We start from the raw sequence: 144,179 nt of genomic DNA, 5'->3' as shown, positions 1-144,179 counted from the left end.
CCCCCCTTCAATCTCATTTCATGTCCTCTCATTCTACCGCCTTCCCATCTACGGAAAAGATTCGTTTGCGGATTAATACCTTTCAAATATTTGAACGTCTGTATCATATCACCCCTGTTCCTCCTTTCCTCCAGAGTATACAGTGGTGGAAATAAGTATTTGATCCCTTGCTGATTTTGTAAGTTTGCCCACTGACAAAGACATGAGCAGCCCATAATTGAAGGGTAGGTTATTGGTAACAGTGAGAGATCAATAAGACGCAATTGGCATATTTTAAACAATCTAGATTGCTTCAAGGACAAAAACTTAGTCGTGGCTTATTCAAGAAATAAAAATCTTAAAGAACATCTTATACCATCTCATTTACCAGAAATAAGAGAACCTCTTATCCACCATGGTCACCACCCTTGTGGTAAATGTAGTGTATGCAAACACTCCATGGATACATCTATTTTCTTGCATCCCACAACCCTTCAGACCTTCCATTTACGTCACACCTCAGATTGCAATACTGCATGCGTCATTTATATTATACAATGTCCGTGCCTTAAGTTATACATTGGTAAGACTGTTAGAGCCATAAAAACAAGATTGATAGAACACCGTAGCTGTATCAATAGAAAAATTGAAAGTGCTCCATTGGTCACCCATTGGCTTACTGCCAACCATGATATCTCTGATCTTAAATTCTTGGTTTTTAAAACTTTACAAATTAACAAGAGAGGTGGAAATGTTGATACTCTACTTTTGAGAGAGGAACAAAAATTGATTTTCGAATTCAAAACCCTCGCTCCTGAGGGACTTAATAGTGAATTAGATCTCTCCGTCTATTTATAACAATTACCTAATTTTTTGCAATGTTTTGGTATGATGTCCTTAGAAACATCTCCGTCTACCTATAACAATTACCTAATTTTTATAAAGTTTGGGTATGATGTCCTTAGAAACATCCCACCAATAGAGAGGTTATCTTTTTTTTCCCTCTTTTTTTTCTGTTTTTTCATCCATTTCTCAGATTAAAATATTTTATTAAACATTATATTTAAATATTATATACGGATGCACTGTTTTTATCTCATAGATATATGTGTGCATATATGAGAGCATATATGCACATATATATATATTTCTATTCATTCTGTACTTTTACATTTATATATATTTTGGTGACAAAATTTTCTTGTAAACCCAGTAGGTACAAAATTTTCTTGTAAAACCCATTAAGCACATATATATAGATATATATATATATTTTTTTAGATTATGTTTTTCACTTCACATATACCAGTCTATATCTCATATATGGATATGTGGAGTTAAATAAGTATGTATATGCATCTTAATCAATTTTTTGTCAACCCATTAGGCATATATATGCATGTTTTCTCTTAGTTTTTTCAATTCTATACATACTAATTCAATCTATATCTCATATGTGGAGATAAATGAGTAGGTCTATGCATCTTTACTAATTGACCTTTCAATAACATATCTTCTTTCATCATCTTTTCGAATATCAAGTTTTTTTAATATTAAATTTTTATATAGAGCCCGTATGTACATGTATCTAAATTTATTAACCATTCAATAATATATACCCCCCCTTTTATATCAGGAATTTTATTATTATTATTTTTTTTATAGCATACATTCATGCACATATACATTTGTACTCCAACATTCACATTATCATTCTCTGTCCTCATTGATTTGCATTTTATTTAAGTTTTGTTTGCAATTTTTGTTTTTGTTTTTAGTTTCTTCCATAAGAGACTACCGTCTCCAACCATACTTATCGTTACTTTTATAACAAACCTTTAACAAATTCAAGCTATTTTGTTCCTTCATCCAAACACAGCGTTTCTTTATCTTTTCTTTATTTCGTCACTCATCTTTTTTCACTCATTGTGTCATTAGACATTCATAGCGTTTTTTTTAGACTAGATACATCGCTCGGCAACAATGACATTCTTTGCCTTTATTGGATACGTCATCCTTACGTTTATTTTCAGTTCACTCTCATTCATGCTCATCATTGGTCCACCATTATGTCAATTTTCCTTTTTTTGTTACTCTCATTGGACACACTCCATTACACTAACCATCATATGACTATGCTCCATCCAATCAGCATACTCACGTAATACGTCCTTTTTTCCTTTTTGGCGCCAAACACAGTATTTATAACATACGTTTCTTCTGTCACAGTTATTTCGAGTATAACGAGACGCTTCGCGAACAAGATTCCACAAAGGTCTTTTTCAAGGTAAACACATTCTCTTTCGTTCGTTCATAGAAGATATTCATAGCGACATAATACACCAAAAATCTTTTATTTTATTTTGCTTGCGAGAGACATTTTATAGCGATAGAAGGCAAAATATAATTTGTGGAGACTTTCATTATGCGCACTTAACAGCTCGCAGATGTACATAGTCATTATTTTAGCAGTTTATTGACTGACATTTTTTCTTGCCTGTCATGACATATATTTATAAACGCGGTATGGGAGCACAAATACTGTGTAGTTGCAAATACTATACACACTGCCCCTACGTTTCTCCATTTAATCCATTTGTACCATATTTCCTGCCTTTAAAGGATAATATATATATATATATATTTTTTTTTTTTGGTGTAGTCTTATTTGTATATATATAAAAATTATTCCATAGTTCATTTTCTTATACCCCCTTTTTTTGTGGATACATTACAGTTTGCAGATGTTTATAGGTATTGTTTTTGTGATCTCACTTGATTGCCCCGCAACAACTGCAAACGCTGAGCGACAGTATGATAGTATAAACACCGTGCAGCTGCAGCACAGTATACATCCCGGACTTCACGTTTTCCTATTGAAATTATAAACGCTATGCAAGGGACATTTTCTACAAAAATAATATGTTTCTGGTACATTTTCTATAAAAAAATAATATATTTCTGGTATGGTTTTAACTGTAACAATGACGTTTGTTCATACATATATATATTTTTTATTCATAGACTATCCGACCCCAAGTTTTTTACAAGGATCACTAAGGTCGGTCACTTTGTGTTTCTTCTTTATAGTAACATCTCTATTTCAATTTTCCCACTTCATTTCATATTTTTTGCATTAGTCACTTTACACCCTCTCGGTAAAAGTGCTGTGTGCAAGGCCAAATAATCAATAATATACAACAATATGTAGGTGTATGTTTGTGTGTGTATATGTATATATGTATATAGGCGTATGCACGTATGCGTGTATATATATGTGTATATGTATTTATATATATATATATATCTTCTCTGACCTTTTTTTTGACTTAATTACAGATTACATGCATACATATCAACTAAATTTAAGAATTTGATCTGATTTTATTACCCTACAATATAATATATCAGTATGTTTTACCATACAGAGTCCCCACACATGGACATATAATTATATATGTATATATATGTGCCGTTTATCCCTATTGAGATCATATGAGTTCTTTTTATTATTCTGCATTGTTTATGTATATATATATATAATTTTTTACTTTAGATGCATATTTTCCTATCATTACTTTTCAATTTTGGTCTTCATCCCAAATTCCCTTTTACTACATGTTATTTCTACCAGACCATATAAGTTCATTTGATTATTTCGTATTGTTTATGGATTATTTTACTTTAGACATAGATTTTGATGTATGATTTCCTATTTTTCTCAATTTGCTTATTTTAAATTTTTGTTCATTAAACGTTTATCTCATTATGGTTTAGAATTATACTTTAGATATATATTGTTAAAAAAATTTTTTGATGTATAATCTCTCATTATTATTTTATTATTATTATTTTAATTAATGTGTTTATTTCATTTTATGTTATAATATTTATCTTTGTTTTATTTGAATTGATGTTTTTAAATATTTGTTGTTTTTAGACTCCTGAAGCAGGCCTTCTGGCCGAAACACAGTTTCAGTTGTGTCGAGTCATTGAATAAAGTGGTTCTTTGGTATTTTATTTCCCGTTTCTCTGGAGTCATTGGTCCATTTCCCACTTTTTTGTGCTTTTAACAGTGAGAGATAGCACATCACAAATTAAATCCGGAAAATCACATTGTGGAAAGTATATGAATTTATTTGCATTCTGCAGAGGGAAATAAGTATTTGATCCCCCACCAACCAGTAAGAGATCTGGCCCCTACAGACCAGGTAGATGCTCCAAATCAACTCGTTACCTGCATGACAGACAGCTGTCGGCAATGGTCACCTGTATGAAAGACACCTGTCCACAGACTCAGTGAATCAGTCAGACTCTAACCTCTACAAAATGGCCAAGAGCAAGGAGCTGTCTAAGGATGTCAGGGACAAGATCATACACCTGCACAAGGCTGGAATGGGCTACAAAACCATCAGTAAGACGCTGGGCGAGAAGGAGACAACTGTTGGTGCCATAGTAAGAAAATGGAAGAAGTACAAAATGACTGTCAATCGACAAAGATCTGGGGCTCCACGCAAAATCTCACCTCGTGGGGTATCCTTGATCATGAGGAAGGTTAGAAATCAGCCTACAACTACAAGGGGGGAACTTGTCAATGATCTCAAGGCAGCTGGGACCACTGTCACCACGAAAACCATTGGTAACACATTACGACATAACGGATTGCAATCCTGCAGTGCCCGCAAGGTCCCCCTGCTCCGGAAGGCACATATGACGGCCCGTCTGAAGTTTGCCAGTGAACACCTGGATGATGCCGAGAGTGATTGGGAGAAGGTGCTGTGGTCAGATGAGACAAAAATTGAGCTCTTTGGCATGAACTCAACTCGCCGTGTTTGGAGGAAGAGAAATGCTGCCTATGACCCAAAGAACACCGTCCCCACTGTCAAGCATGGAGGTGGAAATGTTATGTTTTGGGGGTGTTTCTCTGCTAAGGGCACAGGACTACTTCACCGCATCAATGGGAGAATGGATGGGGCCATGTACCGTACAATTCTGAGTGACAACCTCCTTTCCTCCGCCAGGGCCTTAAAAATGGGTCGTGGCTGGGTCTTCCAGCACGACAATGACCCAAAACATACAGCCAAGGCAACAAAGGAGTGGCTCAGGAAGAAGCACATTAGGGTCATGGAGTGGCCTAGCCAGTCACCAGACCTTAATCCCATTGAAAACTTATGGAGGGAGCTGAAGCTGCGAGTTGCCAAGCGACAGCCCAAAACTCTTAATGATTTAGAGATGATCTGCAAAGAGGAGTGGACCAAAATTCCTCCTGACATGTGTGCAAACCTCATCATCAACTACAGAAGACGTCTGACCGCTGTGCTTGCCAACAAGGGTTTTGCCACCAAGTATTAGGTCTTGTTTGCCAGAGGGATTAAATACTTATTTCCCTCTGCAGAATGCAAATAAATTCATATACTTTCCACAATGTGATTTTCCGGATTTAATTTGTGATGTGCTATCTCTCACTGTTACCAATAACCTACCCTTCAATTATGGGCTGCTCATGTCTTTGTCAGTGGGCAAACTTACAAAATCAGCAAGGGATCAAATACTTATTTCCACCACTGTACATGCTCAGGTCAGCAAGTCTCTCTTCATACGTCTTGGAACGCAACTCCCATACCATCCTCGTAGCTTTTCTTTGCACCGCTTCCATTTTTTTAACATCCTTCGCAAGGTACGGCCTCCAAAACTGAACACAATACTCCAGGTGGGGCCTCACCAATGTCTTATACAGGGGCATTAAAACCTCCTTTCTTCTGCTGGTCACACCTCTCTCTATACAGCCTAGCAACCTTCTCGCTACGGCCACCGCCTTGTCGCACTGTTTCATCGCCTTCAGGTCCTCAGATACTATCACCCCAAGATCCCTCTCCCCGTCCATGTCTATCAGGCTCTCCCCACCTAACACATACGCCTCCCTTGGATTTCTACTCCCTAAGTGCATCACTTTGCATTTCTTCGCATTGAATTTTAATTGCCAAATGTTAGACCATTCTTCCAGCTTCTTCAGATCTTTTTTCATGTTTTCCACTCCCTCCGGGGTGTCCACTCTGTTGCAAATCTTGGTGTCATCTGCAAAAAGACAAACTTTACCTTGTAACCCTTCGGCAATGTCACTCACAAATATATTGAACAGAATGGGCCCCAGCACCGATCCCTGAGGCACTCCACTACTCACCTTTCCCTCCTCCGAGCAAACTCCATTTACCATCACCCTCTGGCGTCTGCCCGTCAACCAGTTCCTAATCCAGTTCACCACTTCGGGTCCTATCTTCAGCCCTTCTAGTTTATTCAAGAGCCTCCTGTGGGGAACCGTGTCAAAAGCCTTGCTGAAATCTAAGTAGATGACGTCCATAGCACGTCCTTGATTTAATTCTCCTGTCACCCAGTCAAAGAATTCAATAAAATTCGTTTGGCACGATTTCCCTTTGGTGAAAATATCGGCATCTGACTGGACTCATGTAGGCTGCTGGGGCTTATGCAGGTGCCAGTTAATATTCAGCCAGGACCCACATAAGCTGCTTATGTGGGTTCTGGCTGAATATTGGCTGGGACCTGCATAAGTGGAGTGTGCATGTCTTCCCTCCTCCCACCCTCTGACACAATAACTAATCCTATACAGCTCCAAAATAATCCTCTTCCAATAAATTTACGTCAACCTTTTAATTCAATCAAACTTATCAAGGTTTATCAATTTTTAAATTATTATTAATTTTATTATCAGTTTTACTAAAAATGGTTTTTTTAGCCAATGATGACTGCATGAACTCCCCGAATTGATCGTCTTCAGTAGCCAAGACAGGAGTCAGTTGAGGCTTTTCCTCCCATTTTTAGTAAAACTGATAATAAAATTGATAATAATAAAAAAATCGATAAACCTTGATAAGTTTGATTGAATTAAAAAGTTGAAGTAAATTTATTGGAAGAGGATTATTTTGGAGTTGTATAAGATTTAAATTATCCTCATGTAGTCCCCTATATACATTTTTATAGAGGATTACAATAACTAATCTCCCAGACAAAGACATGTACCTCCCAGCTCCCTCTACCCTAGCACAGTCTCTATACTCTCTTCCTCTGGCACATCTGTGTCGTGAAACCACCTCTTCCCACAGCTTAGAACAACCTCCCCCCCCTCCAGGCCTAATTTAGTCTCTGGTGGTCCAATGGGGTGTTGGGGGCAGCAGGGAACCCCACTTGCTACTGATTCTAGTGGTTCCATTGTAAAAATGGCCATTGTGATCTCTAGGTGCAAGAATGAGTAGGATTTGCATGTCATTGCACACCCTACTAGAGAACTTCCTCACCCAGAAACCCTCAGCCAAGACTCTGATCACTGCAGTCACACAGCAGAATATAGAGAACTCAGTAAAGCCTGTACGCACACTGTTCAAACCCACTACCATCCTCACAGCAAGAACTACCACAAACAAGTCAACTGGCCAGTTCAGAACCAGCACAAGAACAGAAGCAAATGCATTAATTATAGTTCAAAGAAAAAGAGAGAACTTCCAGAATGAATGAAGATCCAAACAGGCACTGCTCAAAGTGATGCTCCATCTAGCCCTGCCTTGAAGTAAATGTGTTCATAGCCTTAATAAACTGGTTCACTTCTTTGGGCACAGCAAAGATTTGTGCCTTGCATCCATGGTCCACCCATAGTCAAGCCAGGTAAAAGAGAGCATATTGAATTCCAAGTCTGTACAGTTCTTGCTTGATGCCATTGAAACTGTGCTGCTTCTTTTGAAGTTCAGCTGAAATGTCTTGAAAACAATCCTCTTGTTCAGACAGGACAGGCAATTGTATAAGGCATACACTAAAAGTTATGCTTCAATGTTGTGAATAATGCATTAGAATAATGACATATACAAGTAAATGTGTACCTTTAGACGTGGTTTATAGAATGTGCCTAGGCGTATTTCTTTCTGTGCTGATTTTTATGGCACCATATATAGAATCTAGTGCTATATGTCTTCAACATCTTCCAAACCTCCCCTCTGTCAATAGTGAGAAAAGCTGTAATATATCTCCTCCCCCATTTTTTGCTCTATATCTACCTCCTCAGCAACAATACCATAACACTCACATTGAATTCAGAACACGTCTACAAAACATTTGTCGAACTGCTCAAGATCAAGTAAAGATGTCATTCCAGTATTAGTTTTGGCCATAGCACATAACTTCCACAGTACATCAAATAGCTGTTGCGTTCTACATGCTACCCTATTTCAGTGATTTGATATAAAATTTTTCTTGTCATTCATTATCTCTTGCCTATATAGCCACATATTTTCCTTATGCTGAGTTGAGATCTTGCTGGATCTTACCTTCTTCCACATTCTCTCCAATTGCCTTCTTGATACTACAATACCAGCAAGTTGGGTGAAACCAGGATGCCTTACACCTCCCTAATCCAACCACATTCTCTCTCACTGAAGCCAGTCTATCTGCAGTTTGTCTAAATGTTTCCTGCCAAACTTCAAGCTGACCTTCCACACTTTTACCCTTAAAATCTTCAGTATCCAATCCCACTGCAATCCTAGAACCTTTTCTTTCTTTTTTAATTAATTACAAAAAAATCTTCTATATACCATTCCTCCTTTCTAAAGTCACCATAATACATCTAGAATATTAAAAATGAGAGGTAAGGATCAATTAAACCCAACCCTGATCACATCATATTCTTTCATGCAAGCTGAACTATTATGAAATGACCAGAATACCTCAACCATCTCCAATTGCCCTTATGGCTACCCCCTCACTAGACTGTTAATCTCTTCTAAAATCCAAGTCGCCCTCATCCCGTAATTCCTCTGTTAACATATTCCACAGAGATGGGGCCATTCCAGATAAAGCTGTCCTTCTCTTTTATGCGTCTTTAACCTGCTTCACAGATGGAATAACCAACGGTTTCTCCTGACTTAAACCTAAAGCTAGGTTGCAATCCTCAAGATACATGGAAACTTATTGTTAGGATCTTAAAATGCACTTGACTCACCACTGTGAGTCAGTGTAGCTCTTGCAACAGTGGAGTCACAGAGCTCCACTTATGAACTCCCAAACCCAACCTTGCAGCTTCATTTTGTACCTTTCCTCTGCAATAAAGGTCACACTCAGTTAATCATGTCAGATGTCCTGTGATTAAACAGTGGTCCATCCATGGTACTGGGGCCCATAGCACTTCCCCAGTCCCTACCCCCATCTGGAAATATTTGAAATATGTGACCATCTCTGGGAAAAGTTGACTAAAGTAGCAGATCCAAAATATTGAGAATGACCAATTTTTCATGTTATGGGTTCATAAGCAGTCTATAAAAGTTACATGTTTGAACTTCTGTAATTTTATTTTCACATAAAAGGATGGGGTTTGGACTGTTGTATCACAAATTGTTTGCTCAAACAGAATTCATTAAAACCTCATTTTTTGTTTCTGGATTCCTTAGTCACCTTTTCCCCAGAGATGGTCACATATCAGATCAATAGTCTGACCATCTTTATGACTTCCTCATCAACTAATTAATATCTTAAAAGATGCTTATAGTCATCGCTTCCTATGGTGTTTTAAGTTAAATCCAATATCCTGCAAGAGTTCAGAAATCCTCTTTGTCCACAGATCTATTTCCCTGAAAAAAAAAATTAAAATTACCCAGCAATATCAACTTCTTGTAGCAAAGCCTACTGTAGCTTTAGCTACAAAATCCCTAAACTAGTGTTTCCTTATGAGGGAGCCAGTCTACATAAACCACAGTCACCCCCAATACATTTGAGGACTGATCCCACAGTCATCTCACAGTCACAGCCATCCACAATTGGAATTCTGTATACTAAGTAAAAATCAATCCCACACCCCCTCCTCACTTTCTCCCTTCCCACTGCCTCAGATGACAACACTGATAGAAATAGTAATCTTGCAGACAACACTGGATAAAGATATTCCATGTGTCCTTAAGTGCTAATCATTGTAGCCTGCCTCTTCAATTAAATCAGTAACTTTACAGTTTTCTTAACAAAAGACTGACCATTATTCCCAAGTTAACCAATTGCAACTCCTTTCTCTTGATGAAATGCCCTGGAGACAATCTAATTTGAAGAGAGTCTTATCCTTCAAGCCTTTCCTCCTCCACCCAAAGAACTGACCAAAAACATTATGGCTCCTCCCTCAACAAACCATAATCACCCTCACTCCTCCCACTGCAAGGGCCCTCACACACATATTAGAAACAATATCAAAAACCCCAATAAAAATTGAAATACAATAAAAATACCCACATCCTAAAATTGGCTGTCCAAAGACGTAGCGGAGAGACTGAATGAATTCTTTGCTTCAGTCTTCACCGAGGAAGATTTGGGTGGGATACCGGTGTCGGAAATTGTATTTCAAGCGGACGAGTCTGAGAAACTTACTGACTTCACGGTAAACCTGGAGGACGTAATGGGGCAGTTCGGCAAACTGAAGAGTAGCAAATCTCCTGGACCGGATGGTATTCATCCTAGAGTACTGATAGAACTGAAAAACGAGCTTGCAGAGCTACTGCTAGTGATATGCAACTTATCCTTAAACTCGAGCGTGGTACCGGAAGATTGGAGGGTGGCCAATGTAACGCCCATTTTTAAAAAAGGCTCCAGGGGAGATCCGGGAAATTATAGACCGGTGAGTCTGACGTCGGTGCCTGGGAAAATGGTAGAGGCTATTATTAAAAACAAAATTACAGAGCACATCCGAGGACATGGATTACTGAGACCAAGTCAGCATGGCTTTTGTGTGGGGAAATCTTGCCTGACCAATTTACTTCAATTCTTTGAAGGAGTGAACAAACATGTGGACAAAGGGGAGTCGGTTGATATTGTGTATCTGGATTTTCAAAAGGCGTTTGACAAGGTACCTCATGAAAGGCTACAGAGGAAATTGGAGGGTCATGGGATAGGAGGAAATGTCCTATTGTGGATTAAAAACTGGTTGAAGGATAGGAAACAGAGAGTGGGGTTAAATGGGCAGTATTCACAATGGAGAAGGGTAGTTAGTGGGGTTCCTCAGGGGTCCGTGCTAGGACCGCTGCTTTTTAATATATTTATAAATGATTTAGAGATGGGAGTAACTAGCGAGGTAATTAAATTTGCTGATGACACAAAGTTATTCAAAGTCGTTAAATCACGACAGTATTGTGAAAAATTACAAGAGGACCTTACGAGACTGGGAGACTGGGCAGCTAAATGGCAGATGATGTTTAATGTGAGCAAGTGCAAGGTGATGCATGTGGGAAAAAAGAACCCGAATTATAGCTACGTCATGCAAGGTTCCACGTTAGGAGTTACGGACCAAGAAAGGGATCTGGGTGTCGTCGTCGATAACACACTGAAACCTTCTGCTCAGTGTGCTGCTGCGGCTAAGAAAGCGAATAGAATGCTGGGTATTATTAGGAAAGGTATGGAAAACAGGTGTGAGGATGTTATAATGCCGTTGTATCGCTCCATGGTGCGACCGCACCTTGAGTATTGTGTTCAATTCTGGTCGCCGCATCTCAAGAAAGATATAGTAGAATTGGAAAAGGTGCAGCGAAGGGCGACTAAAATGATAGCGGGGATGGGACGACTTCCCTATGAAGAAAGACTAAGGAGGCTAGGGCTATACAGCTTGGAGAAGAGACGGCTGAGGGGAGACATGATAGAGGTATATAAAATAATGAGTGGAGTGGAACAAGTGGATGTGAAGCTTCTGTTCACGCTTTCCAAAAATACTAGGACTAGGGGGCATGCGATGAAACTACAGTGTAGTAAATTTAAAACAAATCGGAGAAAATTTTTCTTCACCCAACGTGTAATTAAACTCTGGAATTCGTTGCCGGAGAAAGTGGTGAAGGCGGTTAGCTTAGCAGAGTTTAAAAAGGGGTTGGACGGTTTCCTAAAGGACAAGTCCATAAACCACTACTAAACGGACTTGGAAAAATCCAAAATTCCAGGAATAACATGTATAGAATGTTTGTACGTTTGGGAAGCTTGCCAGGTGCCCTTGGCCTGGATTGGCCGCTGTCGTGGACAGGATGCTGGGCTCGATGGACCCTTGGTCTTTTCCCAGTATGGCATTACTTATGTACTTATGTACTTATTGACAAAGAAAATTAAGTACAAATATTACACAGTCATGTAACACATTCCCCCAGTCACAACAAACCTTTTCCAGAGATGGGAAGGTAGTAGAACTAAAGGACATGAATTGAGGTTGCAGGGGGGGGGGCACTCAGGAATAACGTCAGGAAGTACTTTTTCATAGAGAGGATGGTAGATACCTGGAATGCCCTCCCAAGGGAGGTGATGAAGATGAAAACACTAATGGAATTAAAAAATGTGAGGGATAAACACAAAGGAATCCTGCATGGAAAGAATGGAACCAAACAAACAACAGTGCTTAGATGGCAATTCCAGTAATTGAGAAGCAAAGCCAGTACCAAGCAGACTTCTACAGTCTGTGCCCTGATCGTGGCTGGACAGATTTGGATGGGCGGGAATGAGGCCTTGATGACAGCTTCAGTAGTTGGAGCACAAGGCCAGTGCCAGGCAGACTTCTATGGTCTGTGCCCTGAAAGTGGCAAGGACAAATCAAGATCAAGTATGCATATGTAGTATTGAATCATACCTTATGCTATGAGTTTATCTTATTGGGTAGACTGGATGGACTGTACGGGTTTTTATCTGCCATCATCTAATCAGGCTCATTTTCGAAAGAGGATGCCCATCTTTTGACACAAATCGGAAGATGGGCGTCCTTCTCACAGGGTCATCCAAATCGGTATAATCGAAAGCCGACTTTGGACATCCCCAACTGCTTGCCGTCGCAGGGATGGCCAAAGTTCCTGGGGGGTGTGTTGGAGGTATAGTGAAGGCGGGACTTGGGTGTGTCTAACACTTGGATGTCCTCGACCCATAATGGAAAAAAGAAGGGCATCCCTGATGAGCACTTGGGCTACTTTACCTGGTCCTGTTTTTCTTACGACCAAGCCATAAAAGGTGCACAAACTGACCAGAAGACAACTGGAGGAAATCAGGGATGACCTTCCCTTACTCTCCCAGTGGTCACTAACCCCCTCCCACCCTCAAAAATCATCTTTATAAATATTTTGCGCCAGCCTCAAATGTTATATTCAGGTCCATGACAGCTGTATGCAGGTCCCTGGAGCAGTTTTAGTGGGTGCAGTGCACTTCAGGCAGGCGGACCCAGGCCCATCCCTCCCCCTACCTGTTAAACTTGTGGTGGTAAATGTGAGCCCTCCAAAACCCACCAGAAACCCACTGTACCCACATCTAGGTGCCCTCCTTCACCCATAAGGGCTATGGTAGTGGTGTACAGTTGTGGATAGTGGGTTTTGGGGGGGGGGGTTGGGAGGCTCAGCACACAAGGTAAGGGAGCTATGCTCTTGAGAGCAATTCATGAAGTCCATTGCAGTGTCCCAAGGGTGCCCAGTTGGTGTCCACAAATACTGGCTCCTCCCACAACCAAATGGCTTGCATTTGGTCATTTCTGAGATGGGCGTCCTTGGTTTCCATTATGCTGAAAATCAGAAACAACCAAGTCTAGGGACGACCATCTCTAAGGACGACCTAAATTTCAAGATTTGGCCGTCCCCGACTGTATTATTGAAACGAAAGATGGATGTCCATCTTGATTCGATAATACGGGTTTCCCTGCCCCTCCATCGGGGTGTTTTGTGAGGACATCCTCAACAAAACGTGGGCGTCCCTTTCAATTATGCCCCTCCATGTTACTATATAACTATGTTACAATAATTATAGCAAAATACAATACAAAATACAAGCAGCTGTAACAGTCAGTCAGTAATTTAACCCTGTCTTCAGTCCATACATAGACCACACTAAGTGCCCTGGGGTGTGACTGTTTTCTGGACAGTCCACTAATGAGTGGCTTGTCTATGGACTGGAAACATTGTGTCACCCTTATAAAGGAGTGGGGCTTCCCAGCAAAATCAATGAATAGTACAGGAGGGAGGATTTTGGACTCAGGTAAGTGATGGCACCTCTACCTGTCAGTCAATTTGTCCAGGCAAACATGCAGGGGAGTAATCTACTACTAATAATTAACACTACTAGATGTACACAGTGCTGTACACATTATATGCAGGTACTTTCACTGCCCCTAGAGGGCTCATAATCTAAGTTGATGTACCTGGGGCAATGGGGGATTAAGAGATTTGTCCACGGTCATAAGCAATTGAAGTGGGAATCAAATCCACGTCTCCAGGACAAGCGCCTAAAGCACTAGCCATTAAGCTACTCCTCCACTCTCAGCTTCTCAGCACCACAGCATCTTGCTATCTCATGGGCCAGCCCCTATGCAGGGTAGCATCAGCCTGCAAAGATTACATAGCACTTGTGAAAGTGGCCAATGTTCCCAGCCACAAGAGTCATCAAAATAAAAGAATGGAACTAGAGGGAGGATTTGGGACCCAGGTAAGTGACAGTGCCTTTACCCCAAGCTCTTTATCTCTTATCCACACCCTTGTCACCTCACGTTTAGACTACTGCAATCTGCTTCTTGCTGGCCTCCCACTTAGTCACCTCTCCCCTCTCCAATCGGTTCAAAACTCTGCTGCCCGTCTTGTCTTCCGCCAGGTCGCTTTACTCATACTACCCCTCTCCTCAAGTCGCTTCACTGGCTTCCTATCCGTTTTCGCATCCTGTTCAAACTTCTTCTACTAACCTATAAATGTATTCACTCTGCTGCTCCCCAGTATCTCTCCACACTCGTCCTTCCCTACACCCCTTCCCGTGCACTCCGCTCCACGGATAAATCCTTCTTATCTGTTCCCTTCTCCACTACTGCCTACTCCAGACTTCGAGCCTTCTGTCTCGCTGCACCCTACGCCTGGAACAAACTTCCTGAGCCCCTACGTCTTGCCCCATCCTTGGCCACCTTTAAATCTAGACTGAAAGCCCACCTCTTTAACATTGCTTTCGACTCATAACCACTTGTAACCACTCGCCTCCACCTACCCACATTAATTGATTTGATTTGCTTACTTTATTTTTAATTTTATTGTCTATTAGAGTGTAAGCTCTTTGAGCAGGGACTGTCATTCTTCTATGTTTGTGCAGCGTTGCGTATGCCTTGTAGCGCAATAGAAAAGCTAAATAGTAGTAGTAGTATCAGTGGAACAAAACCCCCTCTGCCTCTGCAGCCCTACAAGGAATATTAATCGGAGATAGTGGAAAACCTTTTTGGTTGAGAGGGTAAACAAAACAACCTGTACTACTCCCTTTAAGCTCCCTAGTTGCTGATGTCATGAGGGGCAAATATTTAGCAAGGCATGATGCCAGTGGACCACCCCATTCCTCTGCCTACAGAATAAAATAATTGAAATGTAGTAAGAAAGAATACAGAGTTCATTAATGCCTCATGCAAATGTCTTTAACATTCAGATACAGAATACTGCACCATAGCCTGAGCATAGACTGTAAGGAATTATTTCCTTTTTTTGGACTACAAAGTACTTAAATAATATTTATTGAGTTTTGAAGCATTAGTTTCAAAATCACCTTAGTCCTTGGAAGAGAAATGTAAATGGTGTAAGTTAATTAAGGAAAAAGTAATCAGCGCAGAGGAAATCTTTCACTTATATAGGTTACATTAATTGAATGAAGATGTCACTTTTATAGCTCTTACGAACCATTCTATACATGGTATCTTTAATATCTTTAATAAAATGGCCTACAAACATGAAAGAATGTGTTAATATTAATTAAAAGGGAACATAGTATCTAATATTACAATACTCTAACAAAATATGTTTTTTTTTCCATTTTTTTCCTTGTACAAAAATAATGGTCTATTATTATATTGCAAGATAGAGGAAGCATATTTTTTTTCCAAAGGTTTATTTCATTAATAGCCAATGTGATATCACATTTAGTTGCATTTTTAAAAAATCCTAAATCTCCATTTCTTTATATTAGCTTATACTGAGAAAGCTTTGAGATATTAAAACAAAATATTTGGCTTGAGCAGCAAGAAAAACACCTGTGGTTATCATGTTTATATGTTAACGATCACTTAAGTGACGAACAACATTTTTTCTGTGATATTAATTCAGTTCAGTTTAGTTTATTTATATTCTGCCTAACTACATAGGCGGATACCAAAAAAAAACCCATACATAATTGCTGTCACATTAAATAACACTAAAAATATAAACAATAAAAACAAAATGATAAACAATAAAAAACAACCATGGTTTTATGCCCTCAAGAACTGCTGAGTCTCCTCATAAACTCGTCAGATTACTAAACATATAGGGGGAGATCCTATATATGGTGCCTAAACAATCAGGGGCCCTTTTACTAAGCCACATAGGTGCCTGCATATGCCCAATGCATGCCAATGTGGAACTACTGCCCAGCTAATGTGTAGCCATGACAGTATTTCATTTTGTATGCGCGTCCAGTAGGTGTGCCAGAAATTTTCCAGTGTGCAGCACTAACCGGGTAGTAATCAGCATTGTACACGCGCTGAAGATTACCACTCGGTTAACGTGTGAGACCTTACCGCTAAGTCAATGGGTGGCGGTAAGGTTTCAGGTCCAAAATGGATGTGCAACAATTTTCATTTTACCGCACGTCCATTTTCGGCCCCCAAAAACGGCCTTTTTTGCAAGTGCGCTGAAAAATGGACCTGCACACGCCCAGTACACGTGTTTACACCAGGACAGGCCACGTTTTGGTGCACCTTAGTAAAAGGACCCCCTAAGTGTATTCTATAATAGGCACCTAATATAGAATATGCTTAGTTGATATCTCAGCACCTAAAAGTATGCACATCCATTTAAACCAATGAAAATGTGGCATATATCCTCACACTTAGATTTTGGAGCAGAAGGCCATATTCTATAACTACACACGTAAATTTTAGAATGCCCATGAAATGCCCACTTCCTTGTCCATAACCATGCCCCTTTTTGCCTGCACGCATTAAAAGTGTGGCACACTTTGTTACAGATTACGCTTAGTGAGTTCTGCATGTAAATTCTAATTAGTGCTCAATAGTGCTCATTATTGCTGGTTAAGTGCTGTTATCAGCACTCATTAGTTTTAAGCTTGTTAAGTTACACACATTCTTACAGAATCCGCTTGGATTTTGGCACAGAACTCTAGCATGCTATATAGAATCTGGGGGATAGGTCCAAATTCTATAAACAGCACCTTAAAAATTGTTGCAGAAAAACCACGTGCATAGCACAATTCTATAAACTATGCCTAAAGTTGGGCGTAGTTTATATAATACGCTCACATACTGGTCTTGCGACTAAAATTTAGGCGCACCCATTTAGGTCACCTAAAACCAGGCCTAAATACCTGCGCCTAACTTAGACTCATATTGGGTGTATTCCATAATAGTGCACATAGTTTTTTGAAATGCCCACAACCCGTTCATTCACGCCCATGGCCCCACTCCCTTTTTGACTGTGTGCATTAGAATTTATCTGCACCATGTTAAAGAATATGCCTAGAAAGCTGTCTGCTTAAATTCTAATTAAAGCCAATTAGTGCTGCTAATTGGTTAAGAACCAATTATTGGATTTGAATGGCTTGCTAATCTGTATGCCTTGTAGTGCTATAGAAATGATAAGTAGTAGTAGTATTAAGGGGGTCCTTTACTAAAGATTAGCTCACATTATCTGCAGCAGGGCCCATGGGAATAAAATGGGACCTGCTGCAGATAACTTGAGCTAACCTTTAGTAAAAGACCCCCTAAGATGTGTACGCAATTTGGTCGTGCGTCCAAATTAGCGCATACAACTTAAGGCACCATTTACAGAATTTGGAGAATAGTGACTGATTACGCACTCATTTGTTCTGATGTATCACTAAAAACACAGGGCCCATTTTTGAATATCCAGGAATAACTCCATCAGCAATGAGCAAAACGTTCACCGTTGCCGGCTGAATATCAAGCCCACAATTTCTTTGCTTTGCACCTGCATTTTTTGACTTATTCTGAAACTTCGGACCCAATGAAGTTATCTCTCTCCAAAAAGTGCTAGAATTATTAGATGGCTTGCCCAAGATTAAGAAAAGGAGGAGATGATGATTCACAGTAACTGGAGAAATGTGGCTGGAGCAAACAGAAAGGAGGAAGAGACAATGGTTGGAGCATGACTCACAGAGTTTCTGTAGAGACCCAAGGAATGAAGCTGGCCATAGCACAAAGAACAAACAGGACCCCATTTTCCAAGCCTGTGTGGTTTTTAAGATCTTTGATGGCTCATCTCCTGATTATATACTCAATTTGGTTACATTTCCATCTTTTCATGGAGTGTCAAGAATTAGAGATCCTTTTCGCTTGCTAATGCCTTCCTATTCTGGCATTAGATACAAACAAATCCTAGAGAAGCCTTTTTGCTATGAAGCCCCTCTATTCTGGCTTTCACTTCCTATTGCTCTAACCTGTGACAATGCCCGATTACCACCAGGTTATCGCCATGCAAGCCATTTCTGGGGGTTCTCTTCCCCTCCCCCCCCCCCCCCCCCCGGAAATGGTGCACACTCTGGGTTGGACTACCACCGGCAACTGCGTTGGGTTGGCAATAGTCCTGGAAGAACGAGCAGTATGCCCGTGTTGGGCTTACCGCTGTTCTGTAAAGGGGCCACTTATTGGTTATAGGAAGAAAGTAAGCAACTACAGTAACTAATTGCTAGTAACTCAATATTGCACAAAACTGAATATCACACTTAACAAGCTATGCGTTAGCTGGCTCTGCAAACCTGGAAATACTGGTCCTCAGACATGGTCTGGCATTAAATATCAGGATTTAATGCAGGTGGCGGTCAACAAAATGCTGATTGCCGCCAAATGACTATTGAGCTCTCTGTTTATATTCTTAAAAGGATACTGTATTTTTTTCTTTTTTTGATGCAAATTTACAAATTAATTTAGGAGCCATTTTACTAAGCTGCGTAAGCGTCTGTGAGTGCTCAACAGACACCAAAATGGAGTTACCGCACGGCTACCACATGGCTCTTGTGGTAATTTCATTTTTGGCGCATGTCCGATATGCGCCACTGAAAATCCATTTTATTTTCTGCCACGTGTATTGAATGCACGGCAGGTGGCATTTGGTGTGTGTAGGTCATTACCGCCCAGTTACCACATGAGACTTTACCACTAGGTCAATGGCTGGCGATAAGGTCTCAGACCGAAAATGGATGTGCGGCAATTTTTATTTTGCCACACATCCAATTTCAGCAAAAATTTTAAAAAGGCCTTTTTTACAGGTGCACTGAAAAATGATTCAGCGTGTGCCCAAAACCTGCGCCTATACTATTGCGGGCCATTTTTCAGTGCACCTTAGTAAAAAGACCCCTTAGTAACCAAACTTGTACAGAAAAGGACTAACTACAAAATTACAAAGAAAACAACTTCACATCTAGAAAAAAAAAGAAAAGAAAATAAAAATTCACTACTCAAGTCCAATAATTAGAGGGAGCATTAAATATTATAAAGGAGAAATTAGAGATGCTAATCTAAATAAAGAAAAAGGGGTTCCTACAGAGGACACAGAAACTAATATTTTAGAGATTTTGTTGGGAACTATTTGGGGCACTAAGAAAAGGATCTGCAGAAATTCTTCTAACACTCAAAAAAGTAGATAACTGTGATGGTATTAAAAAAACATACTTTTCAAATTGATATTTGACTACTCCAGGGGCGTATCTGCGTGGGGCCACAGGGGCCTGGGCCCCCGCAGATTTCGCCCTGGACCCCCCTACCGCCGTTAACCCTCTCCCGCCTACCGCCAACCCTTTCCCCGCCTACCGCCGTCACCTACTCCCGAGGTCCGCTCCTGCCGTTTTTTTTAAATATTACTTCAGCTGGCGGGGGACCCCAACCCCTGCCAGCCCAGCCCAGGTCTTCTTTAACTTCTTCATCCTCGTGCTGTTAAAACTGCATGATGCATCCTTCCAGTTGGACGGAGTTTGACGTCGCAGCACATTGTACGTGCAGGACGTCAACGTGCTGCGACGTCAAACTCCGTCCAACTGGAAGGATGCATTATGCAGCTTTAACAGCATGAGGATGAAGAAGTTAAAGAAGACCTGGGCTGGGCTGGCAGGGGTTGGGGTCCCCCGCCAGCTGAAGTAATATTTTAAAAAAACGGCAGGAACGGACCTCGGGAGTAGGTGACGGCGGTAGGCGGGGAAAGGGTTGGCGGTAGGCGGGGGAGGGTTGACGGCGGTGGGGGAGGGGACGGCGGTAGGGGGGCGGTGGGGGGCGGTGGGGGGCGGGGGGTTATAATGTGCCCCCTCACTCTAGCCCCTGCCCCCCCTACCGCTGAACCTCAGATATGCTCCTGGACTACTCACATACAAGGATATTTTAGAAAAAAATATAGTTCCTATCTGTAATACACTTGCATGTATTAATAAGACTTCCTTCTGTCTTTTCTGTGTTTCTTTAGAAACATTTGGAAATATAAGGGCCCTTTTATAAGAAGTCCTTTTACCAAGCTATACTATGGCTCCCTATCCATTTCCGCATTCAGTTCAAACTTCTCTTATTGACCTATAAGTGCATTCACTCTGCCACTCCCCAGTACCTCTCCACTCTCATCTCTCCCTACGACCCCCCCTTGGGTACTCCGTTCTGTTGATAAATCTCTCTTATCTGTCCCCTTCTCCTCTACTGCAAATTCCAGACTCCGTTCCTTTTATCTTGCCGCACCTCACGCCTGCAATAAACTTCCCGAGCCTGTACATCTAGCCCCCTCTTTGGCCGTTTTCAAGTCCAAACTTAAAGCCCACCTCTTTACCACTGCTTTTGACTCCTAACCACTGCTCACTTGCCCTGTCCTTTTATCCTCACCTCTTTATTCCCTTACCCTTAATTGTTCTGTCTGTCTGCCTGTCTTATCTAGATTGTAAGCTCTTTGAGCAGGGACTGTCTTTTTTGTGTATGGTGTACAGCGCTGCGTATGCCTTGTAGCGCTATAGAAATGATAAGTAGTAGTAGTAGTACTAGAAAGCAGCCAGTGCTGCGATTAGTGTGTGGGTTTGCCGTGCACTCCAGCCACTTTCTAACATGGTGGGAAAATGCTGGAATTGTAATTTGTGTTAGTAATGGCCGTGCACTAATTTCACAATTGGCCTGTGGCCATTCCTACCTGATCCCTTACTGCCACCTATTTAATTGGCAGTGAGGGCTGATGCACTAATCCTACAGTAATCAGGCAGCATGCAGCAATGGCCACGCACTGCCCGATTACCGAAGGACATGCCTACTCATACAAATATGTTAAGAAACGCCCAGTACACATCTCTGGGGCACTCCACTATTTACTGTTCTCCATTGAGAAAACGGATCATTTAGTCCTGCTACTCTCTGTTCCCTATCTTTTAGTTTAATTTAGTTCACTTTAAACATTGCCTTCCAAAACAAACATCAAAGTGATCTACATTCAGAGTACATTATAAAGGAAACATAAAAACAATCCATAATACTTTTCATCAGAAGCCTCTCATGGGGGAATTTATCAGATGGCTTCTGAAAATCCAGACAGACAATATCAACTGGCTCACCATTATCCACATATTTATTAATACCTTCAAAATGATCCATGTTGGCTTTGCTCCATTAAGCTATGTCTATCCATATGGACTGTAATATTGTTTTTCAAAATAGCTTCTACCATTTTATCCAGCTGCAATGTCAAATCACTCTGGAACCCTTTTTCAAGACTGCCATTACATTGTCTACCCTCTAAATTACAGCGCTGCGTAACCCTAGTAGCGCTCTAGAAATGTTAAGTAGTAGTAGTAGATGCTTTTAAGTGTAGATTATACTGCAGAAATGCAGTCTCATTTCTGAGTTCTTTCAGAACCTCTGGGGTGTATACCATCCAGTCACAGTGATTTGTTACTCTTTAGTTTGTCAATTTGCTCCATAAATGTGCTGCAGTTCCTCTGAGTCATCACCATCAAAGAGTGTTTCTGGGTATCTCCACAGCATTCTCTTTATTAAAGACTGAAGCAAAGAATTCATGTTGTTTTTCTGCTATGACCTTGCACTTCCTAAATGGTTCTTTTTACCTCCTCCCCCCCCCCACCCCCATTTATCTAATGGTACAACCAGACCCCTGGTGGGATTATGCTTCAAATGTATTTGAAAAAAAATTATTATATTAGCCTTTACCTCCTGTGGTGAGCTTCTTTTCAGTTTCTCTTTTGGCCTGTCTTATTAAACCTTTATGCCTGATTTGACAACTATTTATGCTACTTTCTCCCTTTGGATCTACTTTACATATTTGAAAGATGTGTTTTTGGCTCTAAAAGCCTCTTCTAGCTTACCATTTAACCATACTGGCAATGCTTTGGTCTTTTGCCAGCTTTATCTAATACATGAAATACATTATGTATTCTGGGTTTCTTAAGATGGTATTTTTAAACAGTGTCCACACTTTCTGCAAACTTTTAACCTTTTCATCTCCTCCTATCCACACTAAGAGCATCTACAGGGATAGATTTGGGGATGACACAGAGACAGTTGAGCCAAAAATATTTTCTCGGCCTTGTTTAAAGAAGATAAAAATACTCTTAGGGAGATTTAGAGCTATAGAGATGGCACTCTCATGCCCCCACTCTTTCACAGCCACCACTGCCACAGCCTGGTAGACTGAAAAACTGTTCTTTGAAATACTCAGTTTTTAGAAATAAATAATTCACAATCTTCCGTCTAGTTTTTCTTGAAGCAATAATAAAAAGTGAAATTCTCTGCATTTAATCAAAACATTTTCAAGTAAAGAAAAGTTACATTTTTATGACCTGAAGTAGTTAAGCACACATGATTGATTGAACAGGGAAGTACAGTAAGATAATTAGAAACAGGCAATTGGTTATGTAGATGCAGACAAGAAATCTATACAACCTAAGTGGAGATAAAAATACACAGTACATACAGGCAACTCAAAAGACACAAATGTGCAAACAGACATAAGCATACATCACACAAAATATGATTGTACTTAACAGCACAGGCATAGACATATGCCAGATACATAGATACAAACTAAACCAAATCGTACATGCATATGAAAACCCTCATGAAAAGATGGAGAGATGCGTGTGTCACAGCAATAGTGCTCAATATGCCAGTGCTTCAGATGTGAGCGAGATGGTGGTGGTGGTGGTGGGGGGGGGGGGGGTCTGGGAGTGTTTCCAGCAGTTAGAAGTGTCTGATTGAAGCAGGAGGCGCCAGTAGCTCCCCAGGGAGTTGCAAGTCAAGGACTGGAGTACCAAATGCAGCCTAATGTAATCCAATCTGGGAAGAATTCAATCTAATTACCCCAGAATTAACCCAGAGAGAGAAATGGACAGAAACCTGTCACTGCCTCTCTGTAGTCACTGTATGAATGATTGGAGTTGGTAAGAGAGAAGCAGAGACAAAGGCAGAAGTCACAGCAAACAGTTAAACCTAACATCAAAGCCCGACTAGATTTCCATTTTTGTAATGTAATATTTTTGCACAAGCTCTAGGGAAGGCAGGTTGTCAAACATGGTAAGAGGGTGGTTATTCCTAAATACTGTAATGGTGTTTGTTTCCTGTCAACTTCAATCCCATTATCCTGAACAGAGGTGTCTGACATCAGCCTATTCATTCTAGTGAAAAGAGGAAAAGATAGTGCTTGACTTGGTGGACAAACCTTTTAGGTGTGCAATGGAACAGAAAATACAGCAAAAAGGAAACATTTAGTTTTTTTTTTTTCTATTTGTGGGTAACACAAAAACACTCATGCTCCATTCAGGGTAAATGCTTTATGGTGTCTGCAGTAGGAAAGCCTCACAACCTATTTCTGTGGCCTGAACCACAGGCAAGTTTCCAGAATGGAGATATAACACTGTTATGAATATTTGATAGTATCCATAGCACATAATTAGCTACACTGATAGTCAGATGTTCCGGGCTGAAAAGAAGATCTCATCTTCAAGACACTAGCATCTTTGAAAATGTTGCTTAGCTTTAGGGTTCACTGCCACTATCACAGAAGGTGGAGCTGCTGATGGAGCCCCACATTTCCCTTGTACCCCTGTTCAAGTCAGCTTAGCTGGCTCCATAGGCTGAAATTGTAATGTACAGATCCATTGACAGCATTCTGGAGTGCAATCAAGTGACTTCACAAAAGCCACTACACTACACAGCTCAGCCAGGTTTAGTTACACTACAGATAACTTGGGTCCTTATGTACTTAACTTGGCTTGCAACATCCCAGCTTATATTGAATATTATGTGCAGTGGTTCCTTATCTAAAATAGAATTTTTTTTTTTTTTAAATTTTAAGAAGTCTTTATTAACAGGTAATACAAAACATCTGAAACATAATGCACTATGCAAATCAAGTTACATGTCACTTATGTAAGCCAACAATCTCTTAGGATATCAGGAATATAACAGTTCTTACAGTATTGAAATGTCAAATAAAGTATTCAGATTTACAATACCAAAACTTCACTTTTTCAGAGTTTTTATATGTATTTACTGGTCCCCGCTGCATATTCTCTCTGGTCACATATATCCCCATCCCATCCTCCCTCCCCCTCCCACCCACCCTTCCGGCACCACCTTAACAGAAAACTTTAATCGATTTATACATGAAGGAGAAAAGAATCCCAGATCTGATGCCATCTACATATTTGATTACGCCTTTCCGCTAGAAGTTTTTCCATCTCACAGACCTGCCTCAGTCTTTGGACCCATCTGGTAATGGGCGGAGTCATGGGCTGTTTCCAATGGGCAGCAATTATAACTCTTGCAGCGGTTATAGCCTGTCCCACAAATATGTGCTGAGTTCTAGAAAGACCTGCAACTCCCCCAAAGAATAAGAAGAAGGTTGGGCTCCATGGTAATGGACTTCCCGTCCACCTCTGTAGTCTGCTGTGGATTGATCTCCAATAAGCCCTGACCCTCTTACAAGTCCACCATATGTGTCCAGCTGTGCCCCGCACCCCACAACCCCTCCAGCACAGACCCGTCAGTGTAGGGTATATGCGCTGGAGACGCTCAGGTGTCAAGTACCAACGATACAGCACCTTCACCGCATTTTCCTTGAAGGGCACATGAGACGACACTCTCACCACAGCCCGCTCCATCCTGTCCCATATTACCTCCTCCAAGTCTATGCCCAGCTCCCTCTGCCAACTCTTCCTATGAAGTGTATAATTCGGGGATTGCCTGTTAATAATGTGATAAAGGCGAGAGACCAGCCCAGTAGTCTTAGGTGGACCCTCACAGATAGTCTCTAGTGCTGTTTGCTCCCTGGCCATAACCTCCCGAACCGCCCGTGTCTTAAGAAAGGAAGCCAATTGGAGATAGGCATACCGGTCAGACCCCACTATCGGGAACTTCTCAAGGGCTGCAGGATAAGACAACAAATTCTTACCCTCAAATAGTTGACCCCACATTCGTAAACCCCCAGTGTACCATCTTGTGAATACTCCTTTTGTTGTTCCGGGGTAAAACAATGGGTTATAGGCTATGGGGGACAGACGAGACAATGTTGTACGTCGGTGTAAGGACATGCTATCCCAGTTTGAAAGGGTGACATATACTGAAGGACAGAGTCCTGCCTCCAGGGATCTAAAAGAGCCCGGGATCCACATGAGAGCCCCTAATGACCTTTCACCCAAAGTGTATTGTTCAAGCTGCACCCACTGCCTATCCGGATAGTCCTGAAACCATTCCACTGCTGCGCGTGCCTGAACTGCTCTATAATACCAAGCCAAGTTAGGTACTCCCAGCCCTCCTCTCGCCCTATCCTGATACAGGACCGTGCGTGCCAAGCGCGGACGCTTTCCTGCCCAGATAAAGCGCATGATACGGTCCTGTAGCATTGATAAAAATTTACGTGGCATTCTGATTGGGAGAGCCTGAAATAGATAAAGCAGGCGCGGCAGGACATTCATCTTTACTGCTGCTATTCGGCCAAACCATGAGAGAGCAATATCCCCCCATTTACCCAAGTCCTCAATAAGTGCCTCTGCCAACCCTTTATAATTAACCGAAAAAAGATCCGAGAGATCTGCTGTCAGATTAACCCCCAGATAGCGAATGCTCTTGTCCGCCCATCTGAAGGCATAGGAAGTCCGCAATGACTCCTTGAGCTCCATCGGAAGGGTTACGTTCAAAACTTCAGATTTGGACATATTAACTTTAAATCCCGACACAGTCGAGTATTCCTCTATCTCCCGCAGAAGCCCAGGGAAAGTGGTCAGGGGGTGAGTGACAAATAACAAGACATCGTCTGCGAAGAGGGCTAGTTTATGTGTTCTCCCACCCATGGAGAGTCCTGATATATTTGGATTAGCTCTAAGCCTGGTTGCAAATGGCTCCATTACCATCGCAAATAATAGAGGGGACAAAGGGCAGCCCTGTCTAGTGCCTCTATGTAAAGGTATCATCCCTGAGTTACCCCCGTTTACACGAATACAGGCTTTAGGGGAGCTGTAGAATGCTTGGATCCATCCACGGAACTGCGGTCCTATCCCAAAGGTCTCCATCACCTTGTACATGAATGGCCAATGCACTCGATCGAAGGCCTTTTCAGCGTCCAAGCTAAGAAGGCAAAGAGGCCTCCTCATTCTCCTAGCCAGGTACATTAAATCGACCACTCGCCTAGTATTATCAGTAGCTTTTCTATAGGGGACAAATCCCACCTGATCAGGGTGGATAATACCTGGGAGCAAGGGTGCCAATCGATTAGCCAGGACTTTAGCTAGAATTTTGACATCGGCGTTTAAGACGGATATAGGGCGAAAGGACCCGCATTCCTTGTGATCTTTATTTGGCTTGGGCAGTACTGCAATCCACGCTTCCAACATGGAGGTGGGCAAAGACTCCCCTTTCCCAATTAGGTTAAATAAGTCGGCTAAGAGTGGGGCTAATTCGGTGATATATTTCTTATAGAATTCGTTAGGGAAACCGTCTAACCCTGGTGATTTACATGAGGGTAGGTGTTGGATGGCTTTTTGTACCTCAACCGGAGTGACCGGCGCATCTAGGGCTGCCCTTTGCTGACTGGTTATGGAGGCCAATTCACTCTCCGCCAGGTAATCCAAGATTGTTTCTTCAGGTGGGTTCGACTCCTGCTCGTATAGTTCCTGATAGAATTCGCTAAAGCGCCTCCGTATGGCCTCAGATGTATTCAGCAAGTCACCTTTCGAGTCCCTAATGTGGGTGACCGTTTGGTCCACTCTTTGCCTGCACAGCTTTATAGCCAGGAGGCGGCCTGCCTTGTTAGTAAACTCGTATGATCGAACTTTATTTCTGGATTGTAGCCAACTTAGCTGTTCGGAGTAGATAGAGTCCAGCTGGAGCCTCTGTCCACGCAGCTCCTCCAAAACAGCAGGGGAGCCATTTAGTTTGTGCTGTGCCTCCAGGATCCTGATCCTTTCCAGGCACTGCGCCAGCTGGGCCCTACGAACCCTCGCTCGCCTACTAGCTAGCTGTATAAAGTAGCCTCTTGAGACTGCCTTCATAGCATCCCACACCACACTGAGGGGAGGACCCGATTCCATGTTTAGCTCCAGGTACTCTTTCAGGACCTTCCTACAACCCTCCACCACCTCCCCCTCCAGTAATAGGTCTGTGTTAAGTGTCCATCTTTGGTCTTTGACCTCTGCTCTGATGGTCGGCAGGGTTACCCAAACTGGGGCATGGCCTGAGATTGTTATACTGCCAATTTCTGCTTTCGGGCCCCTCTCTGCTAATGTGACGTCAAGGAAGAGGTAATCGATCCGGGAGTATGACTTATGTACAGGAGAGAAAAAAGTGTAGTCCCTAGTTGTCATATGACTTAGTCTCCAAACATCCAGGGTCCCCAATGAGTGAACCATAGAGCTCAGCGCCAATGAGTCCCTAGATATCGGGTGCTGAGGTCTCCCGGATCTGTCCAACACAGAATCCATAACTTCGTTAAAGTCACCCCCCCATAATCAAAGAGCCCCGGGTGAATGTAGCTAGTATGTTTTTCACTTTAGTGTAGAAGGTCCCCTGATGCTCATTTGGGGCGTATATCGATGCTAGCGTGAGGTCTACCTGATCCAGAACAATTTGCAAGAGCAAAAAACGACCTCCCGGGTCTCGCCTAATTCTCATTATTTGGGCCGATATTGATTTATGGAACAAAACTGCCACCCCACGTTTTCTAGAGTCGTCGGCAGAGGAAGCGAAGAAGGCGCTTGGGTATTCTGGGTGGGTTAACAGTCGCTCATGTGCCCTGCGGAAATGAGTCTCCTGCAATAATACAATGTGCGGCTTCAGCAGCTGCAGCTCTTTGAAAAATTTCTGCCTTTTCTGAGGCATGTTCAGCCCCTTAACGTTATATGATAAAATTTTTAAGTCTGTACTCATTCCTGGGATGTTACATCAGCTGTGTTTCCCACTAGGTGGGATCCAACCACTTCATGTCTTTGTGCTATCCAGTGCCAGTTGTGCCCCCAACCCTCCCCAAACCTCCCTCCCCCCTGCAGTAACCCCCCCCCCCCTTCCCTTACCCACCTCATCCCCCCCTGTCTGACACCAACTAGAGGGCTCAAGTCCCAATAGTGGGAGATGAGGAAGTGACACACCAGCATCCAGGTGACCCAGCCCCCCCCCCCCCCCCCCCCCCCCGAAGTTCCCTATGTCATCACCAGGGTCAAGAACCCAGATTGGGCAACCATAGCCACCCATCCACATGCTTGGTCCCTGCCCGCCATCCATCACCTTAAACTTTCCCTCTTCTCAATCTCTTATAGCTATATAGCATCATGCACAGAGTGTCCCACAGCCTTAATTGCCATTTCATCTATTAATTAAAGAATTAAAGTTCACTAATGCAAGAGATGGCAATAATTGTTGGAATGTAATTGTATTTTTACATGCATTGCCTGTCACCTATTATTTCTCTGTGATTACTCTGTGACCTCTGATGTGAATTACTTAGAGAGGTCACACAGCTATGCAACTTCCTGTGGGGGTTAGATGCAGCAGACACAGCACATGGAGCACATGGAGCTCATGATCTCTCCTAACCTGAGAGGATCTATGGTGGTGTGAGCATCCATTACCATCTAAGCACATGGAAGGAGCTGATAATACAAATGTATAGTAATATGTATATATAAGCCTGTCTGATTATAATCTAACTACAAACTGTGAGTAAACAGATGTTTTGTTACTTCAACTTTAAAGTGACTCAGCAGTGAATTATTCAGGGGTGAATGAGAGAGAGATGAAGAAAGAAATTAACATTTCTAAAGCTGAAGCTGTGTGTACTAAAATCTGCTAATTATTTACAACAAATAATCCAACAAAAGGGTTATGGGCCCAGGGCCAGGAATTGAAAAAGAAGAGAAATATTACCAGGCAGAAAAAAAGGCCACATTTTTCTCTTAAGTTTTAAAGGAAAGATTCAGTCTGTCTCTCTCTCCCCCCACACAGCAGACAGAAGGCTAAGAAAATGGCTGAGGGAAGAAATTCACCATTGTTCTATTCTCTCAAGGTGCCTAAATTAACTGAGTTTAATTATCAGCAGTGGGAACTAAGATTCATATGTCTCCTTCGAGCAAAAAGATTAAATATATGCTTAGACCAAGACAGAACAGCTGAAAATATGGCTGAATGGGACAATGCAAACTATTATGTGAAGTGCATGCTTTTGGAAGCTCTCTCAGAGAAACAAGCCATATTAGTGGAGGGAAAAGATACACCAAAGGACATTTTATATAAACTGAGAACTATGTATGCAACTACATATGCAAAGCAGCAACCAATTTGGTTGGCAGAGTTGAATGAAACCAAATTAAGGGATAAAAGTAAATGTAATGATCACATTATGCATCTTATGTCTTCATTTCAAAAGTTAGAACTTTCTGGAATTCCCATGTGTGATGCATTGAAAAGAGCATTTCTTTTTACCTCACTATCAAAGAAGTTTGATGTTTTTAGGTCTGTAAATGAGGCCATTGAAGGGCAATCTTTTGAACAGACAACATCAAAACTAAGGCAGGAATGCATAATAAATGATTCTGAGGAGATGTGTTCTCAAAGCAAGTCAGAGAGAAATGAAACAAATTTCTTGGCAAAGAACAGAGGAAGGCGGAGCTATGGGAAAACTCCACCCAAGGGCAAGCTGATTTGCTACTCATGTGGAAAGGAGGGACATGTATCTAAATGGTGTAAGGAAACACAAAACACTCCCTCTAGCTCACCTAAGCCAATGGAACTAAAGAATTTTCAAACCAGGAAATGTATGAAGGACAAAGATAAACACAAGGGCTTTCTAATGGCAGAAAAATCTTTGACTATGGTAAATAATAATTCAAATGAAAGTACTTGGATTTTGGATTCGGGGAGCACATGCCATTTAACCAATTGTAAGGATTTCTTTCAGGAAATGTGTCCAGAGGAAGGTATTCTTAAAACTGCAAACGCAGGGACTGCTAAGATCCAAGCAAAAGGTATTGGATTCTTAAAATGCAAAGTGTCTAATGAAGTTAAAGAAATTCCTGTAAGTGATGTCTTGTATATTCCCCAAGCAGTTTGCAATATGCTTAGTGTATCTACATTAGATAAGAAGGGATTTGTGATTCATTTTGAAAACAGTAAGTGCACAATCTCTAAAAATGATGAAGTGTATGCTGAAGCTTTTATGCATAATGATGTTTATAAACTGAGCATTTCAGGTGAAGCCTCACATATGGCGCAAGTAAGGAAGAATGATGGTAAATGTAGTCTGGAAATCTGGCACCGCCGCCTGGGACATCGTGATTCTAAGGTGATCCAGGATCTTTACAGTAAGCAACTGGCCACTGGCATTCAGATAAGTGCAGATGCTGGTAAAATGGAGAAATGCATAGACTGTGTTACTCAAAAAGGTGTGAGACCCTCATTTCCTGCATACACAGGAAATAGGAGTAATAAAGTGCTGGACTTAATACACAGTGACTTATGTGGACCGTTTAATATCCCATCATTGGGAAATAACAGATTTGTGCTAATATTCTTGGATGATTTCTCTAGATATTGTGTGGCCTATTTGCTGAAAGAAAAAAGTCAAGTCACAGACATGCTGAAGAAATACGTAGCCATGGTGAGCAATAAATTTGAAAGAAAACCAAAGGTTCTTCAGACCGACAATGGTGGTGAGTTCACTTCACAAAGCATGTGCACATTTCTAGAACAAGAAGGCATTCAACATATCACAACAGTAGCTTATACACCAGAGCAAAATTCTGTTGCAGAGAGAAAATTTAGGTCACTTGTGGAAATGACCAGATGTATGCTGTCAGATAGCAATCTCCCTAAAAGACTATGGGGGGAAGCCATTCTCACAGCAGTGTACCTACAAAACAGAATGCCAACTAAAGGCGCTGAGCGCACACCACATGAGACATGGCATGGTAGGAAGCCAAACCTGTCACACATAAGAACATTTGGAAGTACAGCATATGCTCATGAACCAAAGCAAAGAAGGCATAAGCTGGATTCCACAACAGAAAGGGGCATTTTAGTTGGCTATGCTCCAGGACACAAAGGATATAGAATTTTGAATCTGAAAACTGGCATTGTTGGCATAAGACATGTTACATATTTTGATGAAAACAAGAGGGTTGATAAAGGCTGGATTATCCCAGATGAGCCTTATCATCCAGAATATGAAACTAGAACCATAATAGACATGCCAGTGTATATAAATGCCATACCAAGGCAGATGTCTGAAAGCAACTCATCTGTATCTAACGAGGAACAGGCAGAGGAAACAGACACAGAAAGGATCATTGAAGAAGACAGTACAGTTGGAGAAGGGGAATCAATTGGAGAAGAACTCTCAGATTTAGAGGATGCGGAAAGGTCAGACCAACCTGTTGTCAGACGCTCATCCAGGGAAAACAAAGGTGTTCCACCCCCAAGACTGTCTTACCTAACAAAGTCAGCAGAAGCTCAAGAGCCCTTAACATGGGATGAGATTGAGAAAATGCCAGCAGAAGAAGCTGCTGAATGGCATAAAGCTGCACAAGAAGAAATTGATGCATTGGATAAAAATAATACTTGGATTCTTACAAAATTACCTCCTGGCAAGAAAGCTATAGGATGCAAATGGGTATTCAAGTTAAAAAGGAATGCACAAGGAAAAGTGGAAAGGTATAAAGCCAGATTAGTGGCAAAGGGATATCTTCAAAAATATGGAGAAGATTTTGATGAAGTGTTTGCACCTGTAGTGAAACACACGACAATTAGAACACTTCTGAGCATTGCAGTCTCAAAAGGCATGCAAGTCAACCACATTGATGTGAAAACAGCATTTCTTCACGGAGATATAACTGAAGACTTGTACATGGAACAGCCAACAGGTTTCATAAATACAAAACAAAGACAGCTAGTGTGTAAATTAAACAAAGGTCTTTATGGATTAAAGCAAAGTTCAGAATGTTGGAATGAAAAATTGCATGAAATATTGACAAATTTAGGATTTAAGCAAGGTGAAGCAGATAAATGCTTGTACACTAGGTGCACAAATGGACAATATGCATACATTTTAGCTTTTGTTGATGATCTGCTCATTGCAAGCAAAAGTGAGCAAGAGTACAAGGACATTGTAAAGTGTTTAAACCTCAATGTTGAGATAAAAGAACTTGGTAATGTGTCATACTATCTTGGTATAGAAATTGAGAAACAAAATGATGGTTCTTATCTTCTAAGCCAGAAGCAGAAAATAAATGAGCTTATTGAAAGTTTAGGTATGCAAGATGCCCAAGTTGTAAGCACTCCCATGATCACTGATTTTCTGAAGGATGAAACAGTAAGAGAACCTTTACCAGATAACATCCAATATAGATCAGCCATAGGTAAGCTTTTATATCTAGCTACCACATACAGGGCTGATATAGCAAATGCAGTAGGAATTTTGAGCAGAAGGGTCAGCTCACCTACCAAATCAGATTGGACTGCAGTTAAAAGGATGGTAAGGTATTTAAAGGGTACCATTGATTGTAAATTAAAGATTTCAGCCAATAGTAATCCAAAACTAATATGTTACTGTGATTCAGATTGGGCAGGGGATCATTCTGATTATAAATCCACAAGTGGATATGTGTTTATGTATGGAAATGTACAAATTTCATGGGCCAGTCATAAACAAAGTATTGTAAGTTTGTCTTCTACAGAAGCTGAATACGTGGCCGTATCGGAAGCGTGCAGAGAACTGATGTGGATTGAAAAACTTATGCTGGATTTTGGAATAGCTGAAAAGAGACCAATCCAGATAATGGAAGATAATCAGAGCTGCATCCGACTGTCACAGAATGACAAGGTTCAGTCACGCACCAAGCACATCGCAACGAAATACCACAACGTGCGAGAGTTGGCGAAAGAAGGGGTCATCAGTCTACACTATTGTCACACCAGTGAGATGACAGCTGACATCATGACCAAACCGTTACCCAGAGAACATTTTGTGAATCTGCGTATAAAGCTTGGACTTTGTATGAATAAATAATTGCATGACAGTTATGCATGAGAAGGGGTTTGTTGGAATGTAATTGTATTTTTACATGCATTGCCTGTCACCTATTATTTCTCTGTGATTACTCTGTGACCTCTGATGTGAATTACTTAGAGAGGTCACACAGCTATGCAACTTCCTGTGGGGGTTAGATGCAGCAGACACAGCACATGGAGCACATGGAGCTCATGATCTCTCCTAACCTGAGAGGATCTATGGTGGTGTGAGCATCCATTACCATCTAAGCACATGGAAGGAGCTGATAATACAAATGTATAGTAATATGTATATATAAGCCTGTCTGATTATAATCTAACTACAAACTGTGAGTAAACAGATGTTTTGTTACTTCAACTTTAAAGTGACTCAGCAGTGAATTATTCAGGGGTGAATGAGAGAGAGATGAAGAAAGAAATTAACATTTCTAAAGCTGAAGCTGTGTGTACTAAAATCTGCTAATTATTTACAACAAATAATCCAACAATAATAAGCAAAGAACAAAACATTATCAAACTTGAGACAGAGAGTGACGTTAGTCACTCTCTACATCATTACCAACCAGGAGATCAGTATCAGCCAGTGTTCCTCTGGCCAATTTTTGGCTAAGTCCTTTGATAGAGTGATTCCACCAGGTTACCGCTTCAGTTCAGATATCTTCCACAGCCACTTTTCTTTTTGGAATATTCCTTTTAGGTGTGGCAGGAATCCTTTGCCACTTTTGGAGCTTAGTTTTCGTGGCTGGCGCTAGGGCGCCTGGTGGTTTGTTCGTCTGCACCAGGCCTGCCCCATGCAGTGATTTCCAAGCTTCTGTCATCGATGTAACTCTCAATTTGACACCCTGTAGCGTGTAAATCAGGGAGAAAGGAAAGCCCCATCTGTATGTTATCTGCTCTTTGGCTAGAATGTCCAGAACTGGTTTCATAAGACGTCTTTGTTGCAGGGTGAACTGTGATAAGTCTTGATACACAGATATTTTAGACCCACCATATTCCAGGTTGGGCATTTTCCTGGCACAGTTGAGCAGTTGTTCCTTTATTTCATACCGGTGGAACCGTGTGATAATATCCCGTGCTCTGTTTTCCTGCCGCTGACCCAAGGATCTATGTGCTCTATCGATCTCAATCTTGACCCCTGCAGCCTCGGCCCCCAGCAAGCTGGCGCACATTGTCTGTACAATCTGTATAACGTCCTCTGTCTCTCCGCCCTCAGGAACTCCGCGGAATCTGAGGTTGTTTCTCCTTCCCCTGTTTTCAAGATCATCGAGCTTATAGGTTAGATCTATGTGCTTTTGATCTAAGGCTTGGAGATGGGCCTCGTGTGAATGTATGGACTCAGAATGCTCTTCCAGCTTAGTCTCTACCTCCTCAACTCTGTTCCCCAGCTCGCGGAGATCAGAGCTCAGCGTCTCCATTCTATCCAGAATCTCATCCCTCGACTTGTTAATATCTGCTTGTATACCAGACAGTATCTGGCGAAGTTCGCCTGAGATTCCTTTTTTAGTATGCGGTTTCCGCGATTCCGCTAACGACAGCGCTGAGTCAGAGTCAGAGGGAGAGACCGGCGCCATTACCTCGTGGCGCTTCGCGGTTTTAGACGATCCGCCGCCTGCTGACTTCTCCTGCTCTTTAGCTCGCGCCGAAGACGCTTTACTCATCCTGCTTTCAATGGGGAGCAACTAGGAACACTGCAGGCAGTACCAAAAAGGTTGGTGATAGCTTTTTATAGCTTTTGTAGTTATCGAGGAACGGGAGCTAGAACGCTAGGCAGCCATCAGCATCGGTGACGTCACTTCCTCCATCTAAAATAGAATTTAAAAAAATCTTTTTATTGAAAAAAAAGTTTTTCTTAAAAGTTTATAACATGCAATTTAACCATATAACAGAACAAAAAGAAAAAGCATCCATTATAGCTGGTGTGAAAATACACTTACTTCTCATTTAAAGTCCAGAAGATCTAGAAGATAATAATAAAGGTATCAGTAAAATTAATCATTGCAGTTAAGTTATAGTAGCCTGAGTCCAGGTGCTGATATTAGCACAACATGAGTCTAATGGTGTCCGAGTTTTTAATGAAGTTTGAAACGTATGTTGCTTGAGAGCTAGAGCAACTTCACATTTTCTTATTACACACAGGTGGCTCCACCATTCCATAAAGTTTAGTTGCGAGTTGTCCTTCCAGTTGCACGTGATATGATGGAGAGCAACTGCTATCATAGTGTTGAACAGTTTTTGTTGATCATCTGGTATTATAATGTCTGGGTTGGAGGCACGTAAAATGATGATTTTGTAAGAAATATCCAGATCTCTGGGCAGATCAAATATTACAACCATTCTGTTCCATATATAATTCCAATATCTAAAATAGATCTAGCAGAATTAGAAAAGGTTAAAAGAAGGGTGACCAATACGATTATAGGCATGGAACTCCTCTCATATGAGGAAAGGCTTAAGAGGTTAGGGCTCTTCAACTTGGAAAAGAGAGGGCTGAGAGGGGATATGATAGAGGTCTATAAAGTCTAAGGGACCCTCCATAAAGTTACATGGTAATATTTTATAAACAGAAAAAAGCATTTTTCACTCAACAAATAGTTAAAGCTCTGGAACTCGTTACTGGAGGGTGTAGTAACAGCAGTTATTGTATTTGGATTAAAAAAAATTTGGATAAGTTCCTGGAGGAAAAGTCCATAATCTGCTATTAAGGTAGACATAGGGAAAACCACTACTTATCTCTGGGATCAGTAGGGATTCTGCCAGGTAGTTATGCCCTATACCCCAATTTGTACACTTCGATCCCTTGATTCCAGTCAATTAGTACTCCCCCACCCCCCAAGCAAGCCTACCATGAAGCAACCCGTAATTCTGCCTTCTTTATCTAATCTCCCAGATTATAGAATGACCTTCCCCCTGCTATCAGGCCTGAGTGTTCCCTTATTTATTTATTTATTTATTTATTTATTTATTTATTTATTATATTTGTAACTCGCACTTTCCCACTAAAGCAGGCTCAATGTGGCTTACTCATTACTTCCAACTTGCATTTAACATTACTTGAATTTGAGAACATATGTTTGGTCTAGGTAGAGAGAGAATCCACGTACGTGGAGAACTCAGTAGATCCCACGGGGCGTAAAATGAAAATAAAAAAAGGTGGGAGTGTGAGCCTGGCTATACAAAGACTGAAACCAAGGTAAAATTAAAATATATGACGTTTAATAGTTTTGAAACAATTAATAATAAAACAATTATACATAGAAAATGACTCATAGTCATTTTCTATGTATAATTGTTTTATTATTAATTGTTTCAAAACTATTAAATGTCATATGGTCTAGGTAGAGAGCCTGCACCCTCTCACATATACGTATTTTAATACACTTTCATTTACTTTATATTTTTCAGTTTATCTTGTGCTATTTTTTTTGCGAATGTTTGAATTATGTATCTTTCCAATCTAGTGACTGGCATTCTTTTCTTTCTTTCTTTCTTTCTTAGGATTTATTTACCGCCTTTTTGAAAGAATTCACTCAAGGCAGTGTACAGTAAGAATAAATCAAATATAAGCAATAGACAATTACAGCAGTAAAAACAGTCAAATAACAATACAAAGTATGGCGTAATAGTATACTACTTACAATGTCAGCACAATACGTAATAGAACATTGTAATAGACAGCGTAGGGTATAAGCAAAGATGGAACATACAATATAGATAGGTAAGAGAGTAAGAGGAGTTAGAAAAAAAGGTAACTAATTTAAAGAAAGTTGCACATGAAGTCAGAGAAATGGTTAAATGTTATCTCAGCTAGAGTAGGAGTGGATAAACATGTCCTGCTGTAGTATGTGCAGTCTGAGTCACTCCTTGCGTGAGTGAGACTAAGAAGTTAGTTACTTCTTCCATTAAAGGCCTGGTTGAAGAGCCAAGTTTTTGCCTGCTTCCTGAAGTAGAGATAGTCTTGTGTTATGCAGAGCCTTTCAGGCAGTGCATTCCAGAGTGTGGGGGCTACTCCAGAGAAGGCTTGCTTGCAGGTATCACTCTGTGTGTATTTTTTGTAAATCACCCTGCTCTCCATTGAGCTAAAGTGGTATATCAATCTCTAAATAAACATCATAAACATAAACTAGATGTACCATCAATCTGACTCACTATGGCTATTCTTATGTTCTTATGGGAGGAGTGATAAAGGCAAGGCAATATTGAGCACTGATAACTTTAGGCTTAAGGAATTGCCCAGATGATAAAAAGCCCCGCACGTTTCTAAACAGCACTCTAAAAATAGTGCTGGAACAGCATGGGTCTTTATCATCCCTATGATCAGAGATAATAGCATGCAAATTTATGTGCGCTATTATCTCTGATCATAGGGTAAAGTGTGGGAGGATTGTGCCTGAGCATGCACTCATGCACAATCCTCCCACACTTGTTTGACAGGTCTGGGCTGTCAAAAGCCCAGACTTGTCAAACATAGGAGCTGGAGGTACATGGGAACACCAGACCCCAAACAGTATGGCCCTGGTGACCTAGTGCCCCCACCAAACCCCCACCCTGAGCCAGCGACACAAGGGTTGGAGGTCTGGCAGACCGCCAGTCCCCCTGAACCCCCCGCCCCGACACAAGTTCACAAAAGTGTGAAACCCCACCCAGCGTATCCCAGGGTCCACTGGCAGGGCTGGGTGTCGCCTTTTTTGAGTTGGCACTGCTGGAAGAGGAGGGAGTCTACCTCCCTCCTCCAACAAAAGTATGGGGGGGTGGGGAGGGGGGCAGCTAGACCACCAGGTCGGGGGTCTGATTCATGGCCTACTGGGCCACCAGGGCTTTTCTTGGGGGGATGCTGGGGGGTGGGGGGGTAGAGAGCTGGACACCCACTGGATCTCCAGCTCCCTGAACTTGTGTTTGGTGCGCTGCTCGCTGATCATTGGGGAGGAATATGTTTAGCATGCATTTGCATGCTACTTATGCTAAGAGCCCTGTTTTGCATGCATTTGCATGCTAATTGCATTCAGAGCCTGCGAGCGCATTGTTTCATGCACTCAGGGGCTCTGATCATGGGGCGATAGCAAATGCAGGTGCTACTATGGCACTAATAGCCTCTAGCACCTGTGTTTGCTTCTGATTATCGGCTCATCAGTGACCTAATGCCAGCACATGTTTAAGGGAAATGGGACTTGATATACCGCCTTTCTGAGGTTTTTGCAACTACATTCAAAGCGGTTTACATATATTCAGGTACTTATTTTGTACCAGGGGCAATGGAGGGTTAAGTGACTTGACCAGAGTCACAAGGAGCTGCAGTGGGAATCAAACTCAGTTCCCCAGGATCAAAGTCCACTGCACTAACCACTAGGCTACTCTTTAAGGTTATGTTAAGCTTCCTTGCATAGGAATATTGTTCCCATGCTGCACATCACTATTCAGCATCAAAAACAAAAAAGGGGGCAGACCAATGTTGTTCCCAAGCAAGTGGTTTTATTGAAGGATGGCAACTAAAATGACTCAGACTCAGCGCAGTTCTGCATTTCGGTGCCACTTGCACCTGCTTCAGGAATCAAACAATTTGTTCAGCCACAGATGTCAAATTCCAAACGTAAGGCCAAAAACATCCAATAATTCAGCATGCAAAGAACTGATAGGCAAAATGACAAGTCAGAAAAAGAAAGGTGGTGCTGAAACGTAGAATTTCATCGAGTCTGAGTCATTTTAGTTGCCATCCTTCAATAAAACCACTTGCTTGGGAACAACACTGGTCTGCTCCCTTGTTTTTGTTTCTGGGTTTTGGACGGTCACTAGGTGGACACCTGCTTTTTTTTGTTCTGTATATGAATATTTAGCAGAAGAAGAGCAAATAATCACAGCATACACACATCTGCATCAGGAGAAGTAGAAATATTACACAGATGCAGGCAATTTGCCGAAACGAGGGCCGTGTCAGGTCCCCTGTTAAAGACGCTAACCCAATTCTGAAGGCCCTTTGGGTTTTTTTTCTTTTGCTGGCATACTTAGAAGTAAAAATGTGATCTGTGAGTGTTTCCAATGGATGGCGATCAGCACAGCAGCACCGCTGATTCATAGGGGGTAATTTTATAAACTTTTTTTTACCCACAGAAAAGGGCTATTATAAAATTATCCCAGTGGTTTGGTACATATAAAGTAGGTGTGGAGAATGTTCATGCCTGCTTTTACATGACCTGCATGTAGGCATGTTGCGAGAAGGAATTGGGCATGGCCTGGGCAGAGTCACAAAGTATGTGTGTATTTGATAAAATATCCATGTACTTCACATCTACTCCCGAGCAGGCATAACTCTATGTGGCTGTGTTTTTGTTCCATTGTTGCAGGCTTTTGAGGCTATTTTATAAAGATACATACGGTAAGGGCTAGATTCAATAACTGATGCCCAAAGTTAGGTACCGGCATGATTCGCGCTAAGCTAGTATTCTATAAAGGGCTCTCTGCACCAGGGGCGTAGCCAGACCTTACAGTGAGAGGGGGCCAGAGCCTGAGGTTGGGGGCACATTTTGAGTGCTGCCCCGTTGCCACCCCCCCCCCCCCCACTGCCATGCCTTGCTTCGCCTCACCTCACCCCCGCCACCAACTTGATCCTTCTAGCACCCCCTCTCCTCTTTGCACCTCCCCTCACAAATATCTTTGCTGGTAGGGGTCCCCAACCCCACCAGCCGAAGCCTTCTTCAGCACTGTCTCTGGCGCAGCCGCGTTCCTGCCCTGCTCTTCTTGCTACTCCTGTCCTGTGCATGCTGATGCTCCTTCTCAGTTTCATGTAAAGGAGCGTCAGTGTGCACAGGACAGGAGGAGCAAGAAGAGCAGGGCAGGAACGCAGCTGCGCCGGAGATGGAGCTGAACAAGGCTTTGACCCCCGCCAGCCAAACCAGGGGCCTGGACATAATTTGCAGGGGTCCAGGCCCCCATGGCCTCCCGTAGCTACGCCCATGCTCTGCACCGTGTCCTTTATAGAATACTAGCTTAGCGCACATTTCAGACTAGATTCTATATATCACGCCTAAGAAATTGGCACTGAAACGAAATATGCCTAGGCGTATTCTATAAAGTACACCTAAAGTAAGGCGTACTTTATAGAATAAACCTAAATTTTCAGGCAGTTTGTAGAATACGCCCATCTGCGCGACTAAGTTTATTTGGTGTAAATGCCGATGCTTAAATTACACGCAGACTGGGTTGTATTCTATAACAATGTGCATAGATTTTAGAAAAGCCCATGACCTTAACTTTAGGTGCAGTTTATAGAATACACCTAGGTGTATTTTTTTCAGCACCAATTTTATGGCGCCATGTATAGAATTTAGTTGCTGTTGCCGTGCTCAGATCCTCTGGACTCACCCAGCTCCTCCTGCAACGTCTTCATCTGTTCATTGTTCCAGTCTTCAGTCTGCCTAGTGTTCCACCCTTCAGTGTGCCCTGTGCTCCAGTCTCCAGTCCTGCTCAGAGTTTCAGACTCCAGTCCTGTGCAGCACTCCTATTGCTCGCCCAGCTCCAGACATTGACTCTTGTCCAGTGTTTCCAGTGATTTGTGCTAAGCTAAGAGTGACTTGTCTGCTGTCATTGCAGTCCTCCTGATCTCCAGCTGGAGGAGGCTCAGCGGCGGTTCAAGGGCTTACTCATCAAGACTTGTGACAGATTGCAAAAGCCATGAGCTCAACCAAGTTACCGGCTTTGGACTTTCTTCAGCAGCTGGATCTTCAACTCCAATAGCTCTCTGGTGTGGTCCAGGACTTGACCCTGCATATGGACCACCTCCAGAATAATGTGACACCTCAAGCTACAGTGTCTCCAGTCCTGGTCCTGTAGTTACTGCAGTGGCCTCTGGGATTTGACTAGCATCTCCACCCGGTACAACAGGAAACCATGAACCATTAGGGGGTTTCTCAACCAATGTCAGATAATCTTTGAACTTCAGGCATGGGATTTTGCCTCTGATAGACCTGTGTGGCATATATCATCTTGCTTCTCTCAGGCCTGGCCCTTGCTTGGGCATCTCCTCTATGGGAATGGAATGACCTGGTACTGAATAATCTAAATGAGTTCCTGGAGCAGTTCCGTAGGATCTTCGAGGAACCAGGGAAGAGCTCCTCTGCAGCCTCCAAGCTCCTTAAATTGTGACAAGAATCACAAACCTTTGGCAACTATGCCATACAGTTCCGGACTCTGGCCTCACAGCTAGAGTGGAATAATGAAAGCCTGGTTGCTGTGTTTTGGCAGGGGTTGGCACCCAGATTAAACATGAGTTGACTGGACAAGACCTTCCGACTACGATGACTTTATCCACTTGTGTTCTTAGGTTGACATCTGGTTCAGAGAATGGGTGCAGGAACAGCAATCTTCCTAAAAAATGGTCCGTCTGGCTTCTAGTTTCCAGCATGCTCTCCACATGACTACAAAGACATCTTCTTCAACCAACACAGGAGAGTCCATGCAAGTGGATCGATTTTCTCTTTCTGACCAGAAGAAACAGTGATGTCAAATTCAGAATTTGTGCCTATATTGTGGGGAGAAAGGCCACTATGCTCTCAGATGCCTCAAGAAACCAGGAAACACTTAGGCCTAGCATTGGTCTTTCCTGTGCAGCTATGTCTTGGCTCAACAAAAGAATTGATCTTGGTTGCTGCCTTGGGTAGAATTTTGTTATAACAATCAAGTGAGCAAGTCTGCAGGGGCCTCACCATTCAAGATAGTCTTTGGGCAACATCCGAGAATACTGCTACTTGTACCCTTGTCTCTCTCTATGCCGGCAGCTGAGGCCACCATAGAATCTCTCCCTTACTTCTGGAAGACCACGCGGGAACTCCTAGTTCAGGCTACTCAGAGGTATAAGAAGCAGGCGGATAAAAGGAGACACCCAGTTCCCAAGAAATCTAGTCTGGCGGTCCACCCATAATCTGCACCTCAAGACTCTCTCTACCACATTTGCACCCCGGTTTATTCGACAGGTGGGATCAGTGACATACCAACTGAGGTTACCTGCAACTCTGCGAATCCATAACATTTTTCATGTGTCCTTCTTGAAACCCCTTGTATTAAGAGGAAGAAGGTTCCCTCCAGCACTTGCTTCTATTGAAGTTGACCCCAACACAGAATTTGAAGTCCAAAATATCCTTGATTCCCAGAGACTATAAAGGAAGTTACACTATCTCATTGCCTGGAAAGGTTATGGCCCTGAGGAGAACTATTGGGAGCCTGCAAACCATGTCCATGCCCAGGCTCTTCTACGAAGATTTCATTGACTGTTTCCTCATAAACCTAAACCAGGACCTGGGAGAAGGGAGTCTTTGGGGAAGGGGTATTCTCATGGCCATGCTTGGATTCTACCAACTCACCTAGCTCCTCCTCTGATGTCTTTGGGGCCCACAGCATCTGCCCCCTTTGCCCCAAGGGCATAAACGCCAGACTAAAATGTAAATTACAGCCACTTAGCTTCTCATCAGATCCAGCTGCTACACTCCCGGTCCCATTATTCCCGACGAGGACCCGTTTTGCCTCCGGCTTTCTCGAGGCATTCTAAAAATAAACAAACTCAATTCTATCTGGCCAGGAACAGATCATTGGAGACTTTAGCAATGTGCACTTTAATCAAACAATGAACTAGCAATCAATTATCAGTTCTAATTGGCAGCAATTAGCATTTGCGTGAGCATCTTTATAGTCAGTATTCTATAAAGATGCACGTAAAACTTTTTACATGCATATCTTAAAAGGAAGTGTGGCCATGGGAGGGGCATGGATGGGTTAAGGACATTCCTAGAATTTGCACGCAGTGTTATAGAATATGGTAGATCCATGTCTAATTTAGGTGTGAGAATTTACACCAGGTTCAGCATCCAAAATTGGTTGTGGATCCCAGATCTAAATGTTAGTTTAACAATGGCACCCAACTCGGAATGCCATTTATAGAATAGCGCAGAGATTTTCAACCTTTTTCATCTCCCGGCACACTTACATGGTGCTAAAATTGTCAAGGCACACCTCCACAAGTGGTCCAGCATTTTACCTTCTGGGAAAGTCTTGGGCAAGACTATGAGAAGACTACAAGTTCGAGTGAACGAGTATAAATCATGTCTGTCCAGGAGCAGGGTGGGAGCACCATTGCTTTCACATCGTAAGTTGTTCAACCTCTTGTTTGAAGATTTGTAGTGTTTTGTAATGCAACAAGTTCCTGCACTGAAGCGTGGTGGCGATCATGATCATCGGTTGCTCAGACAATGTGAACAACGATGGATTCATTGACTTCATTCTCTAGAACTGAAGGACTTAAATACAGCAATTGAGTAGGCAGCACTTTTATAATATTTTGAGAAGCTTTTTGGCTCCAATGTACTTTCTGTAGTTTTAGCCTAAGTGAGCTGATTGGTGGAAGGTTTAAGAGCGTCTTATTTAAATAGAGGCACCATCTTTGTAACAGTCTCGATCTATCTGCTGCTTTTGACACTGTTGATCACAGCCTACTCCTTGATACACTGTCCTCACTTGTTCTTTCCTGGTTTTCTTCTTATCTCTCCCAGCGTACCTTTAGTGTATACTCTAGTGGATCCTCCTCTACTTCTATCCCACTGTCATGTCAGTTGGTGTACCTCAGGGATCTGTCCTGGGACCTCTTCTTTTCTCCATCTTTATTTCTTTCCTTGGTACTCTGATCTCATCCCATGGTTTTCAGTATCATCTTTACACTGATGACTACCAGATCTACCTCTCCACACCAGAAATCTCAGCTGAAACCCAGGCCAAAGTATCAGGCTGCCTGTCTGACATTGCTGTCTGGATGTCTCAGTGCCATCTGAAACTAAACATGACCAAGACTGAGCTTCTTATCTTTCTCCCTAAACCAATCTCTCCTCCGCCCCCATTCTCTATTTCTGTGGATAACACTCTCATCCTTCCTGTCTCATCAGCTCCTAACCTTGGGGTCATCTTCGACTCCTCCCTCTCCTTCTCTGTACATATTCAGCAGACTGCTAAAACCTGTCGTTTCTTTCTCTATAATATCACCAAAATTCGCCCTTTCCTTTCTGAGCACACTACCAGAACCCTCATCCTCACTCTTATCACCTCTCACTTAGACTATTGCAACTTGCTTCTCACAGGTCTCCCACTTAGCCATCTCTCTCCTCTTCAATCTGTTCAAAATTCTGCTGCATGACTAATATTCCACCGGTGTCGTTATGCTTATATTAGCCCTCTCCTCAAGTCACTTCACTGGCTTCCTATCCATTTCCGCATACAGTTCAAACTCCTCTTATTGGCTTATAAGTGCATTCACTCTGCAGCTCCTCAGTACCTCTCCACTCTCATCTCTCCCTACATTCCTCCCCGGGAACTCCGTTCACTGGGTAAATCTCTCTTATCTGCACCCTTCTCCTCCACTGCTAACTCCAGACTCCGTTCCTTTTATCTTGCTGCACCATATGCCTGGAATAGACTTCCTGAGCTGGTACGTCAAGCTCCATCTCTGGCCGTCTTCAAATCTACGCTAAAAGCCCACATTTTTGATGCTGCTTTTAATTCCTAACCCTTATTCACTTGTTCAGAACCCTTATTTTATCATCTTTACTTTAATATTCCCTTATCTCTTGTTTGTCCTGTTTGTCTGTTCTAATTAGATTGTAAGCTCTGTCGATCAGGGACTGTCTCTTCATGTTCAAGTGTACAGCGCTGTGTTCATCTAGTATTACTATAGAAATGATAAGTAGTAGTAGTGGTGTGGGCAGCAACCAGAAAGAGTGAGAGAGGGTGGGGGAGGGGAGAGAGAAGTTGAACCAATGCTTGTCTTGATGCAGTTTTATTGGTCCATTCAACTGTAATCAGGGCCTGCTAAGATTTGATTTGCGGGGCAGGTCAAGTGATCCAGGAGTGGGTGGGGTGAGAGGTCAGAGTATTTAAAGCACCCACCTCCATGGTGCAGACAGGGCTTTCCTGCTCCTTGGAGGCCAATTTTGGCTGTAGAGACGTTTCCGGTCCCTGAGGCGGCGAGTGAAGATATGCTGTGTGAGGAGGTTTCCATATGGACAAGGGATTCCTTCAATGAGGAGCAAAGCCCGGAACAAGTTGGTGCCAAGCCTCCACCCTCTGTGCATTCCCTGTCATTGCCTGTGCACAGATCCAAAGAAAATGTTGTTTTGGTACTAGTGATTGAGGCAGCCTCAGCAGGTTTGAGAAAGCGCAGAAAGAAGGGCATCTCAGTCGGGGGTGGAAAGGTAAAATGGGTCGCAGCTTGGCTGGCGGTTTCCAGTGGAGGTCAGGGGGCAGAAGAAGCAGTTGATCAACTAGACTGCATGGCAGTTTCCATAGGCCTGCAGGCCCGGGCCATGCCTGAAATTGCGAGTCCCCCGGGTGGGGGCAGTGGTAGTAGGTCAGAGTCAACCGCACAGGCAGCTAATGCTGCTGGTCTTTTTACTGGGGGTGGGCATCTCATGGGGAGCTCCCATTCAGACAGAAGGCTTCTGTTAGTTCAGCACATACAGGGTACAGGAGCAAGGGAGAATTTTTCTGGAGAAGCGATTTCCCCATCTGTGTGGGAGTGGCCTTAGGCAGTTCCTTGGGGGTGGCAGCCTCAGCGTAACCCTGGTTGGGGGTGGGGATGTGGAGGAGGGAGAGGGTTCAGACCTAAGGTTGAGTGGGTTTGAGCTCTGAGTGTTAGTATCAAGCCCAAGAGCTGGTCTCAAAAGAGACCTTAACAGAAGGCTGAAGGCTGGGCCCACTCACTCGGGGCCTGATGTTAGGTGTCTGAAATTCGGGAAGTTAGGGTGTGGACAGCAAGAGTGGTAGGGACTATTTCTTGACTATTTCATGACAACTAATATTGGTGTCTCCAAATGCCAACCCACTTGCTCAGTGTGATTCCTGACACTCATGCTGAAGCATAATCTGAAGAAGGTCCACTCTACCACCTGATCGTAGTATTCAATGATTTCTGTTTCCTTATGCCGGACAGCACTGTCTTTATCCTGCTCCATAGGCCCCTGCTGTGCAGGGCGGGGCTAAGGAAGATCATGATGTCTGTCAAGAATTCTGCCGCTCTGCTGACAAGGTCAATGGTGGTGTGAGGAGCAAAAGATTATTTTTTTTATTAAGAGGTTTTGTATATAGTTCGGGTTAAGTAAGTTACGTTACGTTATAGGACACTTGTACCCCACACATGCCTCATGAGTTCAGTGTGGCTTACATAGGGAAGAGACTGGGCATTCCCAGGAAAATTACATTACAAAAACCATCTCATCAAGACACATAGTTAAAAAAAGTTACCAGCCGGTGTAAATGTACCAGCAGTGGGGTGACCCTCTCAAACTTTGGTAACTTGTAAATCAGAGGAGCTGTTGTGTTCAACAAACTTTGAATTTCCTTAATTAGCTTATCTCTGCAGCCCATGTAGACCACATTACAACAGTCAATCTGGGAGAGTACCAAGGTCTGGGCTATCAGTCTAAACATTTCTGTAGAAAAATTAGATTTTATTTGTCTCATCTTCCAGAGTACCATAAAGACTCTACTCATTTTCTCTTGAGCCTGATGTTCAAATGTAAGTAGACTCCAGGGGGAATATTATACCATCAACATTTAAAACTTCCTCATTAATAGGATTAAAAGGAGAACTAAGCACCAGAAACTTATTTCTCTTTATTCAGCTTTAAAATGTACTGCCCAATCTTCTAATATTTCTAGACCTTCCTAAATACCAGAGGCTACACCCAAAAGATCTTCCTCAAAAGGAATAAACATTGTGATATCACCTACATACATTAACAATCAAAGAGTGACCTAGCAAAGCCATCATCAGGTTGAACAGAATTGGTGATATAGGGGACCCTTGAGGGACTCCACAACTTGGGAGCCATTTATCAGCTGATGCTCCTTTCATCTTCACCCTATAACTCCTACACATCAAGAACCCCCATAAGCAACTCCAAAACTGAGACACCTATTCCAGAATGGGTGTCATGGTCTACCAGATCAAAAGCACTAGACATACTGAATTGTCATAAATTATTTTAATAAACGAAGCTGCGACCTTTTGTTACTCCAAGCTGGTGTTGTGTCAGGTTTTATTCAAAAGAGGAGGAAAAAGGGGTGGGGTTCGGACCTAAGGTTGAGCGGCTTCCAGCTGAGTGTTAATTTATACACCAAAAAAGTAACTGTACTTATGTTTAAAACAAAACGCAAGGAAAATCCTCTCTGTGTGGAGGGGGCGGGGCGGTGGTAGAATAGTAATTAAAACTATAAATGAAACTCTCAGCATCCCTGCGCCCCACCCCTTATTTTTCCCCAGTGGAAAGAGTCACAATCCAGCAGGTAGAACAAGGACAGATATCCCATTTGCTAGCTGGGTCTTGATTAGCCTCTCTCACCATGCCCTGAAGCCATCCATCCATCACTACATGGGTCTGAGCCAGGATTTGCAGCCTTCCACCAGCAGCAGCAGCAGACACAGAGCCCCAGGCTACCCCGCAAACACCCGGCATCTTATTAACAACTTGTTGGACATTCAAATAGGCAGAGGGAGGAGTGCAAGATGCTGTTAGCTGCAGGAGCCCGGACTCTGCATCTATACATCAAACTCATTTACAAGTGGAAAGACAAAAGGTTATGAAAAATAATGCTATTTGCCCTAGACAAGAGACGCCAAGTGTAATAATTAGCAGCGCCTGGATTCTGCCGTCATGGATAATTATGTTAGGGACACAGCAGATCTTTTTCCAATTCTGCTACCACATGATACCAATAAACTAGAAAACAAAATCAAAACAGGCCAATAATAACATTTGAGTTGCTCGAAACATCAATATTATTAAATGTATGCTGGGGGAGAGAGGAAAGGTTAATTGCCATAGCCAGGTAGATGGAAGATGCTGACAATTCTTGACGTAAGTTAATTAAATAATTCTGTTGTAAAATACATGTAAGGAGAGCAGATGAATTTCCAAGTCAGAGTTAGGACTACATCAGAATAGATTCATCTTCAAAAAAAAGTTTTTGCTATGATAACGATTATTCCTTGGTTCTAATGAGTATTTTATTATTCCCACTAACATAGGGATATTATTGTACTGGGCATATCTGTTTTGCTGGTTCCTGTTATTTTGTCACTAAATTTGCATTACCTGGTTCTCCCCTTTATGACTTCTCTATTAACATTAAGAGCGCAGACGGCATTTTTGTATAATGCTAGTAAAATAGCTTTTACTATTTTATCATTCTTTTGCTTTATGTATGTATGTATATACCGGTATATATTTTTGTATTTTTATTTTTTCAGTAACAAGCACACAATTTTCGGCAACACAGAGGATGACCTGAAGTCTCACCAGTGCAAGCGACACAGTGCAAGGAATTAAGGTCTGAAAATGGCAGAAAGGGATAATTCAGCCGGGCCAGGATGCGTTCGTCTTTAATAAATGTTTGCTGGCGAGGAATCTGGCTTTAGCACAGAGGTCCCGAGCCTGTAATGCCCTCAGGCTGTAACAGCAGAAGGGTTGGCCTCTAACGAGGCTGAAGGACTAGTGATACCTTCTCTGCTCTTCACTGCAATTGCACGGTGAAATGGAACTGCTATTTTTGTGCAGATGCGTCCGATTAATAATAATAATAATAATAAAGATTGATAAACCAATGAATACGTCCAATTATATTACACACGAAGTTCCCGTCTTTTATTTGGAAAATACTAATTTATTTCGAAATATATGCTTATAATTTTAGCTTTCTTTATGTTTTCACAAAAAAGAAAACGCGTATTCTTGGTTTTCTGTTTTGATTCTGACTATAACATTGAATTCGATCAAATGACGATCATTTCTCGTTAAATAAGTTATGGAAATGCGAAATGAATACAACTTGAGTTCAGCCCTTTTTGTGATTTTTTTCCAGTTTGCACCAGTAAGGTCTAGCATCTACTGATTTATAAGCATTTCCATATGTTTCAAGCCTATGCGAAGGATTCGACTTAGATCGTTCTTCTGCAGGCAAATTTGAGGACTGCCTTCAGCTGGCAAGGTTTCATAAAATAAAAAATAATTCCGAACAACAACGAATTACAGTTCTGTTCTATTACCTCTTGCAGTAGTTGTGAATTTTTCGATTTATAAACTTAATAATATAATGCCATTTTTTTGCGATGCAAATATATTGGGAAAAAATCTGTCAAGTCATCAAGAAAACATTGCTGATATTCGCTAATAATAATAAAAATATTGGTAGCAACGATAATATTCTGTTTCAATAACATCTGGAACACCTTCTGCGAAATAATTCATTCTGTGTATGTGACACCATAGGGAAAATCAAGTTTATATGTTCTTTGAACGTAGGGAGTGAATGTATCTCCAGGAAACCCTTTTGGCGATTGAAATTAAAAGCACAAACTCACTTTCATTTTTATTTCGTTTCTGTAATCTACTTTTTCTATATCACACGATTTTCCCTAAAATAAAAGGTGTCGGTTTTTCAGGAATTTCTACTACTCCCCTCCCCGCCAAAAAAAAAAAAAAAAAGGAAAGAAAGAAAAAGAAAACGAACACGAAATTGGAAGTGGCAACAAGATTCTAGGTGCTGCACAATCAGTTAGCAAATCTATTAATATCCAAAAGGCAGGCTGAGCTATTCCCCATCCCTTCGGTGATCCAGGAGTGGTAATTTCGGAGCAGAAAAAAAACGTCTCCCGTGTCAGCCGCAGTCTATTCAATTTGAGGCGTCTGCATTCACGTGCAAATGATCACTTATTAAACTCCAGTTTGTCTGCAGCGGTTTTCATTAACAGTTTACAGCTGTGTCAATTGAATTTAGTGCAATGCAAGGAGCCGTAAATACTTTCCATGCAGAATGTAATAAGCACGGGAGAGCAGAGTGTGAGCATTAATCAGGGAGGAAAGGCACCTGTCTTACCAAGAAAGGGAGTTTTCAAAATGCGACTCTACGGGCAAATAGATCCTGGGATATCCACTCTGCAAGTTTAAAATAAAAAAAGGCATAATTAACCATTGGACGTATGGTTAATTTTAGAATATCCTTTAACAGATGTATGCACATTAATTTACTCCTTCCTTTTCTTTCTGTGTGTTTGCCACACACAGAGACTATATAATATATTTCAAATAATATATAAAGATATCTTCAATACATACCATTACTATTATAAAATAATAATCTAGTTTCTGAAGACCACTATAAAAATGCCTTTGGAATATTTCTCATCAAAGAGTCTATTAAATATTTTGTAGGTCTTGTTCTTCTTTTCGGATCCGTCTTGTGGCCCATAAGTACGAGTCCGGAGACAGGTTATCCCTTCCTTGATGCAAGACTTGTTTGAACACCTGAAAAGAAGAGAAAACGTCACCTGTCGTAACACAGTAGTTTAGCCAACACAAATGCATGATTAGTGCCTGAGATTCTGGGGAGCAAAAATAATAAAGCCCGTAACATCCCCAGCCATCTCGAGCAATCTTCTTGGCCTAATAGAGGTACACTTTTTAAAATTCAATCAGAAAAAGGAGAACAGGGAGCCTCTCCATAAAGAAAACGCCTTAGCTCACGATACATAAAATCGAAAGATTTAGACTCACCGTTTGAGATACAGTATGAGGGTTCTGCATTTTATACAAGTCAATGAGAACGTATGAGCTCACACACAAATATATCTATATCTCTATCTGTATGTTTTACAGGTCATATCCATATTTGGGACTAGGCAGAGAAGCAAAATTAACTTTTTTTTTCCCCCTAGAGCCCCCGTTTACAAAGTATTAAAATCGAGTATAGCAGATAGGCTTTTTCAGGCAACCTTTTTTCTTACCTCTAAATTATTCTGAAAATTATCTCCACTATTTATAGCTTTCAATGCAACATCAGTCTCCTTTGAGCCTTTACTTACTTTCCGGCTGTTCTTTTATATCTTTGGAAGGAGATAAGAGGTTGCAATATAGATTCAGCAATCTTTAAGCCGCTTCCCAATCGCCTTTGTTATAGATTTGTGAAATGAGATCCCAAATCCTTTTTCATTTAGATTGATTTCTCTGACCTCCTCCTTTCTGCAGGCAGAAATACGTTGTTGTTGTTGTTGTTTTTTTTTTAAACGATTAGAAGTCATGGGCAGCCATTCCGAAATATTACTAAATCTACCGGGGTACAAAAGGAGGAACGAAAAGAAACAGAAACTACTGATATTCCTCTAGTAACGGAGTACACATGCTATTCCAGCCAAACTGATTGCTGAAGTTGGTATCAAACGGAGATATTAACTCCGGACCCCAAGACGATAGCGTCAGGTAAACGACAAATCCATTTTTCAAGGTCGTTTTGAGAGAAAATTCATCTTATTCAGGGAACGTAATATGAAAGTAGATCGGACACTTCTGCGCCATAAAAGCAAACAAATAAAAAATAACAAAGAAGCGTGTGAGCACCGAAATGCAACGGGAGCTAGAAAATAACAATAGCATAATACAATGCAGATAGAATCTTTAAAAACAATTTAGTGCAATATACAGTAATTCATTCGGTCTTTTTACAACCTAAGGACAGAGAATCTTTCTTACTACTACTACTACTACTTAACATTTCTAGAGCGCTATTCTTACATCACTGGGTAGCAACGTGCTTTACTTCTGCATTTTAAATAAGCAACCACTGAAATACGTGAAATCAAAATTTCGTTGCATAATGAATAATAAGTCATTTTTACCATATAAAATATTTCCCTGGCAACTTCCGATCTCCAGGTTGCTTGTTCGTTTGTGTGTGTAATACAATTATGACACGGATCGGAAGTTGTGAAGTATCTATTTATCTATTACAGCATTGTTTATGCTTCGAAATTACATTTGCAACAATATGTGCGTGTGTATCAAATTTTGATCTAATTTATGTAAATGCTGGCAATGATTTGATGTTAGTTTCCACGGGGTAAAATAGAATTCCAAGTTAGTTGCATTATGTATAGATTTTTTTCTTTATTTTTAAACGTCATAAAAATCTGATTTTTTTAAAATTAACTTACTGCTCTTGAATTAATAAGAGGCGCAAAGCGAGGGCTTCAAATCTCGCTGCTTGCTCCCGCGGTGATATTTTTAATAGCAACCTTGTAGTTTTGATGTTACATACTTCCATGAAAAACTCAGATTTAAAATAATACTGTATGAAGGAAAGCAACTGCAGCGTGGGGCTTGTTCTTCAAGATCCAAGAGCACCCGTTCTACTATCCATAGGATAAGATGCTTAAGGAGTGTGTCACAACTTACATAGCCGAAAGTGTTTGACAATTAAAAAAAAAAGCACCTAGTCGATTCTGCTTCTCCAACCTTTACAAAACAGAGTAGTTGGTCTTTAAATTCCTTCTTCACGCCCATTTGGAGTGAGCTCAAGTCAATCACTGCCACCAGGGAGCCAATGGGAAAGCAGATCTCTGAATTTTTTTCTCCTCCTGTAAAGCACAATCCTGGCTAAACAATACCACTTCGTTCAGCTGGAAAAAAATAAAAAAAAGCCTAAAGGAGTCCCTGCTGGCTTTGGAATATTTACACCGTTCAACTACACCAGAGGAAACAGGGCAAAACTTGCACTTTTCAAGAAGGATCCGAAATACTTTTTATTTTATTTTTTTAAGGATAAAGGGTATAGAAAGTGGAACTCCAGAAGAGCACAAGCACCTGTAAGCTATTTCTTTACCGCATTGCTTCCACCAAGCTTCTGAATATTGCGAAGTTCGAACAAGAGAAATACATCTGGGTGGATGCGGGTTTATGGATGTAGATGGTTCTCGCACATTTGGCTTTTTCAGTTTCACACAGGCCTGCAGCAATGGCAATAGAAATGCCGGTGAGAGGATCTGGTCGGCAAAAACCTCAGGTTCACGTGCCCAGGTTTCGTGTGACCAGGGCGGTGGTGTGGCTCACACTTTGAAACTAAGACAAGTAAAACCAGCAGGGACGGCAAAATAGACAAAACTTGAACACTTCCTCACTGAAGAGACTTAAGAACTGGGCTGACCTTTCTAGAATTTTTTTCCCCCCATCAAATTCAAGAATCCATGATCAGATGCGTTGAGCTTGTTCCATAGACCAAGTAATCCTGGAAAAACTTTATTTATTTATTTGTATTTTTATTACTTTGAGTGGCATCGTTTCACTGGAGGTCTATTTTCCATGTTGGATCTATATAAAGATTGCAAAAACCAACGGATTTACAGGTGGGCCCATATCATTCCGTATGTCTTTCCATCACCATTCTAGCCCATAATACTAAATGGATCACCGGGGACTGGAGCAGGACCCTCAGCCCCACACCCACCATGAGCCCATAAGCTTCGGAATCGATCAGATCTTGAACAGTTCAGATCAGCAGAACAGCTGCATGGTGCCCAACAGGGCTGGGGAGTCAGACTACCATGTGGCCACCAATGTCTATGCCGGTGGCTACAACAATGTGTACAACCCTGCCTGCTCCATGGCTGGGTTACCCGGTTCCTACAACGTGAACATGAGCATGAATGTGAGCATGAACGTTAATGTAAACCCCGGGGGTCCTGGAGGGGTCATAAGGGTGCCGGCGCACAGGCCCATGCCCCCTCCTCCCTCCTCTCACCCGCAGGGCATCTCTGCTGGGGTGCCCAGCATGGGAAGCATGCCCAGTCTCACCTTCCCTTGGATGGAGAGCAGCAGGAGGTTTGCTAAAGACAGACTCACAGGTGAGAGACTCTTCCTTTCCGTCTGTAACCTTTTTTTGGAAAATAATATTGAGCAAGTATTTTAGCAAGCGAGATCTGAATGCATGTCAAAGTTCAGCAAACAGTAGGACACAAACAACTTAAAAACTGTGCTCTTTAGAATGAGTGAAGAATCCTCATTTCAAAAGAGTTTGAAATCCATTAACTTCAAATATGATTTTCCTATCTCCCATATGAGACCTTAGTTTTAATGGACAGGCTTGTGAGAAAAGGAATTTATTTTAGAGACAACATTCGTTATAAATTCATAGTGAATTCAGATGAGTTTAAAATAAATACTACTGTATTCTGGTCTCACTCTCGCCTGCTGCTAGTTCCCTTCCCACATGTATCCTCTGATCCCCGGCTACTAGCTATAATATTCTATTTTCGACGGATCCGCAACGACCAGCCTTGCGCTTATTGAGAAACGAACATTAGGACAACCTTTAGCTGCAATTTTTATCATTAAAATAAATTAATTAAGGAAATCACAGCTGCAAACAATGCAAGGTCAGAAGTGGTCAAAGAGTAGGGTTAGATTGATCCTAAACGCATGCAATGAAAAATTGATTCGTTTTGCTCTTCGTTACCATTTCCAATGTTTTCAATTCTTTTGAAGATCGGCTTTGCACCTAAACCGTAAACAATCGAAAGACTTCATTTAAACATACGGCTGAAAGAAAACATGAATGCATGGATATGAATGGGCTTGAAATATCCTTGCTTTCTTAAATGTATTTAAATCAGATTTGGAAATAGGGGTATGATGCATATTCACTTGTGATACTTGCCTGTTCAAATCTCTTCTTGCACAAGTCACTTTACCTCTCCGTGTCCAAATGTACTTAGCTGTAAATAGATAATAATATAAGTCACTGCTTCCTCCCAGTCCCCTTTGTTGCTCTCCTCCCTCCTTCCCTCCTATCCACTGTCCGAACTCCAGCATTGCAGGGATGGTTGGCTGCGGTCTTCTAAGCTCTTAAATCATAACGTCGGGTAAGATGCTGTAGGGTTGAAAGCCTTATTAGGGTTGTTTTTCAAACTCTTATTAACAGTAATTAATTCCGCTATTACAGCAAGACAATGAACTAGAGCGTATCAAATAAGAAAAAGGTCATTTCTGAAAATACAACATTCATTTGTGTCTGTTGTGAAAAAATAAAAATATATATTCAATGCTTAAAAAAAATATGGTTCGGGAATTGGAAATAATGGGATCATTCCTGGATATGGTGCGTTTCCAAAGTATGCCATAAATATGTATTTCAAATGAAAGTCTTGTCATAAAGACCACAGAACTAGAAGAGGGACCGACCCGAAAGTTGCCATTTTTAGTTCGGCGCAAACACGCGAGTGCCGCCTCTGATTATACCGGGAAACGCAAATTCACGAATGGAAACTCTGAATCTGTTTTTCCTCGCTTCCTTTCTGGTCCTGCTAGGCTTGTTTTCATTGTGCTAACAGTATGAGGGGAAAAACCAAATATATTTATGGCGACCAGATATTTACTTTTATTTTTTTAATGAATTCTGTTCTGGGTAGGAATTGTTTCCAGTCTTTTCAGATATTACAATAATGCTATATCATGAATTCTATATATTTTAAGTGATTTTTGTTGCATACTTTAATAGCTTTCTTTCTATTATATTCCTGTACCGTTTAAAACTTTCTGCATTATCATTCTAGAGATGAATGACTTGATCCTATAGGTCTTTATCTGAAAACATCTTTATTCCGAAAACAAAAGAGTTTTTAGGCATTGCAAGCAATAATTTGCAATAAATTGCAGAATATTTCTCCCTGTCTTTAAATAAATCTGACATCTATTGTTTGATGTAATACGTGCAGGGACATATTACAGAAGCTTCACAACAACATCTGTCTTATTTATTTACCCGAAAAGAAAAATATATAGAGAAAAAATACACTGCAGTCAGAGACACAAGGGAGGGAAGAAAAAGTGTTTATTATAAACAGTTATCATTATTTCTTTCAAAATAAAAATGCTGCATATTTCGCAATAGATGGAATTATTTCTGGAAGACGTCCAGATAATTCGTCATAGTTGAACATGCAAGCTCATGCAGGGATAGTTGTATCATTATTTTCTCCCATTAAAAAAAAACCCCAAAATAAAACAAAATTTAAATCATTGTTCATGCTTTGCTATTGCCAGTCACTTTTAATACTTTAAAGGGCGCACGTGTTCTTTAACGACCGGGACTGGCTCTCCAAATCCAAATCACATAAAGTGAAACTGCTTTCAAATCTACAATCAGGCACATGTTTGGAGAAGAAAAAGAAAAGAACGGAAAACAGAAGATCATTACTAAGTTCTACTATAAAAGAAGAAAAGTGCTTTTCAGCATTTTTGTCCAACCTAACATAGGCAGGCTGCACACCCTCTGGCAGGTCATTTATTTCTCTATATTGCACAAATTCAGCAAATGAACACACAAGACTCAGATATGTGGAGACTTACAGACCACAGCTTTATTAGTAACCATCAATACTTAAGTCCAAATTCAGGAAGCACCGGAGCCACATCCAACTTATGCTTTCATATATTCTACCCTCCACTCCTTTCCTGCTGGGTGGCTTTGCCTTCTGAAGATGTGCATTGACTATCATTGTTATCCAGCTAGGCCATGTGGCAAGTTAGCTTCAAAGTGCAGGACAGTTCCAATCCATGCCCACTTTGTCCTCCAGCTGTGCATTTCTGTAGGACAGCTTAAGTCCATGCTACACGCCAACTGAATTTTGTTTTCGATTATGGCACCTAAACTGTCCCACAATCCCTTTTCAGCTTGGTTTCAGTTTCGGCCAAAAGGTTACTTTAATTTTCAACCATGTTTTGGTTTCGGCAGAAAATGACTATCAGGCTTAGTTTCGAAGGAGAAGGACGCCCATCTTTCGATACAAATCACAAGATGGGCATCCTTCTCACAGGGTCACCCAAATCAGCATACTCGAAAGCCGATTCTGAGCATCCTGAACCGCTTTCCGTCATGGGGATGACGAAAGTTCACGGGGGCGTGTCGAAGGTGTAGTGAAGGCGGGACTGGGGCATGCCTAACACATGGGCGTCCTCGACCGATAATGGAAAAAAGAAGGGCGTCCCTGACAAACACTTGGATGACTTTACCAGTCCTTTTTTTCTTATGACCAAGCTTCAAAAATGTGCCCTAAATGACCAGATGACCACTGGAGGGAATCGGGGATGACCTCCCCTTATTCCCCAGTGGTCACTAACCCCCTCCCACCCTCAAAAAACATGTTTAAAAATATTTGTTGCCAACCTCTATGCCAGCCTCAAATATCATACCCAGCTCCATGACAGCAATATGCAGGTCCCTGGAGCAGTTTTAGTGGGTGCAGTGCACTTCAGGCAGGCGGACCCATGCCCATCCCCCCCTACCGGTTACACGTGGTGGTAAATGGGAGCCCTTCAAAACCCACCAGAAACCCACTGTACCCACATCTAGGTGCCCCTTCACCCCTTAGGGCTATGGTAGTGGTGTACAGTTGTGGGGAGTTGGTTTTGGGGGGGGGGTTGGGGGGCTCAGCACAGAAGGTAAGGGAGCTATGCACCTGGGAGCAATTTATGAAGTCCACTGCAGTGCCCTCTAGGGTGCCCAGTTGGCATGTCAGGGGGACCAGTGCACTACGACTGCTGGCTCCTCCCACGACCAAATGTCTTGCATTTGGTTGTTTCTGAGATGGGTGTCCTCGGTTTCCATTATGGCCGAAAATTGGGGACGACCATCTCTAAGGTCGACCTAAATTTTGCGATTTGGGCATCCCCGACCATATTATCAAAACAAAAGATGGACGCCCATCTTGTTTCGATAATACGGGTTTCCCTGCCCCTTCGCTGGGACATCCTGCAAGGACATCCTCAGGAAAACTTGGGCACCCTTTTCAATTATGCCCCTCCATGTGTTTTTGTGGAAGCCAAAAATTTGTGTGTTGTCCTGTTTCTCTGTCTCCCTCCCTTCTCCTATTCTCAAATAGGAGTTGCCCCTCCTCCCAGACCCCTTTTGAGTGCCTCCCCCAACTGATGCCCTCCCCCCCCCCCCAGGATTATCTTACAATCTCTGGTGGTCTAGAAGTGTAATTGGGGCAGAAACGATCCCCAGTTACTCCTGCCCATTCTGATTCTGCTCTTAAAAGGTCTGCCATGACTGGAGCATCGCTCCTGCCCTAAGTACACCACCAGATCAGCAGGGAATATAAAGTAGTCCTGGAGGAGGGGTGGGGCCAGGGGGCTACTCTTTGCATTCTTTTCTTGTTTGTACTGCGATTGCAAGTAATGCAGTTATGATTTTGCACTATAGCTTATATGGTAAATAGAGTGTTCCAAATAAATGCAATTGATACACAATTTTAGCAGGAATTTAAATCTTTAAACTTGGGATGATAAGCGCCTTAGGAATTAGCCTGTCTCTGGAGTTATGGCATCAGCTGTCACTCCAAGTGTGGCACAAAGTCAGCCACTGTAAAAGTCCTATGGTGTTTGGTTTCAGTTTTTATTAGCTGCAGTCCACGTGTGAGGACGTTGGTTTTCTTAGCGGTAAAATACAGTCTTTCATTATTAAAATTATTATATTCTGACTTGGATACTGTGGGTTTCAATTTTGGCCGAAAGCTTTCAGACAGTATCGGTTTCAGTCGGTCTCTAGTCGATACCCACTTTGCCCTCCAGCTAAGCAATTCCGCACCATCAAGGCACCTGTTCTTTGCCCAAAATCCTTGAGTCAAATTCAATGCAAAGCTGCCTTTTGTACAAATTGTTCCGAGGATACTTCTTTGTCTCAGATGCTCCCTGCAGTTATGACAGTAAGGAAGACACAGTAACATCCATGCAATAAAGTAATCGAAATAACAAGCATTTACTGTTTGTCTAACAGATACAATAAGAAAGATATAGCAATATACATGCAATAAGATACCTTTACGTACCTTTATCTTTCAAATTCTAAATGGCACAGCTCCAGACTTTATGGTACCATTAATAAACTTACCTCAAAGAAACGCTGAATATGAGGCAAGAAACTATCTCAGACTACACCTCCCAAATTGCAAAAAAAGTGATCTACAAAACTGTCCACTTTGCTTACCTAGGAACCAAATGGTGGAACTCCTTACCATCCTCCACATATACCCAGAATTGTCTTTACTATTTGCTTATTATATTAATATCATGCTTTTCACTTTCATGTTACCCAAGAGCCTTCTGTAATACTAACCTGCTTATAATCGAACGAGAAAAACGCCCAAGTTCCGACCTAAATCGGGAGATGGACGTTTATCTCACAAAAACGAATAAAGCGGTATAATCGAAAGCCGATTTTTGGACGTTTTCAACTGCACTCCGTCGCGGATGCGGACAAAGTTGATGGGGGCGTGTCAGAGGTGTGGCGAAGGCGGAACTGGGGCGTGGTTATCTGCCGAACAAAGATGGGCGCATTTCACCGATAATGGGAAAAAAGTATGCGTTTTTAGCTAGAATTTAGGACACTTTTCCTGGACCCTGTTTTTTCACGAATAAGGCCCCAAAAAGTGCCCTAAATGACCAGATGACCACTGGAGGGAATCGGGGATGACCTCCCCTGACTCCCCCAGTGGTCACTAACCCCCTCCCACCACAAAAAAATGATGTTTCACAACTTTTTATTTTCACCCTCAAATGTCATACCCAGCTCCCTGGCAGCAGTATGCAGGTCACTGGAGGAGTTGTTAGGGGGTGCAGTGGACTTCAGGCAGGTGGACCCAGGCCCATCCCCCCTACCTGTTACAATTGTGCTGCTTAATGCTTATTAGTCGTCCAACCCCCCCCAAACCCACTGTACCCACATGTAGTTGCCCCCCTTCACCCCTTAGGGCTATAGTAATGGTGTAGACTTGTGGGCAGTGGGTTTTGAGGGGGATTTGGGGGGCTCAACACACAAGGGAAGGGTGCTATGCACCTGGGAGCTCTTTTACCTGTTTTTTTGGTTTTGTAAAAGTGCCCCCTAGGGTGCCCGGTTGATGTCCTGGCATGTGAGGGGGACCAGTGCACTACGAATCCTGGCCCCTCCCACGAATAAATGTCTTGGATTTATTCGTTTTTGAGCTGGGCGCTTTCATTTTCCATTATCGCTGAAAAACAAAAACGCCCAGCTCACACATTGTTGAATAAAACATGGACGTCTATTTTTTCCCAAAATACGGTTCGGTCCACCCCTTCACGGACCCGTTCTCGGAGATAAACGCCCATGGAGATAGGCGTTTTCATTCAATTATGCCCCTCCACATGTTCAATTCTCATGTATCTCTACTATTCATGATGTATTGTAAGCCACATTGAGCCTGCAAAGAGGTGGGAAAATGTGGGATACAAATGCAACAAACAAATAAATAAATAAATGAAATAAGAAATATACAGGAATACACTAGATTCCGAAAAATCCTCAAATTGTTCCTATTCAAACAAACCCTCACAAAGAACAACCATATGTCAAACAATTAATTATTACCTGAAATGGTTATTATTCTATTTACCATTAACTTTCTTTTTGCTTCATGTACAAGTTCTCATTCATAATAGATGTTCTAAATATTAAACATCCATAGCTATTCCAGTACGTTTATGATACTGTATTGTAAAATTGGATTCTTACAACAAATTACTTTCTTATGCATTATTCTTTGTTATGTATTCTATACTGTTTATTGTAAGCCACATTGCACTCAAACTTATTTGGGATAAAGTGGGATATAAATGTCACAAATAAATAAATAAATAAATACATAAAAATTAACACGCATATAGGGCTCGATTTAGCACATGGCACTGAAAAATTGGTGCTGAAAAAAATCAGCGCTAAGAGTTATTCTACAAAGGGCACTGCAAGAAGAGCGTGCTTTACAGAATGGCGCTCAAAGCTGATTCCTGCGCCTTAAGTTGAGCACCAGCATTTACGCTGGTTGAAACCTGGTCGCAGCATTTCAGTGCATAAATGGTGCTATTCTGTAAAACCATGCAGAACGTTTTGGAACATTCATACCCCTTTCCTGGCTACGCCTCCTTTTCAGTTACGTGATAGAGGATTTAGGCATGGGGCTGTAGAATAACACGTAGGCAGATGCATGCATAAATCCAAATTAGTACCAATTAAGTGCAATTATTGATTGTTAAGGCCTATTAATTTATTGTTGATAGCTCATTAACTAATTTAGATATACACACATCTTGGATCTGTGCCTAAATTAGGTGCCAATATTTCAGCGCCATATATGGAATCCAAGGGATAATGTGTATTTAACAGATATAAACAACTGCTGTCAGAACAAAGAGTAAAGCAACTATGGGAGGGAAGGTGGGAGAGCAATCAGTTACTGCGTGCTTAACGCTGCTCTTTTATTTGAGCTTTCGTGGGCAACTAAGCTCCTCCCCTAATGTTGGTCCAACTGCCAATCAGGGGAGTAAAACATCAGTGACATGATTGGAAATGGGCTCCTCCCCCACACTAGATGCCAGCAACTAGCCCAGGTGGGGAGGGGGGGGGGGGCGTGCCTGTGCTTCCATAAGTGGCCGCTATCATGTTACTTCTGGCCATAAGCCATGCGGCCCACAGCCTTCTATATCTGTGCATATTAGCAGAGCTAAACAGTAATCATGAAGGGCAGGGAGATGCTTTCCATTTCTGTGTTTTGTAGACTGCTGTTTAGCAGGAATTAGAGCACAGAGCTGCTCACTTAGAGACCCTGGTATGTATTCTCACTCCTTCACCTATTAGATGACTTCGAGGAAACCATATAATCTCCCTTGCACAATTTAAAGGCTTTTCAGGGGGGGGGGGGGAGACAGCACACACACTGTTGTATAACAGTGTTTTCCAAGCTGGTGTGACAGCTCTATCCCCATTCCTGTACTCTTTTTGGCTGCACAGCTGATTTGTATGGGGTTCGGAAGAAGTTCTGTCAGAGTTAGATTTCAGAATAAAACAGAATAAGCAAATGCAGAGGGGTAGTCATCCACATGGGGGCAACTGCCCCACTATCTATGTCCACTGTGTCGCTGGAAGTGGTGATCTTGCAAGGCTCCTTTCTTATTTTAGGCTGACTATCTAAACAACATTGAGGGAGAACTCGCTGGGTCCACCACTATTCGTGATTTTGAAGTGACACCCTCCCTACCAGCTGGAGGAGATCAGCCAATTGTCCCAGTGCCTAGGAGCATTGGAGGGTTAAATCCATCACTGGAACTGCCCGCCTCACCCGCCTCACTACTCTTTTTTTGGACTTACAGCTCAGGAAGCTTAAGTCACATGGTATTCACTTTCTCCCATTGGTCTCCTGGTGACTCAGAAGTGCAGGAATATAGGGAGTACCCTCCCTCATTTTGACCCAGATTACAGCAGGAGGGGGTCGTGAACCTTTAAGTGCTGGAGAGACAGTGAGAAACTGTGATGTGGGGTCGTTGTGCAAGAGTATGTATGAGCAATGGGGGCTGGGCAGTGGTAGTTTTCGACCAGGTCAAGCTAGGTTACTAATGAGGATGTTTTTGACTCATGGCAAATTTGAAGACATAGTGAGAAATCGTACAACACACATACCTGTGCTTCCTAGTTTTAGATTTTGTAGATGGTGCAGAGAAGGAGCAGTTGGTGTTGGTGAAGCTCATCTTGCTATCTGCTGAAAGGCACAATCCCATGGCATGACAGAGGCCTCATCCTACCAAATGAGGCCTACACTGTTTGGGAAGGTAGATGGGGATGGTTAAAGAGGAGGAGACACAAAGTTGGCTAGGATGGGGGGGGGGGGGGGGGGGGTTGAGGGAGGACAGGGAAATAAAGTTCTGAGACCAACCTCCCCCATCCTTCTCTAGTACACCTTCCCCCTTATCTCTTGAAACAATACCTATTTCTTTTGAAAATCATCTCTGAGGCTATGGAAGGTTAAGAATTTTAGCAGTGGGCGGCAGGAGTGAGACATTGAGTAATATAGGCTGGGGTTGGTGAGACAGCACACAAGAGAGAAGGGGAAAGTGACAAAGCATCTGATATATGCAAATTATTTCATTTTCTGAACTAGCATGAAAGGAAGTCAGGAATGGGCAGTTCCAGCTGCTAAATTAAACAATAGTGACACAACCTGGTCTTTTTCAGTTGTTTGTTCTTATTTAAGATGTATTTAAATCGATTTACCAGCAACATTATTGTCTACTTTTACTTACAGTGTTCCCTTAATGAAGTGGTTAAATTTAGGAATTATGGCCTTTCATCTTTATTGCAAGTGAACATGCTACAGAAGATATTATCTGGGCCATGTAGTTGGACAACAAGAATTACTGATGCACACTAAGGGCCCAGTTTACTCAACCATGCTCTAGGGGCACTAGCATTTTCAGCACACGCTAAAACCCATAGAAAATGACCACCATAAAGAATATTCCACATGTTGTTATGCATATCTGTTGGATGGCTTCATTTGACATAATTAGAAAAAAGTGAAAATTAGCATGTAGATAATTTGTGAAACTGAAATATTTTCCAGTTCAAACCGATTTCCTCAAGGCAGGGCTCGTACAAGGGTATTAAATGCCCCCTAGGCAAACCTGCAGTTTTGCACCCCTCCTTCTGCTTGTCAAGTCCCTAGTCTCTTTCCCTTCAGATGTCGCTAATTAAACTCAAAAATCATGATTACCCCAACATCACCCTTCCCAGAATAATCCTGTGCAAAACGGACACCATACCTTGTTTTCTATATATTTCAATAACGAGGACAATTTCTAAAACCCATTTATTCAGGTAAGTGGCAATTTGAAAATTGCCCACTCCCACTGTGAGTAAAAGTGTGCACTGATAGTTCATTGCATTTGTGTGGCTGTCAGGACCTATTGATGTGTGTGTTGAATGCAACTGCACTTTGCTGCATCCCATAAATTGTTGCCACAGGTAAATGCTTAGTTTGCCTGATGGTTACGTCAGCCCTGCTTTAGGGCCTACCTGCTGCAGCAATGGAGCCTGGAAGTCAACTTCAGCAAACTGAGCAAAAAGTATTGGTGTGTCTTGAGACCAATTAGAGTGGGTGGAGCATGGAAAGGGCATGATGTGCAGCCCTGCTTTGTCCTTGATCCTGCCACTGTGTCCCATGGTTTAGAAAAAAGCTACACATAGCTTTCATGCATGCACAATAAGCCCATGTATGAAAGCCATGTGTAACAGTTCAAGGCATGCACATAGCAGCCATGCTTACTGATCGACTGCTATGCGCATGCCCTGGCACGAGCTGCATAGTAAAAGTCTGTGCAGTTCATTTGTATGCGATTTGTTTGAGCATCGCTTGCTATTTCCACCTCAATAATTTTTACCATGGTGAAATAGTGAGTGCAGGGATTTTTTTTTCATCGGCCCCTTGATCTGGGAGCATCCGGTCTCCTCTCTTACCAAATAAACATGCTGTACTCTGGTAGTTTTGATCAAAACCAACACCTACTTTGCTGGAACTCCTGTAACCAGCAGTCAGTACTCCAACTCTTTACACGCACAGTTTTATTCAAGATCAGTTGTGACAATCTTGACCTCTCTTCCTCCCTTTCAAGTTAATTCATAGCTGTATATATTTACATCCCTCCTGTCCTTTACCGTCCTTTCGTGACAGGAATAAGTCTAAGGCTGTTTCCAGTGCTCCTGATTTCCACTCCAATTCATTTCAGACACAGACTCTTTAGGCTGTCCTTCTTCCAGCAGTGCACCTCTCAGGGCAATGCTCCGACCTTGGGCAGGCTGCTTAACTTCCTTCTCCATTGCCACTTATTGGGGGCAGTAATGACTCTTATATCCAGCCTGTATTTATTTCTTGCACTTCAGGATCTCCCAATACTCCCAAGGGTCCTGGCAGGGGTACAGGCAACCAAAGACCTTGTGTACTTCCTTACAACTCCTTTTATTAAACTCCAAACTCCACCCCTACTGTCACTATCCACAGGGACACTCTTTCTCTCTGCAACTTATTTCAACACCATTTCCTTGGGCTGGGCTTCCTCCCACCCAGGGACATCCCAACTCTCCAGTCCACTGGCAGGGACCTCCCTCCCCCAGGGCCTCAAAAAACTGTAACACAGTAAGCTCTAGTTATATCCATATCATGGGTTATTACATTTGTGCTGTTTTTAGAGGCACAGGAGCTCTGCCTTTTCTGCATAGCTATGGAATTTAGCTATGATGGGCCAAGGGTGCACGTTGCCTTCATGACAATTACCCCACACGTTCCAAGTGGTATGGCCACGCACCTTGTGGAGCAGGAAACTGAGTCACCACCCATTCTTCCAGTGTGGTCAGCAAGCAACTCTCCAGCAGAGACTCAGGAAAGCCAAAGTAGCAGAGGTTAACCCACTGTGAGTGGTCAAGATCATCCAACTTAGCCACTTTTAGCCTAGTGGTTAGTGCAGTAGACTTTGATCCTGGGGAACTGAGTTTGATTCCCACTACAGCTCCTTGTGACTCTGGGCAAGTCACTTAACCCTCCATTGCCCCTGGTACAAAATAAGTACCTGAATATATGTAAACCACTTTGAATGTAGTTGCAAAAATCTCAGAAAGCTGGTATATTAAGTCCCATTTCCCTTTCCCTCCTTCACCTGAAGTGTAAATGCTGTGAGGTCATGCTGGTACATTTGTGCTTCATCTTCCAAATCAGAAACACACACCTCAAATTCCCCTGTGAGTTTAGAAATCTCTGATAATAAATGCAGCACCAAAGTGAGCTGTTACGATAGAAATACCAGCCAGGGATCTAGCGCATGGAAAAGTGCAGCAGTAATGTTATCCTTTAAGGCTACGGGGGTCTGCTGGCTGTAGAGAGTTTCTCTTCAGAGGATGTTGATGCTTCCGGCCTGAGGGGTTCCCAGAATTCCTGCATGAGTCATAAGTGGACCCGATCTTTCACCCTACCCCATTTCCCAGCCCCGCGCACAAAGCTCTCACAGCCGACAGCTCCAGGGACACTTTAGAGAACCATTACCGACAACTTCTGACCTCCTTTTAAAATTCCCTTGGACAAGGTAGGCATTCCTTTCTCTGCATTGGTCGGAAATGACTGTGCATTGCTTGGAATGCACATTTGAATTGTAATCATTTGCATTGTAATCAGCTCAATATCATAGTAGTAAGCATAGTAGGCAAGCGCTCCACCATCTTACCATCTTGGCCCACTCCTTTTCATGCTTTTACCCTTTATTCGACATTGGCTCAACCGCCTTCACTACAAACTTGTCTATACAGCACTCTGACACTCAGGGCAGCATTCACAACGTGCGACAAGATGCAAAAACACAGATTAAGGTGGATTCAAGGGGTGCCCCAGAGCATCTTCAGACACACACTTCTGTCCCCGTCACAGCATCACGTGATCTCCACAGAAAGTGTTTTAAAGAAAGGATTCACTTAGTGTGTATCTGTTCCTTTAGAAAATTTTGATAATGTGGAGTGCAACTTATGGCAAACAGAGGACAGTCAATGATCAAGTCTGGCAGGCCTGTATTTGAAAGATGACAGCAGAAAGAGAAACTGAGGATTAAAAACATTAAAACATGTCTTACCATAAAAGCAAAATGTATGTATAATATGGCAAGTCCACACATGGGCTAATATCATAATAACAACCTATAAAACCATATGAATTGTAAATATGATGATCACAGTAATGATTAAGGCAAAGATAAAAATGGAAGTCCCTGCAGTTGATATTGCATGCCCACACCTGGGCTATTAACCTTATCAATCGTGAGTATGGTGATAACATTGATAATGAAAGCTAAAGACAGAAATAGAAGTCCCTGCATTCAGTATTTAAACAGTGAGAAATAATACATTATAAAGTGCCACCTATGAAATAAAAAGGGGGGGGGGGAGTGCCTTTTCAATGTCAAAATCTTAAAAGTAACTGTAAATATTATTATATCATTTGAGTGGTTTGTGCTTTGACCCTCTCTGAACAGCTGTGCTGAACACTTATGAGGGATGACCTTCAAAAAAATGGGACAATGTTTTAAGTTACCCAGAAGACCGATTACATCCTTCAGAAAATGGAAGAAGGAACCAACTGAAAATAATAAGAAATGGCATAAGGAATGTCAAGTCAAATGCAAAGCGCTGATAAGGAAAGCTAAGAGGGACTTCGAAAAAAAGATTGCGTTGGAGGCAAAAACATATAGTAAAAAGTTTTTTAGGTATATTAAAAGCAGGAAGCTGGCAAAAGAATTGGTTGGACGGCTATATGACCGAGGAGTAAAAGGGGCGATCAGGGAAGACAAAGCCGTAGCGGAGAGATTAAATGAATTCTTTGCTTCGGTCTTCACCGAGGAAGATTTGGGTGGGATACTGGTGCCGGAAATGGTATTCGAAGCTGACGAGTCAGAGAAGCGTAATGAATTCTCTGTAAACCTGGTGGATGTAATGGGGCAATTCTACAAACTGAAGAGTAGCAAATCTCCTGAACCAGATGGTATTTATACCAGAGTACTGATAGAACTGAAAAATGAGCTTGTGGAGCTATTAGAAATATGTAATTTATCCTTAAAATCGAGCGTGGTACTGGAAGATTGGAGGGTGGCCAATGTAACGCCGATTTTTAAAAAAGGTTCCAGAGGAGATCCGGGAAATTATAGACCGGTGAGTCTGACGTTGGTGCCGGGCAAAATGGTAGAGACTATTATTAAGAACAAAATTACAGAGCATATTCAAAAGCATGGATTAATGAGACAAAGTCAACATGGATTTAGTGAAGGGAAATCTTGCCTCACCAATCTACTACATTTCTTTGAAGGGGTGAACAAACATGTGGATAAAGGGGGGCCGGTTGATATTGTGTATCTGGATTTTCAGAAGGCGTTTGACAAAGTACCTCATGAAAGACTCCAGAGGAAATTGGAGAGTCATGGGATAGGAGGTAGTGTTCTATTGTGGATTAAAAATTGGTTAAAAGATAGAAAACAGAGAGTAGGGTTAAATGGTCAGTATTCTCAATGGAGAAGGCTAGTTAGTGGGGTTCCCCAGGGCTCTGTGTTGGGACCGCTGATTTTTAACAAATTTATAAATGACCTAGAGATGGGAGTAACTAGTGAGGTAATTAAATTTGCTGATGACACAAAGTTATTCAAAGTCGTTAAATCGCGGGAGGATTGTGAAAAATTGCAAGAGGACTTTATGAGACTGGGAGACTGGGCGTCTAAATGGCTGATGATGTTTAATGTGAGCAAGTGCAAAGTGATGCATGTGGGAAAGAAGAACCCGAATTATAGCTACGTCATGCAAGGTTCCACGTTAGGAGTCACGGACCAAGAAAGGGATCTAGATGTTGTCGTTGATGATACGTTGAAACCTTCTGCTCAGTGTGCTGCTGTGGCTAAGAAAGCAAATAGAATGTTAGGTATTATTAGAAAAGGAATGGAAAACAAAAATGAGGATGTTATAATGCCTTTGTATCGCTCCATGGTGCGACCGCACCTCGAATATTGTGTTCAATTCTGGTCGCCGCATCTCAAAAAAGAATTAGAAAAGATGCAGAGAAGGGCGCCAAAAATGATAAAGGAAAGGCTCAAGTGGCTAGGGCTCTTCAGCTTGGAGAAAAGGTGGCTGAGGGGAGATATGATAGAGGTCTATAAAATAATGAGTGGAGTTGATTATTTACTCTTTCAAAAGTACAAAAACTAGGGGCACTCATTGAAGTTACATGGAAATACTTATAAAACAAATAGAAGGAAATATTTTTTCCTTCCATGAATAGTTAAGCTCTAGACCTTGTTGCCAGAGGATGTGGTAACAGCGGTTGGCATATCTGGGTTTTAAAAATGTTTGGACAAGTTCCTGAAGGAAAAGTCCATAGTCTGCTATTGAGATGGTCATGGGGGAAGCCACTGCTTTACCCTTGGATTGGTAGCATAGAATGTTGATACTATTAAGGTTTCTGTCAGGTACTTGTGACTTGGATTGGCAACTATTGGAAACAGGATACTGGGCTAGATGGACCATTGGTCTGACTCACTGTGGCTATGTTCTTAAATTCAAGCTGGAATTACTTTTGCTCCAGTTTGACAAACTCTTTGGGCTTAAAGGGGTACACCATGCACCCTTGCATAGATCTGTAGAAGTGACATTTCTTCATCCTATTGTACTTTGAGTACTCCAATATTCCCATGTTGGGAAAATCTTACAAGCTGCCAAGCTCAGAGCCCCTTTGGATGTGTAAGGGCAGTGGATCTTAAAATTCTCTGACCCTGATCTCAATAAGGGGAATGTGGAGTGTCGCAAAAAAAGTTTTGGCACTGCATGGTGCTTCGAAGAAAGTGAACACACATTTTGGTTAGTTCAACCCAGATCGAATGAGAATGACTCTGAATAATGTCACATGCAAATTGAGGATTCAAGCACTCTCAGAGATTTTATTATGGACATGGCAAACAATGGAATGGATAGCTCGAGTACTGGGTTCTAGTTGCTGGATGCTGTGAAAGTTCTTCATGCTTACTTTAGTTATGAGCTTTCAGGGTGCTATAATGATAGTAATGTTTTGCATTATTAGGACAGTTTGTTATGCTTATATGTGAGCTGATCATTTAGGATGATACAATGCGTACCTTGCTACAAAGAAGGGCGAAAAAAAATGATTAAGGGGATGTGAGGAAAGGCTAAAGATGTTATGGCTGTTCAGCTTGGTGAAGAGATAGCTGAAGGGGGAAATGATAGAGGTCTATAAATTCCTGAGTGGAGTGGAATGGGTATGTAATAGCCATGAAGTTATACAGTAATTCTTTTAAAACATATGGGAGAAAATAATTTTTCACTCAATGTATAGTTAAGCTCTGGAACTTGTTGCAGAGGATGTGGTAAAAGCAATTAATGTATGATCTCACTTAAAGAAAAACCTTAAACTTCACAGGGACAAAGGTGACATCAATCTGCTAGATTTCAGACAGTTCCACTCAGCTTTTAGACTTTGTACAAAAAGTTACAAGAATTTCCTAACAAATGTTCATCTCTCTTGGAATCGTGGGAGAACGAGCTGGGTTTTTATTCATCTGAATTCGACTGGTCAACCTTCTGGTCTAAAACTCTTAGACCCACAAAATCTGCAGTGATTACCCAATCACTGCATTTTGAAAAAAACGTTTCATAAAGCTTATTGGACCCCATCCTGAATAGCTAAAACTAGAAAAGTGTTTAACATAGACTTTTGCTGGTCTTGTTCAACTGAATCTGGCTGTTTATCCCATATAATTTATTATTGCAAAAAGGATAAGGTATTATTTGGAGTAGAATAGTTTTAATATTTGACCTACCCAGAGACTTGGAGATTTCCTACAAAACCATAATTTTATATTCCTCTAATCTGGTTATTATAATAGCGGATGATCATCAGAAACTATTTAATATTATGCTTGCAATTGCTCTGCACCTCATCATGTGCTACTGGAAAGTCAATTTTAAGTTGAACTTCATAGAATGGTGGAGCCAGTTTTGTGTAATCAGAAACTATGAAGCTGCTCTGGTTCTCAAGCAACACACTCTTCAGTCCTCATTAAAGACTTGAGCACCATTGGATTCCTATTGTTCTACTAACAGTAGCATGGTGTAGGTTACTTCAACTTTATCAATATTTTCTTGCTTTTAGGAAAGCAGCTTATTAGATATTGCATTTAAGCACTGGATGATCTCCTGTTCCGTTATGTTGTTAATCTGTCTGTTGTGAATATTGGTAAAAAATGTTTCAATTAAAATTAAAAAAAAAAAGCAGTTAGTGTAGCTGGGTTTAAAAAAAGGTTTGGACAAATTCCTGGAGGAAATGTCCACACATGATTATCATGTAAACCTGAGGAAAGTTACTGATTATCCCTGGGGATAAGTAGCATGGAATTTTGCCACTGTTTGGGAATCTGCCATGTACTTGTGACCTAGGTTGGCCACAGAAGCAGGATACTGGGCTAGATGGACCTTTAGTCTGACTCAATATGGCAATTATTATGGTCTTAGTGGGACATTCAACAAAGTTCCCAGTAACACCCACTTGCTATTTCCACCTCAGATGGAATGCTCAAAACAAATCACATGCAAATGAGCTGCATGGACTTTTACAATGCAGCTCAAGCCAGCACATGTGCAGGGCAACCAATTGCTAAGCATGGCTACCCTGCACATGCCCAGAACAGCCCTCCATAGTGTTTCCACAGTTTTCATATACTCATACATGCTGCATGTATGAAAGCCATATGTATTTTTTTTTCAAAACTTCTGCTCTGTTGTATATGTAGCTATTTTTTTCTTTTGATCGCTGCTACAGCTCTCTTCATCCCCGATCTCTCCCTGGTACACTTGAAAAGCTGCCCCCCCAGCTCGGAATGCACATTGGAATTCTTAATACCTCATTTAAATAGATTAGCATAGGATTCCCATTCTCTACTGCCCCACATGGTAAAATGCCCGCAGAGCCCCTTTGTGCATCTCCCACTGAATAACATGCTCGCTAAACTGGCTGGAATTGGTCTAGAAAGCACATTACTGGCTCGGTAAGTTAGGTGCATCTCCCCCTTATACCTTTGTTGATATCCACTGTTTTGGATCCACTACTATCAGTTTGCGAGCTGCATGTAAGTTTCTTTTGTTCTTTCTCTTGGTTGTATATGTGTACTAGCAAGCTGGATAGCAGGGATTCCTTTGTTTGACTAATTTATTGCCCATCAGGCTGTGAATGCTTTTGGGTGCCAGTAGTAAGGCTCACTTGCACTTGTCAACTATTAATTATCTTTAACCGATTTTGGCAGATGGCCATGCCCATTTCTGGTCATGTCAGCCAGTCAGAATCAAGCATCCACCCAGGCAGGGTTGCCAGGTAGAAATTTTTTTTCCAGCCCAATCCGGGCCAGAAACCAGCCCAAAACCCGCCCAAACACAAACCCCGCCCCTGACACCCCCACCCCCGCGTCACCGGCCCCGCCCCCGCCGTCACCGGCCCCGCCTCCCACATCATCGGGCCCGCCTCCCTGTCATCAGCCCCGCCTCCCATGTCATCGGGCCCGCCTCCCTGTCATCAGCCCCGCCTCCCCGTCATCGGCTCCGCCTCCCACGTCATCGGCCCCGCCCAAAACGTCACTAACCCCGCCCAAAAACGTCACTAACCCCGCCCCCCGCGGCCGAAAAAAATCAAAAAGCCGCCCAAAAAGCCGCCCGGAAGCCTAAAAAACCGCCCCAAAAAACCGCAACCCGCCGCGGGCAAAAATTTCCCGCGGCGGGGCGCGGAAAACCGCCCAATTGGGCGGTAAAACCGCCCACCTGGCAACACTGCACCCAGGACATGTTCGCTTTCTGTCCATGCACCAGCCACTCCCCATCCTACCCCACCCTCTTTGATGATGTCACTGGATATGATGTCACAGCACCGCCTACTAGCCCCACCTTATTTGCATAGTCTTGCCCCCAAACCCCACCTTTTTTGCATAACCCCACCCTGAACCCCACCCCTTTTGGTGATATCACAGGAAGTAACATCATAACTCTGCCCTTTTTCAAAGATGGCAGCAACTACTGGACACATCACTTCACTTTCTGTTTCACACTACTCGCCACCATCTTGGAAGGGGTCATGTGATAGGAAGTGACATCAAAAGCACCTGCACCACCCTCTACAGTTAGGAGGACCGTGCACAGCTTCAACCTCTTTCTCTCTCTGTCAGGAAAGAAAATACACATTTTTTTAAAGCCTTCACAGTACTTTTAACCCCTTTTTCTCACTAGTGCAGCAAAACAAAATAGGCATTTTTTTTTAGCCTTTCAGACTACTTTAAACTCCTTTTTCTGAACAGTGCTGCAAAAAGATGTGACCCAAACCTCCCTTCTCCTCCTCCTTCCGAGCCCCTGTGTCAGACAGATGTTTTTTTTTCTCTCAGAAAGGAAAAAGCAAGGCATTTTTAACTGTAGCAGGAAAAAACAAATTACATTTTAGGCTTTAAAGGGCATGTAGGCAAAAGAACTAGTGTGAATGGTTAGTGTTGAATTTTAAAACAAACCTAATCATTTTGTTATCACTCCCCTCTGTGGCTATGTTCCACTAATAAGTTGGCTGGAGTAACTTTGTTAGTCTAAATGCTTTGAAAACACAGCTTACTGTTGTCCCTCAAGATTTTAACTTTTCTTGGGTATCTAGATAATTTATTTGTGGGTTTTATTTTGGGGTAGAAAGTGATCTTGTATTTTACTCCCTACAGTAGATAATCCCTTTTTATTGTTATTTTTCCCGTGCTGTATTGCTTACAGTGAATGTAATTTCTCAGTATTTCCTTTTCTAATTTTAGTCCTTTATTCTGTAATTGGTGAGGATTGGTCTGTGTTCTGTGAGTGACCAAGGTGAGAGATTCTGCTGGCATGTAATTTGTGTGTGGACCCATAGGAATTTGATTTGTCTGGCTTCTCCAATAGGAAGTATATTGCAGTTCTGTATATTCATTGCTGCCTTTTTAAAGGTACAGTTACTGATATTTGTGTGTTCAGAACTGGTGCGTGAAGCTTGCTGCATAGGCTCTGAGAAGCTTCTTTGCAGGATTTAGTGCTACTTCACAGTGGCGTACCAAGGGGGGGGGGGCGTTGGGGGGAGGTGCCGCGCGCTGGTCAGCTTCGTTCGTTTCCATGCTCCCTCTGCCCCGGAACAGTAAGTAACCTGAAACGAACGAAGCTGACCAGTGTGCGGCACCCCCCACCGGCATGTACCCGGGGGAGGGGGTTCTTTCGCCAGGGTGGGGGGTGTCCTTTCGCCGGGGGGGGGGGGGGCGCTGCACCCGGGGGTGGGGCGCATCGGCGATCCGCCCCAGGTGTCAGCCCCCCTAGGAACGCCACTGCTACTTCACAAAGTAATTTGGTGGACAATTCTTTATTTGTCTGCTCCTTCGTAAGGAGAAGGGGGTGGAAGGAACACTGTTAGGAACTCCAGGGACTTGAACTGGTTCATGTCAGCTTCAGAAAGGAGAGAAAGCAGTAGAACCAGAGGAAGGGACAAGAAGATTTATTTTATTAATACAGCTTAATAAGGTATTTTATATTTCTTATAAAGTAAAGTTGAGGGATTTGTGCCACTGCAAAAATTTTTTGCAGGATACTGTGATGTGTGTTGAGAAGTTGACCAGACTCAAGTCTACTATAATGGTAAAGTTTAAGTTATGGGATAATGCAACTTCATTAAAAAATGTCAGTGCTTCCATAAGTGTGCATGTTGTTTATCTTGTTGCAGGAAAGATTTTTTACTTAGAAATCCATTATCAAGTGCACACTAAGGCATTATTTAGGAGTGTATCAAGCACTACTCATGCTTATATGCCTAATACCCCCCCCCCCCCATGTTAATTCTGGGCCCCCAAAAAATATCAGGTCTGGCTATGCCCCTGGTTCTTGGGCCAGATCTTTTGAACATTAAGTGATAATGCTGAATGGTTGTCTAGTAAGGTTTGCCTCTTTGCGGATGATACCAAAATTGGCAATAGTGTAGACACACCTAATGATTTGGATAACATGAGTATGGACTTCGCGAAGCTAGAGGAATGGTCTGGAATTTGGCAGCTTAGATTTAATGCTAAAAAATGCAGGATTATGCATTTGGGCTGCAAAAACTTGAGGGAACGGTAGAGCTTAGGGGGTGAATAACTTTTTGCACAAAAGAGCAGGACTTGGGTGTGATCATATGTGATGATCTTAAGGTGGCCAAATGGGTAGAAAAGGCAATGGTGAAAGCTAGAAGGATGCTTGGGTGCATAGGGAGAGGAATGGCCAGCAGGAAAAAGGAAGTGATGATTCCCCTCTATAAGATTCTGGTGAGACCTCATTTAAAATATTCTGTACAATTCTGGTGGCCACTAAAATGGTCAGAGGTCTTTGTCATAAAGCATATGGGGACAGACTTAAAGATCTCAATATGTATTCTTTGGAAGAAAAGAGGGAGAGGAGAGATATGATAGATACATTTAAATACCTATGCAGGATAAATGCACAGAAGGCAAGTCTCTTTCAATTAAAAAGGAAGCTCTGGAACAAGGGGGCAAAGTATGAAGGTGAAAGGGTGTAAACTCAGAAGTAACTTGAGGAAATACTTCTTCACAAATAGGGTGGTGAATTCGTGGAATGGCCTCCCGGTGGAAGTGATAGAGATGAGAAGTATCTGAATTCAAGAAAGCTTGGGACAAGTACATAGGATTTCTAAGGGGATGAAAGGGAGAGTAGATGGCATGGATGGACAGACTGGATAGGCCATATGGGAGCCTGATATTCAGCGCTATTTAACTGGCCAGGATCGGCTCCTGGTCGGTTCAATAACGCTTAGTGGCTAACTGCTAATATTTACTGCGAGATAGCCGGTTATCTTTGCTGAATACTTTAGTGGCTAGCCACTAACTGGCCATCAGGTTCATTTTTGAAAGAGAAGGACATCCATCTTTTGACATAAATCGGAAGATGGACGTCCCTCTCACAGAGACGTCCAAATTGGTATAATCGAAACCCGATTTTGGATGTGTCCAACTGCAGTCCGTCGCAAGGATGTCCAAATTTGAAGGGGGTGTGTTGGAGGCATAGCGAAGGTGGGACTTGGGCGTGCCTAACACTAGGATGTCTTTGACCCATAATTGAAAAAAGCAAGGACGTTCCTGACGAACACTTGGACATTTTCACCTGGACGTGGTTTTTTAATGAATAAGGCAGAAAAAGGTGCCTGAAGTGATCAGATGACCACCGGACGGAATCGGAGGTGACCTCCCGTTACTCCCCCAGTGGTCACTAACCCCCTTCCACCCTCAAAAACATCTTTAAAAATATTTTGTGCCAGCCTCTATGCCAGCCTCAGATATCATACTCAGGTCCATGACAGCGCATTAAGGTCCCAGGAGCAGTTTAAGTGGGTACTGCAGTGCACTTCAGATAGGCGGACCCAGGCCCATACCCCCCTACCTGTTACATTTGTGGAGGAAACAGCGAGCCCTCCAAAACCCACCACAAACCCGCTGTACCCACATATAGGTGCCCCCTTCACCCGTAAGGGCTATGGTAGTGGTGTACAGTTGTGGGTAGTGGGTTTTGGGGGGGGGGGGTTGGGGGGCTCAGCACGCAAGGTGCCCGATTGGTGTCCTGGCGTCTAGGGACGTCCAAATCTAGGGACATTGAAATTTAAGGATGTCCTTGGATTTGGACGTCTCTGACGGTATTTTCGAAACAAAAGATGGATGTCCATCTTGTTTCAAAAATTTGGTTTTCCCCGCCCCCAGATTTCAACGTTTTGCAGACGTTTCGAAAATGCCCCTCTATGTCATGTGACTTAGCCAGTTAAGCATGAATATTCAAGCGCTAACCAGGCAAGTTTACTGGTTAAGATAGGCCTGTTATTTATGCTGCCTATCTTTAACAGCTAAGCACTTAACCGGTTAGTGCTGAATATTGGCTTAACTGGTTAAACTGTCACAGAAAAAAACGAAAATGGATAATCAATGCTGGTCGCTGGATATGGCCCAGCATTAGATATCTGGGGTCAGTGCCACCACCGGCAGCTAACCAACACTGCCTGTTGCTGGCTGAATATCAGGGGGATGGTCTTTATGTGCCTACATTTTTCTCTGTTTCTATATCCCAAAGCAGTCTGAGGGCAGTTCTATAGAGAGTTGCCTATCTGGAGCCTTTTCTATGAAGGAAAGTAGGTGCCTATTTCCTGTATAAAATACTAGTTTAACTGTTAAAATACATGCCTATAATTTAGGTGTGATCACTTACAGCTGGTGTAAATTTTGTACCTAGATTGTTACAAAGAAACATGCTTAAATTTTAGTATATATTTTTTTTATTTAGATTTTGCTCATACCTTTTTCAGTAGTAGCTCAAGGTGAGTTACATTCAGGTACTCTGGATAGTTCTCTGTCCCAGGAGGGTCTAAGTTTGTACCCGAGGCACTGGAGGGTTAAGTGATTTGCCCAAGATCACAAGGAGTAGCTGTGGGATTTGAACTAGCCACCTTTGGATTGCAAGACTGGTGTTCTAACCACCAGGCCTCTCCTCCATGTGTGTAACTGTGTGCCCCCTTCCCACCCTCTGCCCATGCTCCACCCATGCACAGATCCACCTTCATGCTACATGCTATTTCATTTAGGCCCCAGTTTATAGAATATTGTCGTATATACATATGTGCACACACCCGCATGTACATGCCTGTATTCAGGTCATTTACACACGTTCTTGGTGCCTATATGTTGACACTTTCTTTGTGCAACAGTGGCTAAAAAAGCAAATAGAATGTTAGGAATTATTAGGAAAGGAATGGAAAACAAAAATGAGAATGTTATAATGCCTTTGTATCACTCCATGTTGCAACTGCACCTTGAATACTGTGTGCAGTTCTGGTCACCGCATGTCAAAAAAGATATAGCGGAATTAGAAAAGGTATAGAGAAGGGTGATGAAAATGATAAAGGGGATGGGATGATTCCTCTATGAGGAGAGGCTAAAGCAAGCAGGGCTCTTCAGCTAGGAGAAGAGATGGCTGAGGGGAGTTATGATAGAGGTCTATAAAATGAGTGGAGTGAAATGGTTAGACGTGAATCGCTTGTTTACTCTTTCCAAAAATTCTAGACTAGGGGGCACACAATGAAGCTACTAAGCAGTAAATTTAAAATAAACCAGAGAAAATATTTCGTCACTCAATTTGTAATTAAACTCTGGAATTTGTTGCCAGAGAATGTGGTAAAAGCAGTTAGCTTAGTAGGGTTTAAAAAAGGTTAGGATAATTTCTTAAAAGAAAAGCCCATAAGCCATTATTAAGATGGACTTGGGAAAATCCACTGGTATTTCTAGGATAAGCAGCATAAAATGTATTGTACTGTTTTGGGATCTTGCCAGGTCCTTGTGACCTGGATTGCCCACTATTGAAAACAGGATACTGGGCTTGATGGACCTTTGGTCTGGCCCAGTATGGCAACACTTATGTACCTCTTTTGTGTTAACCTGTCATGAAGGGCTTGGAATGAACACATGGGTGTGCTACTGTCTGAGTTGATAAGCAACCTTCAGCCTTTACTGGAGAGGCTTCTCTGTGTCAAGCTTTCTGGAGAACAAAAACTACATTTTATAATGTGGGAGGTGGGGGGGGGGGGGGGGGGGGGGGGGAGAAGAAATGATGTACCTGATCGTCTAATAAATAGAACTGCTTGTAGCTGATATTGTTTTAATACTCCCTTTTGAATCCTTGACAGTTAAATTTATTAAATTCCCGAGGAAAGTAATATACACCAAGGGGAATGGCTGTCAGTTCAAAAAAGTGATTAAAACAATGAGAGATTTTCCATCTGCGGTGCTCTCCCTGGTGGCAGTGATTAGAAAAAAAACCCAACGCAGTGGCAGAAGTCTTACATGCTGAGCTTGCTTTGGAAATGTCAGATAGAGCCAAATTGTTATTAAATAAGCTACTAAAATTTTTATTAGCTGTAGTTGTATTTTTACAACACACTGTTTCTTGCAAGAAGATAGCATTATGCTTTACAATAACAACACCCTGAATGCGTTTCTTCTGGCAGTCAGACTGGATTTTAACATCTGTAGGGAGGTGGAACTATTACTGCTGCTAGGGTCTAACCAGATTTGAGCATGCTGTGGCAAGGAAGAGCACAGTGACTTGCAGAGTCAACAAGAGCCTTTGTTAGAGAGGATTTGAATTAATATAGCAATTTTTCTGATATGCGAATGCGACTCGTTACTTCTCCAGCCACTACAGCATTGCTTTTCAATATCTGGTCCTTGTCTTCATCAGGGGATCTTTCCAGGTCAGCTTGCTCCCAGCAGACCGTAGAAAAGGTCCAATTGAAATTCCATACCTCACGGGTTGCAGATTCTACTGCTTGTTGAAGGCTGTCATTGTGTCCTTAAATCATTCATCTTCATACCCCTCAGTTCTGGTGTATACAGTGATCCTTGCACAACCACTAAATTTCACATATATTTGCAGGAGGAAAACACTAATTAAAATGACTCAATGGTAGTGATGGTCAGAATCTCCTTCTAGAGATTTCGCTAACATAAGCTTCAGGAAGTTTAGTGGCACATCTCATCCTACAAGCACTGTAATGCTCAATAGCCCATCCCATTACCACTAGAGAAACTCAGGATATTTCACTTGTGATATAAATACACATGTGCTACATTTATTAAATATGGTGACCTGGTCATTTCTCATTTCTAAAGTGGTCTTCAATATTATTCTTGGAAGTGATGCTCTACTTATGATGAAACTGGCAATAAATGGGGAAAACAGTAGTGTCTGAGGAGGAGGAGAAAGACAAGACTGACAGATTAGCATTTTAAATTATTTTGCCTACTTCCTTGACCCATTACCTACAAACAGGCATACTGAAGGGGCATTTGTGATAGGATGGTCTAAGTCGGACTTTGGACGTTTTGCACTAAACGTCCAAAATCCGAATAGGAAACATGGCCATTTTCAAAACTGCAAAACATCTATCTTTTTTTTTAAAAATACCATTTGTAACAAAGTAGTTTTGTGCTCTGTGCATTTATTTTTTCAAGCCATTTTCAAAAATAAAAATGTGCAAGTGAAAAACTTAGACAATCGAGCCATTGGGATGTAGGAAGGGCCAGCATTTTTAGCTGACTGGTCCCCTAGACATCCCAGGAGAGCAATGGGGCACCCTAGGGGACACTGCTGTGGACTTCATATAAATGCTGCCATATACACATCTCCAACTGCACATCACTACAATAGTCCTTTTGGGTGAAGAGGGTATCTATATGTGGGTAAAGTGGGTTTCTGGTGAGTTTTAGAGGGTTCTCATTTTCCACCAGAAGTGTAAAAGGTAGGGGGAGGTATGGGCCTGGGTCAACCTGTCTACAGTGCACTGCACCCACCAGTACACTACTCGAGAGACTTGCATGCTGCTCTAATGGACCTGGCTATAACATCTGAGGCTGGCATAGGGGCTGGTGAGTACCTTTTTTTGGGGGGGGGGGGGGGGGGTGGGAGGGAGTCAGTGACCACTGAGGGAGTAAGGGGGGGGGGACATCCCTGATTCTCTGCAGTGGTCATCTGGTCATTTAGGGCACCTTTTTGTGCCTTATTCATTCTAAAACAAGTCTAGACCAAAACATTGAAGTTTTTACCCTAGACATTTTTGTTTTGTTCCATTATGGCTGTAAAGTGTCCAAGTGTTAGGCACACCCTAAACTTATCCTAATCCCGCTTTTAAGATGCCCCCCTTGTGATTTGGACACATTGAGGCTCATTTTCAAAGCACTTAGAGGCTCATTTTCAAAGCACTTAGCCTCCCAAAGTTCCATAGAAACCTATGGAACTTAGCCTCCCAAAGTGCTTTGAAAATATGCCTCATTGTAGATGAAATGCATAGATAAAAGCCTGCAAAATAGGTTTTGAAAATACCAATTTGGATGTTTTGAGAAGTAATTCATCCAAATGGTGCTTTATGAAACTTTTTTGATGTCTTTCTCTTTTGAAAATGAGCCCTTTAGGGGCTCATTTTCAAAACAGAAAAACATCCAAAAAGCAGCACAAACTGGCAGATGGATGGTTTGTTTGTCAAAAAACCAAATCCCTATTTTCGAAATCCATTTTAAAGATATTTTTCTATGCTGTTCATATGCAGTGCATCCAAATCATAAGGGGGCGTGTTGGGGGTGGGATTTGGGCGTTCCCACAACGTGGACTTTTTTCTGCCATCATGGAACAAAGCAAAAATGTTCAGGGCTAGCAGTTAGGCATTTTGACTAGACCAATCACAACCAAGTCACAAAACGTTGCCCTAAATGACCAGATGATCACTGGAGGGATTAAGGTATGATCCCTTTTACTCCCCCAGTGGTCACTGACCCCCCTCCCACCCCCAAAGTTGTGAAAGAAATAGTACATACAAGCCTCTATGACAGCATCAGATGTTATGGTCAGTTCTATAAGAGCAGCAAAACAGGTCCCTGGAGTAGCCTAGTGGTCAGTGCAGTGCACTGTAGAGAAGGGGACCCAGGCCCATATCCCACATTAACTGTTACATTTGTGGTGGAAAGTGTGAGCCCTCCAAATCTCACCAAAAACCTACTGCACCCAGATATAGGTGACAGCTGCAGTGATAAAGACTACTGTAGTGGTGTATACTGGGTACACTAGCAGGCTTATTCTTGACACAAATTGGGAGATGGGCATCCTTCTCCCAAGGTCGCCCAAATCGGCATAATCGAAAGCCGATTTTGGGCGTCCTCAACTGCTTTCCATCTTGGGGACGACCAAAGTTCACGGGGGCGTGTCGGAAGCGTAGTGAAGGCGGGACTGGGGCGTGCCTAACACTTGGGTGTCCTCGACCGATAATGGAAAAAAGAAGTGCGTCGCTGACGAGCACTTGGGTGACTTTACTTGGTCCATTTTTTCTTACGACCAAGCCTCAAAAAGGTGCCCAAACTGACCAGATGACCACCGGAGGGAATCAGGGATGGCCTCCCCTTACTCTCCCAGTAGTCACCAACCCCCTCCCACCCTAAAAAAAACTTTTTGAATATTTTTTTCCAGCCTCTATGCCAGCCTCAAATGTCATACCAAGTTGCATGACAGCAGTATGCAGGTCCCTGGAGCAGTTTTAGTGGGTGCAGTGCACTTCAGGCAGGCGGACCCAGGCCCATCCCCCCCTACCTGTTACACTTGTGGTAAATGTTAGCCCTTCAAAACCCACTAGAAACCCACTGTACCCACATCTAGGTGCCCCCTTCACCCCTTAGGGCTATGGTAGGTACAGTTGTGGGGAGTGGGGTTCGGGGGGCTCAGCACACAAGGTAAGGGAGCTATGCACCTGGGAGCAATTTATGAAGTCCACTGCAGTGCCCCCTAGGGTGCCCGGTTGGTGTTCCTGGCATGTCAGGGGGACCAGTGTACTATGAATGCTGGCTCCTCTCACAACCAAATGGCTTGCATTTGGTCATTTCTGAGATGGGTGTCCTCAATTTCCATTATCGCCGAAAATCGAGGACGACCATCTCTAAGGACGACCATCTCTAAGGTCGACCTAAATTTCATGATTTGGGCGTCCCCGACCGTATTATTGAAATGAAAAATGGATGCCCATCTTGTTTCGATAATACGAGTTTCCCTGCCCCTTTGCCGGGACATCCTGTGAGGACGTCCTCAGGAAAACTTGGGCGCCCTTTTCAATTACGCCCCTCTAGGTTTTTGGTGAGTTTTGGAGGGCTCACTATACAATATAAGAGGGTAACAGTGAGATGTGTACCTGGGACCTTTTATGTGAAGTCCATTGCAGTGCTCCCTAGGGTGCTCCACTGCTCTGCTGGGATGTCTGTGTGGCCAGTCTACTAAGAATGCTTGCCCCCATATATCCCAATGGCTTGTTTTTGTGTATTTTTTCTTTGGAATTTTTTTTTTCTGAAAATGGTTCAAAAATATATATATGCACCGAGCACAAAAACATCTAGCAAATGGCAATTTTTGAAACAAAAAGTTGGACAGTTTGCTGGTTTCAAAATGGTCATGTTCGCTACTGGATTATTGGATGTTTTCCGCAAAACGTCTAAAATCAGATTTAGATGTCATATTGAAAATGCCCCTCCACATACACCATCATGATCACCCTCCTTTTAAAAAGCTTCCCAATCTTGTTATCCTTCAGCCTAATTCAATTTGGCATTTCTTTTCACATTGTGGAGGATTCACTCCTCCACGTCTTTGAAAAAAAAAAATCCCGATAATTATTATTTCTTCCCTATGTCTCTTTGCGCACTGCTCATTTATGATCCTCTTTTATCCTTACAATTTTTGATCCTCCCTTTCCCTCCTGTTTTTCCATCTTTCCTTTCCTACTTACTACTGCCTGTAACTGTCCACCCTGAGACACTGTCTCCCTCCTTTGCACATGTCGTTCCTTCAATATTTGATCCCAGGTCAGTTCATCCTTCTTTGCTGCCTGAGTTATGCCTCAATGTCCAATTTATTCTTTTAGCACATTGAGAGGCGGTACCCATGGAGGCCTACAAAGCATAATTGGCTTTCTTTAAATATTCTGAAAATTGAAGTTATTAGTGTTTGTAAGGGGCCTTTTTACAAAGCCACGGTAGGGCTACCATGGCAATAGTACACAGCAAATTGGGCCCTACCCCCGGGCTACTGCATGAGCCTGGAGGTAGTTCCAGTGTGTCACGTGCTATTTCTGGCACTCATAAATAATTTTTCTTTTTTTTTACCGCTGGGTTTGTGTGGGAGCCCTTACCACCTCCTAAATAGGACTCCCCCAGGAAATGGCTGCGCGACAAGCAGTGGTGTAGCAACGTGGGGCCACGGGGCCTGGGCCCCCGTAAATTTGACCCTGGGACCCCCTGCCAATGACCCTCTTAACCCCCCCCCCCGCCATTGCCGTCGCCTACCTTTGCTGGCGGGGGACCCCAACCCCAGCCAGCTGAGGTCCTCTTCTTCTGGCGCAAGGCTTCGTTCTGTTTCTGTGAGTCTGACGTTCTGCATGTACAACATGCAGGACATCAGACTCACAGAAACAGAACGAAGCCTTGTGCCAGAAGAAGAGGACCTCGGCTGGCGGGGGTTGGGGTCCGCCAGCAAAGGTAGGTGGCGGCGGTGGCAGGAGGGGGTCGAGAGGGTCGTCAGCGGGGGGGGGGGTCAAATTTGCTATTGGTGGTGGCGGTGGCGGGGGGGGGGGGGGGGGCGGCGGCGCCAGGGGGGCTAAAATGTGCCCCCTCACCTCGGGCTCTGGACCCCCCTCCCGCCGAAGTCTGGCTACACCCCTGGTGACAAGTGCTCAACTTACCACTTGGCCATTTCCTTTTTTCAAAAAAACCTCATGTTACCTGATGGGGTAAAAGGGGGCCTCAGCACGGGGCAAATTCACGCGCCGATGCCACCACAGGGCCCTTTTTACCGCTACTTGGTAGAAGGACCCCTAAGTGACCCAAGTTTGAATGTGTTGCACCTTTGCCCAAGATCTTTTGTGGGTCTTAACCCAAGAGCAGAAATTTTGGAATGGTGTTAGATCTGACTTTGTCATTTAAGTCACATATTAGACGGGTAGTTTATGTAGCTTACTCTTAATTATGTGTTCTAGAGGTTACAATAATATCTCTTGTTGTCTGTCTTTTGTGCGGTGGTTCAGACTATGGTTATCATGTCTGGACCACTGCAATGGTGTCTCCTCTGTTTATGTGTTGCAGTTGATTCAGAATTCTGTTGGTCATCATTTGAAAGGTTGCTGTTATTATAAATATGTTTTGCTTCATCTTAAGGTACTTCATTGGCTTCTAGTGATTTATGATATCAGATTTATAATTCAGTTTGTAATGTTTGTCCTGCATGGTAAGGGCCTGACTTATCTTAATGGACTAATTAAAATGTATGTTGTACTGCATGCACATTTGGAGGTTTGGAATGTGTTGGAGGTGCTGTCTTTTCCTGCATTTAAATAGATGTTTACTTGTGCTCGTAACTTTTCAGTGTCAGATCTTAATGTTTGGAATTGTCTCCCTCAGGAGCTGAGCGTAGAGATAAATCTGTTCTCCCCCGCAAAAGAAGGTTAAAGGCATACACCTTTTTGATGCTGCTTTTAACTCCTAACCCTTATTCACTTGTTCAGAACCCTTATTTTATCATCCTCACTTTAATATTCTCTTATCTCTTATTTGTCCTGTTTGTCTGTCCTAATTAGATTGTAAGCTCTGTCGAGCAGGGGCTGTCTCTTCATGTTCAAGTGTACAGCGCTGCGTACGTCTAGTAGCGCTATAGAAATGATAAGTAGTAATAAATTTTGTCGAAGCTTTTGACAGTTTTCAAATATTTCCTGTGGATGTTTGTTCTGAATGTTGGGTCTATTGAAGCTTATGACTTACCTTTTATTTTGTTTTTGTCTTATGTTTTGTATTATTTAAACTTTTGGTTTTTCTGTGACCTATTGAGGGTAGTAGTTTTTTTTTTTCCATTTAGACTGGCAAGAGAAGCCCATGCTAAATAAAATAAATACAGAAGCGTCTCGATGATCCAACATAAAAGGGATCGACAGGTTGTTTGTTGGATAATCAAAAAGTCGGATAATACAGAAAAAGTGGAAGAGGGATAAAATAGAACTATTTTGAATGCATGTTTCAAAAGAGGAAGCAGTAAAAGAGTTTAAAACTTAATATGCCCAAGAATCTTACCTAGCAATTCCGCTTTTTAACTATTCAAGGGAAAGAGAAACCCGTGTTCATCTCAATGACAATGCTGTGACATCACCAAAGTATGTCGGATAATCCAGAATGTTGGATAAGCGAAGGTTGAATAAGTGAGACTCCACTATAAAATAAATAAAACAAGATGTGCCATACTGAATTAAACCAAAGGTTATTTGAGTTCAGCATCCTGTTTCTGACACTGACCATTCCAATTCAGAAGAACGCTACAATAGACTAGGTATTTGTCTTGGGTGGCAGAATTGAGGGGCAGCAAAACAAAAGGAGAACATCATTTTATCTCTGTTTCCCTATTCTAGTGCCATGTCCAGCATATCCCACATTCCTTTCCCCCTGCTGCCACTTCCACCCTACCTCTTTCTGAGCTTAAGCTCCAAAGGGACTTAGCAGCACTATAGGGTTATTCAGCACAGGCCCATGTTAAATTATTGCCACATTCTGCCCTCTTCCCAAAAGGAAGTCCTGTTGGGGGTGTAACCCATGAGGGGTTAAATTATTTTAGTACCTGAGGCTCTCCAAGGGTGTTCGCCATCGCGTTGGAGGGTTGTGGAGCTCGGGTTGTTTTTGGCGCGTCGGCGCTATAACAATTGTGGCGAAGTCGCGCCAGAGAGAGAGTGAGGCGCTCCGGCAGCGTGAGTCAGCTGTTCGGCGATGGGCGGGGCGAAGGCGAAGAAGGGGAAGCCCGGGGAAAGCTTGGGAAGTGTTCTGGGCTCTGATTGGCCCTGCGTCGGCGTCTGACGTCGACGTAATGACGTCAGACGCACGTTTTTGACGCAGGGCCCGGGATTCTTTAAGCTTAAAGGGAACCGGCTCTTTTAAAAGTGCAGAGCCGGTTCCGAAGAGAAGATAAGGTCGGCGTGGGACCGGAGGAAGAGTGAGGGAGTGCTCCGGTGCACTCTCCCAGCATTTATTTTTATTTTAATGAAGTGGCCGGTCGCGTGGTGGCTGCGCGCACTGGGAGGAGGTGGAGAAGAGTCGGGTGCAGAGGGAGGCACGCGGACGATGCTGGCTCGCGACGGAGTGAGGAAGGACGCTCGTGCCAGGACAAAATGAGGAATTTGCAGGTTACAAGAGCTTTCAGGTAACAATTAGACATGTCAGTTTTAATAGAAATTAAATATATATGTCTAGAAGGTGTTTAATAGTGTTTAAAAATGCTGTTTTGTTGCTGTGGGGACTTTTAGAAGGTTGGGCTCGTGCGTGAGGCTCGAGCTCCTTGGGGAAGGTAAGAAGGGTTCTAAACTGCCTTCAGTTGTCAGTTGGGTGGGTATTAGATGACTGGACGGATGTGTGTGAGAGGGTCCGTCCAGAACTGTGTAAAATTTACTTAAAAGTTACAAAAGATTGTAAACAGTGAATTGACTTGATACATTTGTGTAAAGACTGGTTTAGTTAATTTAAAAGAGCCCCGCGGTCGTTTGGCTCTGAGATGTGTGAGTGAAAGTCTGAGCTTCGAGTAAACTGCTGACCCTGTAGTATTAAACACAGTATTGAGAAGCTCAAATAAGGAAAATATTTATTCAAATTTGGTGTGACTTTAAAGGTTATAGCACCCATTCTGAGAATGACTAGAGTACAGAGATGTTCTGAATGGGCAGCTGGCCCTGTTTATTAACGTGACAGTCTGCTGAACTGCTCTCTGGTTACTTAATTTAAAAGTAATTCCAATGCAGCGCATGTATGGATAATGTGTATGTTTAGTGCCAGGTTATTTTTAAGTTTGGTACTGGCATAAAATAAATATATATACACATAAAGATAACCAATACTGGATTAAAGAGTTGGTTTCTGGTACATATTTAATTATTATAATACCAACTGTGAGGTTTCCATAATTTATTCTGGGAGAATTAATTGAGGGTGGGATCTAGTATAGGGATTCATGATTATATTTTTATTTAATTGGGTAGCTAGAAAAATAATAACAATTTTAAACTATTGGAGCATTTGCATAGGGAATAGGTTTTTTTCCTTTGAGTTTGTAAAGATTAGAGTAGTAGGTATTCCTTCGCCAGCTTCCAGCTTCAGTCTCCAGTAAAAGTACGGTACCCAACGTTAAAGAAAGAAGAAGAGCAGAAGATATACAAGAAAGCAGGAAAACAAAAGCTAAGTGCATTGACGTTAGCATACAGAACAGCACAAAAACTGATTTATAAAAGGCTAACAAAAGGAAGAGAGAGAGAGAAAAACACAAACTATACTTACCTGCTTGACGGATGAGAGAGCTGGAAAAAAATATAATAACAAAGAATCAATTCTTATAGAAAAAAGGAATGTTTAGTCAAAATTTTGAGATGAAATACATATTTAGTTAATAAGTTTTGCTAAGATTTAATTTATACTTATCTGATAAGACGTAGGAGAAGTGGGTCTGTCAGATTGTTGATGTACTAAATAAAAAAAAAAATATTGAATTTGTTAAATGGGTATGAACTTTACTCATATCCATAATATAAATAAAAATAATAAGTTCTTGAATTATTAAGGTGAATGTTCTTTGTGTTCCTGAATTATTACATTAAAATATATACCCAATTTAGTTTCATTCCTTTCCCCGTTTTAGAAACAGGGAGACGTGGCTAGTGTTAATGTCTGTATCTTAACCCTGTCCGATATTTTGCCTGAGGTATTCTAAGGGTATTGTAGGGTGAAGTATCGTGCCCAGGGTGAGGTCACAGGTACATTTATGGCGTCACGGGGACAGGATTTATTGTTTATTAAAGAACTTTGGTGCGGGGAATAGAATTGTTTAAGTGAGGGATAAGAATTTGAATACAATTTTTGAGGTGACTACTGTTTTGAAATTTTATTTGCAAAAATTTGAAGCCTTGTTTTTTAGCCACGACCCAGTCTCCGGTGAATATGGAGGATTTGAGAACTGAGTTGGAGGAACTGAAACAGACGGTAAAAGCTCTGAGAGATGCACGCCAGGCGCCTGTAGTGACGAACACCATTGTTCTGAGGAAGGACAAAGAGATCCCGGATTTCTTTGGATTTCCTAGGAATGCTGGGGACCTGTCTGTGGAGGAATGGGTAGAAAGTACCAAGTCGGCGGTGAAGATTTTGAGAATTCCTCCAGAGGATCAATTGGAGACCATTAAGGATCACATCAAGGGTCAAGCAAGGGAGACGGTTAAATATTCCGCTCCAAGAAGACACTGCACAGTAGATATGATTTTTGAACTACTTCTGCATGTCTACGGAGATAAAGTTCCATTAGGTATCCGTGTAAAAGAATTCTACGACCAAAGACAGAAGGTGGGAGAGACCATAAGGGAGTTTTCTTATAAACTGCAGGAGAAGTTGGAGGCAATCCGAATAAGAGATGCCTATCGAGTGGGTAACCCGGAAGTCGTCCTTAAGGAACAGCTGATTCTGGGATTGCGTGATGATGTGCTCAGGAGAGAGATGAGCCGAAGACTGGAATTGAATCCGGAGCTGACTTTTGAGGATTTGATGCAGGCAGCCATAAATTGGGCAGAAGAAGAACGTAGACCCATTCGGTATCCTGACATACCGGTTAAAATACTGCAGCGAGAACCAGTGGAATTGCCTAGGGGTGGATCAGGAGCAGCAGTGTTAGGGTCTGGCCTGGAAAGGGATCCTATGTCGGATGTCATCAGGAGGCTTGAGAGAATGGAGAAGAGGCAAGAAGAGTTCATGTACCAACAAAGAAGGAAAGAATTATCTCTAGCCGCGCGAGGGGAGTCAGCACCCCGCCCAAGAGATTTCTCCAACATTACTTGCTACAATTGTGGAGAACCAGGACATCTGGCTAGGTATTGTCACAGTGAGAAAATAGTCAAGAGACCGCAGAGATGTGAGGAAGAACAACCGAGTACTAGCATGCAAGGAAAAGTAGCAGAAAAAGGTCAAGGTGATGTTACTGTACCCAGAGCAAAATTACAAAGTCTAGAGTCTGAAATACTTCAGCAAGATTGGGGTGTTCTTCAAGAAAAGGCTATGGGAACGAGCCCGGTCCTTGTTTTGCGGATTGGAGATGTGGAGACCAAGTGCACAGTGGACACAGGATCCAATGTATCCACCATCCTCGCTAGTTATTTTTACAAACATTTTAATCATTGTGAGGATCTCCAGGATGCAAGCTGGATAAATGTGTCCGTGGCTAATGGGACGGCTCTCCCGGTTATTGGCTGTATTGCGGCGGAGGTGCAATGCTTGGGTCAAAAGATCCCGGAACGGTGCATTTTTGTGGTTCGGGACACCAAAGCGATGTCAGAGGATGAAGAGAAAATTCCAGGCATAGTGGGAATGAACGTCCTAAAATACCTGGATGGCTTATTTAAGGATCTGACTATTTTGACTAAAGATCTGAATAACAAAGAATTGAGAATGATTTCGGCAGCCATAGAAAGGAAGAAAACGTTTGACAGAACGGATGTGGAACACCTGGGTTTTGTGAAAACGGTGGGGAGAGACCCGTTCGTGATTCCACCCAGATCGGAGAAGATTCTGCAGGGAAAGTGTCAAAAAGTTCAAGGGATGAGGGCATGTTCAATGATGGTGACTGCCACCAAGAATGGACACTCTCCGGGTAATCTCCTAGTAGCAAATACCTTAGTAACACCTGAGCAAGGTAATATTTTTGTGAGAGTTATGAACGTGGGCGATAAAGAACTGATGATTCCTCCAAGAGCCCGAGTTGCGGAGGTGGTGAAACCAGATGCCATCTTGTGTCCGGAAGAGGTTGCAAATTTTAATCAAACTGTTGAGGGAGATCTGGATAATAGTATGGAGGAGATTCCGAAGATAAAAGTTGATTGGGAATCACTTACGGAAGAGCAGGCCCTGAAATTAAAACAGCTTCTGCTTAAACACAAGAAAGTATTTTCAGTGAATAACCAGGATATCGGTTTTACTTCCCTGGTAACTCATGCAGTGGAAACTGGAGATACAAGTCCTATAAAGCAGCCTTATAGACGAGTGTCCCCCCACTTATACAATGATTTTAAGCAGCATGTGTTCGAGCTTGTCAACCAAGGGATTTTGAAAAGGAGCAATAGCCCTTGGTCATCTCCGGCCGTAGTTATCAGAAAAAAAGATGGCTCGTTAAGATTTTGCTGCGACTACCGGAGATTAAACACAGTGACCATTAAGGACGCGTATCCATTACCCAGAATAGACGAGTCACTGGATGCACTGGGTAATGCGGTTTGGTTTTCGTCCTTGGATCTTACATCGGGGTATTTTCAAATGGGAATGGAACCTAAATCTATACAGAAAACAGCAGTAACTACCCCATTTGGTCTATTTGAATGGACTAGAATGCCTTTTGGGTTGTGCAATGCTCCGGCGAGCTTTCAACGACTAATGGAGCTGGTGTTACAAGATTATGTTTTTCAGATACTGTTACTGTATTTGGATGACATCCTGGTGTATGCATCCAGTTTCCAGGAGCACCTGCAAAGGCTAGATTTGGTGTTCACCCGATTACATCAATGTGGTCTAAAACTAAAGCCAGCAAAATGCAAGCTATTGTGCCGTAAAGTAAAGTTCTTAGGATATATTGTTTCAGAGAGAGGAGTAGCTACAGACTCCGAGAAGACCAGTGCATTGAAGAACTGGGTTCCACCAAGAACTAAAACCGAATTAAGAAGCTTCTTGGGGTTCGCCAGCTTCTATAGAAGATTTGTTGAGAATTTTGCACAAGTGGCGGCTCCATTACATCGATTAACGGGAAAAACAAAGAAACACCAGAAAGAAGTACCGTTTGTCTGGGATGAGGGGTGTCAGGTAGCGTTCGAAAACCTGAAAGAGAAGCTTGTCTCCGCTCCAATATTGACATTCCCAGTGTTCGATCTTCCTTTTATATTGACCACCGATGCCAGTTTTAAGGGACTAGGCGCTGTCCTGAGCCAAGTACAGAATGGAGTGGAGAGAGTAATCGCATACGCCAGTAGGGGACTTAGAAAGTCGGAGAGAAATGACAAAAACTACTCCGCTTTCAAACTTGAGTTGTTGGCATTGAAGTGGGCTGCCACAGATAAGTTTAGGGAATACCTGCTGTATAAGAAGTTCATTGTCAGATCAGATCATAACCCGTTAAAATACCTAAGTACAGCAAAAGTGCAAGCAGTGGAACAAAGGTGGCTAGCTCAACTGGCCGAGCTAGATTTCGAGGTGGAGTATAAACCGGGTAAAATTAATCAAAACGTGGATGCCTTGTCACGCTTACCTCAAGGTGAGGAAAAGGAAAATTTGGAAGAAGACCATGGAAAGGATTTTTGGGTTTTCCCAGTAAAGAGTTTGCTGACTATAGCAAAACAACAAAAAAATAAACGGGTCACGAAATCGGCAGCAGTGCGCATTATGTACACTGAATTGGAGATTATTGAAACACAACGGAGAGAAAAAGTCCTGAAAGATATAATTGATGTTCTAGAACAGAGAACTACACCTAATTTGTCTAAAAGATCGCCAGAGTTTAAGAAGTTGTGGGCTCAAAGGAAACGCTTAATTTTGAGAGAGAAAATTTTGTATAGACAGATAGAAGACCCTAGGACTAGGGAGCAGATTTTTCAATTAGTGGTCCCGGTTGAACACCAACAAGAATTATTGCAATTCCATCATGATCGCTCCGGACATTTCAGTACGGACAGTATGCTGAGAGCTTTAAGGAAAAAGTATTTTTGGGTAAAAATGGCATCAGATGTGGAAAACTGGGTCAAGAATTGTACCAAGTGCATCCTTGCCAGAGAAGTGTGTCCAAGAGAGAATGCGCCCATGACTTGTTTCACCATCACACAACCTTTGGAAGTGGTAGCTGTGGATTACACTCTCCTAGATCGTGATTCAAAAGGGTTTGAAAACGTCCTGGTTATGTGTGATATGTTTTCACGTTTCACTATAGCAGTCCCAACCAGGAATCAATCCGCTAAAACCACAGCGAAGATGCTGATCAAATACTGGATCACAGTTTACGGAATACCCAAACGAATTCATTCAGACCAGGGAAGAAATTTCGAGGCATTGGTCATAAAAGAACTTTGTTCCTGGTACAACATAAAGAAATCTAGGACTACGCCGTATCACCCTAGAGGAAATGCTAGGTGCGAACGTTTCAATAGGACGTTGTGTCATCTAATCAAAACTTTGGCAGAAGAGAAGAGGAAGACTTGGTCTGATTATTTGTGTGAGGTAAATCAGATCTACAATAGTAGAATACACAGTTCTACCGGCTACAGTCCAGCATATTTATTTTTAGGAAGAGATTCTTTAATGCCTTTACATAGCTCTTCGACAGAAGTAAATGAAGAAAATCAATTGAGTGTGGATGAATGGATACTTGAAAGGCAAGAAAAACTGGAAGAGGCTCGAAGAATAGCAAATTTTGTCTCGGAGAAATCTGGCCTTAAAAATAAGGAACAATACGATCATAAATGTAGAGGAGAAACACTGGAAACAGGAGACTGGGTGGTGGTAAGAAATCAGGGATTCAAAAGAAGGCATAAATTGGAGAACATTTGGAACTCCACACCATTTCAAGTAGTCACTGTCTTGGGGCCTAATGTGTATAAAATACAAAATAGGGGGGGTATCGAGAGAGTTCTACATAGAGATCAACTTCGGAAAATTTCAGAGTCGCAAGTTAAAAATATTGATGAGTTTCAAGAACCGGAGATAATTCAGGAAACAAATGATCATTTGGAAAGTCCACTAAATGATGTACCAGTCAAAAACAATGAGTGGTACATTATCCAAACTGTTACGAATGTACAATCAGATATTGATTTATTAAATGATTTGGTAAATGATTCAGGTGATGATGTAACTGTTCCCCTTAGTTGCTCAGAGGGAGTCAGAACTTCCACTAGAGTAACTAAGGGAAAGAGACCTCCGTTCCTTACGGAACATTACTGTATTTAATGACATGATTTCAGTACAGATGAAAGTAAAATGTTAACGTGTGGAAAAAGGGGAAATGTTAACGTGTGAAAAAAAAAGGGGGGAAGGATGTGATGTTAAAATAGTAAATGGAAAATTTAATAGTAAATTTTACAGAAAAAAAATTTGTTATAGTTAACAATTTTTATTTTTGGTCCGCACGAATGTAACCCATGAGGGGTTAAATTATTTTAGTACCTGAGGCTCTCCAAGGGTGTTCGCCATCGCGTTGGAGGGTTGTGGAGCTCGGGTTGTTTTTGGCGCGTCGGCGCTATAACAATTGTGGCGAAGTCGCGCCAGAGAGAGAGTGAGGCGCTCCGGCAGCGTGAGTCAGCTGTTCGGCGATGGGCGGGGCGAAGGCGAAGAAGGGGAAGCCCGGGGAAAGCTTGGGAAGTGTTCTGGGCTCTGATTGGCCCTGCGTCGGCGTCTGACGTCGACGTAATGACGTCAGACGCACGTTTTTGACGCAGGGCCCGGGATTCTTTAAGCTTAAAGGGAACCGGCTCTTTTAAAAGTGCAGAGCCGGTTCCGAAGAGAAGATAAGGTCGGCGTGGGACCGGAGGAAGAGTGAGGGAGTGCTCCGGTGCACTCTCCCAGCATTTATTTTTATTTTAATGAAGTGGCCGGTCGCGTGGTGGCTGCGCGCACTGGGAGGAGGTGGAGAAGAGTCGGGTGCAGAGGGAGGCACGCGGACGATGCTGGCTCGCGACGGAGTGAGGAAGGACGCTCGTGCCAGGACAAAATGAGGAATTTGCAGGTTACAAGAGCTTTCAGGTAACAATTAGACATGTCAGTTTTAATAGAAATTAAATATATATGTCTAGAAGGTGTTTAATAGTGTTTAAAAATGCTGTTTTGTTGCTGTGGGGACTTTTAGAAGGTTGGGCTCGTGCGTGAGGCTCGAGCTCCTTGGGGAAGGTAAGAAGGGTTCTAAACTGCCTTCAGTTGTCAGTTGGGTGGGTATTAGATGACTGGACGGATGTGTGTGAGAGGGTCCGTCCAGAACTGTGTAAAATTTACTTAAAAGTTACAAAAGATTGTAAACAGTGAATTGACTTGATACATTTGTGTAAAGACTGGTTTAGTTAATTTAAAAGAGCCCCGCGGTCGTTTGGCTCTGAGATGTGTGAGTGAAAGTCTGAGCTTCGAGTAAACTGCTGACCCTGTAGTATTAAACACAGTATTGAGAAGCTCAAATAAGGAAAATATTTATTCAAATTTGGTGTGACTTTAAAGGTTATAGCACCCATTCTGAGAATGACTAGAGTACAGAGATGTTCTGAATGGGCAGCTGGCCCTGTTTATTAACGTGACAGTCTGCTGAACTGCTCTCTGGTTACTTAATTTAAAAGTAATTCCAATGCAGCGCATGTATGGATAATGTGTATGTTTAGTGCCAGGTTATTTTTAAGTTTGGTACTGGCATAAAATAAATATATATACACATAAAGATAACCAATACTGGATTAAAGAGTTGGTTTCTGGTACATATTTAATTATTATAATACCAACTGTGAGGTTTCCATAATTTATTCTGGGAGAATTAATTGAGGGTGGGATCTAGTATAGGGATTCATGATTATATTTTTATTTAATTGGGTAGCTAGAAAAATAATAACAATTTTAAACTATTGGAGCATTTGCATAGGGAATAGGTTTTTTTCCTTTGAGTTTGTAAAGATTAGAGTAGTAGGTATTCCTTCGCCAGCTTCCAGCTTCAGTCTCCAGTAAAAGTACGGTACCCAACGTTAAAGAAAGAAGAAGAGCAGAAGATATACAAGAAAGCAGGAAAACAAAAGCTAAGTGCATTGACGTTAGCATACAGAACAGCACAAAAACTGATTTATAAAAGGCTAACAAAAGGAAGAGAGAGAGAGAAAACACAAACTATACTTACCTGCTTGACGGATGAGAGAGCTGGAAAAAAATATAATAACAAAGAATCAATTCTTATAGAAAAAAGGAATGTTTAGTCAAAATTTTGAGATGAAATACATATTTAGTTAATAAGTTTTGCTAAGATTTAATTTATACTTATCTGATAAGACGTAGGAGAAGTGGGTCTGTCAGATTGTTGATGTACTAAATAAAAAAAAAAAATATTGAATTTGTTAAATGGGTATGAACTTTACTCATATCCATAATATAAATAAAAATAATAAGTTCTTGAATTATTAAGGTGAATGTTCTTTGTGTTCCTGAATTATTACATTAAAATATATACCCAATTTAGTTTCATTCCTTTCCCCGTTTTAGAAACAGGGAGACGTGGCTAGTGTTAATGTCTGTATCTTAACCCTGTCCGATACACGATATTTTGCCTGAGGTATTCTAAGGGTATTGTAGGGTGAAGTATCGTGCCCAGGGTGAGGTCACAGGTACAGGGGGAAGGCAGGATATGGCAACAATTAAGCATGGACCTGTGATGAAAGGATCCATGACAATGCTGAGGGGAGATGAAATACTGGACCTGGGAGGGGAGAGGGGAGGTAGAAAGGAAATGGAGAGATGTTGGCCACCTGGTCAGAGGGGGTGGGGTTAAGAGAGGCAGTGGGAGATGCTGACCATCTAAAGAGGTAGACAGGGGGGAAAGAGGGTTTCTGGTCACTTGGGAGGGTAGGAAGGGGAAGGAGAAATGCTGGCTATTTTGGGAAGGAAGGGGATACTGGCTAATTGGGGTGGGAGGGCGGAGAAAAATGATGACCTATGTGGGGTGTGTTGCACCGTGAGCTGCCCCCGGAGGATGGCATATGGCCACAGATTTGCCTAAGGCCACAGGATCCCATGAAGTAGATTAGTTCCTTAATGCTCACACCCAGAGATTGTCAGTGGTTTTCCCAGGTGTATATGGATAATGATGATTTATGGACTTTGCTTCCAGGAACTTGTCTAAACCTTTTAAAACTCATCTATGCTAATTGCTTTGATCACAGCTTCCATGAAATATTCCACAGCTAATTTTGTATTGAATGAAAAGCTGCTTTATCTGATTCCCTTTTTACCTGTTCCACTCCACCTCTGTCATATCCCCTCTCAATAGCTCATCACTAAGTTGGAGAGCCCTAACCTGACCGTCTTCACAGAGCAGCCATTCCATCCCCTTCATCATTTTGGTTGCTTTTTCTGTACATTTTCTAGTTCTGTTATATCTTGTTTTGAAATTAGGTGATGAGAACGTCACACAATATTCCAGGGTGGTTGCACCACAAAGGTATGGTATTTTTTGTTATATTTTACATTCCTTCCCTAATAATTCCTAATATTTTATATACTTTTTTTTATTGCTACCATGCACTGAGCTGAGGATTTCAAACGTATTGTCCACAATGACTTCAAGATCCTTTTCCTGCATGGTGGTTTCTAATATGGAATCCAGCTTTGTTCACCTGTAGTAGGGATTATTTTCCCCTATGTACTTGTCCACATTAAAATTCACCTACCATTTAGATGCCCAGTCCCCGAGTCTCACAACTCACAATCTGTTTGTGAGTTAAGAACTTTGAATAATTTTGTGTTATCTGCAAATTTGATCACTTCACATTTTGCTTCCTTTCCAGATCATTTATAAATATCTTAAAAATATCTGGTCCTATTACAGATCCCTAGAGCACTCTTTTATTTACTCTTCTCCATTGGGAAAGCTGACCATTTAGTCCTATATTAATCAATCTGCAGCAGAATATTGTCTCCAATCTCATTACTTTTAATTTCCCTGAGGAGTCTCCCATAAGTAACTCTGTCAAATATCATCTGAAAATCAAACCAATTCACCCTTATCCATATGTTTATTAACACCTTCAAAAGGATATCAAAGATGGGTAAAGCAAGACTTCTCTGCTAAATCCATGTTGACTCTGCTTCATTAAGCTATGTCCATCAAAAGAGCCATTAATATTGTTTGGCAGAATACATTCTAGCATTTTGCATGCCACCAATGTCAGACTTCCTATAGTTTCCTGGATAACCCTGAAAGCTATAGTTTCTTGGATCACCCTAGAAGCCTTTATAAAAATTGGTGCTAGAATGGCTATATTCCAATACTGAGTCACAATTGCTGCAATTTTATATTTCAGTTGTTTTCAACCTCTTGAATAAATACCATCTGGTACTGGTGATTTGTTTATTTTTTTTAATTTGCAATTAGCTCCATTATATTTTCTACTTTCACTGTGATTTGATGCAGTTCCTCTGAAACATCACCATAAAAGAATACATTTGGTATTAGGATTTCCCCAACATCCTCCTCAGTAAAACTGAAACAAATAATTACTTCAAAGGTCCAGATTCCACACAATTTGTGCAGTTAACCTTGGAGATATGCTGAATCATTTGTACTAAAATTTTGGGGTCAGATATCATTAATTTTATTTTGGATATCTCAGTGTTCAGCCAAAAAGCTATGCATTTAGGAGGAGGAGAGCCGGAAAGTGTTCGAGAGGTGGTGAGGCCAGGCCAAAGTTATTCAGATAGTGCTGATATTCGGCACTATACAAAAACTTTATCCATTTAAGTAAGATTGCTTAAATAGCTGCCCTACCTTAAATGATTAATTTATCTGTTTAAGTTTAGGACTGCATATTTAGAAGTCTTACTTAAATGGATAGCATGGCTGAAAATGCATTATAAAAATAAGTGGACAAGTCATCCATACATATTTATGTGGAAGCTTCCTCAATGAATATTGACTTCTTAATTTTTCTTCTCTGTCTAGTCCTTCCTGCATATCCTTTTAACTCCTTTCTCATCTAGGGGTCCTTTTAGAAAGGTATGCTAGTGTTTTCAGTGCATGCTAAAAATAAGCATGCGCTAAACACTAGAGATGAACACTAGAGATGAACACTAGAGATGCCTATATATTCTTATATCAGTGGTAATTAGGCATACGTTCAATTAGAGTAATGAAGGGGGTGTATAGTCAGTCACTTCTAATATACTCAACTTCACATGAGTTATATCTTTTGTAACACTTAACAATCAAAGGCATTTTAATAGGATCATCAGATACGCGTACCTATGTCTATAATGGCTGAAAATTATTATGTGGAGACCCAATATCACCGACATAGATCCATGTTTCGCTAGATGCTGTTTCAAGGTAGTCTCCTATTTTCTCAACTGCTATTGAGAAAATAGGAGACTACCTTGAAACAGCATCTAGCGAAACATGGATTTATGTCGGTGATATTGGGTCTCCACCGCATATTGTCTACTGTGGCTGAAAAGCTAAGTACTAATCTGGAATTTAAAGATAACAGTAACTATGTAAAAATGAAGATAAATGATATAAATGATGCAGATGAATGGTAAAAACTCAAAAAATTGGGATTGATGAGGATTGCAATACCGTCTATTTAAAAAAAAAAATGCTTGGCTCATAATAATTTTCAGCCATTATAGAGATAGGTACGCGTATCTGATGATCCTATTAAAACACCTTTGATTGTTAAGTGGTACGAAAGATATAACTCATGTGAAGTTGAGTATATTGAAAGTAACTGACATATATTCCTATAGGCATCTCTAGCATTTAGCACGTACTAAAAATGCTACTGTGCCTTTGTAAAAGACCACATTAGTGATCCAACTGACTCCTTCACGGGCTTCTTATATCAAATGTACTTGAAAAACTTTTGATTATCTTCATTTTAGCACAGTTGACACTCAAAACATCATTAGACCCTAGTCCTATCCTAATCAAATAAGAGAGATTTACACCTTTGAATAAATAAGTCAAAAATAATATAATTTGATTATTTATTCAACAAATTATTTCAACAATAAGTAATCTTATGTGAAAAAGTCTGTGAATCCTTCATTCAGTAATTGGTGTTACCTCTTTGAGCAGCAATGGTTTCAACTCAGTCTTTTGCCCTTGAAGATCTTGCCTCATTCTTCCATACAGAACCATTTCAACTTTGCAACATTTGTAGGTCTCTGTGCATGAACAGCTTGCTTCGAGTTTTCTTACAACATTTCAATACGGTTTAGGTTGGGACTTTTGACTTGGTCAACCCCAAATCTCTTGTTTAGTCATGCTGTAGTAGGTTTACTTGAATATTTAGGATCATTGTCTCGCTGAATGATTGTCTTTCAGCTCAGCTTCAGGTAACAGACAGATGGCCTCACATTCTCCTCTAGAATCTTCTGAAATAATACAGAATTCATTGTTTCATCAATGATGGTAAAGTACTGATGAAGCAAAGCAGTCCCACACCATGATATCCTCTACTACCATGCTTGAAACCTGATAATGATGTTTTTACTTTGGAAGGTAGTGTTTGGTTTTTGCCAAACATTTGTATTATGATGGAAAAATTCACAACAATTTTTGACTAATTTGCCGTTCTAATCTCTGTTCGTATTTTACCATTATTCCAGAAGTCCTTTGGGTCATTCAGATACTCTTCGGTGAACTTCAAGTATGCAGCAATGTTCATCTTAGAGAGCAGTTGTTTCTTCCCATGAACTCCATTCTCATTCAGTATTTTCCTGATGTCTGATGCGTAAACCCTCACATCAGTTGCAGTAAGAAAGACAAGTAGATCTTTAGATGTTATGGTATAGTTCTTTGAATGATTTTCTGGTTTGTAATTGGAGTGAACTTGGCAGAATGACTGTTCTTGGGAAGAATCATTGTAGACTTCTATATTTTTCCATTTGTAGAGTGCTAAACAGACAGTGGATAGATGGAGCTACACATATTTACAAAATGGTCTTATAAGTATCAGCTATTTCTTTTTACGGGTTCTCTCAAATTTCTTTGGGTCTTGGTATAATGAGTTCCTACTAACTTTAAAGGTGAAAGTCACTCAAATTCTTTTGAACCTTTATATAGGTCAGGATGCCCCACTGTCATGCAGATTTACTCTGCAGTGTAGTTTACTTCTTAGTCAATTATTTAAACATTGGATTCTAATTAGCCACTTAATAGTAGTAAGGAAACTAGGGGTTTACTTACTATTTCACACACTGATTCTAAATTAGTCTTATTGTTCCTACTTTGTACATTATTTGGGGGCAATTCGGCAACAGGGTGCCTTGCAGTAGGAGCTTATTCTATAAAGGAAATTAGGTGCTAGGTTTCATTATAAATACTAGTGTAACCTGGTATCAACATGCCTGATAGAGCTGGTGTAAGTGTGAGCACCTAAATGCAACAAGTTACAATATACAACTTACGCATCCAGCTTCTCCTACATAAGCATACAGCTATGGAACGGACTCCCAAATGCTGTGAGATCAATCCGTGACCACTTAAACTTCAGGAAATCATACCTCTTCAAAAAGGCCTATTCCACCGATCCAACATAAATCCCAGCACCCAGCAACACAGCATAACTAATCATCATACTAGACAATTTATAATCTTCACTTCCTTCGACCCCTTGATGCCTAATCCACACCTACCTCATCTGAGCACAATATAACTTGTATCTGTTATCAACCGAATTGGTGAACGCCTCTACGGTACTATGTAAGCCACATTGAGCCTGCAAATAGGTGGGAAAATGTGGGGTACAAATGTAACAAATAAATAAATAAAATATGCAGAACAGAAAAAAAAGCACAAAAGGGCCTTGTTTCAGCACTCATGCACCTGTGCCCGGGAGATAGCCGGGCTTATTTAATTACTATTTTAAAGGGTAAATAACCCACACTCCTCTCCACTCATGACTTTATAGACCTCTATCGAAACCTCTTTTTATTTTAATTTGAAATATATTTCATTTAAAATAAAAATGTATATAGAAATTAGAGAAAACAAGATATGCAAACTGCTTTGAATGGAACAGGATCATGAAGTCAATAATACAATCAGGAAAATAAGCCATAACAACATGATTATAATACCATACATTATATCCTTTTAGTTGCCTTTCTTGGAATCTTTTTTTCTAGTTCTGGTACCTCTATTTTGAGATGTTCTTGAATTGTTGTACATTTTCTTTTGAAGGTAAGGTCATTGATGGAATGGTCTGGTCCTGAAAAACATTCACCCACAGGGGTGCAATTTTGGTCTGCGCTGTGGTGTGTGATCTTATGGTTGTGTGAGCTGATATTTAACTTTAACATCTTGTTTCATTGATGTAGCTAGTGTCTTTCTTTAACATAGTAACATAGTAGATGACGGCAGAAAAAGACCTGCACGGTCCATCCAGTCTGCCCAACAAGACAACTCATATGTGCTACTTTTTGTGTATACCCTACTTTGATTTGTACCTGTGCTCTTCAAGGCACAGACCGTATAAGTCTACCCAGCACTATCCCCACCTCCCAACCACCAGCCCCGCCTCCCACCACCGGCTCTGGCACAGACCGTATAAGTCTGCCCAGCACTATCCCTGCATCCCAACCACCAGTCCCGTCTCCCACCACCGGCTCTGGCACAGACCGTATAAGCTTTACATGTTTGATATTGAATAAAATATTCTGCATTAGAGGAAGAGCATGTGGGGTAATGTGAGACTCCAGCCCCTGGGGGTATAAAGTGAAAGATGTGCTTGGAGAGTCTCCTGCTACTGAAAAGCTTAGAGAGGACCCCATGGCTGAATCAATAGTCCTTCCAATTTCCGAAAAGTATAGTGATTGTGATGAGAGCAGTCTGCTTTTTTCTCTAAAATTAATTGTTTTGCTTCTACGTTTAGGGGACAATCTTGAAACAGATTTCCTAGCTGCAAAGTCCGTGGGTGTAGACCTTAGGTCTTATTGTCAAGGAGAAGCTACCTGGGTGGGTGGGTACTTGTAAAATTCCATGAGCTCAAAGGACCTCTGGATTGTCACCTGCTTTTTTCTTCAGGCAGATCTTAGCTGAAAAATATGCATGCATTTTTAAAAATTCAATGTCTGTGCATTATTTTCCAACCCCACCCCACCCCACCCCACCCCAAGGAAAACCTCCATCTATTGTAAAAACATGTGCCCTATGGAAGCTCACATATACTTTAATCAAACCGAGTGCAAAATTTTTATATAGCTCAATTAGCCCAAGTAACTGGCTTTGAAAATTACTCTCTTAATTATCCTGTCCATAGAAACGTTTCTAATCTGGTTTTTTTGACAGCATTTAATATGCATTTGTTAATGTTTATCTAATAGGACAGTTTCTTGAAAATGCAGAAACCTTGTTTTGAGACTTTTAACCTTAAGGCAATTTCTTTTCTGAACCAGCTAGCTACATACTGCAGTGAGGAATATAGGCACGCTCATCTTTCAGGCTAGTTCTTGTGCAGAAAAATCTATAATAAAGCAGGATGTGAAGGTTTAAAAATTCATCTGTTTCTGCTTATTATTTCTGTTGATCTAGCAATATGTAATCAAGTTATCCAATGTTTAAATAACATATAATTGTCATTAATCCATGCTTATAAAACATTTTCTTTTTTATAAAACATCTCCTCCCAGACGTTACTTGGCTGTAAATGTTCATTTTGATTACTAATCATAAACTATCCTTATAAGTCCAACCAAAATATCAACTACAACTGTAAGCCATCACAACAAGTTTCAAATGAATTGTAAATTGTAAACCAGTACTGTAATTGTTAACCAGAATGTAATCTGTAAGTCACTTTGAACCAAAACTTGTTTTTGGATAACATTGGGATACAAGAATGTATAAATAAATAAATAAATAAAATAAATATTTCCTAGTATTTGCTGACCTTGTGGACTGGGGGCACATCTCTGGCGGACCGATGCTCAGAACCTAATGCCGGTGCTAGAGCCAATTAGTGCCAGACTAACGCTGGCATTAAGCTGCGCAGAATCTTTAGAGGGCACTAGTGCCAGAAATAATTTGCCTACCAAAGATCACCAGAAATCATACTTCAATGCAGGCAAACGGATGTAAAAGAGGTAATTAGGTAACCCCTCCCAATGCCCAGAAGAACATCACATAAAAAAATCCTGCCCTATTGCAAAACATTTACCGCCAGCTCGGAACTGGCATTGGGGTGTTTGACAAGAAAGGAATGCTCTACAAGGAAGTCTTTCGTGGCCATGTATTCCTTCTGATATAGCTTAGAGTCAGTAGCACTTTCCTGTTTGAAAAATGGAATGCAGCTTAAATGCTTTGAGAAGTTGAGCTCTCACAGACCCATCCTGCAATCGGAGGTCTTTTCCCTTTTTGCATGTATGGAAAGATAAGCTGCCTGATTGATAGTAAAATCACAGCACCACTCCAGTCAATTTTTTAAATAAATCGACTCGAGAGTCCAACCTGGAGCTGTCACAAATATTCTGTTTGTTTGTTTGTTACATTTGTACCCCGCGCTTTCCCACTTGAGGCAGGTTCAGTGCAGCTTACATAGTAATAAGGGTTACAAGGTATTGCAGAGAGAGTACAAGCTGTGGTATAACAGAATAATGATGGAGATATGCAGATAGATGGGATGGGCAAGTAAGAAGGGGGTAGGAGAGGCAGGAGGGGGAAGGTTGAAATGAGCAAGGGATAAGGGGGTGGGAGTGGCCGGAGGAGGGAATAGTTTGAGGGCATAGGCGTAGACTGGGGGGGGCGAGGGGGGGCAATGCCCCCCCAAACGACGCGAGGCGCCGCCGCGCCATTAGTTTAAAAAAAAAAAAAAAACATGCAGGCACGCGCTCCTCTCCGTCCGCTTGGCTTCCCTGCCCTCTCTATCTGCGCCCCGCCTTCCTCTGACGTCATTTCCTTTCGAGCGGGACGCAGACAGAGAGGGCAGGGAAGCCAAGTGGACGGAGAGGAGCGTGTCCGTCTACCCCTCTCTCTTCCTCCCTCCCTCCGGCGCAGGCAGCAGTCTTTTCCAGCGTTCCTGGCAGCGGTAGCGTTGTACACGCTGCCTTTGGCTCTGCCCCGAAGCCTTCTCTTCAAGTTCCTGTTCCCGCATAGGTGGGAACAGGAACTTGAAGAGAAGGCTTCCGGGGCAGACCGAAGGCAGCGTGTACATCGCTACCGCTGCCAGGAACGCTGAAAAAGCTGAAGACTGTTGCCTGCACCGGAGGGAGGGAGGGAGGAAGAGAGGGGGTAAACGGAGTCACCATCTTGGACCTCGCGGGGGGGGGGGGTGGGGAGCAGAGGGAAGATGGATAGGACTGGGAGGGGTGGGAAGCAGAGGGAAGGAGCAGGAGATGGATGGGACTGGGAGGGGTGGGGAGCAGAGGGAAGGAGCAAGAGATGGATGGGACTGGGAGGGGTGGGGAGCAGAGGGAAGGAGCAGGAGATGGATTGGACTGGGAGGGATGGTGAGCAGAGGGAAGGAACAGAAGATGGATGGGACTGGGAGGGGTGGGGAGCAGAGGGAAGGAGCAAGAGATGGATGGGACTGCGAGGGGTGGGGAGCAGAGGGATGGACCAGGAGATGGATGGGATTGGGAGAGGTCAGGCACAGCAGAGGGAAGGAGCAGAAGATGGATGGGACGGAGGGATGGTGAGCAGAGGGAAGGAACAGAAGATGGATGGGACTGGGAGGGTGGGGAGCAGAGGGAAGCCTACTGGAAAGAAGACACTGCATAAAACAGAAGACACTGGGATCAAAAAGAATAGAAAAACTAAATGATCAGACAACAAAGGTAAATAAAAGTATTTTATTCATAATTTATTAATTGAAATGTGTCAGCTTTTTGAAATGTGCATCTGTGATATTTTGCCTGTAAATTTCATTTCCTTCCTCCATATTAGCATATTCATTTGCATATGTATATATGCAAATGATATGCTAATATGCTCCGCCCATTCTTTGCCCCCCCAAATGAAACAGTCAAACTACGCCTATGGTTTGAGGGGTAGCATAGGGGGAGATGATGGAAGATGTTGTCTAAGTCATAGTCATTGTCGAGTGATTAGGTGTTGGGTAAAGGGTTCATAAGATTAGGTTAGATCATTTGGGTATGCTTGCTTGAATAGATGGGTTTTCAGCGATTTCCAGAAGGGTAGATAATTGTTGATTGAGCGAATGGATCTGGGTAGGGCATTCCATAGTTGGCTGCCTAGTAAGGAGAAGTTGGATGCATAAGAGGTTTTGTACTTGAGACCTTTGCAATTAGGATAGTGTATTCTTGGTTATCAGGATAAGTCTTGGCAGGGGTGGACTGATCATAAGGGCAACCAGGTAGTGCCTGAGAGCCCAGAGGCTCTGAGGGACCCAGTGCTGCTCTCTCCCCCCCCCCCCCCCAAGCATACTACAGCCCCTCCCCCCAAGCCTCACTGGGCCCTCCCTGGGCCTACATTGAAGGGCCTGGTGGTCTAGTGGCATCTTTGGGGGCAGAAAAGAATCCCAATGATCTTTACTGGCCAGGGAACCAGATCACTGTCACTATGCCCCTGAGGCTGGGCACCATTCATTCTACTCTGTAGAGTTATACGTTAATTGCTATACTGCCTGTCGAATAATACTGCCAGTGCCGCTGGACCCAAGAAGAATGACTCCAGCAGACTCTCTCTCTCCCTTAGGCATCTGCACAAGAGTTGCACTTTCCATGAAATTCTTGTGTGGATGCGCTAGGCATGTTCCTCCCCCTTACAGAAAAACAACTTCCCAAAGCTCAGCGCTAACAGCGTACATATAGTTTGCACGATATTAGTGTTGAGCATTGGGAAGTTAATTTTCTGCGCTGTTCCTGCAGTATTTCTCAGCGCTGTTCCATACAGCGCTGCAGTTCTGAGCATCAGCTTGCTAGATAATCCCTCAGCTCTTTCTGAATGATTCTGGATTAGCTTTTGAAGGTTGCCCTTCTTCGTCAGATCGGAAATAAGCAAATGTGCTAGCTGACAGTGTATATAAGTGAAAACATTCAAGCATTACTATGACAGTCTGACAGGGTGGGAGGATGGGGGTGGGTCGGAGGTATGCATGGGGACATCTTATTTTCTTTTCCATGTTTTATTTTGTTTGATTTCTATTGATAACCTTAAGAGTGGACTAACACGGCTACCACACTCCTCTACTTGAATGATTCTGTAAAGGGGTGTCTAATTTACGCCTACACTCTAAAGGAAAATAGGTGCCCACTTTCCTTTACAGAATACTAGCAAAACTGACTATGTATGCACAGATGTATTTGGAGTGGAGGAGTAGCCTAGTGGTTAGTGCAGCTGACTTTGATCCTGGGGAACTAGGTTCAGTTCCCACTGGAGATGCTGGTGACTCTGGGCAAGTCATTTAACTCTCCACTACCCCAGGTACAAATAAGTAGCTGCATATACTATGTAAACCACTTTGAATGTAGTTGCAAAAACCACAAAAAGACGATATATCAAGTCCCATTTCCCTTTCCCTATTTGACATTCCAAATGGAATGTTGAGATTCTGTTGCTACTATTGCATATTCTACATGGAATGTTGCTACTATTGAGATTCTGTTGCTACTATTTGAGATTCTACATGGAATGTTGCTAGTGGAGGAGTAGCCTAGTGGTTAGTGCAGCGGACTTTGATCCTGGGGAGCTAGGTTCAGTTCCCACTGGAGGTGCTTGTGACTCTGGGCAAGTCATTTAACTCTCCACTACCCCAGGTACAAATAAGTAGCTGCATATACTATGTAAACCACTTTGAATGTAGTTGCAAAAACCACAAAAAGACGATATATCAAGCCCCATAGAGCTGTGCAAGTGCTTGCATCTAGATTCAAGAGCTATGAACATAGGGCCAAATTCTATAAAGGGTGCCTTAAAAATTGGTGTCAAAAAACCACGCGGTTAGCGCGATTCTATAAACTATGCCTAAAGCTAGGCATAGCTTATAGAATATGCGCATGCGCTGTTCTTGCAACTGAAATGTAGGCACACCCATTCAGGCCACATAAAACCAGTTAGGCACATATCGGGTGTATTCCATAATAGTGCGCATAGTTTTTTTGAAACACCCACAACTCGCCCATTCCACACCCATGGCCACACCCCTTTTTGACTGCACGTATTAGAGCTTACGCTCACTGCATTGTAGAATATGCCTAGAAAGTTGTATTCTGTCAAGTGGTGTGCATAAATTCTAATGCGCACTGCCAAAACGGGGGGGGGGGGGGGGGGGGGGGGGGGGGTGAGGCTATGGGGCGTGGAATGGGCGTACCGTGAGCATTCTGAAAATCTATGCACACAGTTATAGTATACACCAGCTTCATGCCTAACTTAGACACTGGTATTCACAGCAAGTTTTACTTGGCATAAATGGACACGCCTACAGTTAGGTGCAGACATGGCCCCTAGGCATATTCTATAAACTGCATGTAAATCTAGGCACGGTTTAGAGAAAACGCCTAGGTGGAAATATTTTCAGCGAGGATTTTTCAGGCACCATATATAGAATCTAGTCCTAAGTTTATACAATACTGTCTGTTATGCACAAAACTGACAATATTTACACCAGTGTTTGACATGGCATAAAGGTCACATCTAAAGTTAGGCACTCAAATACTGACATACTCTAGTATTCTATAATGGCTTCAGTGCCCAACTTTGCTGTTCTAGAGTACTTGCTAGCGCTTCGGGTTTTTTTGCCTAACTTTTGTGTCCTTTCTTGAACCTTCCCCTAAGTTTCAGTATTTAGCACATATGGGTATTGCCGCCGAGGGGGGGGGGGGGGGGGGGGGGGGCAAGATTCCCCCAGTCCCAGTCTCCAAGAGGGTCCTGGCGCAGGCAAGCTTCCAGTGGCAGGCACAGGCAAAAGGCTGAATTGGTCTCCTGCTTCTGTGTGCTGGGTTATTGTGTTATCACGTTAACTCTTCTCTGCCAGCTGGCAGGAAGAAGGACTCATGGCCAGCTGTGCAGAGTTAACATGACAACTTGATAACCCAGCACACAGGAGGAGACAGACTGAGCCAGCAGTAAGCTACTGCCAGGTTGGGAGCCTGGGGGGGGGGGGGGGGGGGGGGGGGGACAGGAGGCACCCTCAAGATTGTTTTCCCCAGGCCTGCCTTAGTCTCTCGGCAACCCCACACATTTGCTACATAAATGTTAGCCCCTTCTTTACTGAATTACCACCTTAATGACTGGCAGGTGCTGCTGCAGAACACGGCATCCACTGTGTGCCTGACCCTTCAAGGACTCCAAAAACATGTGTGGCTATATATTTCCAATAAGCTTTTCGCTTCAACATACACTCCAAACAACAGTTTTATATACCACTAAGGACTATGAGTTCAATAGAAGGGGAACAGTCTCATAATATCAGCTCGCTTATGTCCTCAAATTTGTCTCAGGACTTTTTAAGCTTCCGTGACTACATATAATCACTGACTTGAACCCCCCCCCCCCCCCCCCCCCACCTTTATATCTTAAAAGAAGGTGGTGTTATGCAAACTTTTTGATTCGTTTTATGATTTTATATCAATTTTTTAGTTTTTCTTTTATGTTTTTTTCTTTATTTTCTATTGTAAGAACACAGTCCTCTTATTAGCATCACTCATATGCTGAAAGACAATCGAACACTTATCTGCACATTTTCCTATATCCACCGGACCCTGACAGGTTTCTGTTTCACCTCGGCTTTGTCGAGGGGTCTGGATATGTTTGCTGGTCTAGATCATAAAAACAATAGATTAGTTATTTCAGCATCTTAACCAAGTGGTATATACAACCGTATAATCATGCTTTGGCACTTACTCACGTCTTTCTCTCCAGCCGTAACTGTTCAACATGGCGCTCATACCTTTTAACGGCTCCGTTCCCAGATATCTACTATTCAGTCCCATAGGTTCCACAGACTGAAGATGATACATCCAGAAGACTTCCCGCTGTAATAGTTTTTTGTTTTTCATCACCCCCTCAAATTCCTAATTGCACTGGCTCTAGCGCTAAACACTTTAGATCAGTGTACTCATGAGCCTTCATAATACAATGCTGTACCAAAGGTGCCCCGGGTGTTCTGGTTGTAATCCTTGAGTGATGTTCCCTCATCCGTGTATGCAGGGCTCTACTTGTCTTTCCCACATACACTTTATCGCAAGGGCATATCACTGCATAGATAACATTCTGTGATTGACAGGTGGTATGCTGTCGAAGTTTGTATGTTTTTTTTTATCCAGATGACTGGTAAACTGATCAGTCTGCAACGTAATAGTGCATGTAGTACAGTTGATTCTGTTGCATTTAAAATGATCCACCGATGGACTCTCACTCAGCTGTGTGTTCTGGGGCATACCCACTGGGCTCAATACCTCTTTCAAATTTTTCGAGCGGGAATATGCCATTCTCAATTCTGTGTTCATGAATACTGGAGGTGTCTTCATGATGTCCCAATGGCGATGAATAAGAGGATTGTGTTCTTACAGTAGAAAAGAAAGGAAAAAACACATAAAAGAAAAACTAAAAAAATTGATATAAAATCATAAAACGAATCAAAACGTTTGCAAAACACCACCTTCTTTTAAGATATAAAGGTGGTGGGTGGTTCAAGTCAGTGATTATATTTTATTTTATTTTTTATTTTTGTTACATTTGTACCCCGCGCTTTCCCACTCATGGCAGGCTCAATGCAGCTTACATGGGGCAATGGAGGGTTAAGTGACTTGCCCAGAGTCACAAGGAGCTGACTGTGCCTGAAGTGATATGTAGTCACGGAAGCTTAAAAAGTCCCGAGACAAATTTGAGGACATAAGCGAGCTGATATTGTGAGACTGTTCCCCTTCTATTGCATTCATAGTCCATAGTGGTATATAAAACTGTTGTTTTGGAGTGTACGACCCTTCAAGGATAGCATACTTGAATCCACACTCATGTGGTTGGATCCCTGGCTGCATGGGACTTTGCTAGCAAAACAAAAGGAGAAAAATATATTTTTGCTCATATCTCCAGAATTCTAGAGTTTTCCATGTCCATGTGGACCGTTGTGAAAGTTACCCTGCTATACAAAATTTTTATGACATGGAGGGGCATTTTCGAAAAGGATGTCCAAGTTGCAATTTGGACGTCCTTGCAAAACGGCAAAATCCAGGGGCGGGGAAACCCGTATTTTTGAAAAAAGATGGACGTCCGTCTTTCATTTCAAAAATACTGTCAGAGACGTCCAAATTCTTAAATTTGGACTTCCATAGATTTGGACGTCCCTAGACATGGACGTTTCTGACTTTCAGCAATATTCGAAACCAAAGATGTCCATGTCAAAAATGTCCTAATGCAAGCCATTTGGGTGTGGCAGGAGCCAGCATTTGTAATGCACTGGTCCCCCTGACGTGCCAGGACACCAACCGGGCACCCTAGGGGACACTGCAGTGGACTTCATAAATTGCTCCCAGGAACATAGCTCCCTTACCTTGTGTGCTGAGCCCCCCAAAACCCACTACTCACAACTGTACACTACTACCATAGCCCTTACGGGTGAAGGGGGGCACCTATATGTGGGTACAGTGGGTTTGTGGTGGGTTTTGGAGGGCTCATTGTTTCCTCCACAAATGTAATATGTAGGGGGGTATGTGCCTGGGTCCACCTGTCTAAAGTGCACTGCAGTACCCACTAAAACTGCTCCAGGGACCTGCATGCGCTGTCATGGACCTGAGTATGACATCTGAGGCTGGCATAGAGGCTGGCACGACATATTTTTAAAGATATTTTTTGAGGGTGGGAGGGGGTTAGTGACCACTGGGGGAGTAACAGGAGGTCATCCCTGATTTTCTCCGGTGGTCATCTGGTCATTTCAGGCACCTTTTTGTGCCTTATTTGTAATAAAAACATGTCCGGGTGAAAACGTCCCAAGTGTTCGTCAGAGACGTCCTTGTTTTTTTCAATTATGGGTCAAGGACGTCCAAGTGTTAGGCACGCCCATGTCCCACCTTCGCTACGCCTCCAACACGCTCCCTTGAACTTTGGACATCCTTGCGACGGACTGCAGTTGGAGACATCCTAAATCGGGTTTCGATTATACCGATTTGGACGTCCCTGGGAGAAGGACGTCCATCTTCCAATTTATGTCGAAAGATGGATGTCCTTCTCTTTCAAAAATGAGCCCACTAGCCAATCCTATAATATTAGCAATCATAATTATGCTTTTTTTTCCTTTTTTGACAAGATTAATCTTATCTGGAAATACAGCCAAAACAACACGATTAACTTTTAGCTACAATTAAATACAATCAATTGAGATTTCCATTGTAAGGAAAAAAATAAAGTAATAAGTAATAATATTTATAAATTTTAGCCAATATAAAATATCAAAATAAATTGTTCCACTTTCTCAGACTACATTAGTAATGGGGGGATTTTGAATAGAGAAGATTACTTAAACATTAAATTACAATAAAAGAAATTAGGCTGCGTCAACCTCCTCTTTACATTTAAAGCTGTTATTACAGTTGCTTCATATCTAGAAATGATTTTAACTGATCTGGTGAATAGAAGACATAATTAGTATCACCTAATTTAACAATGCATTTACAAGGATACGCTAGGAAAAAAGTTCCTATTTATTTGTCCTTTTTTTTAAAGCTAAAAAAGCTTTTCTTTTCTGTTGTTTGTTTTGTGACATCTGGATATATACACACTTTTTCTCCTCCAAAGAGGGAATTAATATTCTTGAAGTATAATTTCATTACATGATTAAGGTCTTGTTCAAATACCAATGACACTAGCAGTGTAATTCTTTCTGTTGTTGTATCCGAAGTTTGTTCCAAGAAAGCTGTTAAACATTAATTGGCACTGATTAGAATTTAGGCGCACAACTCGCTAAGCATATTCTGTAATGATGTGCGCAGAAACTTCTAACAAGCACAGGCAAAATGGGTGTGGTTATGGGCGGGGAAATGGGCACTTCACGGGCATTCTGAAATTTAGGCACCTAGTTACAGAAGATGGCCCAGTGCACCTAAACCTACATGACGGGATTTACGCCATGTTTTAGTTGGTGTAAGTGGATGCGCACAGATTTAGGCGCTAAAATATCAACTAAGAGTATTCTATAATCGGTGCCTAAATCTAGGTGCCAATTATAGAATACACTTAGTTGGCACTGATTTCAGCACCGATTTTGGTTGCCATATAAAGAATCTCCTCCGAAGTGCCAACTGCATGCAAAATTGCCTTTATAGAATGGAGCTTAAGTTGACATACATCAGTGGCGTAGCCACAGGTGGGCCTGGGTGGGCCAGGGCCCACCCACTTAGGGCTCAGGCCCACCCAACATTAGCACATGTTTAGCGATAGCCAATGGGGATCCCAAGCTCCGCCAGCTGAAGACTTCCCCCTGATTTTACCGAAAACACTACTGTCCACAATACCGGCACCTGCGCATGCTCAGCTGTCAGCGCATGCCTGCTACAGACTGCCAAGGTGGAAAGGAGCGTTTTTTCACCAGCTGAGATAATGTTTTTTGGTGGTGGTGGTGGGGGGGGGGGGGGTGAAGGGAACACTTGGTGACCACCCACTTCTTGCCTAGGCCCACCCAAAATCTGTTGTCTGGCTATGCCTCTGGCATACATCTGCCCAACTTCAGGTGCGAGTGCTTATGCCATGTCAAAGGCTGGTATAAATGTTAGCACCTACAGTTTGCAGTCACACATGGAATAGTAGTCTATAGCTTATGAAGAAATTCTATAAGTGGTGCCTAAAAATCAACACCGAACATTTTACGTGCAAAGCACTAATCTGTAAAGGGTAGGGGTCTTTTATAGAATGGTGCTTAGGGCGTAAACTGCGCCTAACTTTAGGGACCGGCAATTCCGCTTGCTAAAAGTAGGTATAAATTCCAGTGCCTAACTTAGGCGTGGTTCAGCTGAATTCTGTATTTGTGTGTGTAAAATTTTTGAACCCCCCCTAGCCACGCCCCCCAAATTTACACGCGTTAGGATTTACATGCGGAACATTATAGAATATGATCTGTGCGTAAATCCTAATTAAGGCCAATTGATGACAATAATTTGCTGCTAGCAGCCAATTATTAGCGCTGATTGGCTTGTTTAGCAATTAAGTTGCACGCACAAATCAGCTACTCATGCTGATTTGTGCGCGCAACTTTAGTCATCATTTATAGAATCTAGGGGTATGTACACAATTGCAAGACATGCCCCTGATGTGCATGCCCCCTTTGTAATTGTGTGTTACAGCATTTAGACACTAAATTTACCGCCTATGTACAATCTCACACGTAACTACTAACTAATGCCAATTAATTAACACCATGTAATGACTATTATTGGTACTTAAGACCCTGGAAAAGGTGCCGGTATTCAGTACCCCTGAGTACTCCCTCAAAAAAAGCCCTGGGTATTTCTGCCATAGCAGTGATGTACTAAAGGGGACCCCTTAGAGCTCCCAGGAGCCCCATGTTAAATTACTGTGTGAAAACAGGGAGTGTGTCATAGAGTGTAACAGAGCTGGTAAAAGCTTTTTACTAAGACACCAGTAGCAAATCTCTGTACTGTAGTTATGTAATTATATATAGGAAACAAAGGGGGGAATTATCTCTTGGTTATCAAACTATAGCGCAGCTGGCTGTTTTTTTTTTCCAAAATGGCACACTGTCTGCCAGATATAATTCTACATAACATTGTTTGAGAAGGAAGGGTACAAGACAAAATCTAATCTAACCCCCCCCCCCCCCCCCCAGAATGACTAAACTTTATTAGCAATCAGTGTTTACCATCAGTGGTGATAGAGCTGAGTTGTGTTATGTGAAACTAAGCCCTGGAGGAAGCAAACATTCATGTCCAGTCCTTCAGAACAGTGGAATCACATTCCATCTAATCTTTCAAGATAAAGCTCAAATAATCCAGGGAGGAGTCCATAAGAAATAGTACAACAGAAATATATTTAGAAGGATTATATACAGGAATCTTCTTCCTCAGCCCCAAGATATAGGTCGGAACTCAACAGAATTTATTACACTAGAGGGTTGAAGCTTCCCAAACAGGAAACACTGCACCAACAAGCAGGCTGAGACTAAATAAGGACGAGATTTATTAAACTGTGCAGACATTATTGCACTTAAATGTGTAGTATTGCACTTTAACATGCGTTATTGCTTTTTAGCACATATTCCCCCAAATTCTAAATAGTGCGACTGAAATTGCGTGTGCAAATCCGGTCATATTCTGGATCTGCATATGCAATTTAATTACTTAACAAGCCAATCAGTGCCAACAATTGCAACTTCACAAGCAATTATTAATTATAATTGGCATTAATAAGAATTTACATGCACAACCTGTAGGTGTATTCTGTAAAGTGGTGTGCGTAAATTCTAATGCATGCAGCCAAAAAGGGGTGTGGTCATGGGTGTGCAATGGGCGGAGCACAGGCATTCCAGAATTCTATGTGCATGTTTATAGAATACATCTCTTCAGCCTAAATGGATATGCCTAGAGTTAGGCACAGGGATGGCTACTAGGCATATTAGGAATGGTTTACAGAATACGCCTAGGCATAAATATTTTTGACGCTGATTTTTCAAGTGTCATATATAGAATCTAGTCCATTATTATTAAATAGGACACATTGACAATAATGGGGCAAGTGTTAAATAATACATGCAAGTTCAATAAGATGCATTTATGCAGGTTAATAAGCTTAGCCTAAGTTTTGTATGTATGGAGAACTCCACAAGAAATCAAACCTACAAGAGATGAATTGAAATCATTTTGAATTTACATGTTGGGTGCTGAAAGCAACAACTATATGTATGTCCTAGAGCAGACAGTGCTTTAAACACTAAAGATCACTTGTATCTCAGATGCCAAATACTGTGCTTGAGTAGTCATTTGCTTGAAGAGTCACTTTGCTGCTCTTCTTTCCAGCTGCTCTTTCTCCATTCTCGGTGACTCGGCGTATTGGCCACCCTTACCAGAATCGGACGCCTCCTAAGAGGAAAAAGCCTCGGACCTCGTTCAGCCGGGTGCAGATCTGTGAGCTGGAGAAGCGCTTCCACCGACAGAAGTACTTGGCCTCAGCTGAGAGGGCCACTCTAGCTAAGGCTCTTAAGATGACCGATGCCCAGGTCAAAACCTGGTTTCAGAACCGTCGAACCAAGTGGAGGTAAGACCCAGGTTTCGGTCTGCTCCAGCTCCAAGTGAGTGCCAGGGCAGTGGTGCATGAAACAGCGACCGTAACATTTGTGTTTGAATTGATGCATGAATAAATGGTTGTATTGTCTTGCACTATAATCTCACAGATTAGACAGTTCCAAAGCACTTGTGGGCTAATGGCAGCACGGCCGGCGGAACAAGGTAAGCGAGGTAAGCACGGCAGGGGGGGTGCCGACCTTTGGAGGGCGCCATAAGCCATGCTTACCGCCGCTTACCTCAGCTCCCCGGCAGCCTTTGTTTCATTCCTGTGCCGCCCTGGAGGGTTTAAATCTTTTATTTTACCTCAGTCGTAGCAGCCGCGTCAGTGAAAGCACTGCTCGTCTCTAGCCTTCCCTTTGTTCTCTCTCAGTGTCCCGCCTTTTTCTGATGTAATTTCCTCTTTCCATGAGGGCAGGACACTGAGAGGGAACGAAGGGAAGGCTAGAGACGAGCCATGCTTTCACTGATGCACTCACAGCGACTGAGGTAAAATAAAAGATTTGAACCATGCAGGGTGGCAGGAATGAAAAAGGGGATGTTGGGGGAGAAGAGGGTGGGGCAGGTGGGGGCTGGGTGAGTCACTGGACATGGATGGGAGGGGAGGATAGGGGGCAAAGGAGAATCACTGGACATGGATGGGATGGGAGGGGAGGGCAGGGGAGAGAGGAGAAATCGCTGGACATGGAGGGGAGGGCAGGGTCCAGGAAGAGAGGAGAAATCACTGGACATGGAAGGGAGGGCAGGGGAGAGAGGAGAATTGCTTGGCATGGATGGATGGATGGATGGAGGGGGGCAGGGGAGAGAGGAGAATTGCTTGATATGGATGGATAGATGGATGGAGGGGAGGGCAGGGGACAGGAGATTTGCTGGACTTGGGTGGATGGAGGGGAGGGCAGGGTTGAGAGGAGAGTTGCTAAACATGGCTGGATGGAGGGAGGGCAGGGGAGAGAGGAGAGTTGCTGGACATGGATGGAGGGGAGGGCAGGGGAGAGGAGAGTTTCAGATCATGGATGGAGGGGAGGGCAGGAGAAATTATGGACATGGATGGAGGGGAGGAAAGACAGGAAGGAGATGAACATGGATGGAGGGGTGAGAGAAGAAATTTTGGACATGGATGGAGGGGAGGGAAGAGAAGTAAGATGAACATGATTGGAGGAGAGAGAGGAGAAATGCTGGACATGGATGGAGGGGGTAGAGGAAAAATGCTGGACATGGATGGAGGGGTGGGAAGAGAGAGGAAGTGAGATGAACATGAATGGAGGAGAGAGAGGAGAAATGCTGGACATGGAGAGGGAAGGGGGAGAGAAGAAATGCTGGATATGGATGGAGGGAAGATAGAGGAAGGAGATGAGATGAGGGAAAAGGAAGGGAGGAGAAAAACTGCACATGGATGGAGAAAATAGGCAGAAGCTGGATCCACTCTATACCGCCTCCAGTCAAGTCTGCGGAGGACCCAGCTTTTACTTATGGATGTAAGGCAAGAAATGAAGAAGAAAGGAGGAAAGAAAAGAAATACATTTATTTATTTGTAGCATTTGTATCCCACATTTTCCCACCAATTTGCAGGCTCAATGTGGCTTACATTTGCCGTAGTGACGATTGCCATTTCCAGTCCATGGAATTGCAAATGATGTTGACATCAGGAGCATACATACATGGTAGAAGAATACATCGAAATACATGGTAGAAGAATACATCAACATTATTTTATTGCATAGGTATTGACATTAGGGTAGACGTGATTGTTTTTGTTCATTAAAAGCCGTGGGTTAGTCAGTCGTGTAATGAGAGATCGGTTCTGTCTTGTTCATGTTCAGTCTTATTGTTTAATAATTAGGATGGTTGTTTATGGTATGCTTTCTTGAATAAATCAGTTTTCAGTAGCCTTCGGAAGATGGTTAGATCTTGTGTTGTTTTTATGGCCTTCGGAAGTGCGTTCCATAGTTGTGTACAGATGTAGGAGAAGCTGGTTGCGTATGTGGACTTATATTTTAGTCCTTTGCAGTTGGGATAGTGGAGGTTGAGGAATGTGCGTGCTGATCTTTTGCGTTCCTAATAGGTAGGTCTATAAGGTCTGTCATATATGCCGGGGCTTCTCCGTGTATAATTTTGTGGACCAGGGTGCAGACTTTGAACGCTATTCGCTCTTTTAGTGGAAGCCAGTGTAATTTTTATCTTAGTGGTTTTGCGCTTTCGTATTTTGCTTTCCCAAATATGAGTCTGGCTGCTGTGTTTTGAGCTGTTTGAAGCTTTTTAATAATTTGTTCTTTGCAACCGGCATAAATGGCATTACAGTAATCTAGGTGACTTAGCACCATTGATTGCACCAGGCTACGGAATATTTCCCTTGGGAAGTAAGGTTTGATCCTTTTAATTTTCCACATTGCGTAAAACATTTTCTTTGCTGTATTTTTTGCATGGTCTTCTAGTGTGAGATTGCGGTCAATGGTAACTCCCAAAATTTTCAGGCTGTCAGAGACCGGAAAAGTGTATTCTGGTGTGTTTATAGTCTTGTGTTTATTTGGGTTGTATTGAGAAGATAAGATGAGACCATGTGTCTTTTCTGCATTTAGTTTTAGTTGGAATGCGTCCACCCATGAGTTCATTATTTGGCGGCTGTGTTGGATTTCGTCTGTGATTTCGGTTAGATCTTGTTTGAAGGGTATGTATATCGTGACATCATCTGCATAGATGTACGGGTTTAGTCCTTGGTTGGATAGCGATTTGGCTAAAGGTATCATCATGGAAAGGAAGCCCTGGAAGCGGAGTTAAGAGCAGCAGAATCAGATACTGGGCCAGCATGATCAGAAAAACAAAGTCATCAGACAACAAAGTTAGCAAAAAAATCATTTTATTTTCATTTTAGTGTTTGGAATATGTCCAATTTGAGAATTTACATATGCTGTGTTATTTTACAGTGTATAGCAATGTGTTTCTTTCTGTTTTTTTCTGGTATTGTGCTGCATGCAGAGTCTAGCTGCTTAGGATTTCAGGTTCATTTTTGAAGAATTTGAAGAGGGGCTATCTCTGTTCTGCATGTGTGACTGCAAGGCCAAGTGTCTGAACAGTTAATATGTTAGGTTCTGAGGTTTTGATAACACATTGTTTTTCACCCCAAAGACCACCTGCCCCTTTTCAGTCCCCCCCCCACCAAGTTCCAACCCTGAGTTCCAACCCCAGCATGATCTCTTCTCCCACAACAGTCCTCCATCCTCGCCTTCCTGCCGCCCAGAATTTAAAACTAATTTTACCTCAGGTCGCAGCGGTAGTGAAAGGCGAGCACTGCAGGCTCGCTTTCAGCCTTCCCTTCCTTCTTCTCTCTCAGCTCTGGTCCCGCCCTCGCGGAAACAGGAAATGAGGGTGAAACGAGAACTGAGAGAGACGAAGGAAGGGAAGGCTGAAAGAGAGCCTGCAGTGCTCGCCTTTCACTGCCGCCGCGATCTGAGGTAAAATTCTGGGTGGCAGGAAGGTGAGGACGGAGGACTGTTGAGGGAGAAGAGGGCAGGCAGGTCGGGTTGAGGTTGAAACCGGAACTTCGTTCCAACAGCAATATTGGGGGTGCTCGAGTAACCACAGCACTCACGGAGTCGGCGCCTATGCAGCTTAGTATAAGTAACCCACAGTAATTGCTCAATTCGATGGTGTTTTAGTCATTTAGGGGTGTGGTTATCAACACAAGATACAGTTCAGATGGATCATTTTACCACTAACTTGTGCTATTTTAGCACAGGTCCCATTTTATACAATGAGACCTAGGGGTCCTTTTACCAAGGTGCGCTAATGGATTTAGCGTGCGCTAGCAAATTAATATGTGTTAAGTACCATGCAGCCCACAGGTATACAGTGGGCTGCACAGCATTTAGCTTACACTAAATCTGTTAGTGCACCTTATTAAAAAGACCCCCTAGTTACTAATAACTGGGGTTAACAGTAAAATAACACATTTTAACCATACGTGTAAACGTGGTCACGTACAAACGTAAATGACCTCTTATAAAATACCAACTGATGGAAAAGTATGTGCTTTCAAATGATGGCATGCACTTTGCCAGTGGATGTACATGGAATGGAGTTTGGGTGGATTGCATTCATGAAGAATATTGATTTTTTAGACATTTACACTAAATGTAAGGCTGGTGTAAACATCTGTACCTGCTATTTAAGTTAATATTTTATTGGGTGGCAGAGCCTGTGGGGGGGGGGGGGGGGGGGGGGGGGGGGCTGGTGGTTGGGGGGTGGGCCTTGTTCTGGGCAGACTTCTACGGTCTGTGCCCTGAAAATGGCAGAAACAAATCAAGGTCAAGTATACACATAAAGAGGCACATATGAGTTTAAATTGTTGGGCAGACTAGATGGACCGTGCAGGTCTTTTTCTGCCGTCATCTTCTATGTTACTATGTTAAAACAAGTGGACGCCTACTGGTCATTATAAAATAGGCTTAATATAGGCTTAACATGCCACCTTATAAAATTACCTCCAAAGTATGACTGGGCTGCCAGCAGGCCTCAGTATATCAGTAATGTTCTTCCAGTCTAAACAAAGGGCTTGTAGTCCTGTTTGTCTGTCCTAAATAGATTGTAAGCTGTGTCGAGCAGGGACTGTCTCTTCATGTTCAAGTGTACAGCGCTGCATACGTCTAGTAGCGCTTTAGAAATGATAAGTAGTAGTAGTAGTAATACTTCATGAATTAGTACACAGGCACAAATTATCTGGAGACTGTTGTTGAAATTCTGCTACACCTAAAATTATGATTTTAAAGTATTCTGTTTTTAAAATCCAAAGGGAGGTTTACAATAGAAACTTCACCCTTCGTTACAGAAGTACTTCTGATTAGATAAATGCAGAGCTCAGGCATTTCAAACCCTCCCTATCCTTAATTTTCTTTTTAGAGTCCTGTGCATCTGGGATCTTGTTAAACAGCTCACAAAGCGCCATGCCGTGTACTGATATGCCTGTGCTGGGAAATCTTTCCAAGCATCCACTTTCTGAAACAGGATGACTGATTGCCACAGTCGGGCTCACTGCAGGCTCTAATCTGGGATGTGCAAACAATTCAGAGTTAGACTTGAACCAGGCAGATTTTAACCTGGTTTGAGAGTTGCCAACTGGCTGGTCAGTATATTCTTCTGAAGGCCAGCTGCTGGCCCAGCCTATATACCAGCTGTGTGATTAATAGGTATTATAAAATTTTACATGAGTAGCAACCAGAACAGACTTGCCCTTGAGAAAAGTGGAACGAAAACGTGAGGAGAACCAAGGAGGATACAAAAAAACTTTATTGGGTATTTTAAAAACGACCCGACACGGCCGTGTTTCTTTGGGATAAATTTTTTTTTTGTTGAGATACAATACTCATTCAATAATATTTATATGTATTTCATACCATAAATTCTATGTGTTTTATTTGTTTACTATTTGTTAATAATTTTAAATGTTTGTTCATATTACAAATGAGTTGTTCTAAGTTTTTTTAGTTTTATTTTCAACACATGCTCAGTGAATCATATTGTTAATTTATTTTCAAATTACATACAATATATTCATGTTTATCATTTACTATGTATTTTTTATTAGTTATTATTTTATTTTTTCTGACATAGATTGGTCGAGACCCCTGAGGCAGGCCTTAGGGCCGAAACATGGCCGTGTCGGGTCGTTTTTAAAATACCCAATAAAGTTTTTTTGGTATCCTCCTTGGTTCTCCTCACTTTTTTGTTCCACATCTCACGGCACCGTGAGGTTTGTTTACCTCCTTTTTTTGCTTGTTTGCCCTTGAGAAAGACATCAGTCAGTGCTATGGAGGCCAGGGATCCTCCTCTTGTCTCTATTCCCCATAAGGAACTGTTCAATCATTTTCTTTAGGGCAGGGAAAGAGAGATCTGCAGGCATTCATTGAGCCTCATATGTGCTGTGGAAAATGATAGTAGGATTCCTTGTTCTGTCCCGTCCCCCCACCCCCTTATACACTTTTGGGAGTACAGACTTGCCAAATCTCCCACATTTATTTATTTATTTAAAAATTTAGCAACCCACTGTCCCGTTCCCCGGTCCTACCTGTGCTCCAGGTGGAGGGGGCGCTGTTCAGCGACCCCCGCGACGCCCGGGGTGGCGAGGGGGGACCTCCGGCAAGACCGACGCGGTCGCGGGGACCGGCGACCCACTAGAGTGAGCGCTGGCCTCGGAGAGCGGGGCGTTGCGCCAACGAAGATGGCGGCGCCAGCATCGACGCCTCCAAGGGCGGACCAGCGCACAGGCTCCGCCCATCTCACGCGGGATTGGTGCGCCGGTCCGGAGGCCCCGCCTGGAGAGCGGGCCGACCAATCCCGAGGCCCATTGCCTCCTGGGGTCGGGTTGGTTGGTTCCTCTCCCGGGGAGGGGGCGGGACGGCGCGATATTTAAACCTGGAGACAGGGGAACTCACTGCTTCCGGTTCGTTGGTTGCTGAAGCCGTCACAGTGGTTCCCTGTGCTAACTTGCTAGCTGTCCTGCTAGCCCTCCTCCAGAGACTGTGACTTTTGCTAGCTGTCCTGCTAGCCCTCCTCCAGAGACTGTGACTTTTGCTAGCTGTCCTGCTAGCCCTCCTGCGGAGATTGTGCTTTTGGCTAGCCGTCCTGCTAGCCCCTCCTTCAGAGATTGTGCCTTCGGCTAGCCGTCCTGCTAGCCCTCCTCCAGAGACTGTGACTTTTGCTAGCTGTCCTGCTAGCCCTCCTGCGGAGATTGTGCTTTGGCTAGCCGTCCTGCTAGCCCCTCCTTCAGAGATTGTGCCTTCGGCTAGCCGTCCTGCTAGCCCTCCTTCAGAGACTGTGACTTTTGCTAGCCGTCCTGCTAGCCCTCCTACAGAGACTGTACTTTTGGCTAGCCGTCCTGCTAGCCTCTCCTTCAGAGATTGTGTCTTTGGCTAGCCGTCCTGCTAGCCCTCTTCCAAAGACTGTGCTACTTGCTGGCCGCCCTTGCCAGCTATCCTCCAGAGACTGTGCTACTTGCTGGCCGCCCTTGCCAGCTATCCTCCAGAGACTGTGCTTGGGCTAGCCGTCCGCTAGCCCTCATTCTGAGACAGTGCTTTTCCCTCTCGGAGTGCTAGCCGCCCTTGCTAGTCCTCCCTTAAAGACTGCGTTACTGACTACCAGCCAGGTCAGCCGTCACCCCGCGGTTCCAGCAGTCCTGCTGGCCGCCTGCAGCTGAGGGCTCAACCCTCGGTGAACGGCGGTCGCCGCGGGTGAAGATTCGGGGTGCTCGGCTGTCCTCTGGGGCCTTGCGGGGCCTTAGGGAACCTAAGGGCTCACCAATAGAAACAGGACAGGAACCGGAAGCCATGAGCTCGCCGACGCAGCCTGATCTACGGGACCTGGCCAAGGTACTTCAGCAGCAGCAGGAGCAGCTGAACGCCCTGTCCGGGGCGCTCCAGAACGTATGCTCTCAACTTTCAACGCTTCAGGTACAGAACCAGGCCGCTGCGGTCCAGGGGGCCGCAGCAGCTCCCCGTTTGGGAGGGTTCCGCACGGGACCTCGGTTCCCTGAACCGGCACGATATGATGGGGCCCCCGGAGGTTGTCGGGGGTTCCTCAACCAGTGCAACCTGGCCTTCCGGATGCAACCGGAGGCATTTGCTTCAGACCAAAGTAAAGTGGGCTACATTATGGGCCTCTGTGAAGGGAAAGCCCTGGCCTGGGTGGCCCCACTAAATGAACAACAGGACCCCATCTTGGATGACTACAGTGAATTTCAGCGCCGGTTCCGGATGGTGTTCGATCTTCCTGGCAGACCATCTTCCGTGGTGTCGGAACTGCTGCGGATCCATCAGGGTGAAGGGACGGTGGCCGATTATGCCATTCACTTTCGGACCTTAGCCACGGAGCTGCGTTGGAATCCGGAGTCCTTGATGGCCATTTTTATGGAAGGGTTACAAGAACGGATCAAGGACGAATTGGCAGGACGAGAGGTCCCAGGACAATTGGATGCCCTGATTTCGCTCTGTATACGAGTAGATACCCGGTTCCAGGAGCGAGCTAGAGCCCGGGCGGAGTGGCAAAAGTGGGCGCGGGGGACGTCCCGGATGGGCAAAGGGCCGTCTCCTCGCCGTGGGAACCGGGACTCCAAGGAGAATGGGGAGGAGCCGATGGTAATGGGCCGTCAACGGGCTGGCTCCCTCCGACAGGAAGAAACGCTTGTCGAACGGATTATGCCTCTATTGTGGTGAGGCTGGACATTTCATCTGGACCTGTCCCGCCCGGGCGGGAAACGCCTCCCCCAAGGCACCTTGAGGGGAGGGGTCTTGGGGCACTCCGCTCCCCTACCGGACTCCCTGATAACACTGCCGGTAATGTTACGATGGCACGAGACCACGATCCAGACCCGAGCCCTGGTGGACTCTGGGTCAGGGGGTAACTTCATCGGGCACGAACTGCTGCAACAAATGGGCTGGCCTACGCTCCCGCGGAGGCCGGCGCTGCAAATAACCTCCATCCAGGGAACTACTCTACCGCAGCCGGTCACAGAGATCACCCCCTTTTTGGGATTGCAGGTGGGGGAGGATCACCGGGTAGAAGTTCAATTCCTGGTACTATCCCGGACCATTCACCCAGTGGTCCTAGGATTGCCGTGGCTACGGTGTCACAGTCCTGTTATTGACTGGACCGGGGGAAGTATCCAGGCTTGGGGTAGTTCCTGTCGGGAGAACTGTTGTAAGGGCCGGACCGGCAGCTGCCCTGCATTAAATATTGTGCCCGGTGGGGGACGGGTAGAGCTGGGCTCCCTGCCTATGGATTATAGAGACTTTGCAGATGTGTTTAGTCCAAGGGAAGCGGAGGTGCTACCGCCTCATCGGTCCTTCGACTGTGCCATTAATCTGATGGCAGATACCATGCCACCTCAGGGTCGACTGTATACCCTATCCCGGGGAGAGTCCAAGGTAATGCAGGAATACATCCAGGAGAACCTGCGGAGAGGGTTCATCCGGCCCTCTACGTCCCCTGCCGGGGCGGGATTCTTTTTTGTCACCAAGAAGGATGGATCCTTGAGGCCCTGTATTGACTATCGAGGGTTAAATGCCATCACAGTGAAGGATCACTTTCCTCTACCGCTCATTCCCGAACTCTTTGACAGGCTGCAAGGAGCCCAGATGTTTACTAAGTTGGACTTGCGGGGGGCCTACAATTTAGTTCGAATCCGGCAAGGGGACGAATGGAAGACGGCCTTCAACACCCACGAGGGACATTTCGAGTACTGGGTGATGCCGTTCGGCCTATGTAATGCCCCTGCGGTGTTTCAGCGACTTATCAACTATGTGCTTGAGGATTTGCTGAACTCCACGGTGATTGTATACCTGGACGACATCCTGGTTTTTTCCAAAGACCCCGCTGAGCATACGGGCCACGTCCGCGCAGTGCTGCAACGGTTACGACAAGCCCGTCTATTCGCTAAACTCAGTAAGTGCGCCTTTCATCAGCGGTCGCTACCCTTTTTAGGACACATTCTGTTACCCGGGGGGCTACAGATGGAGCCGGACAAACTCCGTGCAATTCGGGAGTGGCCACAACCGCTGGGATTGAAAGCACTACAACGTTTCCTGGGATTCGCGAACTATTATCGCCAGTTTATCCCTCAGTATTCTCAACTGACAGCTCCGCTGACGGCGCTCACCAAAAAGAACGCGAAAGTCCGGGATTGGCCGCTAGAGGCGCAAGCGGCCTTTCGTCAGGTAAAGGAGGCGTTCAATTCAGCGTCCATCCTGTTGGCTCCAGATCCCGAGAAACCTTTTATTGTGGAAGTGGACGCGTCCGCCTTAGGGGCCGGGGCAGTCATCTCTCAAGTCAACCCCGAAGGCCGGCGTCAACCTTGCTCCTTCTTCTCGTGTAAATTCTCCACGGCAGAACGTAATTATACGGTAGGGGATAGAGAACTCTTGGCATTGAAACTAGCCCTGCAGGAATGGAGGCATCTGCTGGAGGGAGCGGAACACCGATTTACGGTGATCACTGATCACAAGAATCTCCTGTATCTTCAAGAGGCTCAGCGGTTAAATCCCCGACAGGCCCGATGGTCGTTATTTTTTGCCAGATTTCACTTTCAGTTAGTGTTTCGGGCGGCTACTCAGAATACCCCGGCAGACTCTCTCTCCCGAGCATTTGAGGTTCCTGAGGAGACCAAGGAGGTCCACCCTATGTTAAATCCGGCATGTCTCAGTGCGGCTACGGGGGAGGTCGCGCCGACAAAGGAGTTAGTGCCGGCCGCCGACCGAGAAAGAATAATGCAATGGGGACATTCATCTAGATGGGCCGGGCATTTCGGGTATCAAAAGACCCTCCGGTTCATTGCTAGACAGTATCAATGGCCTCATATGAGGCGGGATATTCTCCAATTCGTTACTACGTGCCCTGTGTGTGCACGGACTAAGCCACTAGTTGGGCCTCCCGTGGGGGACCTGCAACCACTGTCCGTACCGACCGCCCCCTGGACGGAGTTATCCATGGATTTTATCACCGACCTCCCCAGCTCCCGGGGTCACACCGTGATTTGGGTGGTGGTGGACCGTTTCTCCAAAATGGCTCATTTTGTTCCATTACCAAGCCTTCCATCGGCGGCATCTTTAGCACAGTACTTCATTCAACACATTTTTCGGTTACATGGGCTGCCCATTCGGATCGTCAGTGACCGAGGACCCCAATTCACCTCACGCTTCTGGAGAGCCTTGTGCACGGCTTTGGGGGTAGAGACTCACTTTTCATCCGCCTACCACCCCCAAACCAACGGCATGGTCGAAAGGATTAACCAAACATTGAAAGGATTCTTGCGGGCATTTGTCAACAAACGTCAAGATAACTGGGCCTCTCTGCTTCCATGGGCCGAGTTTGCATATAACCAGAGTGACCACTCATCCTCAGGACACTCTCCGTTCTTCTTGGTATACGGACGACATCCTCGGCTTCCAGCCCCGTTCCCTTCTACAGCTCTAACCCCCGTGGGGAACCAAACTCTAGCAGATCTGCAGAAGGTCTGGGAGATGGCCCGGGAACAACTACAAAAAACAGCTGCCAAATATAAAGTCTTTACAGATCGCCGCCGGCGACCCGCCCCAGTGTTCCAGCCGGGGCAGAAGGTATGGTTAAGCACAAGGTACCTGAGACTCCGGGTGCCCTCCCTGAGGTTGGGACCTCGGTACATTGGACCTTTTGCTATCCAAGCACGAATTGGAACAGTAACGTACCAGTTGCGGTTACCGAGGACCCTACGGGTACACAACGCCTTCCACATTTCCTTATTGAAGAAATTTCGTGGGTCCCGATGGCACCCTCACCAACACGAGGATGAAGCTCTTGAGGTTAGTCCTGATCCGGAGTATGAAGTGGAGGAGGTGCTAGATTCAAAGAAGCGGCGGGGAAGGCTGTATTATTTGTTATCCTGGAAGCATTTTGGTCCCGAAGACAACTCCTGGAAGCCTGCGGCGAACGTCCATGCGCCAGACCTGATCAGAGCTTTCCACGCCCGGTTTCCGTCTAAACCCGGCCCCGGGGGAAAGGGGGCATCCGGGGAGGATACTGTCCCGTTCCCCGGTCCTACCTGTGCTCCAGGTGGAGGGGGCGCTGTTCAGCGACTCCCGCGACGCCCGGGGTGGCGAGGGGGGACCTCCGGGAAGACCGACGCGGTCGCGGGGACCGGCGACCCGCTAGAGCGAGCGCCGGCCTCGGAGAGCGGGGCGTTGCGCCAACGAAGATGGCGGCGCCAGCATCGACGCCTCCAAGGGCGGACCAGCGCACAGGCTCCGCCCATCTCACGCGGGATTGGTGCGCCGGTCCGGAGGCCCCGCCTGGAGAGCGGGCCGACCAATCCCGAGGCCCATTGCCTCCTGGGGTCGGGTTGGTTGGTTCCTCTCCCGGGGAGGGGGCGGGACGGCGTGATATTTAAACCTGGAGACAGGGGAACTCACTGCTTCCGGTTCGTTGGTTGCTGAAGCCATCACAGTGGTTCCCTGTGCTAACTTGCTAGCTGTCCTGCTAGCCCTCCTCCAGAGACTATGACTTTTGCTAGCTGTCCTGCTAGCCCTCCTGCGGAGATTGTGCTTTTGGCTAGCCGTCCTGCTAGCCCTCCTCCAGAGACTGTGACTTTTGCTAGCTGTCCCGCTAGCCCTCCTGCGGAGATTGTGCTTTTGGCTAGCCGTCCTGATAGCCCCTCCTTCAGAGATTGTGCCTTCGGCTAGCCGGCCTGCTAGCCCTCCTCCAGAGACTGTGACTTTTGCTAGCTGTCCTGCTAGCCCTCCTGCGGAGATTGTGCTTTTGGCTAGCCGTCCTGCTAGCCCCTCCTTCAGAGATTGTGCCTTCGGCTAGCCGTCCTGCTAGCCCTCCTTCAGAGACTGTGACTTTTGCTAGCCGTCCTGCTAGCCCTCCTACAGAGACTGTACTTTTGGCTAGCCGTCCTGCTAGCCTCTCCTTCAGAGATTGTGTCTTTGGCTAGCCGTCCTGCTAGCCCTCTTCCAAAGACTGTGCTACTTGCTGGCCGCCCTTGCCAGCTATCCTCCAGAGACTGTGCTACTTGCTGGCCGCCCTTGCCAGCTATCCTCCAGAGACTGTGCTTGGGCTAGCCGTCCGCTAGCCCTCATTCTGAGACAGTGCTTTTCCCTCTCGGAGTGCTAGCCGCCCTTGCTAGTCCTCCCTTAAAGACTGCGTTACTGACTACCAGCCAGGTCAGCCGTCACCCCGCGGTTCCAGCAGTCCTGCTGGCCGCCTGCAGCTGAGGGCTCAACCCTCGGTGAACGGCGGTCGCCGCGGGTGAAGATTCAGGGTGCTCGGCTGTCCTCTGGGGCCTTGCGGGGCCTTAGGGAACCTAAGGGCTCACCAATAGAAACAGGACACCCGCACTATCTTACCATTCTAGGCAAGAGACTCCCATTTCCTTAGGTCATCTCCCATATTCCAGCTGGTGAACCAAGAACTCTACTACTACTTATCATTTCTATAGCACTACTAGACGTACGCAGCGCTGTACACTTGAACATGAAGAGACAGTCCCTGCTCGACAGAGCTTACAATCTAATTAGGACAGACAAACAGGACAAACAAGAGATAAGTGGAGGAGTGGCCTAGTGGTTAGGGTGGTGGACTTTGGTCCTGGGGAACTGAGGAACTGAGTTCGATTTCCACTTCAGGAACAGGCAGCTCCTTGTGACTCTGGGCAAGTCATTTAACCCTCCATTGCCCCAGGTACAAATAAGTACCTGTATACAATATGTAAGCCGCATTGAGCCTGCCATGAGTGGGAAAACGCGGGGTACAAATGTAACAAAAAAAATAAAAATAAATAAGGGTGAGGATGATAAAATAAGGGTTCAGAACAAATGAATAAGGGTTAGGAGTTAAAAGCAGCATAAAAAAAGGTGGGCTTTTTGCTTAGATTTGAAGACGGCCAGAGATGGAGCTTGACATACCGGCTCAGGAAGTCTATTCCAAGCATGTGGTGCAGCAAGATAAAAGGAACGGAGTCTGGAGTTAGCAGTGGAGGAGAAGGGTGCTGTTAAGAAAGATTTACCCAGTGAAAGGAGTTCCCGGGGAAGAATGTAGGGAGAGATGAGAGTGGAGAGGTACTGAGGAGATGCAGAGTGAATGCACTTGTAAGTCAATAAGAGGAGTTTGAACTGTATGGGAAGAACTCCCCCTCAAGCAGCAGGAGATGTCTTAATAACATGTCATCTCCTGCTGTCTCAGGACTAGTCTTACCATAAGAGCTGTAAAATCTCACAGCTCTTATTGCAAGACGCAGCAGCAGGAGGTGATGCTTTATTAAGGTGTGTGGTTCTGCCAGAGGGGTAGGTGTCTTGCTGGTGTTGCAGTTGTGGAATTGAGGTGTGCCTGAGGGGGGGGGGGGGGGGGGGTGGAGTGGGTGAGGCTGGGGATGTGTCCTAAAAGTTCTCTCTCAAAAATTAGGACCCCTTGGCAGCTCTGGGAGTATGGAGTGCTTAGCTCCTTCTGCCACTGGGAGCTACTGGAACCTGCCCCTCACCACCTCCCAGAGGCCTAGCCATGTGTGGGCCTAGTTGAGCACTGGCCCACTTACTTTGAACTCAGGTCCAACCAGTAGCAGCACAGCTGTAATGTGGCTCATTGGGATTCTTAAGCCCTGCCAGCTGAAGACTCCCAGTATCTATCCCTTTTCCCGCCCCCCCAGGCGATCAGGAATCTTTTAACTCCACTCCCCCAACCCCTGGTATCTTTTAAATCCTTCAGTTTTTCACTGGCAATGATCAGCAACTCATACTCGCTGCTTACGCAGGCCCCTCTGACGCAACTTCCGGTTGGTGAAGAAGTAAAGGACTTAAAAGGTTCCTGAGGGTTGGGGGAACAGAGTTTTGCCACAAGTATAGTTTTAAAAACGGCTTATCAGACTAGTCTGATGAACCCACAGATTTTTATTTTCCTAAGGCTTTACCAGTCTTTAAATTTAATACTGCTGTGTTGTAATGGCACCCTCTACTGATAGAAAGACAGAATTGCTGATGAAGAAAGACAACTTCAACCCCTTGATCAATAAGAACATAAGAATGGCCATACTGGATCAGACCACGGTCCATCTAGCCCAGTATCCTGCTTCCAACAGTGGCCAATTCAGGTCACAAAGACTGTGGTAGGATCCAACCAATGGAAGGGTTGCTCTAGTCACAGGAAGGAGGAGGTGAACTGCTGCAAGTGCTGTCGACAGCCAACAGAACCAGTGAGGATCCTGAGTGGAGGGTGGTTATTGAGAAGGGATGGGAATGCAAGAGGATTGGGGAAATATTTGAGGGGGCAACAGCTGCAGGCTGAGATAAAGAGCTCACATAATCTCTCCTCAAATAGGTTTTCCAGTGGGATACAATTTTATTTATTTAGATTTTGCTCACACCTTTTTCACACCAATAATAGAACAAACACAATTCACTCCCACTGAAACCTCAGGGGTGCAAGGCTTGACTGCACTCACTTCGTCATCAGTTTTAATGAAATCTTCTAATCTTCCAATCTTCCATACTTATATATATATAACTCATGCTCATGTTAGGCATTTATGTAGAGCCATGTTAGATGGAGGACACAATGTCCAGACATGACCACGTTTCATAAGGACTGTCTCAAAGACCATCCCCTAAAGAATAAAAACACTGTGTGAGAAAATGTACATTAACTTTCCATTCTCAAACAGTAAAAATTTTTTTACAGTTGCCTCTAGTGCCAGTTTAGCTCTTAATAATAGGGATTATACCTGCCAAGATCGCGATAGTGTTTTTTGGTTATCTTATATGCTACTTCCCTGAAACTACGTCATCCAGCCTCAGATCCCTGACTGGTTTAGATCAATGACATCCAATCCAAATCAAGATTCAACCCTCTCGATGTAACTGTTCTCAGTTTAAAGATAATCTGCTTCTCTCTATAGTTTATAAGTACATCAACTGAACCGCCCTCCCTTCCCTCCCCACTTCTATATGATCAACTATCCACCATCTCAGATCTGCCACTGAATGTTTTCGAGCTATCCAGTGGGCCAGCAAGAAAAGAGTGGAAGATTTCATTACATTTTTTTGAGAACAGATGACTAGGTGGCTGCAGTCAAGTCTTGCAACAGTGTGAATTTGCTGACAAGATGCACTGCTGAAGTTTTCGCTAATCCATTCAGCAGTGGGAGTGAATTGTGTTTGAGATAAAGAGCTGGCAGCAAATGCAAGAATTTTCTACAATGATGGGTAGAGCTGCTTGGGGGGGTACAGACTGAATGGTCACTAGAATGCCACAGCATCAGAAGAGAGAGAGTCTGTCTGTGTGCACATTGGGAAGAATAATCTGAATCATAGTTACTTGATGCCAGGATCCACCTTGGGGGTCAGCACTCAAGAAAAAGATCTAGGTGTCATTGTGGACAATACACTGAAATCTTCTGCCCAGTGTGCGGCGGTGGCCAGAAAAGCAAAACGATGCTAGGAATTATTAGGAAAGGGATGGTAAATAAGAAAAAGAATACTATAATACCTCTGTATCGCTCCATGGTGTGACCTCACCTTGAATATTGCATTCAGTTCTGGTCACCATATCTCAAAAAATATATAGCGGAATTAGAAAATGATAAAGGGGATGGAACTCCTCTCATATGAGGAAAGGCTAAAAAGGTTAGAGCTCTTCAGCTTGGAAAAGAGACTGCTGAGGGGAGATATGATTGAGGTCTACAAAATCCTGAGTGGTGTAAAAGAAGTAGAAGTGAATCCATTTTTTACTCTTTCAAAAAGTTCAAAGACTGGGAATCAGTGAATGAAGTTACATTGAAATACTTTAAACATAAATAGGAGGAATTGTTTTTCAATCAGTGAATAGTTAAGGTCTGGAACTCATTGCTTGAGGAGAAGGTAACAGCGTTTAGCATATCTGGGTTTAAAAAGGTTTTGGACAGGTTCCTGGAAGAAAAGTCTATTGTCTGTTATTGAGATAGACATGGGGGAAGCCACTACTTGTCCTGGGATTTGTAGCATGGAATGTTGCTACTATTTGGGTTTCTGCCAGGTAATTGTGACCTGGATTGGTCACTGTAGGAAACAGGATACTGGGCAAGATAGACCATTGGTCTGACTCAGTATGGTTATTCTTATGTTCCTATCTATCTTAAAAGTGACAGTGTGTGTGTATAGTGTAGTTGTGTGCTTGAAGAGTGAAAGAACATGCATGTTCATATGCATGTGTGTATATCGAAAGAATGAGACCCTGATCATGTGGATGTGTGCACATGTTGAAGGTGGTTTATTTAAAAAAATATATAATAATAAATGTGTCTGAAGCAGGGGCGTAGCCAGACCTCGAGGTGGCAGGGGGCCAGAGCTCAAGTTGGGGGGCGGGCACATTTTGGTCACCGCCCCTCCGCCGCTGCCGCCCCCCTCCTTTGCCTCGCCTGACCACCCCCACTCCGCCACTCAGCGCTGCCACAAATACCTTGGCTGACGGGGGTCCCCTGCCGCATTGCCTGCCCTGCTCTCTCTTCCCCTCACATCCAGCATGCCCGACGTGAGGGGAAGAGAGAGCAGAGCAGGCAATGTGACGATGCCACCGCAGACCAGCACTGGACGAAGCCTTCAGCTGGCAGGAGTTGGAGACCCCTACCAGTGAACTAGGGGTCCAGAACAAATTTGGGGGGCCCAGGCCCCTGTGGCCCTACCTAACTACGTCTGAAGGAGTGAGAGTATATGTGTCTGCATCTTTCTGTGTCTCTGGTGGGGTGAATTGTTTATTTATCGTTTATTAGTTATGGGACAAAAGGGACAGAGAAGGAAAAGGAGAAGTTAAAAAAAATCTCACATAAATAGAGTTTCCTGTAAAAAAATTTGAGCTGAAGTGGACAAATCCAGTGGTACAAAGGTATCTGTGCACATACCAAGTGAAAGGAAATTGTCAGCCTGGGGAATTCACCCAGCTATTTAGTTACCTGGGCAAATTCCTTTGAAAACTGCCCTAATACTGCCTCCACTCTGTCCATATCCTTTCAGAAGCACCAAAGAAAGCTAAATATTATTTTCTTTTGCTTCTTCCTTTGTGAAGCTTTTCTCACCTCAGTCATATCACCCATAAATCTCACTTTTTGAAGCAGTCCATCCTTGATAGCTCTGTTTTGTACCATAGGCAACGGAGGATGAAAATGACTTGGCCAACTTCCCTGGTTTTCAGCTCACTGCTCCAGAGCTGTCAAGTTACCCGGTTACCAGGAAGGAGGCTTTTTGGCCTGTACTGTTTTTGAACTTATATCCCAGTTCAGTGTGCTATTTGTATTCTCTACCTATTGTCAATGCTGCAAGTCTCATAATGCACCAGGATAGGGCTGACAGAAATCTAGGATGGCTAAAATTTCCCTCCTGGAACTGGCTAACTTGGCAGCTTTCCAGCTCTAAGCATTAAACCCAGTGTTGTGCTGGTAAATGTTTAACAACAGGGGCTCCTTCCCTGGTCCACCTCTGCAACCCCCCCCCCCCCCATCCACCTCTGCGCCCCCCCTGTCCACTTCTGCGGCCCCCACAAATTGCACAACTGGCTATAGCAGGGGAGAGAGCCTGGGGGGGGGGGGGGGGGCAACGCATTACTCCAGGAAAAAAAAATTAAATGATCCCAGGTTCCAATCTAATTCATGTTTAATATGGGATAAAATGAGACTGCAAATAGGTGGGAAAATGTGGGATACATATGCAATAAATAAAATAAATAAATAAATAAACTTTTAATGTTGAGCACCTGATTCTCAAAGTGGACATATTCCAAACACTATAATGAAAATAAAATGATTTTTTTCTACTTTTGTTGTCTGGTGACTTTGTTTTTCTGATCATGCTGGGCCAGTATCCGATTCTGCTGCTATCTGTCCTCTTAACTCCGTTTCCAGGGCTTCCTTTCCATTTATTTCTTTACTTTCCGCCTTTCTTCTTCATTTCTTGCCCTACATCTCTACGTAAAAGCTGGGTCCTCCGCAGACTTGACTGTCCAGGGGATCCAGCTTCTGCCTATTTTCATCATCCAAGTGCAGTTTTTCTCCTCTCTTCCTTTTCCCTCATCTCATCGCCTTCCTCACTCTTCCCTCCCCTCCATCCATGTCCAGCATTTCTTCTCTCTCCCTTCCCTCTCCTCCATCCATGTCCAGCAACCCTCCTCTCCCCTGCCCTGCCCTCCATCAATCCATGTCCAGCAACCCTCCTCTACCCCCTGCCCTCTCCTCCATCCACCCATGTCCAGCAACTCTCCTCTCCCCTCCCCTCTATCCACCCATGTCCAGCAACTCTCCTCTCCCTTCCCCTCCATCCACCCATGTCCAGCAACTCTCCTCTCCCCTTCCCTCCCTCCATCCATATCCAGCAACTCTCCTCTCCCCTGCCTCCTCCATCTATCCATACCCAGCGATTCTCTTCTCTCCCCTGCCCCTCTATCCATCCATACCCAGCAATTCTTTTCTCTCCCCTGCCCCCTCTATCCATCCATCCATACCCAGTGATTCTCTTCTTTTCCCTGCCCCCTCTATCCATCCATACCCAGCGATTCTCTTCTCTTCCCTGTCCACCCTCCAGCCACCCATACCCAGCGATTGTCTTCTCTCCTGCCCCTCCTCCAGCCACCCATACCCAGCGATTCTCTTCTCTCCCCTGCCCCCCCTCCAGCCACCCATACCCAGCGATTCTCTTCTCTCCCCTGCCCCCTCCAGACACCCATACCCAGCGATTCTCCTCTCTCCCCTGATTACCTCCATCGAAGTGACCGCATTATTGAAAGCCCTGCCCATCTTTAGCCTTCCCTTCAAGTTCGTTCCCTCAGAGTCCCGCCCTCGCAGAAAAAGGAAATTATGTCAGAAGGCGGGACTCTGAGGGAACAAACTCACGAAGGGAAGGCTAGAGACGGGCAGGACTTTCAATGACATGGCCGCTTCGACGGAGGTAATCAGGGGAGAGAGGAGAATCGCTGGGTGGCGCAGGCAAATGAGGGCAATGCAGGCAAACGAGGGCAGTGGTGGGAGGTGAGGTAAACGGGGTAAGCATGGCTTGTGGCGCCTTACTGCCATGCTTACCTCGTTTACCGGAGTCAGCTCGCCGTGCTGAACAACAGGCTTGCAAGATCTTTAAAAAATTAACAACCAGCTCTTGTGAGCTGGTGCGAGTTGGCTCCAGCACACCACTGATTAAACCACTCCATTTGAAGTATGTGCTTGTCTAGTCCTTGAGACACACCTAGTCCCATCAGGTTTTCAAGATATCCACAATGAATATGCATGAGGTAAATTTGAATACACTATGCCCATTGTATGCAGATCTATCTCATGCATATTCATTTGGGTATCCTGAAAACCTGACTGGCTGGGTGTGTCCCGAGAACTGGGTTGAGAACTCCTGGTTTAGGGTATAGATATGCGGGTCTTGTCTCTTCTCATTCATCTCCTGGTGGAGATCTCATACCATTGTTGTTGTTTTCCTCTGAATCACTTCAAATCTTTTTATATCCTTAGCAAGAAACAGCCTCCAAAGATGAGGTCTCACTAATGACTTGTACAGGGGCATTAACACCTCCTCTTTGTTGGTTATGCTCTGTCTATGCAGCCTAGTGTCCTTCTGGGTTTGTCCACTGTTTTGTCACATTGTTTTGCCACTGTGAGATCCTCTGACACTATCACTCCAAGGCAGTGGCGGTAGTTCACACCCGGGGCCAGTCATTTTTTAAACCCCCCCCCCCCCCCCCCAAATCCAGTACTAGGCATACGAGAATACAAAACACTCAGGACCTATAGAGCAATTCTACCATACCATAAGCAGTAATTTGTACTAGTCACACAAGGAACAGGAAAACATCTTAAATACTACAGTGAGCACTAGAACATCAATTCACCTATTGTAAAACGAAAACAGACAGATTAGTACAGATTGTCGATCCTGCACAGTCAATGCCAACCGAAAGCCATGTCTTTTTCACAAACACAGATACAACCTAATCCACTAGAGAATAAGTAATCATAAACTTTCTATTTAGACAAAAATTAAACTGAACCCCTGATGCCAGACACTGCATACAATGCAATACCACAGAAACAGAAAATGTCCCCTAGTACTGTGCAAAATATAAAGACAGATGTAAATTTGAAAAAACTAACAAATACGAATCACCACTTTACAAATTAACAAATAGAAATTAAACAAATACAGAAAATAAAATAATACCATTTTATTGGACTAATACATTTAGCTTCCAGAGGCCAAAATCTCCTTCCTCAGGTCAGGCCTTCCCTCGCTGTGTCCCACCCTTGAGGAAATAGGAAGTTACCTCAGAAGAGGGCGGGACACAGTGAGGGAAGGCCCGACACCAGCGAGGCGATTTTCTCCTTTCACAGCACACGCAGGGCAGATGCGAGGTGCTGCCTGCGTCGCTGCATGGATTTTTAAAAAAAAGGCAGGGTGGCAGGAGACGAGAGCTGTTGGCTTTCGAAGGAGCACCCCCCCACCCGCTGACACCTGTGGCAGACCGTCCCCACCGCCCCGCCCTTGCTACGTCACTGCTCCAAGGTCCGTTCATTCAGCTTCTCTCTTCTTGCATAGAGCTTCTTTAGATTTCTGCACCCAAAATGCATCACTCTGCATTTCTTCACATTAAAACTTAATTGCCAACAATTAGCACACACTTCTCATTTTTGTAGATCAATTCTAACGTTGTTCAGTCCCTTAGTTTGTTGCAAATCTTCACAAAGACATTGAACAGAATCAGTTCCAGGACTAATTCTTGGAGCACTCCTGTGCTCACCTTTCTTTCTTATGAGTGAATTCCATTTACCACCAGCCTATGTGAGCTGTCAGTCAACCAATTTCTAATATAGTTCACCACCTTGGGACCCATCTTCAGGCTGCTCAGTTTATTCACAGGCCTCCTGTGAGGAAATATATCAAAGGGTTTGCTGAAATCAAATGTAGATTTTATCCAGCAAATGTCCTTGATCCAGTTCTCGGGTCTCCCGGTCAAAGAAATCAATCAGATTCAGATTTATTTGGCATGATCTTCCTTTCGTAAAACCATATTGCCTCAGATCTTACATCCAATTGGATTCTAGAAAGTTCACTATCCTTTTTGTGATGGGGTTTATAGAATATTGCTCCTCACCCTTAAGAAAAGTCCCTCTATAATTAGTCTGGGCCACCTTAAGAGCACTGATCCTGCCTCAGAAGGAAGTAAGCCATGAGGGGAGGAGTCAATACCTGGGAGTTTAAAAGACAGGGCCAGACTGAGGGTGAGGATGCCCAGGGAAGGAAGAACTGAAGCCCCAGCATACACATAAGTACATATGTATTGCCATATTGGGAAAGACCAAGGTCCATCAAGTCCAGCATCCTGTTTCCAACAGTGGCCAATCCAGGTCACAAATACCTGGCAAGATCCCAAAAAAGTACAAAACATTCTATACTGCTTATCCCAGAAATAGTGGATTTTCCCTAAGTCCATTTAATAATGGTCTATGGACTTTTTCTTTAGGAAGCCAGCCAAACCTTTTTAAAACTCTGCTAAGCTAACCGCCTTTACCACATTCTCTGGCAACAAATTCCAGAGTTTAATTACACGTTGAGTGAAGAAATATTTTCTCCAATTTGTTTCAAATTTACTACATTGTAGCTTCATTGCGTGTCCCCTAGTCCTAGTATTTTTGGAAAGCATAAACAGACACTTCACATATACCTGTTCCACTCCACTCATTATTTTATAGACCTCTATCATGTCTCCCCTCAGCCGCCTTTTCTCCAAGCTGAAGAGCCCTATCCAATTTAGCCTTTCCTCATAGGGAAGTTGTCCCATCTCCTTTATCATTTTAGTCGCCCTTCTCTGCACCTTTTCTAATTCCACTATTTCTCTTTTGTGATACAGCGACCAGAATTGAACACAGTATTCGAGGTGTGGTTGCACCATGGTGCGATACAAATGCATTATAACGCCCTCATTTTTGTTTTCTATTCCTTTCCTAATAATATCTAATATTCTATTTGCTTTCTTAGCTGCAGCAGCACACTGAGCAGAAGGTTTCAAGATATCATCAACGACGACACCTAGATCCCTTTCTCGGTCTGTGACTCCTAACATGGAACCTTGCATGACGTAGCTATAATTCGGGTTCCTCTTTCCCACATGCATCACTTTGCACTTGCTCACATTAAACGTTATCTGCCATTTAGACGCCCAGTCTCGTGAGGTCCACTTGTAATTTTTCACAATCCTCCCGCGATTTAACGACTTTGAATAACTTTGTGTCATCAGCAAATTTAATTACCTCACTAGTTACTCCCATCTCTTGGTCATTTATAAATATGTTAAAAAGCAGCGGTCCCAGCACAGACCCCTGGGGAACCCCACTAACTACATTGAGAATACTGACTATTTAACCCTACCCTTCGTTTTCTATCTTTTAACCAGTTTTTAATCCACAATAGCACACTACCTCCTATCCCATGACTCTCCAATTTCCTCTGGAGTCTTTCATGAGGTACTTTGTCAAACGCCTTCTGAAAATCCAGATACACAATATCAACTGGCTCACCTTTACAGAACACTTCTAGCTGAGGTAATCCAATCTTTTATTTGAAGAATTGTGAGCCTTGTCATGACCAGACCTGGAAATATAAAGATAGAAAGAGAGAAACTATAAACTGAGAAACCCTCCCCTCAGAAAATTCTGGAGAGTTCTCTCATGATAACACTTACGGTCTCATTTTCAAAGCACTTAGCCTTCCAAAGTTCCATAGAAACCTATGGAACTTAGCCTCCCAAAGTGCTTTGAAAATATGCCTCTAATTAGTAATCCCCATTATAATAGGCGATAACACTTGTATCCCAGATTTTCTTGCATTTCTTGCTTCCTCTGAGAGGCCACCACCTTTTCTGTGCAGAAATATTTGCTGATGTTGCTCCTGAGTTTACCCCCATGGATCTTCAAACCATGCATTCCTTAGTCAGGATGGAGAGGGGAATAAAACTCCTTGTTTCAGAAGTGAGAAAATCCTGGCTTGGCTCCTTAGTGAGGGAAGCTTCCTATCTCTAAGATGCAGGTGATTCTGGATAGGATCCACCAATGCTGAAAACGTTTTATTAGTGAGAGAAAAACTTCTGCGCTCTCAGATGACCTGCCATGAATGGGTATTGTGACAGAGAGGCAGAGAAAGCATGGGACAAAGGGAAAGTTGAGTATCCATTATATGATACTTCCAATTGAAATTGGGGATGAGAGGAATAAGCTTGCTTCTCACATTGAGTACGTTGACAAGTTCTGCCTCTCCATGTGTGCTCTGAACAAGGCTTGCCAAGATGAGGAAGAAGAAGAGATGGGGGAATCAACTGGACAGATGTAGGAAGTTATTGATATATCTAATAACCTTCAGCTTTAATGCATCCTTCTCAGGTGGTACAAGGAAGCATTGTTTAATGAGCACCTAATGAGAGAAGCATCTGAATGGATTACTCTTAACAGAATTAGCTCTGAGTGTAGGTTCACTGAATGATGTGAGCTCTTAATGAGGCTCGTCAGTTTTATAAGAAAAATGATGATACTGGGAAAATAAATGTAGCACAGCAGGGAGAACTCCTACCATTCTCATCTGGTGTGACCCCTACTGAGGGAGGTTAGCACTGCAGGAACTGCGAGCCTCCCACCATTCTCCCTGAGCCTTTGGCAGGACTCCTGCATAGTTTATACAATTGCTCTGAACCCACTATTCTCTAGATGAGGTCAACTGATATGAAGGCAGATTATTTATCGCAGATGCTAATGTATTTTATAACTCATTTCAACACCAGATTGTTTTTTCTTTAAACGGTACTGCCATACAACAGAATAATTTTTCACAGATTTTCTGCCTTTTTAATTTTTAGCCATCAAGTCAGTATGCATCAGCGACATTGCAGGCTTAAACCTCTAAAATATGCCACACTGCTTTTTTTTTTTGTTGGGGGGGGGGTGGGGGTTGCTTTGTTTGTTAACAGGATATGATGTTGGCTTCTTTAGAGAGATTAATGATGGTGTTTCTGGTGGTTTATAGTTAGGCTAGAAGCTACTGCCAGTCTGAATCGAACTTCTTCTTTCCTGCTGCTTAACACCTTTCTCTTTCTTCCTTCTTACCCTTCTTTGCTTGTGCTCTTGCTTTATTTCATTCCAGCTATCTTCCTACTGACCCACTTAATTCCTTCTGCTCCTTCTCCACTCTCTAGCCTTTTTCTGCCACCATTCTTTAATAACTAGGGCATCAACTGGATCCAGATTTTCTGGCCAAGCTAATTCAGTCCTGTTCTTAGGGAATCAGGACTATAGGTCTCTAGAAACAAATCCAGTATTGGATCAACCTGTTCTGAAACTCTGGAGCTAGTTGACAATTCTGTCTTCAATCTATTACCCTGCATTGACTGTCTACTGCTACCCCTACTTCATCTTCCCCTTGACTTCTCTACCATTCCCCTCTTCCTTTATCAGTTCTCCCTCCTCTAAGGATGAGAATTAGTTATTTATTTATTTTTATATTTATGAAGCTTGATATACCACAAGGGAGCCAACAGGCAGCTATGCGGCTTACAAGATATTATTAAAAAGGGTGGAGGGAAGGATAGAAAGAAGAGGGAGTTTGGTCATAAGGGAGGAAATAATTAAGAAGAGCAAGAGCCAAAGGTCTCAGAGAAAAAGGTGAGTCTTGAGCATTACCTTAAATGTTGGAGCAAAGGATTGTTTCTTGAAGAGAGACGGGACAGAATTCCATAACTCGGGACCTAATGTGCTTTAAAAAATACATTAATGCACTAAAGTTGATTTAAGGCACATTAACTTACAGATCAACACACATTCAATTTGGATGCATTCAAATTTTTAAAGTGTATTATATATTTTTAATCAATCCAAATGTGTGAAACCAACTGAAAAGGGCCCGCCCAAAAATCAAGAACATTTTTGAAAATTCTGAAAATGACCAAAATATTTTAGCATGTGCAGTGTGCTCATCCTTACCGCTCTCTTAACTATGAAAACCTAACAGCAGACATAAGAGCCTTTTCTGCTTCCCCTTGGGTCTTGCATCTCCACTTACTGGGAGCAGTACTGGTGAACCAGGGGGATAAAGGGATAAGAGTAGAACAGACTATGCAACTGAACAGAAGTGCTAGAACATTAACCTTGCTTTTTCTTTCTTTGTGTATGTGACAGGAGGCAGACAGCCGAAGAGAGAGAATCAGAGAGGCAGCAGGCCAACCGATTGATGATCCATTTACAACAGGAAGCCTTTCAGAAGAGTCTGAGCCAGCCCTTGCAGCAAGACCCACTCTGCATGCACAACTCCTCCCTCTATGCTCTGCAAAATCTACAGCCCTGGGCTGATGATAACAAGGTCACCAACGTCTCTAATGTGGCCAGCGTTGTTTGATGTTCCATGAAATACAGGACAGCCCACAAGAGATAAAAATAATACAGTAATCACTACGGGAATTGTAAATGATGGCCCGGTAAAGGAGATGGAGATGAAATCCTCTCCCCTTGGCTATCTCCTACGTCTCGCTGTATAGAGACATGACACAAGCCATGAACCATGTGTAAAGGGAATGTCGCTAAGGTTTATGAAATAAAACATGTAAGAGATAGACTTAATGAGCTGAAAAAGATCTGAAGTTGTTTGGCAGGAAGTCTAGCCCTTCTGACTTACATAGGTCAGAGAGGCAAGTTATGAAACACTGGGAGACCCTGACTTGACCAAGAATGAGAAGAGCTGTGTATTCTGACTGGCTCTATCTGCTGTGCTCAGACCCATCTAGACATTTTCTCTGGTGGTCTTCTTCAACACAAAAAAAATCACTGGATTCATGGAGAAGAGTGAAAGATGCCTGCCACCTCATGGACAAATCAGAGCATGTTGTAAGTCTGTCTCTCAGTGACTTGGCACAATCTAGAGGACTAGACTAGATTGGCAATACCATGCTAAATACAAACTCTCAATCCTTCAGCTGGGTGACCCCCATCCCTCCCTTATGGTGGCAAAACCTTAGTAATTAATTTATTACTTGACTTGTATTGACAATAAAGGATGAAAGTGTAAGAATGGGACCGGAAAGTGCATGATTACTGTTTCTGTCTTTCTCAATGAGAGCAGGGTGCTGAAGTGAATGCGGATCTAGTAGGCTGGTACTCACTGAGCTGGTAAGCTGTGTTTATTTTCAATGATGGAGGAAGCATCTGAAGCTCTACCTTTTGGTAGTACTGTCAAAGATGATCGTTTTCTCTTATTTTGTATCCCTAAACCATCTTCTGAACAAAAAATATTTTAAAAAAATATATGGTAACATCTCTAGAGCGGAAAGTCAATTTTGAACATAACATCCAGATTTAAGCCAGAATCAAAAATATTTCCAACCTGATCTCTAGCCAACTTGGGCAAGCTTTGATGGGCCTATTCAACTGTCACTGGGGGCATCTTCAATGCATTGTAGCTACTGTCATTCATGACCCTGCCTCACGTTTGTAAAAGAGTGCTCAAAATTCAAAGTGAAAAAAAAATCTCTGGTCAAAAGAAAACGCATGTTGGGACTTACTTTGAAGACTGCCCCCTCTTACTACTGGGAGCATCCATTTTGAGCTATATCTGAACTGTCAGTGATGTCAGAATAGAACCCACTTTCTTCATTGAGGCTGCTATCTCACATGAGAGATGATCTTAGAGGCAGCAGAGGACCCATCATCTTGATAAGCCAATTCAGTCTTTTTCAGTATTATAGAGGCAATTCTATAACTGGGCACCTCCATTTAGGCACCCAAGTCCATGCGGTAGGAGCCTATTTTATAACTGAACCAAGGAACTAAGGTTCAGTTATAGAATACTAGCATAAGCCTCTAATGGTGCGTCTACTAGGTAGGTGCCCATATTTAATGCTAGCCATAGAGCTGATGTAAGTGAGAGCACCTAAATGCAACATGAACATGTGTAACTAACCATGTAAGTGGGAGCCCCGCCTATGTCCAACCATGCTCCAACCTTCTGTATGCCCCTCTTGCAAATACCCACTATGTAAGGCAGAATATTGGCATTTATATGTGTATGTGCAGACATATGCATGTATATGTCATTATTACCTTTAAAATGTATTGTCCAGACCATTGGGAGAATAAGTTCCCTTGGAGGTTTTAAGTATGAGAGCTCTTCTTTAACATCAGTAAGTACAGTGACATAGGGCCCTTCTACAACATTGCGGTACAGCTACCGCGGCATTGGTGCGCACAAATCGGGCACTACTCAGTCTACCGCAGGAGTCCGGCAGTAGTGTCTGCCCCCTCTGTGTGCTATGTACAGAGAATTATCATCCTATCTTGTATTTTATTTGTGGTCAAGATATTTGAGAAAATAGTACAAAATCAATTGCAAGACTTTCTTGTTGAACATCGTATCTTGGATGGTTTTCAATCTGGTTTTCAGCCTAAGTACTCTACAGAAATGTATCTAATCTCAGTTTGTGACAGCATTAAGGTTGACTGATCATAGAATAGGTCTTTGATGGTTACCTTAGACCAGGGTTTCTGAACCCAGTGAATATGCAGGGGATAAATTTGCATGCCCTGCCTCCATTGAATAGAAATATATCTCATGTATATTCATTGTGGATATCTTGAAAGCCAGACTGGCTTGTGGTTCCCCTAGGACTGGGCTGAGAAACCCTATCTTAAGGGTCCTTTTACTAAGGTGTGCTAACGGATTTAGCGCACGCATATGATTAGTATGCGCTAAATGGCATACAGTCCATTATATTCCTATGGGCTGTGTGGCATTTAGTGCACGCTAATAGTTAATGCATGCAAAATCCATTAGCGTACCTTAGTAAAAGGACCCCTTAGACATTACTGCAGCATTTGATACAATTCATCATGGTTTAGTGCTGGGAACATCATAGTTCAAAAGGGATCTCAAGTTTTGAATGGATTTCATCATTTTTTTTGTCTTTAGCTCAACGAGTTTTTCGTGTACACTTAGGCCAGGAACACTCTACTTGGAAAGGTATAGGTTCTGAAGTTCTGCAAAGCTCGGCCTTTTTTCCTGTTCTGTTTATTATTTACATGACTTCCATTTCCCATCTTTTAGCAGGTATAGGAGTTCAGTATTGACTCTATTGATGAACTCCAATTTTTCTTTCCTATAGAGAAGTCATTTTCAGATGCGATTAAATTTTTGAGGTTATCTTTGTCTGCAATCAAGGCTTAATGAAGGCTAATAGTCACGCTGAACATGCCAAAAACACAAACTGTGGTTTTAATCAGGAAACATTGATACATTTTGTCCACTGGAGATTGTGATAGATTGTCAAGATTCCTATTGTTAAGGAAGTGTATT

At 43.1% G+C, this 144,179-nt stretch overlaps 1 protein-coding gene across 1 annotated transcript; it reads left to right on the top strand.

The window, feature by feature from the left end:
* Window positions 1-53,767: 53,767 nt before the first annotated feature.
* On the top strand, window positions 53,768-141,233 carry TLX2 (T cell leukemia homeobox 2). The gene is made up of 3 exons (XM_030192540.1): window positions 53,768-54,209; window positions 115,069-115,306; window positions 141,017-141,233. Exons 1-3 carry the CDS (start codon window positions 53,768-53,770, stop codon window positions 141,231-141,233), a joined length of 897 nt encoding a protein of 298 aa, XP_030048400.1.
* Window positions 141,234-144,179: the final 2,946 nt, after the last annotated feature.

Source organism: Microcaecilia unicolor, chromosome 2 (genome assembly GCF_901765095.1).
Source record: "Microcaecilia unicolor chromosome 2, aMicUni1.1, whole genome shotgun sequence".
Lineage (NCBI taxonomy): Eukaryota > Metazoa > Chordata > Amphibia > Gymnophiona > Siphonopidae > Microcaecilia > Microcaecilia unicolor.
Note: the sequence above shows the minus strand (reverse complement) of the source record. Positions and strands in the feature narration are given on the sequence as shown.

Coding starts and splice junctions, on each gene's coding strand:
- TLX2 (XM_030192540.1), top strand. CDS start 53,768: ATGGATCACCGGGGACTGGAGCAGGACCCTCAGCCCCACACCCACCAT. Junction 54,210..115,068: donor TGCTAAAGACAGACTCACAG/GTGAGAGACTCT, acceptor TCTTCTTTCCAG/CTGCTCTTTCTCCATTCTCG. Junction 115,307..141,016: donor AACCGTCGAACCAAGTGGAG/GTAAGACCCAGG, acceptor TGTATGTGACAG/GAGGCAGACAGCCGAAGAGA.